The sequence below is a fragment of the Microtus pennsylvanicus genome, chromosome 16 (assembly GCF_037038515.1).
Source record: "Microtus pennsylvanicus isolate mMicPen1 chromosome 16, mMicPen1.hap1, whole genome shotgun sequence".
NCBI classification, from domain to species: Eukaryota; Metazoa; Chordata; class Mammalia; order Rodentia; family Cricetidae; genus Microtus; species Microtus pennsylvanicus.
In genome coordinates this window covers 49,501,006-49,622,901 of record NC_134594.1, presented here as the reverse complement: position 1 = coordinate 49,622,901, position 121,896 = coordinate 49,501,006, and the positions used below count along the sequence as shown (strand labels likewise).

At 40.1% G+C, this 121,896-nt stretch overlaps 2 long non-coding RNA genes across 8 annotated transcripts; one reads left to right on the top strand and one right to left on the bottom strand.

Annotated features, from left to right (window-relative positions):
- The first annotated feature begins 474 nt into the window (after nt 1-474).
- On the top strand, nt 475-62,478 carry LOC142836401 (uncharacterized). 7 transcript variants are annotated; one of them, XR_012908064.1, is made up of 5 exons: nt 475-1,513; nt 28,881-29,012; nt 31,165-31,341; nt 56,122-56,312; nt 57,186-62,478. It is a non-coding gene; the product is annotated as an uncharacterized LOC142836401 (long non-coding RNA). The 7 variants fall into 7 exon arrangements; XR_012908067.1 differs by having other exon boundaries at nt 476-1,513; nt 56,153-56,312; nt 57,445-62,478; XR_012908063.1 differs by having other exon boundaries at nt 476-1,513; nt 56,153-56,312; nt 57,189-62,478.
- Nucleotides 62,479-76,580: 14,102 nt separating this feature from the next.
- Nucleotides 76,581-85,567, bottom strand: LOC142836556 (uncharacterized). The gene is made up of 3 exons (XR_012908112.1): nt 85,452-85,567; nt 81,222-81,436; nt 76,581-76,727 (listed from the first exon to the last, which is right to left on the bottom strand). It is a non-coding gene; the product is annotated as an uncharacterized LOC142836556 (long non-coding RNA).
- Between the last annotated feature and the right edge of the window lie 36,329 nt (nt 85,568-121,896).

The following is a 121,896-nucleotide window of genomic DNA, read 5'->3' as shown; positions in this document are numbered from 1 at the left end:
AATATACAACATGAAGAACTTGATGTTCTCTGCAACCTTGATGGAGGTGATGTACTTCAGAAAAGAACTTCTCATGGTCTTCCCAAAGGTGACTCCATTGAGATAAAGACAGTAGGGAAGGATGCAACACACTAACGTTTCATTTTACCCTAGAAGTAGAAATGATTCCTCAACACAAATATATGTCTTACAAAAAGCCATGGGAACCACTGCTGTATGAATTAGTGTCTTCGTGGGAGACACTAATGGACAATGGTAAAGAGTAATGGTAAAAGATAAGGATATCTGAATAAACCATGGATTTAGTAATTAGGAATGCCTTGATTGGCTCAACAATTGTGACACATCCACTCAAAATCGTAACAAAAGAATCAACCAGGTTCAGGGCATTTGGGAATATTCTGTCTTATGTTTGCAACTTTTTCGTAAAATAAATCTCTAAAATTAAAAAAAAAATTCTTCAAAGCAAGTGGCCTTAATGGTGGTTTGGGGCTCTTAATGCAGGGTATGTGTCACGCTGAAGATTATGGATGGCCCATATATGAGATTTAAGGGTGTCTGGTTTATCCCCCACTTGGGAATATGCTGTATTAGTTTTAAATTGTAATCACTATGGTCAAAATCAAATTGAAAGGCTTTATTTAAGTTTCCAGTTTTAGTCCATCATGTAAGGAAATCAAGGAAGGAATCTCGAAGCAGAAATCAAAGCAGAGGTGTAGCAGAATCATAAAAACCCAGAGGCAGGTATTGGGGTCCAAGCTGAAGATCAGAAATACAAAGCAGCCAACCACTAGAGAGACCTTTGACCTCTACCAAGTCTTCAGACTCAAGGTGATGATCCTGTCTCCACAAATTATCAGACTCCACACTCCTGAGTTCCTGTCTCTCCCCCTTTATATTCCTCTCTCTGCTCTTCATATTGCTCCTGTCTCCCCTTCTCCAGTACTGGGATTAAACATGTGTGATTCCCAAACACTGATATCTGTTTCTGGATCAATCTTGTATAGCCCAGAATAGCCTTGAACTCAGAGACTTGCCTGCCTCTGCCTCCTGAGCACTGGGATTAAAGTTTTGCTCCCCCCACCCCACCGCGGTCCTGTATAGCTGAGGAGTGTGGCTGCTTTGCCCGCTTATTTTCAGGCAAGCTTTATTCATTTTAACACAAATATACCAGTATACAGAGGCCATGGCAGGAATGCTGCTTACAGGCTTGCTTTCCACGACTTACTGAGCTTCCTTGTTACACACCCTACCACCACCGGCCTGCTGATGGTTCTTTATACAAGGGCATTTAACCTGGAGTGGGAGTTATTAGACTCTCACCGAAGTATTTCCTTGTCATCTGTGTGTGATTCTGACCCAGTTACTTGTGTTTCTGTAGCCTCTGGAGACACTGGAGTACTGAGAGTGTGAACGGTCGACTGACGGGCAGGCACTTCCATCTATCTGGCTACAGAGAAGGAATCTTTCCTTGCTGCAGTCAGACTTTCTGTGGTGTCGCTGCTTTGCTCCTGTAAGTAACTCCTCATCTGTTAGCTGTAAGTTTTAAACTCTTTGGCTCACCAACTTGGGTTTTGGTGGAATAATACCTTGGTCTTTTGGAGCCCTAGCTGATTTGGAAAACACTTAGAACTCAGGATCAAAGTCAATGTTTTCAGAATACACCCCACCCACCTTTTTTAAAAAAAATAAATCCACTTTTTAAAAACCACATTTCTAACTGATTATTTTGTATCCCAATTAAAACTTCATCCTAGGATTTGAGGGAAAAGCTCAATTAACAAGGTGCTTGATTTGCAATCCCCAGAATGTACATAAAACTCCAGTTGTGGAATCCCAGCACAAAACTGTGGATACGTAATGTTCCTGGGGTTTACTGCTCAGACAGCTTACCCTATTTTGTGAGCTTCAGGCCAATGAAAGACTCTGTCTCAGAAAAAAAGTGGACAAGACACGAGAAAACACACTCAAACCTGTATATAGGCATCAACCTCAAATGTGCAGAGACACGCGTGACTGTGCACAGACACACGTACACACACACATTTGATCATCTGGTGTGGAGGTTCTCCTTCCTGGACACATCAGGAAATCATACTAGGAGCTTACATACCACACACACCACTACAACCTCACAATACCCCCACCCACACCCACACACACAAACACACAGAGCGAGGGAGAGAGAGTGAGTGAATTTTGGATCTTATGCTCAAATGCTAATTTGATTTGCCTGAAAGGAGGTTCAGGTATCAGTGCTAAGAAATCAGGTGATACTACCCTATCTAATTCAGGTATCAGTGCTAAGAAATCAGGTGATACTACCCTATTTAATTCCTGTCTCCTGACCCTACTTCCAGTTACCTCACTGGTTTTTCTTATGAAGCAGAGAGGATCCCTGTTTTTCTCTGGTCTTGACCTTACCAGCACTCTTTCTTCCTTTCTTCTTTTTGTCTGTCTTTCCTTCATTCATTTCTTCATTTGATCCTTCTTCTTTTCGAAAGGGAAGAATTCCAATAGGATGCAGTAGTTGGTCAAGTACTCAAGAGTGTAAGCAGAGCAATCAAAGAGGCAAGTAATATAGCCAATTCGAGGAGCTGAAGACTATGGAATGAGAGTTTGTGCAGGGAGGGTGATCTGTGTATGAGATGGGATTCTTGGTGTTGCCAGTCCGAACTCAGTGACCTTAAATGGAAGGGTCCTTTAACTCTTCTGGGTTTAATGGCGAATCACTAAAAATTTGTGGTCACTGCAGTATTGGCACTGGGGTATTACATTTATTTGGGCTTCCAAGAGAGATCGTTGAGATTTAGTTATGGGAAAGCTCCTTTTGAATCGAACCCTTCGCACAAATGCCTTCTATAATTATGTGGCAAATACATGATGGCTTCAGGATATAGTACAGCTCGGTAAAGGATTCATGCCATGTGTGTTGAAAGAGGACCAATGACTCATAAGATGTAGATCATACTGTAATTTATATATTGTGGAAGAAGTTATTGGCATTTTTAAGTGATTTTAATGTTGGTTGTTCACCAAAGCCAGGGTGTTTTTTAGAAACAGCACGGATGAACACATATCGTTTGTTCTCTGTTTGGCTTCACACTCAGAAGCATTGAACTCATTTTGAGGACTGAACGAGTTTTTGAGGAGCTGAAGGCAATAGAATGAGAGTTTGTGCAGGGATTGTGATCTGTGTATGAGATGGGATTCTTGGTGTTGCCAGTCCGAATTCAGTGACCTTAAATGGAAGGGTCCCTTAACTTTTCTAGGTTTAATGGCCAATCACTAAAATTTGGGGTCAGTGCAATATTGGCCCTTGGGTATTACACTCAGAGGCATTGTACTCATTCTGAGGACTGAACGAGTTTTTGAGGAGCTGAAGGCAATAGAATGAGAGTTTGTGCAGGGAGTGTGATCTGGGTATCAGTTGCCAGGCCGAACTCAGTGACCTTGGATGGGTCCCTTAACATTTCTTGCTTTAATGGCCAATCACTAAAATTTGGGGTAACTTCAATATTGGCACTTGGGTATTAGAGTTATTTGTGCTTCCTAGGGAGATCAGTGAGATTTAGTTATGGAAAAGCTACCTTTGTATCGAACTCTTCTTACAAATGCCTTTTATGAGTGTATGGCTAATACTTGCAGGCTTTAGGATATGGTACAGCTCGGTAGAGTAATCATACCATGTTTTGTGTTGAAAGAGGACCAGTGACTCAGAAGGATCATTCTGTGAGTGATATATTGTGGAAGACCTCATTGGCATTTTAAGTGATTTTAATGTTGGGTGTGTGCACCAATGCGAGGGTGTTGATTAGAAACAGCACGGATGAACACATATCGTTTGTTCTCCTCTGCTTTACTTCACACTCAGATGCATTGAACTCATTTTGAGGACTGAATGAGTTTTTGAGGAGCTGAAGACTATGGAATGAGAGTTTGTGCAGGGAGGGTGATCTGTGTATGAGATGGGATTCTTGGTGTTGCCAGTCCGAACTCAGTGACCTTAAATGGAAGGGTCCTTTAACTCTTCTGGGTTTAATGGCGAATCACTAAAAAATTTGTGGTCACTGCAGTATTGGCACTGGGGTATTACATTTATTTGGGCCTCCAAGCGACATCGTTGAGATTTAGTTATGGGAAAGCTCCTTTTGAATCGAACCCTTCGCACAAATGCCTTCTATAATTATGTGGCAAATACATGATGGCTTCAGGATATAGTACAGCTCGGTAAAGGATTCATGCCATGTGTGTTGAAAGAGGACCAATGACTCATAAAATGTAGATCATACTGTAATTTATATATTGTGGAAGAAGTTATTGGCATTTTTAAGTGATTTTAATGTTGGTTGTTCACCAAAGCCAGGGTGTTTTTTAGAAACAGCACGGATGAACACATATCGTTTGTTCTCTGTTTGGCTTCACACTCAGAAGCATTGAACTCATTTTGAGGACTGAACGAGTTTTTGAGGAGCTGAAGGCAATAGAATGAGAGTTTGTGCAGGGATTGTGATCTGTGTATGAGATGGGATTCTTGGTGTTGCCAGTCCGAATTCAGTGACCTTAAATGGAAGGTCACTTTTCTAGGTTCAATGGCCAATCACTAAAATTTGGGGTCAGTGCAATATTGGCCCTTGGGTATTACACTCAGAGGCATTGTACTCATTCTGAGGACTGAACGAGTTTTTGAGGAGCTGAAGGCAATAGAATGAGAGTTTGTGCAGGGAGTGTGATCTGGGTATCAGTTGCCAGTCCGAACTCAGTGACCTTGGATGGGTCCCTTAACATTTCTTGCTTTAATGGCCAATCACTAAAATTTGGGGTAACTTCAATACTGGCACTTGGGTATTAGAGTTATTTGTGCTTCCTAGGGAGATCAGTGAGATTTAGTTATGGAAAAGCTACCTTTGTATCAAACTCTTCTTACAAATGCCTTTTATGAGTATATGGCTAATACTTGCAGGCTTTAGGATATGGTACAGCTCGGTAGAGTAATCATACCATGTTTCGTGCTGAAAGAGGACCAGTGACTCAGAAGAATGGATCATACTGTGAGTGATATATTGTGGAGAACTTTATTGCCATTTTATGTGATTTTAATGGTGGGTGTGCACCAAAGCCAGGGTGTTGATTAGAAACAGCACGGCTGAACACATATCTTTTGTTCTCTGTTTGGCTTCACACTCTGACACATCGAACTCATTTTGAAGACTGAATGAGTTTTTGAGGAGCTGAAGACTATGGAATGAGAGTTTGTGCAGGGAGGGTGATCTGGGTATCAGATGGGATTCTTGGTTTTGCCAGTCTGAACTCAGTGACCTTAAATGGAAGGGTCCCTTAACTCTTCTTGCTTTTATGGGCGGAGGGCGAACAGTGTCACACATAGACAGACCAACACACTCCCACAGTATTCCCTTACCTTGACTGAAACTGGTGACCTCCTCTGAGATCCGCCTGCTTCTGCCTCCCGAATGCTGGGATTTAAAGTGTGCATCACTACCACCTGGCTTCTAATTGCTCTATATAAGAAACAGCTGAAGTCACTTATCAGGGGTGAAAGCTGAAGAAAAAACACAAAACCAAACAAAACATCACTACACTGAAGCTCCCTGTGCTGGTGGGGTGGAGGGAAGTTCATCTATTCCCGCGGAACTGAGGCATTGGGTCTTTTGACATGGTGGTGTCTATATGTCTAAAATACACATGCAAGGCTCCCTCGGTTCCCCCTTCCCCAAACCCAAAACAAGAACCAAACGCCATTAGCATTAGTAAATATCTAGTTGGTGCACTTCAGAACAGCCCCTAAAGGACTCCAGAAACCGCATGGGTGGTGATTTGGGACCAGCACGGAAACATCATTGTGAATGATGCACAGGACTCCGTACCTCACTCTCTCTGTCCTTCGAACTTCATTTAAATGGAAGACCCCACATTCGAATGCCTAATCCAGAAGTCTCTTAGCTCTGCTATCTGGAACTGCCTGGCCTTGAACTCAAAGAGATACACCTGCCTCTGCCTCCTGAGTGCTGGGATTAAAGGCCTGCGCCACCACCACCCTGTTCTCTCTTGGGTACTAATCGCGGCTGGGGTCCGGGGGAGGGGCCTGGGTTCTCCCCGCGGCGTGTCCGCACGTGTGGGCGCCCCGCCCCCACACCCCTCGTCACGGAGGGATGGCCGCGCCACTCCCCGGGGCTCTGGACTACGTCTCCCATGATTCCCTGCGGCGGCCATTTTTCCTGTAGTCCGTGAATGTGCAGAATGCAAAGGGAACTCGATTTCCCATGATGCCCGGGCCCCTGTGGCAAAATAAAAAATGCCGAAATATTAACAGAACAGTGGATAAACAGCGGAGAAAGCACCACCTGTGACCTGCAACCGCCGCTGGAGCTGGTACGGGGCGCGGAGGGGGCGGAGGGTGAACAGGGTCACACGGTGCTGAGGGAGGGCGCGGGGCGGCAGCGGAGAGGCCCAGAGGGAGGAGCATACCATGCCAGTGTCAAAACCCCATTAAGTCCTGTTGTGCCATAAAGGTGTACTTAGGGCGTGGCTAGAGGTGGGGCATCACTAGGGCTGAGCGGGGCCCACCTGCGAGCAAGGCCCTCGTGCTCGAGCCAGGTGTCCCAATTAGCCGACTTATTTTTGCTGGAAGGGCAAGCTGTTTGAAAGCATGGTCCTCCAGTGAGGCGCGGGGTAACCCTTGGTGGAGCTCAGCGCAGCACTTGTGCTGTCCCCGTGTTTGGGATCCCACTGTACCTTCTGAGCATGGCTGTGGTTCTGACTTGCTCCAGGTTGGCTTTTCTGATTTCACTTATGGCAGAAGTCACTCGAAATCAAGAGGGGCGATCCAGCATAGCAGGTATCAACCTTGGCTTCATCTTGGACCATACTGGACACTTTTTAAAGTATAGGTGACTGGCCCCACCCACCCCTTAGATATTATGATGTGCATGGTTGGGGTGTGACTTGGGCGTTAAGGTTTTGAAAGTTCCTCAGATGATTTCAGTGTGTAGACAAAATGGAAAAGTAGCCGTGCTTAAAGAATTTTCCACATTTGGTCGACAACGGGGTGAATCAAGATGAATCTCACCTGCCTTCTCCCTGAAGAGGATAACTAGGGTCGAGGGAAGCGACAGCAGAGGCCTATTAGAAATTAGTAATCCTGGCACAACAACTCAGAAGGACCACTTGGTAATATGTTGGGTCATTCTTGAGTTTCTGCAATATTTATTAGTTTTTAGGAAGGGACGGGTGGTTGGTAGTTATGCTACCTCTCAGACATCTTTCGTAATGCAAAAGTGCATTCCATGTAGCCATAACAACAAGAGGGAGGAAACTGATCTCTGAACTAGGTGGTTTTCTTATTTCAGCATAAACTTATATTCTAAAGTCATTTTCTCGATGTCACAGTTGATGAAACCTAAGCAGCATGCATGCCAGGGTTACTGATTTCTAACAGGCCTCAGTTGATGCTTTCTCTTTTACAGTTTCCCTCCAAAGGAAATAAGGTAGCTATTCTGAGGAGTCCTCAAAGTGCCCGAGTTTCTCCATTACTTTTAGCAAATGGTACCCTTGCTCTGTCTACAGGACAACATGATTAAAATTGTCTTCTATATAATTTAGCAGTAGAAGGGACTACCTCACACTTTGTCTTAGAAGTGAGATTTGGTTTTAAAGACTAAAAGAAACCTGTATGTGTGCCAGTAAAATGAAGAAAACATCGTTGAGAGATAAGGTCTCATTACATAGCTTCGGCTGTCTTGGTACTCACTACGTAAACCAGGCTGGCCTTGAACTCACAGACATCTGCCTGTCTCCAGTTTCCTGAAAACTGATCCTGATAGTTTTTGTCTGATCCCCATGTCAGAGCACCAGCACAGTGAAAGGCTCAACACGGTTGTGCAAGCACGTGTCACTCACCGATCCTCAGGTGATGTACCCACTCCACCTCCAGATGGTTAATAATGCTAGGGTCCTTCTCTGAAGTTATTTTGACAAGGTATTGTTAAGTTAAACTGCTTCAAAGGAGAGATAAGAGCATTTTCTGGGTTAATATATGAGTTCAAGACCAGCCTGGTCTACAGAGCTAGTTCCAGGACAGGCTCCAAAGCCACAGAGAAACCCTGTCTCGAAAAACCAAAAAAAAAAAAAAAAAAAAAAGAAAAAGAAAAAAAAAAAACCCCAAAAAACAAAACAAAACAAAAAAAAAAACAAAAAAAACCCCACCTTCTTCTGCCTCCCAAATGCTGGGTTTGAGATGTATATGACCACTCTTGGCTATATTTGGTTTTATTAGCTACATAAGAGTTATAGCTATGGGCTATTGTGAGCTATCTCAATGCATGGACACAGTGTTCATGATCATGTCACAGTAACTGGTGTATCCATCACCTCCAATATTTTTTTTTGTTTGTGCTAGGAACTTTCAAAATCCTCTCTGCTGTCGACTTGGAGACATTTCACTAAACTTTTGTTAACTGTCATCATTGTACTACTGTGTGGAACAGTAGAAGTTGTTCCTCATAATCCCCTGATATTACAAAACCTGAATGTTTGTGCCCCTGGAAATAAGAATAGGAGCCTGGTAGTGGTAGTGCATGCCTTTAATCCCAGCACTCGGGAGGCAGAGGCAGGTGGATCTCTGTGAGTTCGAGACCAGCCTGGTCTACAAGAGCTAGTTCCAGGACAGGCAAAAAAAAATAAGAAAGAAAGCCAGGCGATGCCTTTAATCCCAGCACTCTGGAGGCAGAGGCAGGCGGATCTGAGTTCGAGTCCACCCTGGTCTACAAGAGCTAGTTCCAGGATAGGCTCCAAAGCCACAGAGAAATCCTGTCTCGAAAAACCCCCCTCAAAAAAAAAGAAAGAAAGAAAGAAAATAAGAATAAGTGCGGCAGCTGAGTGTAGCTCAGTGGTAGGGGGCTGCTTTACAAGATTCCAGCTCATGGTTCAAAGCCCATGGGTCCTGACCTCCTGGGGCTGAATGACCCTTTCACAGGGGACACATATCAGATATTTTCTTTACAATTTTATTTTCTTAACAGTAGCAAAATTGCAGTTATGAAGCAGCCATGATGTAAGCATGAATCCTAATTCTTATTAATAATAAAAACTGAAAAAAAATTAAAAATAATACAAAAAAACAAAAAACCTGAGAGTCAGATACTGGATGTTAATGCTGAAGACCAGAGAAGCAGAGGGCCAGCCACTAGAGAGTTTTTCCTTCTACCAGGGCCCAAACCGAGGGGCAAGCTTTGTTTGTTAAAACACAAACAAAATCACAGTACACAGTGAAATGTGGTCTGGGGTCATCACAGCGTAAGGAACTACATTAAAGGGTCACAGATTTAAGAAGGTGGAGATCCACTGCTCTAGAGCACCACCACCCATAGTGGTCAAACAATCTACATTAAAAAAAAAAACGAAAAAAGAAAGGAAGAAAAAAGAAAAAACAAAAAGGAAAAAAAAAGAAACAATCTACATAATAAAAATCTAGCATACAAACGATAGAGATGGCTAACTGCGTTGCAATTTAAAGATATTTATAAAAAATGATAGAGATTGCATCGACATAAAAATCTAGCATACAAAGGAGGTGGAAACTTGTTTTTTTTTTCTCATTTTCTCAATTAAAAAAAAGATTTAAAAAAAATCTAGCATACAAACGATAGAGATTGCTAACTGCGTTGCAATGTAAAGATATTTATAAATATAAAGATGATATGCAAAGGTTCTGTACTGCAATGCCATCCAAGCACAGTGGCCGTGAAAGAACTGGCCGACCTTCACAACCTGAGAAAAATAAAGCTGCAGGTACTGTTTGTGCTAACTTAACTGCGATTCACGGATCCCTTCAGTGCTTAATGCTATGTTGGTGCTCAGAATTGATGCAATGCCCTTCCGAATGCCATGCTTGGCATGTGTGAGTCCCTGGGTTTAGTCCATTGCCATGTAAACAAAAACAAAGAGCCAAATCCCAGAGGAACTTATGTATTAGTTGAGTATTTGGCAATGGATGGATTTAAGGTGTTACAAGTCAGAGTCCCTAAAATGTGGTTTGTAAATTTAGTGAACTTTGAATTGACAAAAATAAAGCAGCAGTGTTGGTAAGGAAAACTGAAACCCTTGACTTCTCAGTAAGGTTTTTCCTGAATAGAGCCTTGGAAAGAAATGCTGAAGGCACAGAAGCAAAGATGCAGGGAATGCTTCTGTAGATAGTCCCGTCTCCATGGTACCTTGGTTCCTCCTGGTCCCATGCTCTGCTACAGGGTGCACTGGCAGGTGGCAGGTGAGTTCCAACAAGAGAACAAGCCTTGGAATTGTAGTTGGAGGCTTGTAATTGTGGGTAATTGGTAAAGGACACTGTGCCTGTGTCCTTACCTGGGAAGAGAATAGTAGTAAGAGCCTCCAAGGCTGCTGGCTGCCACTAGGCTGCTGTTATTTTAACTGTTTCCTTTTGAAGCCAACTGTCAGCAAATCCATTTTTGCTGTTGTTCCTTATGTTTGCCATTTGAGCCTCAACTTATTCAGAGATCAAATCACTACATTGACTATCCAGAGTAGTTTTTCACTTGAAATGCTAAGATTTATGGGAGAAAAGTGCAATTTATGTAATTAATGCTCAAATCTAGTTCAAGGACTAGTCTCAGTCTTGCCTAGAAGGTTTTAGAAATGCAGTCTCTGGTTCAGCCTTAGCTCTCTTGGAAGGAGGAAGCTGAGGTTGATAGTTTGTATATGCAGTGTCAACATCTGGGACAAGGAAGCTGCAGTTGAACTGCACACAGTGGTTTCAGCTAAATGGTCAGAGTTAGTCAAAGTCTCTGAATTTAGACCACTGTGTGCTGGATAGTTTACTGGCAGCTTGAAATAAGCTAAAGTCATGTGAGATTAAATTTTAAAAAGGGTCTCCATAAGATTGGATCCTATGCAAGCTAGTAGGACATGTTGTTGCCTCATGCTATGTACTTGATAATTGCTTTAAACTCCTAATCCTCCTTCTGCTGCCCAGTGCTGGGTAGGTAGTCCTGCAACCCCTTCAGGACTTGACTGGTCTGTCAAAAGGATAAATAGACCATGTAGTGAGTGACCTCCAGTATCTCTGTTTTTTATTGTTGCTTATAAATGAAAAATAATCTGTGCAAGAACTGAGTACATAGGTCAAGCTTGAAGCTGGTAGATTCACAGTGCAGAAAGTGAGAGAAAGGACAGTGGTTGAGAAGGTTCCTACTTCAACAGTAGTTGAGATTAGCAGTGTTTAGCTATGTATTAATTACCTAATTAGTAATTAGGTAATCAATTTTAGACACTCCATAAATGTCCCGGATGGCCATTTCTTGTTTTCCACATGCCATATAATCAAAAATCTGGATAAAAAACATATCTTGTCATAAAGCCAAATTGCTATAGTTACAGTAGTTCAACCAAAATAGATCTGAGTAAAATGTGGCCCTGCCTAACAGGACTGTTATTACTGGTTTTAAATATACACCCTGAGATAAACAGTTTGAGAAATCTTTGATGTGCCCTAATATAAATCCCTAGTTACTGAATTACATGACTATTAATCCTGTTTCAACATTCTCTTTCCTATCCCCAAGCCTTACCATGACACCCCTTATTATCTTCTAATTTGTGGCTGATCTTGTATATTTTGAATTTCCAAGTGGATCTATATGTTTTTCTTAGGGTTTACTTTGTTACTTAGCTTCTAGGATCATGAACTATAGGGTCAATATCCTTTGTTTATAGCTAATATCCACTTATGAGTGAGTACATAATACCATATTCATCTTTTGGGGTCTGAGTTACCTCACTCAGAACAGTGTTTTCTAGTTTCATCCATTTGCATGCAGAATTTCAAATATTTTTGTTTTTTTACCACTGAGTAATAATCAAACTATATGAATGTTCCACATTTTCTTTATCCATTCTTCAGTTGAGGGGTATTCAGGGTGTTTCCAGGTTCTGACTATTACAAAAAATGCTTCTATGAACATAGTTGAACATATATCTCTGCAGTATGATTGCGCGTCTTTTTGTTATAATGCCAAGAGTGGTATTTCTGGATTTTTGGGTATGTTGATTGCCAGTTTTCTGTGAAACAGCCATAGTGATTTTGAAAGTGGTTGCACAAGTTTGTATTCTGAATAGTTATTTCACATCCTCTTTAGCTTACGGTATCATTGGTGTTTTTGGACTTAGCCATTCTGACAGGTGCTTTTATATTGTTTAGATATGTTTCTTGTACCACTGATCTCTCCAAGATCTTCATCGTGAAGGTGTATCAGATTTTGTTAAATGCTTTTTCAACATCTAATGAGTTGGTCATACAGTTATTTTCTTTCATTTTATTTACATGATGGATTATATCAATAGATTTTTTTTATGTTGTACCATTCTTGCATCTCTGGGATCAAGCTGACTTGATAATGAAGGATTTTTTTGATGTGTTCTTGTATTTAGTTTGCTAGCATATTATTGAGTACTTTTGCATATCTATGTTCATAAGTGAGATTATTATTTTTTTAAAAATATTTATTTATTATATATAGAATATTCTGTTGGCGTGTATGCCTAAAGGCCAGAATATTTTTTTTGTTTGTGCTAGGAACTTTCAAAATCCTCTCTGCTATTGACTTGGAGACATTTCACTAAACTTTTGTTAACTGTCATCATTGTACTACTGTGTGGAACAGTCGAAGTTGTTTGTGGCCCTGGAAATAAGAATAGGAGCCTGGTAGTGGTGGCGTACGCCTTTAATCCAAGCACTTGGGAGGCAGAGGCAGGCGGATCTCTGTGAGTTCGAGACCAGCCTGGTCTACAAAGCTAGTTCTAGGACAGGCTCCAAAGCCACAGAGAAACCGTGTCTCGAAAAACCAAAAGAAAGAAAGAAAGAAAAAAAGAAAGAAAGAAAGAAAGAAAGAAAGAAAGAAAGAAAGAAAATAAGAAAAAGTGCGGTGGTAAGTGTAGCTCAGTGGTAGAGGGCTGCTTTACAAGATTCCAGCTCGTGGTCAAAGGTCATGACCTCCTGGGGATGAATGACCCTTTCACAGTGGACACGATATCCCGCATATCAGATATTTTCTTTACAATCCTTAACAGTAGCAAAATTGTAGTTATGAAGTAGCCATGATGTAAGCATGAATTCTAATTTTTATTAATAATAAAAACTGAGAGTCAGATCCTGGGTGTTAATGCTGAAGATCAGAGAAGCAGAGTGCCAGCCACTAGAGAGTTTTTACTTCTACCAGTGCACAAACCAAGGGGCAATCCTGTCCTTAGACTGCATCTCCAGACTGTATCTGTCTCCACTAAACCTTCAGACTGCAGTGCTCTTGATTCCTCCCTCTTTATAGTCCTGTCTAGTCCTATCTACCTCCCTAGTGCTGGGATTAAAGGTGTGAGCCCCCACTCCCTGGGTTCAAGTGGTTTAGCTTTGCACTACGATCTTCAGACAAGCTTTGTTTGTTAAAACACAAACAAAATAACAGTACACAGTGAAATATGGTTTGGGGTCACCACAGCATAAGGAACTACATTAAAGGGTCACAGGTTTAAGAAGGTGGAGATCCACTGCTCTAGAGCACCACCACCAATAGTGGTAAAACAATCGACATAAAAATCTAGCATACAAATGATAGAGATTGCTAACTGCATTGCAATTTAAAGATATTTATAAATATAAAGATGATATGCAAAGGTTCCATACTGCAATGCCATCCAAGCACAGTGGCTGTGAAAGAACTGGCCGACCTTCACGACCTGAGAAAATGTAAGTTAGCAGGAGAAAGCTGCAGGCAATGTTTGTACTAACTTAACTGCTATTCACGGATTCCTTCAGTGCTTAATGCTATGTTGGTGTGCGGAATTGATGCAATGCCCTTCAGAATGCCATGCACTGAGCCAGCTATATAGCTAACTGACTTCTATTCCTAATAAGTGTATATTCTCTGCCCGTAACTTGCTGTGAGCATATCTTTAAATTAGGTATTATCTTATTTTCCCAACTAATTCCTGTCCAAGTGGCATACCTTGCACCTAAAGAGTTAGAGCTTTGGGCGGGAGTTTGTGTGGCTGTGCTTCATTTAGAGGTAGTTATTTAGATGTATTTCACAATGGGGCGATGCATACATTTTATCATAAAAACCAACACAAAATTAAAATAATTCCCATTGTGAACTCTACACTAGTGCATGAGAACTATTTTTGGTCTCCTCATTCGTAGAATTTCTGTTTTCACATTTAGCTAATTTCTCAGGTCTTAAGACAAACTTCTGTAGTGTCGTTTTATTTGTATTTATAAAAAATAAAGCTTGGAAAAGTAAAACAGCCACACTGGCCAGGCTTACTGACTATGCAGCAAATGACACATACTTTAATCCCAGTAGTTACAATGACACACACCTTAAATCCCAGTAGCCACACTAGTTTACCGTAGAAACCAAACAGTCGTGGTGCATGCCCTTAACCCCAGAATTAGAGATGATTATAACACGGGAGGAGGAGAGGGGGCTGGAGAGATGGCTCAGTGGTTAGCGCCCGGCCTGCTCTTCCAGAGGTCCTGAGTTCGAGTCCCGACAACCCCATGGTGGCTCACAACCATCTGTCGTGAGGTCTGGCGCCCTCTTCTGGCCTGCAGGCAGACACACAGACAGAATATTGTATACATAATAAATAAATAAATATTAAAAAAAAGAAAATAATTTTATGGTTGGGAGTCAACACAGCATGAGGAACTATATTAAAGGGTCACAGCATTAGGAAAGTTGGGAACCACTCATCTATGTCCTAGATTATAACCAGGGTTTGTTTTCAAAGCAACTAGGGAAAGTAAAAACCTTACATATGCTTTCATAACCTGTCTACCAGTGACTGTTTCAGCTGGACCAGGGTGAGGCTTGGATCTGCTGAACGAACAAGATCACCTAATTTATATATATAAAAAAACCTTCTTAACTAATGATGAGAAACCAATAGCTCGTAAGCTCAGCGTGCGGAAAACCGTATGTGCACATGCACACCATGGAAGTGTGAAGCTCTATTCTGTGGACACCTTGACTCAGAACTTTCCAAATTATAGAAGTGGTCTACATGTTTCTAGTAGGAACATTATGGAGGGAAAGGGGAGACAGGGAAGGAGTTAACCACCTCTAACTGCACAATCACACTAAGGGCTTGCTCTTTTGCTTGTTTCTGTTCTTCCAAGCCCATGCAGAGAAGGAAATTAAAACATGAGTTGAAAAGGGTGTGTCCTGGGTGGTTTGTCAGCTTTGCAAGGTCTGGTTGATCAAAGGAGATGGACATAGAAAATCTGCTCATTTTCTTTTTACCTTGTTTGGGAAGTTATTCTAGATAGAAAAGAATAGAGTTAAGCACAGCTTATAGCAGCACTTTCTCAGGTAGGCTCTGCTTGCTAGAGGCAAGCACTCTTGTTTAAGAAAGGCTTACTGGGGCTCAGAGGTTAAGAGCATGCCTGCTCTTCCAAAGATCCTGAGTTCAATTCCTAGCAACCACATGGTGGCTCACAAGCATTTTTAATGGGGTCTGGTGCCCTCTTGTGGCCTTCAGGCATATACACAGACAGAATATTGTATACATAATAAATAAATAAATATTTGAAAAAAAAAGAGAGGCTTCCTGACTCAGCTTTAGCTGCAAACCTTAAATGCTTTTTGGTGGTGGTAGAGACCTTGAAATGCCATAGAGTTGTGGCAATAAACATGACTCCAGCCAGTACTTCTGCCATGAGGCAAGACTCATAATAAAGCTATGGAGTGGGCTGGAACCAGCAATCAAAGCCATGGGTTTAATCTTAGCAGTATTGCTGTACACGTGTTAAGGGCTGACCACTTGGGATTGGATAACCTATCTGGATGCTCGTTCTTGGTAAAAACTGATTCGCCCTCTGTCAGCCACAGTGAGTTGTGCGTAGCTCTTCTCTTCATCGAGGGGTGGGGCTCTGTGGAATTTCCCTCATGTGCATTGGCATGTCGACTGGTGGTGTCACTATGCAAGTCTTGTTTAGGTAACTATTGTTGAGATTTCATAGGTACAGTTTTTCTGTCATGTCTAGAAGATACTAGCAACAAGTGTCCTGGGTCATCTGGTTCTTCCCATCTTTCTTCCTCCTCTTCCATGGTTTGTCTGGGCCTTAGGAGTAGGAGTTACATTGTAGGAAAACCAGTTGGGGCTGAGCACCTGTGGTCACATATTCTCTACATGTGGACCAGTTGTATATCTCTATAATGTTCTCTACTACAAAAGAAGGGTTTTCTTGTGGAGGGGTGAGAGTTACGCTTATCTTTGGGTATAAGAGTAAGCATTTAGAGTATTGCTAGAAAGTATATTGATTTTGGCAATTGTGGGTTCTCCCCTAGGGTCTTGAACCTCTCTAGCCATAGATATTGGCTAAGTTTATAGTACTGGGTGTGCATTCCCTCCTATTGAGTAGACCTTAAGTTCTATTAGACAGATGTTGGTCATTCCCATGATAAAGTGCCCTTGTGCTGTTATTGTACCGTGGGGGTATCTTGTCAGAAAGGTATCACTGAGGTTCCTAAGTTTTATAGCTGGGTAGGAATGTTGATTTCTCTTTTCCTTTGGCAGTTTGCATAGCATCTTCAGGTATTACTAGAGCTAGTCCTTGGGAAGGAGGCTCGCAGGTCAGTTCCAACTCTATTTCCCTGAGGTCTATGTCTGAAATGTGTAGTATCTTTAACAAAGGCACTGAAACTATATCAATAGCTATGTCAAAATGGAAAAGAATTTTCCAATAATAAAAATAGTGGGAAAGTTACAGTAAGTAAGGTTTTTTGGACTGTATAAACACTAAATTTCTGTATGTCAAGCAGCAGTTTTATGTTGAGGTATAGCAACTTAATATTAGGGGATCCTGGAAAAGTGACTAAAAGTTTGTACAGTTGAAGCACAGACAAATGCAGTCACCTTTAAAATGTGTAAACTCGTGATGAAACATTTGAGTACTGAGACTGTGACTCAGTGTAGAGTATTTGTTTAGTATGGGTGAGACACGGGCTTTGTTCCTGATATCCCCCAACAGTCCTTCGGTCTTCCTTTTGGTGCTTAAATTGATTTTCTTTTAGGAAGAGAAATTTCTGTTGCACGAATAATAAAAACCTAGAGATAGATATTGGGTTCAAGTTGAAGATCAGAAAAGCAAAGCAGTCAAGCAACTAGAGAGATCTTATCTCTACCAACTCTCAGACGAACAAAAAATATTCTACTCTCTGCCCAGTCATATTGCTCCTGTCTTCACCTCTCTCCATTAAAGGTGTGTGATTCCCAAAAGCTGGGATTAAAGGTGTGAACCATCACCACCTGGATCTGTTTGTGGATTGATTTTCTGTAGCCCAGGGTAGCCTTGAACTCAAAGAGATCCATCTAACTCTGTCTTCTGAGTCCTGGGATTAAAGGTATGTGCCACAACTCCCTGGCCTGTGGGGCTGACTAGGGTGGCTGCTTTGCCTCCTGATCTCCAGTAAAACTTTATTTATTAGAACACAAATACTATAACACTAAAAATGTCCAATGTTTTTGAGGATGCAGTGATTTGACCTTGTCAAAAGAGATAAAAGTGTACAATTTATTAGCTTTGAAAAGCAGTATGCAATTTTTTGTAACTCTCTCAAAGGTCTTACTGCTTGAACTCATAAATTCATTTTAGAAATTTGTCTAAAATAGCCAGAAAAACAAACATAAGAAACTGTGCATAGGGGCTGGAGGGATGGCTCAGAGGTTAAGAGTACTGATTGCTCTTCCAGAGGTCCTGAGTTCAATTCCCAGCAACCACATGGTGGCTCACAACCATCTGTAATGAGATCTGGTGCCCTCTTCTGGTTTGCAGCATATATGTAGGAAAAACACTGTATACATAATAAATAAATTCTAACAAAAAAAAAAAAACTGTGCATAGCAAGTTTAAGCCCAGCATGGAATCATGAAAATGGATCGCTACCAGTTAAATACCAAATGTGAAAACATTCCATTTCTTCCTTCATACTGGACATTTCCATCTGTGTTTGGGGAAATCTAACAGTTGAGGAAAAGGCTAAGGGAAAGAAACAATGAGTGAGATCTGTGTGTTGTATTTTTTATTTTGCTCACAAGGATAGGAAAGACAACTTAAAAAGTAATGCAGCAGAAACAGTAGACTGGGGGCACAGAGGTGAGGGGGAGGGAATGGGAGGAGAGGAAGGAGGGGAAACTGCGGTCGGGCTGTAAAATAAATAAATAAAAGTAATTCAGAGGTTGTCAACACCATCAGAAACCAAATCTTTGCTGTTGTTATCATTCTGCATCATCCTGAAGTTAAACAGTCTGAAAGTGATCTTTGAAACCTTGGAAGATGGCTATAGAATGCTACAGGGATTACTCTGGTCACTTGTTGGTTAGTTGGTCTTTCTTCAGAGATAGGGTCTTACTGTGTGGCCCACGTTGGCTCGGACTTGATGCATTCACTTGCCTCCGCCTCCTAAGTTCTGTGATTGTAGACCTTCCCTACCCAGATATTTACATCTCCTGTTAGGTCTTATTAACGTACATGTTTTTCATGTGCAAAGAAAGTGATGTTTTCAAGCTTTGACATGATCCATTGTTTTTGAAAAAAAAAAGTATAGATTTGACTTTTGTATACACAATTTTTGGATCCTACATTCTTGGCACCCAGGCCATTCTTGAGGAGCTGTGGTTATCTTTGTGATTTAAAATTTTGGTTTCACTTGCTATTTTCTGTTTGGTGTATGGTTTAAGGAGAAATAGAACAGTATCTCTAGCCTTAAAATGACAAGGAGTTGGGGCTAGAGGAGTGGTCAGCGGTTAAGAGCACTGGCTGCTCTTCCAGGGGTCCTGGGTTCGAGTCCCGGCCACCACATGGTGGCTCACAACCATCTGTAGTGGGAACGGATGCCCTCTTCTTTCGTGCAGGCACACATGCAAATAGAAGCACTCACACACATAAATAATTCTTCTAAAAATAGCAAGAAATTGGGCTATGTTTAAGATTAATGAAAACCTTAGTTAGGCAGTGTTCATTTTTACTTTATTTTTCCATAAAATTTCTTTATTCTCTGGATTGGTTAAACTAACTACTTGCTGCTGATGTTTTTTTTTTTTCTTTTGTACTTTTGAGACACGATTTCTATGTATCCTTGACTGTTCTGAAATTCTCTATGTTGACAAGGCTGGCCTTGAACTCAAAGAGATCTGCCTGCCTCTGCCTCTCAAGTGCTGAGATTAAAGGTGTGTGCCACTATGCCCATGCCCATGTCTAAATGCTTTAAGATTCTTTATAGTGTGTGCATGTGTGTGTATGGTGTGTGTGGTTTAGTGTGGTGTAGTATGGTGTGTGTCATGTGTATGTATGTGTGTGTGGTGTATTGTGATGTGTGTAGGTATGTGTGTGTGGTGTAGTGTGTAGATGTGTGTGATGTGGATGGTGTGTATATGTATGTGTGTGGTACATGTGATGTAGTGTGGTATAGTGTGGAGTGTGTGATGTGTGTATGTATGTGGTTTAGTGTGATGTGTATTGTGTATATATGTATGTGTGTGGTGTGTAATGTGTGTGGTGTGTATGTGTGTGTGGTGTAGTGTGTGTGTGGTGTGTGTATGTGTGTGGTGTAGTGTGTGATGTGTGTATGTATATGTGTTTGGTGTAGTATGGTGTGTGTAGTGTGTTTGTATCGTGTGTGTATGTGTTGGTGTAGTGTGTTTGATAAAATGTGTGTATTTTTATGACAGATTTCCTTTGAAGAGAAATGAGAAAGAAACTTAGACATATTAGTGAACTGTCTTTATACAATTTTAGACTGTCTTAAGCATATTTTGTCCTAGTTCACTTACTACCTGAGTTTGTTTTAGTTTAACATTAACTGGGTGTGTGTCACAAAGACAGAAATTGTCCTTTAGACAACTCGCCGTAAGCCATCACTGATCTCATCCTGAAATAGTCGACTTTCATCGGTGTTGGTTTCTTTCATGGACCCGAAGGCTTTGAGATTGAAAATATTATGAGTATCATGTGATAGCAGCATTCATGTCCTTGTTTTTTCATGTTTTCTGTAAACAGCAGAGTTTAACATGAAAAAACATTTTATAGAATTTTGGAACAAGTTGGTTCTTGTCATGGACAGAGGCAAAACAGACTTAGAAATTGATTGCAGTTGATGCTTTTAGGGTAAAACACTTCTAGACTTTGGGACCACTGCCAGCGTTGAGATGCCCATGTGCAGTGTCCTCATCAGGGAGCATGACATCCACTGGTGTGCCTGTCATATGAGCCATCTTAGAGCCTAGGACTCTTTCCACCCTCACTTTCATAAAGCTTAGTTTTTACCTGGGTCGTTAGTACATGGTCAGCTAGTTGCAGATCCCTGCTCTGCTGCATCTCTTCACTCTTCCTTTTCCTGGTAGAGGTGCTTATTTCCTCCTTATTGGTTATGCGGAGATCAAAGGTTAAGCTTGGCCATGCCCTCCACATTCTCAGCGAAGAAGAAGAATGAATTGAGTCTAAATTAAATAAAAATCCTTCATGAAGGCAAATACGCTTGCTCTCTCAGTAGCCCCATGTAATTTTTCAGATTTAAAAATTGACCTCATGCATTTGTTGATGTTAATATAGAAACGCTTCACTCAAACTTTGTAGTGTTTTTCATGATTATTCTCTTTTGGTATTTTTAGGACTTTTAATTGTAGTATGATAGAACTGCCAGACTCAGTGTAGTGAGCTCTGCAGTTAGTATTGCCTCCATGGAGGTTTAATGTTCAGAGTCTAAACATATTGAAGCAGCCAGCACCTACCCAGAAGAAATGCTCCCGTTTTCATAGGCATTTCAGACTCTTACTTGAAAAGTTTCATATATGTTTTTTTTTTTTTTGTTTCTTCACTTAGTATAGTGGTCAGTATTTTATATATGACCAAAGATAAATGTCTTAAAAGTTTTAGAAGCTGAAAGTGACTATTATATTTTTGCAGAACATTTTCTCCTAGGTAGTATCAGTGATGATGTAGTAATTTCTCAAACTTCCAAGAAACAGGAAGTATGATCATTATAATTTGTGCCCAACAAACTAATCATGTGGTGTGGAGCCCGGGGGTATAAATACAATTTGATATATTCATTTCCTATGATGTAGTTCTGCTATAGGGGAGAGTTTGTACTTAAGTGGCGAGAGATGACATCTATAAGATTTTTTCTTTCTTTCATTTTTTTTTTTTTGGTTTTTCAAGACAGGGTTTCTCTGTGGTTTTGGAGCCTGTCCTGGAACTAGCTCTGTAGACCAGGCTGGCCTCGAACTCACAGAGATCTGCCTGCCTCTGCCTCCCGAGTGCTGGGATTAAAGGCGTGTGCCACCATCGCCTGGCTAAGATTTTTTTGATAATAAAGTTAATAGAACTCTGATCTTGATTATCCTGCAATAGGTATGAGGTCATATTCTTACCCAAGGAATGCTACAAAGTACATCCAGAGAAAATTCTTAGGTGTGTGTGTATGTGGAATGGGGTGCACATGGTTATACACGTTCATGCATGTATGGATGCCTGAGGCTGACATCAGGGGTTCTCCTTTGTTGCTCTCCACAGTATGTCTTAAGGTGAGTCATTGAATCTGGAGTTTGCTTTTTTCGCTAGTTTGGCTGTCAGATCTCCAGGAATTTTTCCCCTGACTCTGCATACTCATAAAACGAGTCTGGCAATGTTTCTTCTGGTTATATTTTGTGCAACATTTGGAGGAGTACAGGAAGTTCTGATGGAATTCTTCATTAAAACCATTTGGCCCTGGGATATTTGGTTTGCTTTTGATGAGAGCTTCGATTTCCTTTAAGAGTATATGGCTATTTAAATTGCTCATCCAAGCCTCATTTTATTTTAGGTAAATGTTGACTAGCCAGAAAATTGTCCATTTCATTTATGTTTCACAATTTTGTGGAGTACAGGTTTCTGTGGTTCGATCTAAGGATTCTGTGAATTTCCTTAGTGTCTGTTGTCATGTATCCATTTTCATTTCTGATTGTGTTAGTTTGGATGTTCCCTCTTGTCTTTTATTAGTTTGCATTAGGGTTTGTTTATCTTCTTTATTTTGTCAAATAACCTGCTTTTTGTCTCATTGATTCATTGTATTATTTATTTGTTTCAATTTATTTCCGCCCTCAATTTTTTTTTTTTTTTTGGTTTTTCGAGACAGGGTTTCTCTGTGGCTTTGGAGCCTGTCCTGGAACTAGCTCTTGTAGACCAGGCTGGTCTCGAACTCACAGAGATCCGCCTTGCCCTCAATTTTTTTATTTTCTGTTTCTACGTATTCTGGTCATGTCTGCTTTTTTTTTTTTCGAGACCATTCACATGTGTTGTTAAGTCACTAGTGTGAGCTTTCTGTTTGTGCTAGGAAGTTTCCTCTTGGCACTGCTTTCATGGTGTTACATAGGTTTGGGTACAACGTGCCTTCATTTTTCTTGAGTTTTAGGAAGTATTTATTTTATTTTTCATTGGTCCATGCGTGGTTAAGTAGTTTGCTGTTCAATTTCCATTGTTTTGTAGGATTTCTGATAGTACTGTTGTTGTCAAGTTCTAATTTTAAATCATGGTCATTTGATAGGACACAGTGTATTACTCCAGTTTTTTTCTGTGTATGTTTACTTTGTTCCACAGTGTGGTCAGCTTTATAGACCTTTTCATGAGATGCTGAGAAGATGGATTTTCCTCCTAGGGCCACTTTCAGTTTGGTTACGTTGTGTCTTTATTTTCTTTGAATTCAAGGAATACTTTCATTTCTTTATTTCTTCCCTGACCCAGGTACGGTTTAGTGGTTGCCTGTTCCCTTTCCATGAGTTTGTCTGTTTTTGGTGTAATAACAGTTGTTATACTTCAACTTTGATCCATGGTCATCTGATAATGCTCATGTGCTTGCAAAATTTTTTTAAATATTTACTTTCTTGGTAATTTATTTATCATGTATGCGATATTCTGTCTGTGTGTGTGTCAGCAGGCCATAAGATGGCGCCAGACATCATTACAGATGGTTGTGAGCCACCATGTGGTTGCCGGGAATTGAACTCAGGAGTTTTGGAAGAGCAGGCAATGCTCTTAACCATTGATCCATCTCTCCAGCCCAATCACCCCCCCTACCATTTTTTTTTGTTTGGATTTTCAAGACAGGGTTTCTCTATAGCTTTTGGTTCCTGTCCTGTAAGTAGCTCTTGTAGACCAGTCCTGCCTAGAACTCACAGAGATCTGCCTGCCTCTGCAAAATTTTTTTGTGTCATATAAGATTCACTTTGTTATCCATGTATGTGGTCAATTTTCGAGAAGGTTCTATGAGTAGGTGAGAGGATATATGCTTTACTATTAGGGCGGAATGTTCTACAGATATTTATGAAGTCCATTTATTCCATTATCTCCATTATTCCTCTTATTTCTCTGTTATGTTTCTGTCTGGTTGACCTGTCCATTATTGAGAGAGGAGTGCTGCAGTCTCCTACTATTAGTGTGGTTTCGGGCATAAATTTATTTCTAGTGATGTGGGTGCTTTTATATTACTGAAATTTATATTTGGTATTGATACTTCATCCTGATGATATATTCCTGCTGTGAGTATAAAGTATTTGCTGCTCTTAATATTCTTTCTTAATACTGTATCTTTTGTGTTTTTATTATTATGCGGTGAGGGTTTCTGTTTCAGTCTATTTGGTGTTCTGTATGCTTTTTTTACCTTAATAGGAATATCATTTTTTAGGTTGGGAAAGATTTATTCTCTAATTTTGTTGAATCCTTTTCCTCCATTACAGTTTTCAAGTCTTGAAATCTTTCCATTACCAGTTTGATTGCTTTTTCTTGGTTTCCTTTCCCAGGGATTCTTTGATAGATTTCTCATTTCTTCAGAGTTGTTGTCATTCTTCTCATCCTTTTGTTTGAAGTTGTTTTTTTACATTCTTTTTGATGGTCCCTATATTTTTCATAATTTTATGTTTAAAGTCTATTTCTTGTACTACCTCTGGATTAGGGTGTTCAAATTCTCCTGTTGTATATTCCCTGGCTTCTCATACTATCATGCTGTCTTTCAAATTGTTGGAGGTATTCTTACATAAATGCATGCACATTTGTACCAATCCTGTTAGGAGAGTCTTGCCTGCTTGGTATGGTCTTTGCTGTGGCTATCTCTGTGCTTGTGGTTTTTTCTTGGTCTGTCTTCTCTTAGTTTTCTTAGATCTGGAGTCTCTTATATCTACTCCACCCTGGAGTAGACTGTGGTGATGGACATCAACACATTCCAGATGGATAGGAGTCCTTGGTGGCAAGCTAGGATGGGATAGAGTATTTTTGCATTCATGTTCAATATTGAGATTAGTTTTTTATTCTCTTCCTCGGTTGATTCTTTTTGTTTTTGCGACAATCTTACTGCATAGTCATAAAAAGAGTTCTGGCAATGTTCCTTCTGTTTATATTATGTGCAGCTCTTAGAAGAGTATGGAAGTTGTAATGGAATTCTTCATTAATACCATTTGTCCTGGGATATTTTGTTTACTTTTTACGGGAGCTTCTTTTTCCTTTAAGAGTATATACATATTGAAATTGTTCACCTAGGCATTATTTAATTGATGTAAATGGTACTCACCCACAAAAGTGTCCATTTCATTTATGTTTTACAATTCTGTGCAGTACTGGTTTTTTTGGTATGATCTAAGTATTCTGTGGATTTCCGTAGTGTCTGTTGTCATGTATCCCTTTTCATTTCTGATTGTGTTACTTTGGATGTTTTATTCTCGTCTTTAATAGGATGCATAGGGGTTTGTCTATCTTTATTATATAAAATAACCTACTTTTTGTCTCATTGATCTGGTGTATTTTTTATTTGTTTCTACTTAAATTATTTCAAGTTGTGGCCAGCGAGGTCTTGATCTGTATCATATTCATTAAATCCCTTATGAAAAGTGATTTGCTCATATCTTGTTTCTCCAATTCTTATTTTTAACATGATATGTTTTAGTGATTACAAATTATATGTCCTTAGTATTTTATATTCTACCCAGTATTGCTTTTTGTCCCCTTTTTCCAGAAAGTAAATCTTGATGTTAGGTGTGGTGCCTCACACCTGTAATCCCAGGATCAAGATGGTTTCATATAAGATTGAGGCCAGGCCGTGCCATATAGTGAGGTTCAGTCCAGTATGGGATACAGGATGAGATCATATGTCAGTAGTAAAACTTTTTAACAATAGAAATTCATTTGCCATTTTCTAGTGTTCTTTATTATACAATACACTATAGTTAATTCATGTGCATATGTGTTAAACATTCCTAAAATATCATAATTTTCTTTTAAACATTCACATATATTTTACATTTTGTGCACATGTTTTTATGCATGTGTGTCACAATATACACGTGGAGGTAGCGGGCAAATTTTAGGAGTCAGTTCTCCCTTTTCAGTGTACCAGGGAGGCAAACTCAGGCCATCTTGGTCCCTGCAAACATCTGTAGGCGCTGGGCCATCCTGCCAGGCCCTGTGTGTATTTTAAAGGAAAAAAAGTGGAAATAGGGAACTTGGTATTAAGATGACATTCAAGCCTTCTGATGGTCTTTATTTGCACAAAAGGATGTTGTTGTTTCTGGTATTCTTTTCCTTCAGCCTGAAGAATTTCTGATTGTTTATATTTGTGTATTTCTGCTTTTTCTCAGGACTCTTACTTTTCTTTCTTTCCTAAAATATCTATGTCACCTTCAGGCATGAAGAATGTTTTCAATGGATAAGAGACTGATTTAACTTTTTCTGTCATCACCCTTTAGAGGAAGTTGCTATCTTGATGGGGAAGCTCAGCCAATCACTTTTATCTAGGGTGTGGCTGCTTGCGGCCAGGGAAGAAAACCTGGGAATCTGGGTGAGTTTGCTCTCTTTGGCTCTCTTTGCATGGTGTTCTCCAGACCTGTTTTGGACATGGGAAACTTTACCCCAGTCGTGTGAGTTTCCCCGTTTTCAATCATTAAATTATATCTGTTGTTTTCAACTGGTTTGCTTAATTCTAGCATACTGGTCGAACAGAACACCACTTCCTTCTAGTCTCCAGGTCACTGATTAGAAAGTCACAGGTTTTTGAACAAAACATGTCATGCTTGATATGCGAACACCTCAAGTGTATGGAAGGGATTGCCATCTTTTCAGTATGTGGTCTTGGGATGAGGCTTTCCTCCTCTCTCACTTGACACACATGAAAAATCAATTCCATGGTTCCTTTAAAGGAAGTCATGGTAGATCAATTCACTTCATACCTGCAGCAGTATTAGAGAATGCCCAAGAGACGGGAGGACTTCGATGGCTCTGAGAGGAGAGAATGAACATCAGAGACAGGCATTGGCATAACATGACACATCAGAATAATGTTGGTCTGCGACCTGTATTCCTAAGAGTGGATTTACACTTTCATTTCGTGGTTATCACCACGGTTTGGGTTTTAGTTTTTGATTCAGTGTTTCGTTATGTCGCCCAGACTAGTCTGGAATGTGCCTTCCTTTGCATGTGTCTGCCAACAGAGTGGGCCACAGTAGCAGTTTCTGGCGTTGTTCTAAAACACTCCAACACAAAATCAGCTTAGATAAGAAAGGGTTTATTTGGCACAGGCTTCCAAGTAACAGTTCCTCACTGGGGAAATCGGGGCAGGAACTCAAGGCAAGAACCTGGAGGAAGGAAGCCTGGAAGGAAGAGTGGACTCCAGCGACCAAACACCGAGGAGGAGTCGCCGCCAGAGACCACCTCTCACACCATAGCTGAAGCAAAGGCATGAGGATTTTATTAATTCTGTCATGACAGGGTCCCTCAGCATTCAGGAAGCCGAGAGACCTCGAATACTGTGCACAGGCTACTTTTAAAGGAGAAGGCCACAGAATCAAGGGGGGTTGTGAATGGCTCATTCAGAAGGGCTATTACCAATAATTGACTAGAAAGCTGTTGCCAGATCATATGAGGTCAGAGGTCATTTTGACCCCGTTTCCCAGGGGACTGAATCAAAACGTACGTATATGGGTAATTGTTCAGGAACTGAGTACCTGCGTGTGTAGCTATAAGGTCCTTAGTTCCCAGGGGAGGAGGGGAAGCACTATGGCACGGAGGCTGAGAGGATTTAGAATAGTCAGAAATGGCTTCAGGATTGTCTTTAAAGTCTTACATTAGCTAGTCCCTTCTCTGGCTTGCCCATAGGCTCGTGCTTCGCTGGTACATTTATCTAACCTAGAGCCTCCTCCCTAGGAATGGTATTGCCTACAGCGGACCGGGACCTCTTTTGTGAATTAATAATCAGGGAAACCACACACACATGTGTCCAAAGACCAACCTCTTCATCTGATGTAGGCAGTTTCTCATTAGAGGCTTCCCTCTCAGTTGACACTGTGGTAAATCGACATTAACACAAGGACAGCCACCATGTCTGTGAGGCTTCCATTTCTGGAGGGAGCTTTTATAAAATAAACAATATACAACATGAAGAACTTGATGTTCTCTGCAACCTTGATGGAGGTGATGTACTTCAGAAAAGAACTTCTCATGGAAGCCTCATCATGCTCTTCCCAAAGGTGACTCCATTGAGATAAAGACAGTAGGGAAGGATGCAACACACTAACGTTTCATTTTACCCTAGAAGTATAAATGATTCCTCAACACAAATATATGTCTTACAAAAAGCCATGGGAACCACTGCTGTATGAATTAGTGTCTTCGTGGGAGACACTAATGGACAATGGTAAAGAGTAATGGTAAAAGATAAGGATATCTGAATAAACCATGGATTTAGTAATTAGGAATGCCTTGATTGGCTCAACAATTGTGACACATCCACTCAAAATCGTAACAAAAGAATCAACCAGGTTCAGGGCATTTGGGAATATTCTGTCTTATTTTTGCAACTTTTTCGTAAAATAAATCTCTAAAATTAAAAAAAAAATTCTTCAAAGCAAGTGGCCTTAATGGTGGTTTGGGGCTCTTAATGCAGGGTATGTGTCACGCTGAAGATTATGGATGGCCCATATATGAGATTTAAGGGTGTCTAGTTTATCCCCCACTTGGGAATATGCTGTATTAGTTTTAAATTGTAATCACTATGGTCAAAATCAAATTGAAAGGCTTTATTTAAGTTTCCAGTTTTAGTTCATCATGTAAGGAAATCAAGGAAGGAATCTCGAAGCAGAAATCAAAGCAGAGGTGTAGCAGAATCATAAAAACCCAGAGGCAGGTATTGGGGTCCAAGCTGAAGATCAGAAATACAAAGCAGCCAACCACTAGAGAGACCTTTGACCTCTACCAAGTCTTCAGACTCAAGGTGATGATCCTGTCTCCACAAATTATCAGACTCCACACTCCTGAGTTCCTGTCTCTCCCCCTTTATATTCCTCTCTCTGCTCTTCATATTGCTCCTGTCTCCCCTTCTCCAGTACTGGGATTAAACATGTGTGATTCCCAAACACTGATATCTGTTTCTGGATCAATCTTGTATAGCCCAGAATAGCCTTGAACTCAGAGACTTGCCTGCCTCTGCCTCCTGAGCACTGGGATTAAAGTTTTGCTCCCCCCACCCCACCGCGGTCCTGTATAGCTGAGGAGTGTGGCTGCTTTGCCCGCTTATTTTCAGGCAAGCTTTATTCATTTTAACACAAATATACCAGTATACAGAGGCCATGGCAGGAATGCTGCTTACAGGCTTGCTTTCCACGACTTACTGAGCTTCCTTGTTACACACCCTACCACCACCGGCCTGCTGATGGTTCTTTATACAAGGGCATTTAACCTGGAGTGGGAGTTATTAGACTCTCACCTGATATTCCAGCCTCTCCTCGAAGTATTTCCTTGTCATCTCTGTGTGATTCTGACCCAGTTACTTGTGTTTCTGTAGCCTCTGGAGACACTGGAGTACTGAGAGTGTGAACGGTCGACTGACGGGCAGGCACTTCCATCTATCTGGCTACAGAGAAGGAATCTTTCCTTGCTGCAGTCAGACTTTCTGTGGTGTCGCTGCTTTGCTCCTGTAAGTAACTCCTCATCTGTTAGCTGTAAGTTTTAAACTCTTTGGCTCACCAACTTGGGTTTTGGTGGAATAATACCTTGGTCTTTTGGAGCCCTAGCTGATTTGGAAAACACTTAGAACTCAGGATCAAAGTCAATGTTTTCAGAATACACCCCCCCACCTTTTTTAAAAAAAATAAATCCACTTTTTAAAAACCACATTTCTAACTGATTATTTTGTATCCCAATTAAAACTTCATCCTAGGATTTGAGGGGAAAGCTCAATTAACAAGGTGCTTGATTTGCAATCCCCAGAATGTACATAAAACTCCAGTTGTGGAATCCCAGCACAAAACTGTGGATACGTAATGTTCCTGGGGTTTACTGCTCAGACAGCTTACCCTATTTTGTGAGCTTCAGGCCAATGAAAGACTCTGTCTCAGAAAAAAAGTGGACAAGACACGAGAAAACACACTCAAACCTGTATATAGGCATCAACCTCAAATGTGCAGAGACACGCGTGACTGTGCACAGACACACGTACACACACACATTTGATCATCTGGTGTGGAGGTTCTCCTTCCTGGACACATCAGGAAATCATACTAGGAGCTTACATACCACACACACCACTACAACCTCACAATACCCCCCCCACCCACACACACAAACACACAGAGCGAGGGAGAGAGAGTGAGTGAATTTTGGATCTTATGCTCAAATGCTAATTTGATTTGCCTGAAAGGAGGTTCAGGTATCAGTGCTAAGAAATCAGGTGATACTACCCTATCTAATTCAGGTATCAGTGCTAAGAAATCAGGTGATACTACCCTATTTAATTCCTGTCTCCTGACCCTACTTCCAGTTACCTCACTGGTTTTTCTTAGGAAGCAGAGAGGATCTCTGTTTTTCTCTGGTCTTGACCTTAGCAGCACTCTTTCTTCCTTTCTTCTTTTTGTCTGTCTTTCCTTCATTCATTTCTTCATTTGATCCTTCTTCTTTTCGAAAGGGAAGAATTCCAATAGGATGCAGTAGTTGGTCAAGTACTCAAGAGTGTAAGCAGAGCAATCAAAGAGGCAAGTAATATAGCCAATTCGACATGCAGCAACCTAGATCCTGGTAGGCACAGGCCCTAAATTTCTCTTCTCACTGTCCATCTCTCCTTTGTGCTCTCCCTAGAATGGATACTTTTTGGAAAAGGCTGTGCTTCCTCAGAAGCCCAGGTTACCTATAATTCAATCTGTTATAAGTAAGTAGGTGTATAAGATGCAAGAATATGTAAAGAAGTTTAAGAAACAGCTGAAGTTTGTTAGGCATGGTGGTGCATTCCTTTAATCCCAGAACTCTGGAGGCAGAGGGAGATGAATCTCTGAGTTCTTGGCCAATCTGGTTTATAGAGAAAGTTCCAGATCAGCCAGGGATACACAGAAAAACTCAGATAAACAAGAATGAAGGAAGGAAGGAAGAAAGAAAGAAAGGAAGGAAGGAAGGAAGGAAGGAAGGAAGGAAGGAAGATAGAAAGAAAGAAAGAAAGAAAGAAAGAAAGAAAGAAAGAAAGAAAGAAAAAAAGAAAGAAAAGACAAAGCTAACTTGAAAGTTTACTGGGGAAAGGGTTAGAGCTCTCTACATGCCACCTTGCAGAGGAAGTCTTGAGGCTGTTTTAATCTGATCCAGCTAATATGGACCACCGTCCCCCATTGTTGATCACTTCCTGTTTGGAAGGTCCTGAGCTGGGCCTTCCAGAGTCTCCCACTGCCATCTCCTTCTCTCTTGATCTCAGGGAGGCCAACACCATTATCTTTATGCCATTTCAGGACCTTACCCTGCCTACCCATTGTTCTATGGCCTGTCTTTTGTGGTCTGTTGTTCTCTGCTAGAGCTCACCTTATGCCTAACAGCTTCACTGGCAACTGCCATCATACTCCAAATCCTAGGTCTTTTAGTCTCTTTAGTTCAGCACAATTGTGACAGGTTGGTGTCCGGACATCTGGCTCAGATCTTCGTTATTCCTCAGCTCATTTGGGGCAGTGCACCAGCTCTCAGAGAAGAAAGCAGCCAGTGACAACCAGCACAGGCTACCCAGAATCATGCTGAGTGGAAAGAGATGATGAAACAAGTACACCAGTCAGTGTGAGTCTAGCCATCTGGAAGTTTCTTTCTTGCTCATGTTTCAGGCCTGACCAACAATAATGCCCTTTAAGCAAGAATGGGCAATTCAGCCTACCTGGGACCGTGGAGACAGAGCGAGTTGATTTGGTCGTGACGTGAAGGGCACTGAAGCCGACTGCAGTAGTAGATGGATGGCTTCAGCCTGGGGAGGAGGCAGAATCCTCAGACCTTAAACCTGGAAGGTAAGAATGAGGGGTTATTCAGGCTGAGAAGGGCCCCAGGGATGCTGAACAGAGGGGAGAGCAGCAGGGTGTATTGCCAGTCCCTTCTGGCCAAGGAAAGGAGATGGTCCCTCCAGAGCAGGTCCTGTCAGGTTCTCTGACTCCCAGGGGTGCCCATCTCTTGCCAGGAAGCCCTCCAGAATAGGAAGCAGGAAGCACAGGGCTAAGGCCCTTCCTGTGGTTCCTATCTCCTCAAGACTATGGCTAGATGGGTGGAGACTTGGTCTCAACCCGGAACACATGAATTCATGGATCCAGCACTGGTCTTCAGGAGCTTTGTGACATCAGTTTTATGCATCATAGCACCCACTGTGGATAACGTGACAACAATTGCCAGGAAACGTATCTGAGCAGCTCCTCACAGTGACTGGGTGTCTTGTTCTCACATTCCTGGCTCTTCTCCTTTTCTGCTCATGGTCCTTACTGTCCTCACTGCCGGGCCCCACATGCACATTCCGTGTGTCATTCACATCCTCGAGCACCTGATGAAAATAGAGATCCTGGCGAGAAGCTTTTCTGTTCTTTTCAGGCTGGGTCAAGATTTCCAAGCACAGGTAGACTGTGTACTGGTCCACTGCAGGAAATTAGGGAGGCAGACAAACAATTTTCCATGCACTTTCCCCTCACACACTCATATAATCTCTTTCATATACCCCTTCCAGTGAATAAAGTCTGAGAACCAGTACCTGGCACACCTGGGATCCCCTGCCTCGACTTTCTGATCCTTTTCCAAATCATAGAGCTGAGAGCAAGCAGTTGTCAGAGTCTAGGACATGAGCCGTGAATGTGCCATCTTGGGTGTTTCTCAGTTTCCTGTATCTACTGCCTCCTTCATATGGTTAAACACTGAGGGCCCAGGTTGCCTCCTGACCTCACAATGATCAGGATGACTAGGAGGCATGACTTAAACATGGGTAACATCTTAGTTGCTCTATGACTTGGGAGCTACTTCTTCAGTCTCTCTGGGCGTTTCGTTTCTTGTGTACAATGTGGATGGTAACAATACCGATGATATGGAATCACTATAATGGTGAAGTAAATATATAAATGTACAGACTATGTGGAGAACGTGTGTGTGTGTGTTTGTGTTTGTGCGTATATATGTCTTACTATGTAACACGGGTTGAATAGCCCAGGGTGGCCTCAGAGTGACAGATGGCTTTTCGTAGGTTCTTCAAACTGAACTCAGGTCTCTAGCTAATGGCACTATCCAGATCAACAGATATATCTTATTATTATTTCAGATTTTGTTTTTTTTTTAAATTTTAAGTGTGCAGATATTTTCCCTGCGTGTGTGTCTGTGAATATGCCCACTGAGGACATAATATGCTGTCATATGCCATGGAACTGGAATAACAGGCAGTTGTGAGCCACCATTTGGGGTCTTGGGACTGAAGTCAGGTCCTCTGCAAGAGCCATCTCCTCAGCACCTCGTCATCATATATATTTTACTTTTAATTTTTCCTTATTTTTAAATTTTACCTTTATTTCTATCATATTTTCCCCCTTCCCCAACTCCTCCCAACTTGACATCATGCTCTTTCTCTTGCTTAAAACAAACAAAACAGTCTGTTTATAAGTCAAAAACAAAATCATGAAGTCCTATTTATACTAGAAACTACTGGGCATGGGGCCTGTCCTGGGCTGTGTTTGCCATACCCAGTGTAACTCCATTGAGAAAATTGTTTTCATTCTCCAAGCAGCTATCAATCACAAATAGCCACTTGGCTAGGTGTAGGGCTTTGTGACCAGTTCCCCTCCTCCATGCTGAGATTTTATCTGGCTTGAGCTCCTGCAGATCTCTTTAGTGATGTCACAGTCTCTGTGAGGTCCTATGTGCATCAGCTCTGTTGGGTCTGGAGAACAATGTTGCTTTGGAGTCATCCACCTCCTCCGGAGATTCAGATAGATGCAGATTCCATGAGTCTTCACCCATGAGAGAGTGGGCTTTTAGTGGTGCAAGTGCTTTAGAATCACCCCTGTTCATGTAAAATCCTCACCCACAATTTGGTCTGACATGGGTTCCCTGCCCAGGAAAAGTGTCACCAATGCCATCACGGTGCTGTTAATGGGGACCACGGCACATGGTGGAGACTCCTCATGTGGCAATGGACAGGATACAAAGCTTACAGATCAGATTCAGTGAGTGGTAAGTGTAACAGCCTTCAAAGGCCCTGCCCTCGTGCTACAGGCCTGGGATGCTCCACACACTCCTCCAACAGTGCGACCTGCTGGGAGCTAAGTGCTCAAGCAGCAGACTTGCAAACTCCACCAACAATCTAAGTAGACTAAACTGAACTGAGGGCAGCAGCTATTCCCAGCAACTAGCAGTAAATGAGTCTAAAGGCAGTGATAGATTCACCACTGTCGCCAGCATCTTTTTCTTCAACTTTAAAGAGAATTACTTATTTTTATTTTACGTGTGTTTGTGTTTGACCTGCATGATATAGGCCTGTGTGAGGGTGCCAGGTCCCCTGGAATTGTAGTGACATAAAGCTGTGAGGTGCCATGTGGGTGCTGGGAATTGAACCCGGGTCCTCTGGAAGAGCAGTCAGTGATGCTAACTGCTGTGCCATCCTCCCAGCCCTCAAACACACTTCTTAAACTCTCTATCTTACTGATAAGGTATTAATGTTCAGAAAATATTCCTCCTTCATTTGCAGTGTTTGATGCATTAACAGCTAACGTATCTGTTGTGACGTTCTAATCTTTATCATTTGCACTCTTATCCCCCTCATATTTTGTTTCTCCAATTCTTATTTTTAACTTGATATGTTTTAGTGATTATAAATTATATGTCCTTAGTATTTTATATTCTACCCAGTATTGCTTTTTGTCCCCTTTTTCCAGAAAGTAAATCTTGATGTTAGGTGTGGTGCCTCACACCTGTAATCCCAGGATCAAGATGGTTTCATATAAGATTGAGGCCAGGCCGTGCCATATAGTGAGGTTCAGTCCAGTATGGGATACAGGGTGAGATCATATGTCAATAGCAAAACTTTTTAACAATAGAAATTCATTTGCCATTTTCTAGTGTTCTTTATTATACAATACACTATAGTTAATTCATGTGCATATGTGTTAAACATTCCTAAAATATCATAATTTTCTTTTAAACATTCACATATATTTTACATTTTGTGCACATGTTTTTATGCATGTGTGTCACAATATACACATGGAGGTAGCGGGCAAATTTTAGGAGTCAGTTCTCCCTTTTCAGTGTACCAGGGAGGCAAACTCAGGCCATCTTGGTCCCTGCAAACATCTGTAGGCGCTGGGTCATCCTGCCAGGCCCTGTGTGTATTTTAAAGGAAAAAAGGTGGAAATAGGGAACTTTGTATTAAGATGACATTCAAGCCCTCTGATGGTCTTTATTTGTTGTTTCTGGTATTCTTTTCCTTCAGCCTGAAGAATTTCTGATTGTTTATATTTGTGTATTTCTGCTTTTTCTTGGAACTCTTACTTTTCTTTCTTTCCTAAAATATCTATGTCACCTTCAGGCATGAAGAATGTTTTCAATGGATAAGAGACTGATTTAACTTTTTCTGTCATCACCCTTTAGAGGAAGTTGCTATCTTGATGGGGAAGCTCAGCCAATCACTTTTATCTAGGGTGTGGCTGCTTGGGGCCAGGGAAGAAAACCTGGGAATCTGGGTGAGTTTGCTCTCTTTGGCTCCATTTGCATGGTGTTCTCCAGACCTGTTTTGGACATGGGAAACTTTACCCCAGTCGTGTGAGTTTTCCCGTTTTCAATTATTAAATTATATCTGTTGTTTTCAACTGGTTTGCTTAATTCTAGCATACTGGTCGAACAGAACACCACTTCCTTCTAGTCTCCAGGTCACTGATTAGAAAGTCACAGGTTTTTGAACAAAACATGTCATGCTTGATATGCGAACACCTCAAGTGTTGCCATCTTTTCAGTATGTGGTCTTGGGATTGCCGGCTATCCATGTATACAAATGAGGCTTTCCTCCTCTCTCACTCAACACACCTTAAGAAAGCAGGGCTCCCTCCCTACCTCCCTCAGTTCCTCCCTCTCACCAAGCCATAATTGTCGCAGCCCCTTGGCCCACATAGTCCTTTCACTGATCAGTCAGACACACTCTTTTTTTATTTTTGAATTGTGGGTGAAGTCAATTAATTGAGCTCTTAGATTATTATTATTATTAGTTTATTTGTGTGTGTGTGTGTGTGTGTGTGTTTTTTTACATAGAGTTTCCCTGTGTCCCTGGAACTTACTTTGTAGACAAGGCTGGCCTCAGACTCACAGAGATCTAGCTGCCCCTGCCTCTACCTCTGCTTCCTAATGCCGGAATTAAAGGCCTGTACTAAACACACTTCCCCCCCCTAAGACAGGGTTTCTCTGTGTCTGTCGCTTTGCCTGTCCTGAAACTCACACTGCAGAACAAGGTGGCCTCAAACTCACAGCGATTTGCCTGTTTCTGCCTCTCCTGATTTCTGAGGGCTGAGAACTGAGAATAAAGAAATGTGCTGCCCTAAATATACTGCTGCTGCTGCTGCTGCTGCAATTAAAAAAATAAATTAAAATAAAATAACCTGAGATAAACAAAGAAAAAATGAAAACACCTGTTTTTTCCTTCCTTCCTTTCTTTTTCCTTACTTGTTTTTTTCTGTTTTCTTCTTTTATTATTATTATTATTATTTTTGGTGCAGGGTTTCTCTGTATAATACCTTTCACTCACTATATAAACCAGGCTGTCATCTTGGTAACATTATGGTTTTGTATTATGGTTTTGTTTTTTCTTATTTCTTGTCTGTAAATCAACAAATCAACATTTCTTCTCTCTCTCTCTCTTTCTCTCTCTCTCATTTAATTTATGTTTAATTTTATTTTTGGTTTGTGTTCTTGTTTTTATTTTCAAGGAAGGGTTTCTCTGTTGCTTTGGAGCCTGTCTTTGGAACTAGCTCTTGTCAACCAGGCTGGCTGGCCTCAAACTCCCAGAGATCCACCTGCCTCTCTGCCAGATATGGAACCAGTCATCTTGGTTAGTTCAAAAGCCACCCCATAAACACAGATACACAACACACACACACACACACACACACACACACACACACACACACACGGAGGCACATCCAGAGAAACATAATTTTTTTTTTTTTTGGTTTTTCGAGACAGGGTTTCTCTGTGGCTTAGGAGCCTGTCCTGGAACTAGCTCCACAGACCAGGCTGGTCTCAAACTCAGAGATTCGCCTGCCTCTGCTTCCCGAGTGCTGGGATTAAAGGCTTGCGCCACCACCACCCTGCGATGCCCCGACTATAAAAATGGGTTTCAGAAACCGGCCTTTTGCCACAGTGTCTGAAGCCCAAACTCTGCCTGTGGTCTCAGCTAGCTGATAAGCTTCTGTGACTCGCAGTGTGTTTTCATTTTTAAGTTTGTTTTTGGTTTATTAGACTTGGTGGTGTTCTCATCTTTGCATGACCCCCCCCCTCGACCCAACATTTAAGTGTCTTTCAACCATTTTAGATCCCTCTGTTGAGAGTTCTCTGTTTAGGTCTGTACTCCATTTTTTAAAATTGGATTATTTGTTCTTTGGATGACCAATTTCTCGAGTTCTTTGTGTATTTTGAAGATTAGTGAAGATCTTTTCCCATTCTGTAAGGCCGTCCTTTTGTCTTGTTGGCCATGTCCTTTGCTTTACAGAAGAAGCTTTTCAGTTTCAGGAGGTCCCATTGATTTATTTTGTTTCTCTCAGAGTCTGTGCTACTGGAGTTAGATTTAGGAAGTGGTCTCCTGTGCTGATGCATTCAAATGCTTTTTTTTAAAAAATAAATATTTGTTTATTATGTATACAATATTCTTTCTGTGTGTATGTCTGAAGGCCAGAAGAGAGCACCAGACCCTATTACAGATGGTTGTGAGCCACCATGTGGTTGCCTGGAATTGAACTCAGGACCTTTGGATGAGCAGGCAATGCTCTTAACTGCTGAGCCATCTCTCCAGCCCCCGTTCAAATGCTTTTGATATTTTTATTTTTATATTTTTTTTATTGTGAATGAGGTCAATTATTTGAACTCTCAAATATTTTTATTGTTATTATCTGTTTGTTTATTTGTGGTTTTGCAACATGGGGTTTCCTTGTGTATCCTTGTATGCCCTGGGACTCACTTTGTAAACAAGACTGGCCTCAGATTCACAGAGATCCGCCTGCCTCTGCCTTCTAGTGATGGCATTAAAGGCTTACACTAAACACATTTTTTTTGAAAACAGGGTTTTTTTCTGTGTCACTTTGCCTGTCCTGAATCTCAATCTGCAGAACAAAGTAGCCTTAAACTCACAGTGATCTGCCTGCTTTGGTCTCCCTGATCTTGGAGGTGTTTTATCATCTATCTATCTATCTATCTATCTATCTATCTATCTATCCATTCCTTTATTAGTTTATTTATTTTTTTGTTTTCTGAAACAGGGTTTCTCTCTAGCTTTCCTTCTTGCTTGCTTGCTTGATTTTTTTGCTTTCTTGCTCTTTTCCTTTTTCCCCCCTTCTTTTATTAGTTAGTTCTTGAGGCACGGTTTCTCTGTGTAACAGCCCTAGCTGTTCTCTCTCTCTCTCTCTCTCTCTCTCTCTCTCTCTCTCTCTCTCTCTCCTCTCTCCCTCTCTCTCTCTCTCTCTCTCTCTCTCTCTCTCTCTCTCTCTCAAATAGGTTTGGTTTTGTGTTTTGCTTTATGAGACAGGGTTTCTGTGCTGCTTTGGAGACTGTTGTTAAAACTAGCTCCTTTCTTGTAGACCAGGCTGTCCTAAAACTCCCAATGATCCTGTTTCTGTTAAATATGGAGCCAGTGCTCTTGAATGCCTTTGTCTGGTGAGGTCAAAAGCCACCCCACCACAACCCTCCCCCCCATAACACACACACACAAACTAAACACAGGCACAGGCACAGGCACACCCGAGACACATAAATAAACTTTTAAATTAAGAAGAGCCTGGAGAGCTAATTTCGCGGCTCTTCCAGAGAAATTGGGTTCAATTCCCAGCACCTGCATGGCAGCTCATAGTGATTGTAAATTCAGTTTCTGGGTGATCTGACATCTTCAGACATTTGCACATAAAATAAAGTTAAGAAAATCATAAAAAAATTCCTTAAGAAATTGAAATTTAACTAAGCCCTACACAATTGGAAACACTCTCAAATAAAAGTAAAATAAATGGAAAAGAATGCAGTGCTAAGTGCAGTTATGAAAATGTTTTGAAATGTGATACCTTCCCTGTCTCCCCCACATACACAAGCCACACTGAGAGATTTAAATAAAATCTGGGTAATCATTTATGTACCTGGCCTATGTCAGAGGGGCAGAGGAAGCTAAGCCTTGTCCTTTGGGCTCTAGGTTCTCAGTACTGCATCAAAAACTCGAGTGTATAGTGAGCCCATGTCTGTCCTGTCGGCAGCACTCAGGAACTGGGAATACAAGGATCAGGAGATCATCTTCAACAACCCAGCAAGTGCAAACCATCCTGGTGGGAAAGAGACCCTCAAAAAGAAATCAATAAATTGACATATTTATTTTTTTCTGTCGGAAGTGAAAATGTTCCAAATAATTCACTGCATCAGTATTCCTGGAAATGATATCAAAGTCAGAATTTTTTTTTAACATTTTATTTTATTCTTATTATTTTCATTTTTATTTTTTTGCTTTTTCGAGACAGGGTTTCTCTGTGGTTTTGGAGCCTGTCCTGGAACTAGCTCTTGTAGACCAGGCTGGTCTCGAAATCACAGAGATCTGCCTGCCTCTGCTTCCCAAGTGCTGGGATTAAAGGCGTGCGCCACCACCGCCTGGCGTAAATCAGAATTTTTCATGTTATTCCATGGCTGTTGTAATTTTCTCTGTGGCAGAAAGAGGCAAGCAGATCTCTGTGAGTTTGAGGCCAGCCTGGTCGTCTACAGTTCCAGGACAGGTGCCAGACCTACAGAGAATCCTTGTCTCAGAAAACCAAAAAAAAAAAAAAATTTTTCTCTGCGTCTCACGTGTGGTGTGTCTTTCTCTAAGCAGGCCCAGGAATCCTAAGTGCCTGTAGGTGATCTAGGAAATCTCCTGTAGCAGGGGCCCTGGCCTCCACTCCTGGCCCCTGAGGGCACCTGGTAAAAGTGAGAAGGCAGATTTCAGAGACTAGTAAAGTTCAAGGTCACCAGCCCTTCCCAACAGCTAGAACCTTTAAAGGGTGAGGCTACAACTTAATTGGCCTGCTTAGGTATGGGTATTTTTGTTGTGGTTGTTGTTTTACAGGGCAGGAACAGACAGCCAAGTGGGAATTTTTCCACGGCTGTTTTAATTTTCTCAGACTCGGTATTTAGTATGAGAAGTGGGGTGTGGGATTGTACAAACACAACTACTGAAAAAGAACCCTAAGAAAGCAGGCCTCCATCCCTCCCTCCCTCAGTTCCTCCCTCTCACCAAGCCATAATTGTGGCAGCCCCTTGGCCCACATAGTCCTTTCACTCATCAGTCAGACATACTCTTTTTTTATTTTTGAATTGTGGGTGAAGTCAATTAATTGAGCTCTTAGATTATTATTAGTAGTAGTTTATTTGTGTGTTTTGTTTTTTTTTTTTTTTACATAGAGGTTCCCTGTGTCCCTGGAACTCACTTTGTAGACAAGGCTGGCCTCAGACTCACAGAGATCTAGCTGCCCCTGCCTCTACCTCTGCTTCCTAGTGCCGGAATTAAAGGCCTGTACTAAACACACTTTTCCCCCCTAAGACAGGGTTTCTCTGTGTCTGTCGCTTTGCCTGTCCTGAAACTCACACTGCAGAACAAGGTGGCCTCAAACTCACAGCGATTTGACTGTTTCTGCCTCTCCTGATTTCTGAGGGCTGAGAACTGAGAATAAAGAAATGTGCTGCCCAAAATATACTGCTGCTGCTGCAATTAAAAAAATAAATTAAAATAAAATAACCTGAGATAAACAAAGAAAAAAAGGAAAACACCTGTTTTTTCCTTCCTTCCTTTCTTTTTCCTTACTTGCTTTTTTCTGTTTTCTTCTTTTATTATTATTATTATTATTATTATTATTATTGGTGCAGGGTTTCTCTGTATAATACCTTTAACTCACTATATAAACCAGGCTGTCATCTTGGTAACATTATGGTTTTGTATTATGGTTTTGTTTTTTCTTATTTCTTGTCTGTAAATCAACAAATCAACATTTCTTTCTCTCTCTCTCTCTCTCTCTCTCTCTCTCTCTCTCTCTCTCTCTCTCTCACTCACTCATTTAATTTATGTTTTATTTTATTTTTGGTTTGTGTTCTTGTTTTTATTTTCAAGGAAGGGTTTCTCTGTTGCTTTGGAGCCTGTCTTTGGAACTAGCTCTGGTCAACCAGGCTGGCTGGCCTCAAACTCCAGAGATCCACATGCCTCTTGGCCAGATATGGAACCAGTCATTTTGGTTAGTTCAAAAGCCACCCAATAAACACACACACACAACACACACACACAGAGGCACACCCAGAGAAACATAATTTTTTTTTTTTTTGGTTTTTCGAGACAGGGTTTCTCTGTGGTTTGGAGCCTGTCCTGGAACTAGCTCTGTAGACCAGGCTGGTCTCGAACTCAGAGATCCGCCTGCCTCTGCCTCCTAGAGTGCTGGGATTAAAGGCTTGCACCACCACCGCCCTGTGATACCCCTACTATAAAAATGAGTTTCAGAAACCGGCCTTTTGCCACAGTGTCAGAAGCCCAAACTCTGCCTGTGGTCTCAGCAAGCTGATAAGCTTCTGTGACTCGCGGTGTGATTTTATTTTTAAGTTTGTTTTTTGTTTATTAGACTTGGTGGTGTTCTCATCTTTGCATGACCCACCCCCCTCTCGACCCAACATTTAAGTGTCTTTCAACCATTTTAGATCCCTCTGTTGAGAGTTCTCTGTTTAGGTCTGTACTCCATTTTTTAAAATTGGATTATTTGTTCTTTGGATGACCAATTTCTCGAGTTCTTTGTGTATTTTGGAGATTAGTGAAGATCTTTTCCCATTCTGTAAGGCCGTCGTTTTGTTGTTGGCCATGTTCTTTGCTTTACAGAAGCTTTTCAGTTTCAGGAGGTCTCACTTATTAATTGTTTCTCTCAGTGTCCTTTACATATTTACCTAAACGTGGTATTGCTGGGTCTTGAGGAAGGTTGTTTCCTAATTTTCTGAGAAATCGCCACACTGACATCCAAAGGGGGCTGTACCAGCTTGCATTCCCACCAGCGATGCAGGAGTGTTCCCTTTTCCCCACATCCTCTCCAGCATAAGTTGTCATCAGTGTTTTAGATCTTGGCCATTCTTACAGGTATAAAGTGGAATCTCAGAGCTGTTTTGATTTACATATCTCTGATGACTAAGGGTGTTGAACATTTCCTTAAGTGTCTTTCAGCCATTTTAGATTTTTCGGTTGAGAGTTCTCTGTTTAGGTCTGTACCTCCATGTTGTGAATTGGATTATTTGTTCTTGAGATGACCAATGTCTTGAGTTCTTTGTATATTTTGGAGATCAGACCTCTGTCTGATGTGGGGTTAGTGAAGATCTTTGCCCATTCTGTAAGGCCGTCGTTTTGTCTTGTTGACCATGTCCTTTGCTTTACAGAAGAAGCTTTTCAGTTTCAGGAGGTCCCATTGATTAATTTTGTTTCTCTCAGAGTCTGTGCTACTGGAGTTAGATTTAGGAAGCGGTCTCCTGTGCCTATGCGTTCAAATGTTTTTTTTTAAATAAATATTTATTTATTATGTATACAATATTCTTTCTGTGTGTATGTCTGAAGGCCAGAAGAGAGCACCAGACCCTATTTCAGATGGTTGTGAGCCACCATGTGGTTGCTGGGAATTGAACTCAGGACCTTTGGAAGAGCAGGCAATGTTCTTAACCGCTGAGCCATCTCTCCAGCCCCCGTTCAAATGCTTTTGATATTTTTATTTTTATATTTTTTTATTGTGGATGAGGTCAATTATTTGAACTCTCAAATATTTTTATTGTTATTATCTGTTTATTTGTGGTTTTGCAACACGGGGTTTCGTTGTGTATCCTTGTATGCCCTGGGACTCACTTTGTAAACAAGACTGACCTCAGATTCACAGAGATCCGCCTGCCTCTGCCTTCTAGTGATGGCATTAAAGGCTTACACTAAACACATTTTTTTTGAAAACAAGTTTTTCCTGTGTCACTTTGCCTGTCCTGAATCTCAATCTGCAGGACAAAGTAGCCTTAAACTCACAGTGATCTGCCTGCTTTGGTCTCCCTGATCTTGGAGGTGTTTTATCATCTATCTATCTATCTATCTATCCATTCATTTATTAGTTTATTTATTTATTTTTTGTTTTCTGAGACAGGGTTTCAGTCTAGCTTTCCTTCTTGCTTGCTTGCTTGATTTTTTTGCTTTCTTACTCTCTTGCTTTTGTCCCCCTTCTTTTATTAGTTAGTTCTTGAGGCACGGTTTCTCTGTGTAACAGCCCTAGCTGTTCTCTCTCTCTCTCTCTCTCTCTCTCTCTCTCTCTCTCTCTCTCTCAAATAGGTTTGGTTTTGTGTTTTGCTTTATGAGACAGGGTTTCTGTGCTGCTTTGGAGACTGTTGTTAAAACTAGCTCCTTTCTTGTAGACCAGGCTGTCCTAAAACTCCCAATGATCCTGTTTCTGTTAAATATGGAGCCAGTGCTCTTGAATGCCTTTGTCTGGTGAGGCCAAAAGCCACCACCCACACAACCCCTCCCCACAACACACACACACAAAACAAACACAGTCACAGGCACACCCAGAGACACATAAATAAACTTTTAAATTAAGAAGAGCCTGGAGAGCTAGTTTCGCGGCTCTTCCAGAGAAATTGGGTTCAATTCCCAGCACCTGCATGGCAGCTCATAGTGATTGTAAATTCAGTTTCTGGGTGATCTGACATCTTCAGACATTTGCACATAAAATAAAGTTAAGAAAATCATAAAAAAATTCCTTAAGAAATTGAAATTTAACTAAGCCCTACACAATTGGAAACACTCTCAAATAAAAGTAAAATAAATGGAAAAGAATGCAGTGCTAAGAGCAGTTATGAAAATGTTTTGAAATGTGATACCTTCCCTGTCTCCCCCACATACACAAGCCACACTGAGAGATTTAAATAAAATCTGGGTAATCATTTATGTATCTGGCCTATGTCAGAGGGGCAGGGGAAGCTGAAGCCTTGTCCTTTGGGCTCCAGGTTCTCAGTACTGCATCAAAAACTCGAGTGTAGCCGGGCAGTGGTGGCGCACGCCTTTAATCCCAGCACTCGGGAGGCAGAGGCAGGTGGATCTCTGTGAGTTCGAGACCAGCCTGGTCTACAAGAGCTAGTTCCAGGACAGGCTCCAAAGCTACAGAGAAACCCTGTCTCGAAAAACAAAAAACAAAAAAAAAAAACTCGAATGTATAGTGAGCCCATGTCTGTCCTGCCGGCAGCACTCAGGAACTGGGAATACAAGGATCAGGAGATCATCTTCAACAACCCAGCAAGTGCAAACCATCCTGGTGGGAAAGAGACCCTCAAAAAGAAATCAATAAATTGACATTTTTATTTTTTTCCGTCGGAAGTGAAAATATTCCAAATAATTCACTGCATCAGTATTCCTGGAAATGATATCAAAGTCAGAATTTTTCTTTTTTTTAACATTTTATTTTATTCTTATTATTTTCATTTTTATTTTTTTGGTTTTTCGAGACAGGGTTTCTCTGTGGTTTTGGAGCCTGTCCTGGAACTAGCTCTTGTAGACCAGGCTGGTCTCAAAATCACAGAGATCTGCCTGCCTCTGCCTCCCAAGTGCTGGGATTAAAGGCGTGCGCCACCACTGCCTGGCGTAAATCAGAATTTTTCATATTATTCCATGGCTGTTGTAATTTTCTCTGTGGCAGACAGAGGCAGGCAGATCTCTGTGAGTTTGAGGCCAGCCTGGTCGTCTACAGTTCCAGGACAGGTGCCAAAGCTACAGAGAATCCTTGTCTCAGAAAACCAAAAAAAAAATAATTTTTTCTCTGTGTCTCATGTGTCCTGTGTCTTTCTCTAAGCAGGCCCAGGAATCCTAAGCGGCTGTAGGCGATCTAGGAAATCTCCTGTAGCAGGGGCCCTGGCCTCCACTCCTGGCCCCTGAGGGCACCTGGTAAAAGTGAGAAGGCAGATTTCAGAGACTAGTAAAGTTCAAGGTCACCAGCCCTTCCCAACAGCTAGAACCTTTAAAGGGTGAGGCTACAATTTAATTGGCCTGCTTAGATATGGATATTTTTGTTGTGGTTCTTGTTTTACAGGGCAGGAACAGACATCCAAGTGGGAATTTTTCCACGGCTGTTTTAATTTTCTCAGACTCGGTATTTAGTATGAGAAGTGGGGTGTGGGGTTGTACAAACACAACTACTGAAAAAGAACCCTAAGAAAGCAGGCCTCCCTCCCTCCCTCACCCAGTTCCTCCCTCTCACCAAGCCACAATTGTGGCATCCCCTTGGCCCACATAGTCCTTTCACTGATCAGTCAGACACACTCTTTTTTTATTTTTGAATTTTGGGTGAAGTCAATTAATTGAGCTCTTAGATTATTATTATTATTAGTTTATTTGTGTGTTTTGTTTTGTTTTTTTACATAGAGGTTCCCTGTGTCCCTGGAACTCACTTTGTAGACAAGGCTGGCCTCAGACTCACAGAGATCTAGCTGCCCCTGCCTCTACCTCTTCTTCCTAGTGCCGGAATTAAAGGCCTGTACTAAACACACTTTTCCCCCCTAAGAAAGGGTTTCTCTGTGTCTGTCGCTTTGCCTGTCCTAAAACTCACACTGCAGAACAAGGTGGCCTCAAACTCACAGCGGTTTTGCCTGTTTCTGCCTCTCCTGATTTCTGAGGGCTGAGAACTGAGAATAAAGAAATGTGCTGCCCAAAATATACTGCTGCTGTTGCAATTAAAAAAATAAATTAAAATAAAATAACCTGAGATAAACAAGGAAAAAAAGGAAAACACCTGTTTTTTCCTTCCTTCCTTTCTTTTTCCTTACTTGCTTTTTTTCTGTTTTCTTCTTTTATTATTATTATTATTATTATTGGTGCAGGGTTTCTCTGTATAATACCTTTAACTCACTATATAAACCAGACTGTCATCTTGGTAACATTATGGTTTTGTATTATGGTTTTGTTTTTTCTTATTTCTTGTCTGTAAATCAACAAATCAACATTTCTTTTCTCTCTCTTTCTCTCTCTCTCTCTCTCTCTCTCTCTCTCTCTCTCTCTCTCTCTCCTTTAATTTATGTTTTATTTTATTTCTGGTTTCTGTTCTTGTTTTTATTTTCAAGGAAGGGTTTCTCTGTTGCTTTGGAGCCTGTCTTTGGAACTAGCTCTTGTCAACCAGGCTGGCTGGCCTCAAACTCCCAGAGATCCACCTGCCTCTCTGCCAGATATGGAACCAGTCATCTTGGTTAGTTCAAAAGCCACCCCATAACCACACACACACACACACACACAACACACACACACACACACACAGAGGCACACCCAGAGAAACATAATTTTTTTTTTTTTTTGGTTTTTCAAAACAGGGTTTCTCTGTGGCTTTGGAGCCTGTCCTGGAACTAGCTCCATAGACCAGGCTGGTGTCGAACTCACAGAGATCCGCCTGCCTCTGCCTCCTAGAGTGCTGGGATTAAAGGCTTGCGCCACCACCGCGCAATGATGCCCCTACTATAAAAATGGGTTTCAGAAACCGGCCTTTTGCCACAGTGTCAGAAGCCCAAACTCTGCCTGTGGTCTCAGCTAGCTGATAAGCTTCTGTGACTCGCAGTGTGTTTTTATTTTTAAGTTTGTTTTTGGTTTATTAGACTTGGTGGTGTTCTCATCTTTGCATGACCCCCCCCCTCGACCCAACATTTAAGTGTCTTTCAACCATTTTAGATCCCTCTGTTGAGAGTTCTCTGTTTAGGTCTGTACTCCATTTTTTAAAATTGGATTATTTGTTCTTTGGATGACCAATTTCTCAAGTTCTTTGTGTATTTTGGACATTAGTGAAGATCTTTTCCCATTCTGTAAGGCCATCGTTTTGTCTTGTTGGCCATGTTCTTTGCTTTACAGAAGCTTTTCAGTTTCAGAAGGTCTCAGTTATTAATTGTTTCTCTCAGTGTCTGTGCTTCTGGGGTTCTATTTACCAAGCGTTCTCCTGTGTCAATGTGTTCAAGTGCATTTGATATTTTTATTTTTATATTCTTTTATTGTGGATGAAATCAATTATTTGAACTCTCAAATATTTTTATTGATATTATCTCTCTATTTGTTTGCTTATTTGTGGTTGTTCAACTTAATTTTTCGTTGTGTACCCTTGTATGCCCTGGGACTCACTTTTTAGACAAGACTGGCCTCAGACTCACAGAGATCACAGAGAGTGATCTTCCTCTGCCTCCTAGTGCTGAGATTAAAGACATGCACTAAACACCTTTTTTTATATATTTATTTTCCTAATAATTTATTTATTTTCATTTTACTGGCATTGGTGTTTTGCCTGCATGTATGTCTATCTGAGGGTGTCAGATCTTGGAGTTACCGACAGCTGTTGACTGCCATGTGGGTGGTAAGGAATTGAACCTGGGTCCTCTGGAAGAGCAGTCAGAACTCTTAACCACAGAGCCATCTCTCTCCAGCCCTCACCTTTTTTTTTTTTGAAAACGGGGTTTCTCTGTGTCACTTTGCCTGTCCTGAATCTCAATCTGCAGAACAAGGGAGCCTTAAACTCACAGTGATCTGCCTGCCTTGGTCTCCCTGATCTTGGAGGTGTTTTTATCATCCCTCTGTCTGGCTATCTAGCTATCTATCCATTCATTTAATTTTTTTTTGTTTTCTGAGACAGGATTTTTCTCTAGCTTTGGAGTCTGTCCTGGGTTCAGACCTGGTCACAGCTGTACCTGGAAACAAACCAAAACAAAAACAAAGCAAAGCAAAGCAAAAGCCAGGCAGGACTGTATGGTTGACCTTCCCTTTCCCCCTCCCCCATGGGCTCCTCAGAGGCGGTGAGGCCTCCTGCAGGGAATCCACAGAGCCTCTGCCCAAGGCTCTCCAGGGAACCCACTCTCTCCCTTTCCCCCAGCCCCAGGGCTGCCGGCCACATCTATCTCAGGCATATGTGGCGGGCACTCTGGCTATCCGGGACGTGACAGACACAGACACACAGAAGCAGGGAGGAATGGTGCCCACTCTCTCACTAGATGCAGGCATGCAGGAGGAACAATGAAAGAATGAGAACTGGAGAGATGGAATTTCTGGAATGTCCAGAAACCACATGGTGGGGATCTAGTGCCCTCTTCTGGTGACAGGGAGTACAGCACAGATTTGGGTTCTTGTGCTCCTGAGACCTACCCCAATTTAATAGTGACATTAACCTATCATACCCTATGTATCACATATAGGCTTGCTTGATATCACACACATACACTGCCTGCGTTTCTGCCTGACCCCTGTGAAAGAGCCTGGTACCTTCAGAAGACAGAAGATGGGGTGTGGGTCTGTCTGTCTGTCTATCTGTCCATCTATTCTTCCATAAAGTATTTATTCCTTTTTTGTTTGTTTTGTGACAGGGTTTCTCTCTAGTTCTCTCTAATTGAGTCAGTCCTGGAACTAGCTCTTGGAGACCAGAACGAGTGCTGGAATTAAAGGCGTGTACCACCATTACCCGGTTAGAAGTCTTTTTAAAAAGTAGGCAATCAGAGCTACAAATTTCCTCATAGGACTGATTTTACTGTGTGCCAGGGTTTGTGTAGGGTTTTGCTTTCATTTTCTTGAGTGAATCCCCCCCCCCGTCTCTCTTATTCTAGAGATCTGTTTTGTCTTCCATGAGCTCTGAGGGGCACTTGGCTTGAGTGTGATCCACACACAGACTTACTATTAAGGAAAGTTCAAGATCAAGATCCTTTCCTAACTCTGTGACCTTGCAACAGAGAAGTTTCAAGGGGTGTGAAGGGTGTGCCTACTGACACTGGAATTCATTTGATCTGCTAGGCAGCAAATGCTATGGATTGTGTATGTGTGTGTCTCTGTTAGTTTAGGTGTCTTTCCAGTCAACGTTGGTGTAATTACCGTGCGTCTGTATATTCAGTGCTGTGATCCTTTCAAATGGTTGTGAAGGGAGCCCTAGCCTAGGAATGACTTCAGTGAGGCGTTATTTTCCTATCCTAACTCTGTGACCTTGCAACAGAGAAGTTTCAAAGGGTGTGAAGGGTGTGCCTACAGCTCCACTGGCCTTCCTCGACGTGTACAGCTGTTGCCTTTCCTGTCAACATTCTTGTTGGAGTTGGGAAATTGCTGATTTGAACTCAGCCAATTTCATGGAATAGCCCTGGCTGTCCCGGAACTCATTTTTATAGACCAGGCTGTCCTTTTGGTGACGTTCTATTTTTTTTCTTCCTCTTATTTTTCTATCTGCAGTCAACATTGGTGTAAGGTCTGGGCACCTGTATATTCACTGCTCTGATCCTTCTCTCCTTCCTTCCTTCCTTCCTTCCTTCCTTCCTTTCTTGATCCCATTTCCTCAAGCTTTTTTTGATGTGTTCTTTATTCAGTTTGATGCATTTTGTTAATTATGTTTGCATCTTTGTTCATAAGTGAGAGTAGTTTGTAATTCTCTTTCTTTGTTCTAATATTGTGGAGTCAGGCTTTTGTAGTATGATCTAAGGATTCTCTGGATATCCTTGATGTCTGTTGTCATTTATCCCTTTTCATTTCTGACTGTGTTAATTTGGATTTTCTATCTCTGCTTTTTTATTAGTTTGCGTAAGAGTTTGGATAAGTGTTTCTCCACTTTCTTTATGTGCCATGAACTTTCTTCTTAGCACTGAATTCATAGTGTGCCATAGGTTTGTGTACTTTGTGGCTTCATTTTTGTTTAATTTTAGGAAGTCTTTAATTTCTTTCTTATTTCTTTTTTGACCCAGGGGTGGTTCAATAGTTTACTTTTCAATTTCCATGAATTTGTATGATTTCTCGTAGTATTGTTGTTAATTTCTAACTTTAAACCTGGTGATCCAATAAGACACATAGGGTTACTCCAATTTTTTCATATCTGCAGATGTTTGATTTGCTATGGAGTATGTGGTCATTCTTAGAGAAGGTTCTGAGGTGCTGAGAAGAAGGTATAATTTTGCGTTTAGGTGAAATGTTCTGTACATGTCTGTTAATTCCTTTTCATCTATGCCATCTGTTAGTTTCCTCATTTCTCTGTGAATTTTTTGTCTGGTAGACTAACATTGTGGTTAGTGGAATGTAGAAGTCTCCACTAGCAGTGTGCGGATTTTGATGTATGTTTTAAGCTTTAGTAATGTTTCTTTCTTTCTTTTTTTTTTGGTTTTTCGAGACAGGGTTTCTCTGTGGTTTTGGAGCCTGTCCTGGAACTAGCTCTTGTAGACCAGGCTGGTCTCGAATTCACAGAGATCTACCTGCCTCTGCCTCCCGAGTGCTAGGATTAAAGGCGTGCGCCACCACCACCCGGCTAGTAATGTTTCTTTTACATATGTGAGTGCTCTTGTATTAGGGGCATAAATGTTAAGGATTGAGACTTCAGTTTGATAGATTTATCTTGTTATGAGTATAAACTGTCTTTCTTCATCTCTTCTTATTTATTTCATTTTGAAATCTAATGTTAGATATTAGGATAGCTACACCTTTTTTTTTAGGTGCAATTAATCGGAAAACCTTTTCCTAATCCTTTACTCTGAGGAAATGTCTGTCTTTGAGGTTGAGGTGTGTTTCTTGTATACAGCAGAAAGCTGGCTCTTGTTTTCCTATCCATTTTCTTAGCCTGGGTCCTTTTATAGGTGAGTTGGGACCATTGATATTAAGTGCTATTAATGTCCAGTGGTTGTTAATACCTGTTCTGTTTCATTGAGAGTGGTTGTGTGTTTCCCTTCCTTTGGTTTTGCTGATGTGAGGTTATCTGTTGCTTGATTATTTTGTGTGTGAAGTGAGCTTCCTTGGGTTGGGGTTTTCCTTCTAGTACTTTCTGTAATGCTGGGTTTGTGATATATATTGTGCAAATCTGGTTTTGTCATGGATTATCTTGTTTCCTCCATCGATGGTGATGGAAATGTTTGCTGGGTATAGATATCTGTGCTTGCATCTGTGGTCTCTTAGTGTCTGCAGCATATCTGACCAGGGCCTTCTTGCTTTCTTGGTTTCCATTGAGAAGTCAGGTGTCATTCTGATAGATCTACCTTTATATGTTACTTGACCTTTTCCCTTTGCTGCTCATAATATTCTGTCTTTAGTCTATATGTTTTGTGTTTTAATTATTATATGGTGAGTGGACTTTATTTTTATCCAGTCTATCTTGTGTTCTGTAAGCTTCTTCGATCTTTGTAGGGCTATCTTTCCTTAAGTTTGTATCATTTTGTTTAATGTGTTTTCTTTGAGCTGGAGTTCTCCTTCTATCCCTATCATTCTTAGGTTTTGAGTTTTGATGTTTTCCCAGATTTCCTGGATGTTTTGTGTTAAGTATTTGTTAGATTTAATGTTTTCTTTGGCTGATGAATTTATTTCATATAGCTATGTTCAACCCCTGAGATTCTCTCTTCCATCTTTTCTATTCTGTTGATGCAATTCTTACAGTGGCTGTCTGAGTCTCTGGGAACTGTTCTTGGTCTGCTCTGTGTCTCATGCTCTCTTGCTCTGTTCTCCTGGGTTGCTCTCACAGCTTGTGCTTTAGAGTTCTGCTCTTCCAGAGGTCCTGAGTTCAATTCCCAGCAAACACATGGTGGCTCACAACCATCTGAAAAGAGATCTGGCGCCCTCCTATGGCATGTTAGTATAAACGGAGGCAGAAAGTTGTATACATAATAAATTAATCTTTAAAAAAAATAAAGAGGGAAACTGACAATAAAATACTTTAAAAGAAGGTTGACCATTTAACTTCTGAACAGGTTGTTAGTGGTAGTTAAGATGACTATAGTGATTAAGAATGTTAATAGGTATTTGATAAACCGATCTAGGTTTGGGTCTGAGTGTATATATCATATAGAAAATTCTATAATCGATCTAGGTTTGGGTCTGAGTGTATATATCATATAGAAAATTCTATAATTGATCATGTGACGAGTAGGGCTACAGGTAAGAAAACGATTGAGAAAAGGTCAAATTTTAGGCTTAGTGAGAGTTTAACAGCTCTTGCATGCTTTCTGGGTAAATAAGGATATTTATATCCTATCTTCAGATTCACAGTCTGGTATTTTTTAAACTATATTAATACAGTGTGGAGCCCATAATTAGCTTAGGGTTAATAGTAAGTAGGACGAGAGGTAAAATATGGATAGCTATGAGTGTCGATTCTCGTGTGTGTGAAGGTTGTAAGTTATTTATATGGTTGGTTAGTTTACCCCGTTGTGTGGTGACAATTATGTAGATCGAGTAAAGGGAGGTAACAGGGATGTTTGTTCCTAGTAGAATAATGGATGGATTTGATCAAGAGAATAAGGAGATTGTAATTATTAGTTCTCCAATTCAATTGATTGTTGGTGGTAGGGCAAGATTAGCTAAACTTGCTATGATTCATCATGTGGCCATTAGAGGGAATCCTATTTGTAGACCTCGGGCTATGATTATTGTTGGACTATGGATGCGTTCCTAGTTTGTGTTTGCTAGACAGAACAATAGGGAGGATGTTAAACCATGGGCAATTATTAATGCTGTAGCTCCCATAAAACTTCATGGGGTTTGGATTATGATGGCGGCCATGACTAGGGCCATATGGCTGACTAAAGAATAAGGGATGAGCGATTTTAGGTCCATTTGTCGGAGGCAGATGGAGCTGGTTATAATTATTCCTCATAGTGACAATAGGATAAAAGGACAGGCTATATATCTAGTTACTGGGTCTAGAATTGTAGAGATTCGTATGCCATATCCCCCTAGCTTTAGTAGAATTGCTGCGAGGATCATAGATCCTGCAATGGGGGCCTCGACATGGGCTTTAGGGAGTCCTAGGTGGACTCCATATAGGGGTAGTTTAACTATAATTATATAATAATACAAGCTAGTCATAGGATGATATTAGACCATGTTTGGTTGATTGGTGAGGAGTTTTTTAGTGTTATTAGGGTAAGGTTTAATGTTCCTGTTGAGTTTTGAATGCAGATTAAGGCAATTACTAGGGTGATGGATCCTACTAAGGTGTAAAATAAGAAGTAAATCCCTGCGTTAAGTCGTTCTGTTTGGTTCCCTCGTCGTGTCATAATAATAAGGGTTGGAATGAGGGTGGCTTCAAATGGGACATAGAATATGATGAGTTCATTGGCAGAGAATGTCATGATAAGTAGAGTTTGGAGGTACACTAGTAGGGAAATGTTTAGTTTTTTGATATGATTTTAGCTGGCCAGGAGTATTCGTGGAAGTTGTTAGGACTAGAAGTGGGACAGATAAGGGGTCTGCGGAGAATATGGTAGAGAAGCTCAGGCTGTTTTCATTGTTTTGTCATAAAAGGTTAATAGAGACAAGGTTAATTAGAAGGCTATAGGTTGTCACCATTGATCCATACTTTTTTGTCACTTGAAAGTCAGGTTAGGGGTAATAGTATGAATGATAGGAAAATAATTTTTAGCATTGTAGAAGGTTTAGGTTATGTACGAAATCAGAGCCATAGGTGTTTGAAATTTTTGCTAATAGGGCTAGCCCTACAGCTGCCTCACAGGCAGCAAATACTAAGATAAGATAATGATGGGGATTGGGAATATAATTATGGAGTGTGTGTTTAAGGGTGTGATAAATAAGGATAATATTATACCTTCTAGGCAGAGGAGGGTAGATAGTAGGTGCAATTGGAATATAAGGGTTCCTAGGAAAGAAAAAGTAAAGGACAGGGTAATGTTAAGTACGGCAGGTGTCATTTTTGGTAATTATGATATCATCATAATCTAATGAGTCGATATCATTAATGTCAATGAAACTAATTACCAGTTATTCTGTTCATTCTAAGCCTTTTTGTGTCCACTCATAAGCTAGGCCGAGGGCTAGGATTGTGATGAGGATAAATGCGATGATTGTTGGTATGTTTCTGTTGGGGAATTGTATCGCTCAGGGTAATGGAAGGAGTTAATGTGATTTCAAGATCGAAGAGTAGGAAGGTGATCGCTACTAGAAAGAATTTCATTGAGAAGGGTAGTCGAGCTGAGCTTATAGGGTCAAATCCGCATTCCTATGGGTTGGCTTTTTCAGTATAGATGTTAAAGTGAGTAAGTCAGAAGGCTACGGGAATTAGGGTTATGGCTAGGGTGATGTTTACTAGTAAGATAAGTATTATGTTAATTACTTTCTTTTAGGTTGCACTAGAACTAACTGATTGAAGTCAGATGTACTGATTATACTAAGAAAGTATGATCCTCATCAATAATCAGATACATATAGGAATAATCATGCTACGTCTACGAAGTGTCAATATCTTGCTGCTGCTTCGAAGCCAGAGTGGTGTTTAGATGTGAAGTGGTATTTTAATTGTCGTGGGAGACAAATAATTAGGAAGGTGGAGCCAATGATGATGTGGAGGCCATGGAATCCGGTTGCCGTGAAGAATGTGGATCCGTAAATTCCATCTGACATAGAGAATGGTGTTTTGAAATATTCTGAGGCTTGTAGAATGGTGACATAGACTCCCAGTATGATTGTGATAAAATAGGGCTTGGTGTGTGTTATTTCGTTTGCCTTCTATTAGGCTGTGGTGGGCTCATGTGATAGATACTCCTGATGCTCGTAAGACTGATGTGTTTAGGAGTGGAACTTCTAGAGAGTTAAGGGGTGTAATTCCTGTTGGTGGCCAGCAGCCCCCGAGGTCATGGGTTGGGGCTAGGCTTGAGTGATGGAATGCTCAGGAGAAACCTGCAAAGAGAAACACTTCCGGAGATGATAAATAGGATTGTTCCATAGCGTAGGCCTTTTTGTACAATAGGTGTGTGATGTCCTTGATAAGTGCCTCCTCGGATTACATCACGTCATCACTGATATATAGTGAGTGAATTACCTAGGAGTCCTAGTGATAGAAGGATAGCTGAACTGTAGTGGAATCATATAACTAAACCTGAGGTTAGCAGTAGGGCAGAGAAGGGCTTGGGTTTACTATATGGAAAGGATGAGTTTGGTGGGTCATTAGGTGTTATCATGTAGGTAGAGGCTTACTAGTAAGGCAAATACGTAAGCTTGAATTAGGGCTACGGCAAACTCTAGGAAAGTAAGAAGGGCTAAAATGATGAATGTGATTGTAGCTGTTGGTGGGCTAATGCTGTGAGAACTACTGTAGCACCATTGATTAAGTGAATTAATAAGTGACCTGCGGTGATGTTAGCTAGGGCTATGGGTTAGATGAATAAGCTGGTGGTTTCAATAATGATTAATATAGGAATGAGGGAGATAGTGGTACCCTGGGGTAGGAAGTGGGCTAACGAGGCTTTCGGTTTATGGCGGAAGCTGAGGATTACGGCTCCATCTCATATTGGGATTGCTATTCCTAAATTTGTTGATAATTGTGTTGTTGGGGTGAATGTGTGTGGTAAGAGTCCTAGAAGGTTAGTTGAGCCAATAAATATAATTAAGGATACTAGTAGGAGTGATCGTGTGCGTCCTTTGGGTGAGTGGATTAGCATTATTTAATAATGAGTTTGAGTAATTGTTGAAATGAGTGGAAGCGGTTTGAGACCAGTCGTTTGGAAGAAGTTATAAAGTATTGATGGGAGTATAATAAGTACGACAATTATTGTAGGGGTAATGAAAAAGGCGAATAAATTTTCATTCATTTTGATTCTCAGGGGTTTTTTTTTAACATTTATTTATTTATTTATTATGCACACAATATTCTGCCTGTGTGTATGTATGCCTGCAGGCCAGAAGAGGGCACCAGACCCCATTACTGATGGTTGTGAGCCACCATGTGGGTGCCGGAACTCGAACTCAGGACCTTTGGAAGAGCAGGCAATGCTCTTAACCTCTGAGCCATCTCTCCAGCCCTTTATTTATTTATTTATTTATTTATTTATTTATTTATTTATTTATTTATTTTTTGCTTGCTTTTATAAGTCTAATTGACTTGACTTGATGGAGTTTGTGGGACATTGTGAAGTGAGATTTTTAGCTGTATACGAATGAACAGTGTGATTGTCGTTGACAGGACCGTAATAAATCATGTGGATGTATCCAGTTGTGGCATTCACTATGGAGACTAACTATCTCTAACTTTAACTTAAAAGGTGAACGCTCTAAGCTTCGTAATGTAATTAGATTATTGATAAAGATCAATCTTCAATATCATTTGTGGCCCATTGTTTTTACTGTGAGGGCTAGGTTGTTAATTTCGTCTATTATGTACAAGATTTGTAAGGAAGGCAGGGCAATTAGAATCAGGATTATGGCGGGTAAGAGGGTTCAGATCGTCTCTACTTCTTGGGTGTCATACTGGTAGTTTCAATGCACAGGTCTAAAGACAGCCATTTACTGAGGCATATTGCTCCCCGAGATGATGGGAATTTAGGACAGAAGAGAAAAGGAGCTGTATGAAGTTTCACTTTATCCATTATAAAGGTATTATAAAACTTCCACTCCACATCAAGAGCCCCAGTGGATACTGTGGAGAACCTACTCTATAGTTAGTTCTGTTGTCTTTATGAGATTACTTATATCTAGTACTAAAAACACCATTCTAAGTGTCTGGTCATGAAAATTTATTAATTCTTCTACAATAGGTGAAGAAGCATCTTTTTAAAAATATTTATTTATTTATTTTATTTATTTATTATGTATAAAGTATTCTGTCTGTGTGTATGTCTGCACTCCAGAAGCGGGCACCAGACCTCATTACAGATGGTTTGTGAGCCACCATGGGGTTGCCGGGAATTGAACTCAGGACCTTTGGAAGAGCAGGCAATGCTCTTAACCTCTGAGCCATCTCTTCAGCCCCAATGAGGAGGAAGCATCTTGTAAGCCAATTTGGAATGGGTAAGCCATATAAGATAGATAGAGTTTAGTCTATAATTTAACTTTGACAAAGTTATGTAATTTATTTACTAATATTTCATTGAGAAAGACATAGAGGCTATGGTGCTGGCTTGAAACCAGTTTTAGGGGGTTCGAATCCTTCCTTTCTTATTTTACCTTAATGAATGTTGGCTCTTATTGTGGCCAATGTAAAGTAAGCTCGTGTGTCTACGTCAGGTCCTACTGTGAACAATAAATCCTAGGAATCCCATAGATATTATAGCTCAGACTATTCCTATGTATCCGAATGGTTCTTTTTTGCCTGAGTAGTAGGTTACGATATGGGAGATGATGCCAAAGCCAGGGAGAATAAGAATATGTACCTCTGGGTGGCCAAAGAATCAGAACAGGGGTAGATAGAGGATGGGGTCGCCCCCTCCATCTGGGTCGCAGAGAGTGGTATTTAGATTACGGTCTGTAAGAAGTATTGTAATTCCTGCGGCTAGAATAGGGAGGGAAAGGAGTAGAAGGACAGCAGTGATTAGGACGGATCAGATGAATAAGGATCAAACTGGTTCAAACTGGATAAAACCAGTGTAGACGCATTAAAAACGGGATCAAACTGGATCAGACCTGTTCAAACTGTTTCAAACTGGATCAAACCAGTGTAGACCGCTTATTGTGTCATAGCTGGTGGTTTCATATTGATGATTGTGTAGTAATGAAGTTAATTGCCCCAAGAATTGAGGGCATGTCAGGAGCCAATTTCCTCCTAAAATCATTACAGGAACCATCACCCTGGGGAGTCTGCAGAGAACCCCACACCCCTCATTGTGTTAGGAATCAAAGCCTACCCCACACCCAAATTGGCTGTTAATGAGAGCTATCTGTTAGCAGAACCCATCCCACATTCCAAACTATCTGGAGAACTAGGTGTGTCATCTCCTAGTTGCGACTTCTTGGGCTACAGTGACCTGACTGAAGGTAACCTGGCTACGTGATCAACGAGAACCACGTGACCAACGTGAACCACGCGGCAAGAGCCCAGACCCCTGTGCCCATCCCCCAACTCTTTACTCTATATAAGTTGTCCCCCATCTCTAATAAACGGAGGCTCTGACAAACTTTGCATGGCCTTCTTCCTGTCTCCTAGCCCATATCTTCCAGGTAGTGCCTCTCCGTGACCCTGGAATAACTGAACTGCCAGGTGGGCTACTAACCCTAGACTAAGTAGCCCGCCAAGGCAATCAACAGTGGCGCCCGAACCAGTGATGCGGAGCACAGTCAACTATCGGATGACAATGCGCAGTCCCGGGAAAACAGAAGGTTCTGCGGCTGTAGAACTCAGACAGATCTGCAGGACAAGGTAGGCGCAGGCTCACCGTCGTCCAAAAAGATATGGGACTTTCAAGGGAAGAGAAATTCATACAGGAATTTAATCAATCACTCAGGGAGAGAGGAGTAAGAGTCAAAAACAGAGATTTTTGCTTTATGTGTTTGCTTGTGGACTCAAAAGGGAGTCCCTCGAGATGCGAGAAGTTAGGGTACAATCCACACAGCTATGCCTGCCAAGCAGGCTGGCTGCTAGGGCTAGAGAGCCTATGTCTTTAATCCCCTGCCATATGGAGCAAAAGCTGACAGGCAGGTTTGCTATAAAGGAATCTAGACTCAAAAAGCTGCAGCTTCATTTAGGACAGTAAATATGCTTCTTTTCCATTTTAAAAATCTTGCTTCTTGGTCAAAAATCTTTAGTTTGTAGGTGTATAAGTTTATATCTAAGGTAGATTAATTTCAGCACTGTGTTTCTGTAGGAAAGTTTTAAAATCAAAGATTGTGATATATTCAGAGGATTTTTAGAATTGTTTAGGCTATCCTGAGTTTTTATTTCTTTTGTATAAGGTTGGAGATTGTTCTTTTGAGTTCTATATTGTTCTTTCGAGTTCTGTAAAAAGTTTTGCTATAATTTTAATGAACATTTACATTAAATCTGTGAGTTCTGTGAGGAATGTTGCTATAATTTTTAATGGACATTTACACTGAATCTGTAAACTGCTTTCAGTGAAATTGTCATTTTTGCTGTGTTTCTTCTGCTTCCGCAAGAAAGTAGGGGATCTTTCAAGATTTAAAGTTCTTATCCTACAAGTTTTTCCATTTGTACAGCCCACTCTTGGGTGGGAGTTGTATTGTTTCAGCTTGAGGTCCTTTCCTGCTGCCAGGTGTGGCTTCAAGGTGATCTGCTGAGACTCAGGCCTCTTAATTAACTTTATCAAGGGCCAGAGTTATACTCTAACAAATGATAATGGTTAAAAATAAAAAACATTTCCGCCTTCACAGGCAGAGATGATGGGACCCAAAACTTCTGTCCTGCTTGCTTGGAATTACTCCAAGATATTTTGTGGTATTCATGAATATTAAAAAGGATGATGTCTCATTTATCCTAGATGTAAAAGAGGTACATCTGGGTTATTTTCAGATTCTAGGCTATGATAAAATGGTTCTGCTATGGGCATGGCTGAGCACGTGTCCTTGTGGTTTGGTCAAACATCTTTGTATTTAGGCCCAAAAGGGGTATTGCTAAGTTTTGAGGTAGATATTTGCCTAATTTTAAAAAATAGACAAAATGAGGGTCCCTCAATGCTGGGGAGACTCTCACTTGGGTCTCTGGATGGCAAGGGCCCGGAGACCATCCTTGCTGAGGTCGCACACGTGGCCTTGGTTGGTGGGGGAGGAGTTCAACCCCCAGTGACCAGGAGAAAGAATTTTTTGAGGAAAGGGGCCACACCCCAGTGGTCTGGGAGGGTCATAAATTCCAAAAATCCTGTGGTGGTTGCAGGAGGACAGCTCTCCTGCCTCGGGACCACTCCCAAGGTTGTAATCCCCTAGTTCCTAAAACAGTACTGTGATAATTGCAGCTGGAAAACCTGTTTTTCGAGGTCGAGGCTTTGTCTTCAGCTGGTTCCTGGTGCAGGGTCGCTGAAGCGGCTAGCCCTGGATTTTTGGTTCTTCTCTTCCTGCTGGGAGAGTCTGGTTTATCCAGGATTTTCAATACTAGGTATGATCCAAAAGTGGCTGTGCCAGTATGCACTTCCAGCACCAGTTTACACTTCCAGCAATAAAAGTTTTTTCTTTACCCACATTTTCTTAAGCATAAATTGTTAATAATAATTTTTAATCTTGGTCATTTCTACAAGGATAAGATAAAATCTCGGAGTTTTGGTTTGCATTTCTCTGAGGGCTAAAGGTTGTTATGTTTGAGCATTTTTAAGTGTCTCAGTCATTTTTAAGTTCGTCTGAGAGTTTTCAGTTTAGGTCTATAACAAATATTTTTTGGGATTAAAATTTTTAATAACTAATTTCCTGAGTTCTTCATATATTTTTGGAATGGATTTATGATAAGTAAAGATCTTTTCCCACTATATAGTCTTGTTATACAAAAGTTTCTCAGTTCAGGAGATTTATGGTTTCTCCAAATGTTTATGCCACTGAGGCTGTGTTTGAGATGTGGCAAAGTGTGCTTCAAAAATTTTTCTCTGTGAGGTTCAACATAATTTTTATATGCTGAGGCCTTTGGCTCATTTAAACTTAAGTTTTGTACGTGGAGATGGATGTAGATCTATTTTCATTCTTCTACATGTTGGTGTCTAATGAGGCCAGCATTATTAGTCAAAAAATGCTTCATTTTTCCATTTTCGTATCTGCAAGGCAGACTTAAAACTTGAGAGGAGGATATCTTATAAACTTTTAATTAGATATACAATGGTTAAAGCCCTAGTTATAATATTCTTATGAAAGACCTTGAGCCGCTAGGTAAAATTCTTACAAAAAACAATTTCCAATAAAAAGCTTAAACAAGCTGCCTAACAGGTATTCAAGCAGGTAAAATATAAATCAACAGGTAAAGTATACAATAATCAACAGATACAGTATATGAATTATAATTCACCTATGACAAATGTGTATATTAAATGTAAAACTTATTCTACAACAGTTTTATAAAAAATGCTGTTTATGGCTAAACCTTCTCAGTTTTGCCAGTTAAGATATTAAACTCTTAATTTAAAACAGTAGCCTGTCTGATACAAAAGGGCAGGATAAAAGCTGAAAAATTGTTTGACAAAATATTGACTATAATCAATGTTTCTTATACTAAATAATAGATTCATTGATAATTTTAAGACTGATTCCTGGACAATTATGTTTGCTCAATTCAAAGGCAAAAACAATAATCTTTTCCCAGATGATCATTGCTACAATTCACACAACTGTATTTTGCTAATGTTATAGCAAAAAAATCCCTTAAAGGATTTTATGCTAAATTTTACAAATGGCTTTTCCAATGGAAGAGCTGCATATATGGCTAATAAAAAAGAAATTGTGGAGCGTAACAAGGCTCCTTGAAAGCAACTCATAAAAGGTTGCAAGCAGATCCTAACGCAAACGGATCTGGCGTGATAACACCAAGCTGACCTTTGCTAAGGCAAGGTGGAAAAGCCCTTGCAATGCATTATGAAAAAACCCGACCTATATATATTTGGGGTCGAGGATATGTTTATGCTTTTTTCACAGAAAGAAAATGAAAGCTGGATCTGATGTCGAGGCTGCAGATGCCCAGAGAGGAGTTCCAGAGGAGACTGGGGAGAGGTCCTTGGTCCGGCCTTTCCTGCCCCCAAGGAGAGGAGTGCCTGATAACAGAACCTGCTACCCCACTCTGCAGGGTGTCAATTCTGCCCCTAGAGAGTCCAGGGAGACCCGCCTGAGATAAGTGCCAGGATGTGCTTCAGATAGCTGAATCCAGCTCACCTCACTCAGGAATCCCACCTGCCCTAAAGCACAAATGCTGAGCTGCTTCTGATGCGGACTAAACATCAGACAGTTTTAATCTTTGGGACACAGAACTCATTTTAATTAAAATATTAACCTCTCTTCACTTAAGAAGGGGGAAGATTAGGGTTCCTGTCACTGTTGTTCAGAGACTGGAACTGGTGGTATTTGATAACAACAATGTATATCATTGTGCTCTTACTGCAATTGATCTAATGATACTTATAACTGCTTATAGATGTTGGGAAAAGTTTGACACACGCTGTAAAATGTTTGGGTTTAATGCATATGTTAAAAAATTTAGATTTAGATCCCTTTTACACTGCCCTAATTGTTGGCAGGCAGCACTCATAATCTTATTGTGGAGTAGGCATTTAGGAAGGAGGATACCTAAGGCCAGATTAAAAGGTGAATACTGGGTTTGGAAAATGCCCTTTCTTCTTGTCTGGAAGATGGAGTTATTGGTGCCCAAAATTATATCATTATATTTTGTTTGAGGAGCTACTCACAGTCTTTTCATTAATGATAGACACAGGGGCCCAATGACGGGAGTTAGTGTGGACCCTCACCTGAACAGCACACCATACAGAGGCTGTACTGGCCGGCTCAACAATGGCATGGTGCCAGGCACGAGGAGTGCCCTCCACATGGCCTAAGACAGGGTCGACCTGTGATCTGTTTATTTTAAATCTCGCTAGATACCTTTCATTTGAGGAGCTCCAAGGATGGGTGACTTGTGGCAGGAAATCCCCCAACCTAAGACAGGATACTGGGAATCCTAGGATGGGTAAGGGGGATAAAGATCTGGTCCCCACTCGACCTAAGAATCATAAGGCACCCCTCTGTTCCCAGGAGAGGTAAATTGCTTCACCATTCGAGAGGAGGGTCTCTCCTTGTCCCAGTCCCTTCCCCTTTAGATCTGACACCTTGGTTGGACTCTGACCTGATGCCCTTCACTTAATAGCTGCCTGTCTTTATAAAAGGAAGGGGGATCTGTCAGGAGCCAATTTCCTCCTAAAATCATTACAGGAACCATCACCCTGGGGAGTCTGCAGAGAACCCCACACCCCTCATTGTGTTAGGAATCAAAGCCTACCCCACACCCAAATTGGCTGTTAATGAGAGCTATCTGTTAGCGGAACCCATCCCACATTCCAAACTATCTGGAGAACTAGGTGTGTCATCTCCTAGTTGCGACTTCTTGGGCTACAGTGACCTGACTGAAGGTAACCTGGCTACGTGATCAACGAGAACCACGTGACCAACGTGAACCACGCGGCAAGAGCCCAGACCCCTGTGCCCATCCCCCAACTCTTTACTCTATATAAGTTGTCCCCCATCTCTAATAAACGGAGGCTCTGACAAACTTTGCATGGCCTTCTTCCTGTCTCCTAGCCCATATCTTCCAGGTAGTGCCTCTCCGTGACCCTGGAATAACTGAACTGCCAGGCGGGCTACTAACCCTAGACTAAGTAGCCCGCCAAGGCAATCAACAAGGGCACACGTGCTATTTGTAGTGAAAAAAATGGTTAGGTCAACTGATGCCCCAGCATGTGCTAATGGAATGTAAAAACAGTTCAGCCTGTTCCTGCCCTGGCTTCTACTATTGCTGATGCCAGTAAAAGGAGAAACGATGGGGGTAAAAGTCAGAAACTTATATCGTTTATTCGTGGGCATGCTATATCTGGGGATCCGATTGAACGTGGGACAAGTCAGTTGCCGAAGCCACCGATTGTCATTGGCATAACTATGAAGGAAATTATTACGAATGCGTGGGCTGTGACAATTACGTTATAGATTTGGTCATCGCCTAATAGGGCGACTGGTAGAGAATAATCAGCGGTTCATGAACATAGGTAAAATGGCTGAGTAAAGCATTAGACTGTAAATCTAAGCACAGAGGAGAAAGCCTCTTTTGACCAGGCCTTAAGGTGATAATCACATCGAATTGCAAATTTCGAAGGTGTAGAGCAATGACTCTACTGAGGCTTCTTTGGCCCCCTTTCTGATAGGCGGGAGAAGTAGATTGAAGCCATATTAGGGTGTTAATTAGCTGTTAATTAAAAGTTTGTAGGTTTGAGTCCTTTCTATCTAGTAGAGGATTTAGCTTAATTAAAGCAATTGATTTGCACTCATTAGATGTAAGATGTAGTCTTGCAGTCCTTATCAGAAGTTAAACTTTGTGGGTTTGCTTAGGGCTTTGAAGGCTCTTGGACTAACTATCCTAAACTTCTGCTATAGAAGTAAGGGAGATAGGGGAAGTATTAGTGTGCTAATGACGATTATTGGTGATAACATGTTGTTGCTTTTTGTATGGTTTTGGTGAATGTATATTTTGGAGTTGTTATTGCTTGGGAAGGTGGTTAGTGAGGTTGAATAAATTAGTCATATATAAAAGAATAGATTGATTAGGGCGGCCATTGCTATTAATGTATCTAAAGATAGGTTGTTTTTTATGAGTTCAGTGATAATAGCTCATTTAGGTAGAAACCATGTGAGTGGTGGCAGTCCTCCTGTTGATGATAAAATTAATGAAATTATAGGTAGGGCTATTGGTCTTTTATTTCACATAAGTGAAATGGATGTGATTGACGTAAATGAGTGGGCGTGGAAGATAAAAAAATATGGGGATAGGTATAATGATGTAGATTAGGAGGTTTAGGGTTGTTAGTGATGGGTTGTAGGGTAAAATAGAGACTATTCAGCCTATGGGCAATGGATGAGTAGGCTAGGATTTTTCATGTTTGTGTTTGGTTAAGTCTGTTTCATGCTCCAATTAATACTGAAATAATGGCTGATAAAATCATTAGATTAGGTGCTGGAGAGATGGCTCAGAGGTTAAGAGCATTGCCTGCTCTTCCAAAGGTCCTGAGTTCGAGTCCCGGAAACCCCATGGTGGCTCACAGTCATCTGTAATGGGGTCTGGTGCTCTCTTCTGCCCTGCAGCATACACACAACGGTCAGGCTGGGATTTGGAGTCACAATGGTTCTTGTGTATAGATTGAGGTAGACTCATTTATTTTATTTTTTTTATTTTTTATTTTTATTTATTTATTTATTTTTGGTTTCTCGAGACAGGGTTTCCTTGTGGCTTTGGAGCCTGTCCTGGAACTAGCTCTGTAGACCAGGCTGGTCTTGAACTCACAGAGATCCGCCTGCCTCTGCCTCCCGAGTGCTGGGATTAGACCCATTTATTAAACGGACGGATAAGAGAATGATTGCTATTGTCACTTCATATGCCACTGCTCGCAGGGCCCCGAACATTGAGTATTTGGAGTTGGATGCTCAGCCTCATCCTAGGATGGAGTATACTGAAAGGCTTGATGTGGCTAAAATAAATAGGATCCCCAGTTTTAGGTTCACTAGGGGATGTGGTACGGGGAGTGGAATTCATAGGCTTAGGGCTAGTGATAGAGATAATGTTGTGGCAATAATAAGTAGGGTTGTAGAGGTAGCTATGGGGCGTAGGGGTTCTGTAATGAATAATTTTATAGTGTCTGCAAATGGTTGAAGAATTTCATAAGGGTCCTACGATGTTTGGGCCTTTTCGTAGTTGTATGTAATCTAGGATTTTTCTTTCAATAAGGTAAGAAATGCTATATCAACTAGTACTGGTACTAAGAGTATTAGGATATTGATGAAATACACTATTAGGGAGAGGATTTGAACCCCTGGGGACACGGTTTTATTTTTTTTTATTTTAGTTTTTTAAATTTATTATTTTATTTTTACGCAATTTCCTGGCTCTGCCACCCTAATAAAACCCTTGTCTAGGGTGTTGTTAAACAAACTTACTAAATTAAGATAATTTCATATATTAGTTTTAAGGCGCTTAGGTTAAGTAGGCCTCATTTCTCTTTTCCATTCGTACAGGGAGAAACAGTTAATAGATAGAAACCGACCTGGATTACTCCGGTCTGAACTCAGATCACGTAGGACTTTAATCGTTGAACAAACGAACCATGAATAGCTGCTGCACCATTGTGATGTCCTGATCCAACATTGAGGTCGTAAACCCTAATTGTCGACATGGGCTCTTGAATAGGATTGCGCTGTTATCCCTAGGGTAACTTGGTCCGTTGATCAAATAAAATAGGCAATGAATCAATCAATTTTAGATGATCGCTAAATGTTCTTTCTCACCATTTCTTGCATCCACCAATTAATGAATCAAGAATCAGGATAAAGAACCAAATTACAATAGTTGAACTACTGTGACAAAAATAGAACTGGATAAAATGGTGTTCCCCTGCCTAAAAGAACTGTTATTTTACATATTTAAGATGCACAGTCTTAGATAAAATGTGTTACTAATCCTTGGTGTGCTCTAATATATAAATCACTAAACTTTGGAGCACATCACACCATAAACCTGTTTCACCTTTTATATTAATTTTTGTGGATTATAATTACATCATCACTTTCTTCTAAGACTTTCCAGAAATGAGAAAAATCATGAATTTTGCTTTATCAAGAGTTGCTGTTTGAATGTGACTTAGGTTTGGCTTCAGAACATCTGAGCTATGAGGGAAAGGGTTGATTACAGTGGTCAGTGACTCTGTAATGGAACACACATGCCATGGACACCATATTTTGGAAAGGGAACAGGAAGTGCTCTGAGAGCCTGGAAGAGTTTCTACTAAAATACCAATTTTCCAGACTGGAGCCCTGTGTTCCCCTAGGGTGGAATGGCAGAGCTGGGAAGGGCTGTGCTGGCTTTGTCATTTGATTTCTGCTCATCTAGTAGGGCAACTGCGACTGTCTTGAGGCTCAGCTGGGCAATTCTAGCTCTTGTGTCCAGATTGCAGGTACGAAAAGAATGCATTACCACATATAGCTTGAAAATAATTTTTATGGTCTACATCTCCTGTTCTTATCATGGCCAAGGAGGCCAGAAGATGGTGTCAGAAGCCCTGGTACTAGAGTTACAGATAGTAGTGAACTTCTATATGTACCAGGAATAGAATCTGGATGCTCTGACAGAATCTTCAGTGCTCTTAACTGGTAAGATATTTTCTAGACTAAGTTTTCTATTCTTGATTTTACTGTCCAAGGCAGCCCAGTCAGGCTCAAACAACCGATGCTGGTTAAAAAGTAAAAAATGTCCTCTATATGAGAAAATAAATCTCAGGAAGGGATGAGCTCCCTAACTGTTTATCCAATACAACATGATCAGCCAATTATCCATCTATACACAATCAACAAAAATGGATGCATCCGTTTGTCTTCATGTGTTTGAGCATATGGATTCACCCAAACTTAACAAGGAAGAAATTGGAAGGGATTTGGGAATGGAGGGAATGAAGAGATAAAAAGGGAAAATGATGCAATATTTTTTAATTATCATTTTATAGTGGTTTCTGGCTGTCTGGCTTGCTTAGACCCAAAATAACCATAAAAAACTGTATTGATTAATTAACTGCTTGGCCCATTAGCTCTAGCTTCTTATTGGCTAGTTCTTACATATTAATTTAACCCATTTCTATTAATCTGTGTATTGCCACATGACTGGCTTACCAGCTAGATTCCAACCATGCTATAGACCACGCCAGTTTTCTTCATCCATTAACCAATAAAATTAACACATAGACAGAAGGACCTTCCTCACCAGTATGGAAATAAGTTTTAAATAAAAAGAGGGACTAAAGAGATGGTTCAACAATTAAGAACACTGGGTGAGGTCTGGAGAGATGGCTCACAGGTTAAGAGCACTGCCTGCTCTTCCAAAGGTCCTGAGTTCAATTCCCAGCAACCACATGGTGGCTCACAGCCATCTGGAATGAGGTCTGGTGCCCTTTTCTGGCATACACACAGACAGAATATTGTATACATAATTAATAAATAAATATTTTTTTTAAAAAAAAAGAACACTGGGTGTTGTTACAGATTCCAAGGTTCCATTCCCAGAATCTACATGGTAGCTAACCATTTGCTGTAACTTCAGTCCCAGGCATCTTCTGCCTTCTTCTGGCCTCTGTAGGTACTGTGCACAGACAGATGCTGGGAAAACACCCTTACAACTATTTAGGTGAATAGAGTTCATCATAGCCATCCATCCGAGAACAGAGTATACAGTGCCGTTAAGTGACCTTTCCTTGATTTTTTTTAAATTTATGTTCTCTATCTTTTGTATCTGTGGCATTGTGGCATTGGTACAGTTATCTTTTAGATCAAACATCAAGATGGACAGGCCACATAGGCTCCCTCTGATGTGTGTTTTACCTAATATCCACCTATAAGTGAGTAAATATCGTATTTTTCTATGTGATTCTAGGTTTCTTCACCTAGGATATTGGTGAATTCTAAATATTTATTTATTTATTATGTATACAATATTCTGTCTGTGTGCATGTCTGCAGGCCAGAAGAGGGCACCAGACCCCATTACAGATGGCTGTGAGCCACCATGTGGTTGCTGGGAATTGAACTTAGGACCTTTGGAAGAGCAGGCAGTGCTCTAACCACTGATCCATCTCTCCAGCCCCATGGATATTTTTTTTTAGCTGGGTAGAACACAGGAAACACCAACTGTCAGGTAAGGAGCCTAGTCGCCAGAACATGAACCAATTGCCTTAACCAAGATAGGGTGCCCAGGCTTTCAGCTCTTTTTTAATAGTTTTTACACCACTCCCCTTGGGCTGGAAGTGGCTATGGGACTACATTTCCCATGGTGCCCTGTGTCAGCGGCAGGAAGTGGCCAACCAAGACTCCATTTCCCAGCACTCCTGGCGCCCGTGACAGGAAGTGGTGACAGAGAGGACACTGGGGCCCTCGTGGGTGAGGGGCGGGGACACAGAGGTGATTGACAGGAGGGAGGGTGGGGACACAGATTTTACAAAACTGTCAATTCTGTGTATCCATTTCCGGATCCTGTGTGTTTTGTCAGTGACTGAGGTATGGGCAGTTTGTTTCCCATAGGCTGGTTTTGTCAATAAGAAGACAAGATCAAACTGGATCAGACCTGATCAAAGTGGATCAAACTGGATCAGACCAGTATAGACTGCTTCAAAACCGGATCAAACTGGATCAGACCGGATCAAACAGGTTCAATCTGGGTCAAACCAGTGTAGACTAGTTCAAAAGTGGATCAAAATGGATCAGACCGGATCAAACTGGATCGAACCAGTGTAGACTGGTTCAAAACTGGATCAAACTAGATCAGACTGAATCAAAAAGGTTCAAACTGGTTCGAATGATTGTGTCTTACTACCACAGAACTCTAGAAATAAATTGAATGGCATTTTCTACAGCTCTTTGAAGAGCTTGAAGACTATTTATACAAAATATAAACTATGTATCTAAAGAACCTCATTCGTCTAACTATAAATATGACCGACATGGATGACTGTTGATCTATAACTCTTAATCCCTATCTAAGAATAAATAAATAAATAGTAAATATATATATTACAGTATTATATTAAAGAATATACAACTGTGCCATCAATGCGAACAATTACCTCCAAATGTAACCAATGGATATCAATACATAAACAATATATAAGTATCTTAGTCATAGGTAGAAATGTACACTGTAATATGATATCCATATATCAACACAATATATATCAGTGCACAAAGATGTTTTAAACATAGGTATTAGCATGCATGCATACAATATTCAACATAATTTAACTTTGTATCCATATTCAAAAATCTATACCAATGTAATTATCTATAAACAATAACTCACCAATACCGTTATTACCTATCCAAATTTCCATCTTTTTTTTTTCAAAAAGATCCCTGAGCTTATAAAATTCCTCACGCAACCCTCAACTGTATATTAATTATAAGCAACCCCTAAGGATTCCGTGATAGTAAAAAAATCATGGTTAAATTTCAGCATCAATGTCCTTTAAAATTGCAAATGGTCTCTGAGTATTGTGTTGAGGTCTGCCAAAATATAGGCTTCTTATTTCCTAATTCAATTTCTGACTTATCCTCCCAATTTTACACCTGAATGCTGAGGTTTCCGATTTCTGCCATTCACAGATGAAGTGTTATTTCTAGAAATACCTTGGCTTTGATTCCTTTTTAGGTGTCCAAATTTACCACGATTAAAACATTTGGTAGGTTTATGTCCCCTCATCGCTTTAGAAATTGCTAATCCTATCCAAGATTCATCATCGTAATTCGAGGTCCTAAAAATTAAAAATAATTTCCTCAATCATTTCAAAGTTTTGTATCATTGCCTTTCTTAAATCCTGAATCTCCTTACCTGCAATGTGTCTCTAGGGATTCCAGTAAGGTATCAATTTTTTGTTCCCCATTCTGCACCTGTGAGTCCAAGGTCTCCATGTTTCCTTTGAAAGAGAATATATCGGGGCTGGAGAGATGGCTCAGAAGTTAAGAGCATTACCTGCTCTTCCAAAGGTCCTGAGTTTGAGTCCCGGCCACCCCATTCACAACCATCTGTAGTGAGGTCTGGTGCCCTCTTCTGGCCTGCAGGCATACACACAGAATATTGTATACATAATAAATAAATATAAAAATTAGAATATTGCATACACAATAAATGAATATAAATTAGAATATTGTATACATAATGAATAAACATAAAAAGTAGAATATTGTATACTTAGTAAATAAATAAATATTAACAAAATAAAGATAATACAGCCTCCTTGAATTGCCCCTGGATACCATGTAAGTTACCATCCTGGAAGTCTATCCTGTCCGTTTCCTTGTCAAAACTCGGCAATAACTTCTCAAAGTCATATTCAACAGCGTGCGACCTTTCAGGTAAATTCCTAGTACCATTATCTTAAAAAGTCAATTTGGGCTATCATGGAATCTGTGCTATCTATTGATGCCACATACTTCCACAATGAAAAAGAAACCTGCCGTTTCCCTGTCAGCCAGCAGAGGGCGCTGTTTCTGAGTTGCCACTGGAACCCTGACAAATCCTGTTTTAAAATAAATATGCTCTTTTATTTGATGGAATACTGGTAAAAAAAACAAGTCAATTGAGAGGTCACAGAGAGAAAATCCATAGGCCGGGCACTGAGCACAGGAAGTCAGAGAGTTTCTAGTGGCCAATAGGCAAGGCAGCCTGGCCTCCCTCCCTCCCTCAGTCGTGGCCTGTGCCTTGTGCGAGGAGCCAGCAGTTTGTTTGAAATTATCATGCCGCAGCTTTTCTTGCCAGGAATTTCTAGGAATAATATCTCCTCTGGGAATCACAAAGATAGGAGACTTCGGCCTTCAAGGGTCAGAGGTAGGTCTGTGATTTCAAGGTTTGGCAGCGCACGCCTTTAATCCCCATGCCTGGGACACATAGCCTGGCAGATCTCTGAGTTCTAGGGGTGGTGGCACACAATTTTATTTATTTATTTATTTATTTAAAATATTTATTTTATTTTATTTCTTTATTTTAACTATTTATTGAGTTATTTATTTCCAGTATTTATTTTAAATATTTATTTATTATGTATACACTATTCTGTCTGTGTGTACGCCTGCAGGCCAGCAGAGGGTGCCAGACCCCATGACAGATGGCTGTGAGCCACCATGGGGTGGCCGGGACTCGAACTCAGGACCCCAGGAAGAGCAGGCAATGCTCTAACCACTGAGCCATCTCTCCAGCACCAAGAAAATTTTTAAAATGATTTACAGTGTGTAAAAAATAGGGGCAGGCTAAAATGGGCAGTTCTTAAAGTGAAAAATCAAAAAAAAAAAGAGGAAGGGAGTTGCTGGGTGTGGTAGTACACACCTTTAATCCCAGTGCCTAGAGGGCAGAAACAGAAGGATCTCCGTGAGTTAATTAAAATTAAATTAAAATCAAGATACACAGAGAATCTGGATACTCTATGCTATCATGCTATGTTTTCATTGTTTGAGTCATGATAAGTAGCAACCGCGGCGAAAGGATATTTTTTTATCTGTGCTGCTAAATTAATTCAAGATAAATATTTTTAAAAGACCTTGAATGAAATTCAAAAGGAATGTTGCTCTGGAGAAGAGATTTTGCTTCTGAAAACGAGAGGCTGTGGGTTCATCCTGAGTTTCAAAGAAATAACTCTGAATTTTCTTTGGGTCCTTAAAAGATTCTCAGTGCCCCCAACCAGTGGGAATTAATCCAGGAATACTACGCACATATTCCCAAAAAAATGCAGTATGGGTATTTTCCCCTGTTTATCAAAAAAAAAAGAAAGAAAAGAAATTTTTTGGTTTTTTTTATATAAAGTTAAATATTGTTTTCTCAAGGTCTGTAAAAAAATTCTCTTTCGTTTTAATGGGTGATGTATCGAATTTATAGATTGCCGTTTCTATCGCTCCCATATTTACTTTGTGGATCCAATTCATCCAAGAGCATGGGAGATCTTTCAATATTTTTGGGTCCTTTTCAGTTTTTCTTCAAAGCCTTAAAGTATTGGCACATGGACCTTTCATTATTGGTTATTCTAAAATCAAGATACTTTATGCTATTTGTCACTGTTGTGAAATATGAGGTTTCCCTTATTTCCCCCTCTGCTTATCTATCCTTTGTGTATAGAAGAGGTATTTATTTTTATTTATTTTTTTAAAAAATTAATTTATTATGTATACAGTATTCTAATTTTTATATTTATTTATTCATCATGTATACAACATTCTAATTCTTATATTTATCTATTTATTCATTATGTATACAATATTTTGCTTCTCTTTCTATTTTTATATTTATTTATTATGTATACAATATTCTAATTTTATATTTATTTATTATGTATACAATATTCTAATTTTATATTTATTTATCATGTATGTAATATTCTAATTTTTATATTTATTTATCATGTATACAATATTCTAATTTTTATATTTATTTATTATGTATACAATATTCTAATTTTTATATTTATTTATTTATTATGTATACAATATTCTGCCTGTGTGTATGCCTGCAGGCCAGCAGAGGGCACCAGACCTCATGACAGACGGTTGTGAGCCACCATGGGGTTGCCAGGACTCGAACTCAGGACCTTTGGAAGAGCAGGCCGTGCTCTAACCACTGAGCCACCTCTCCAGCCTCTCCCCCCTTTTTATTTATTTTTTCATTTTTCGAGACAGGGTTTCTCTGTAGCTTTGGGTTCCTGTCCTGAAGCTCGCTCTTGTAGACCAGGCTGGCCTCGAACTCACAGAGATCCACCTGCCTCTGCAAAATTTTTTTTGTGGCATATTAAATGCACTTTGTTGCCAGGTATGTGGTCAATTTTGGAGAATTTTCTCGAGATGCTGAGCGGGTATATTCTTTACTATTTGGGTTGAATGTTCTACAGATGTCTGTTAAGTCCATTTATTTCATTATCTCCATTATTCCTCTTATTTCTCTGTTTGGTTTGAGGCATACATTGATTTCTAGTGATGTGGGTGCTTTTATATTACTGAAATTTATATTTGGAATTCATACTTCATCCTGATGAAATATTCCTGCCATGAGTACAAAGTTTCCATCTTATTCTCTTTTGATTGCTTTAAACAAATTAAGTTTGAAGTCATTTTTGTTATATATTACTAATTAGTATTAAACCTTTTTCCTTAGCTGCTCTTATTATTTTTTCTTAATACTGTATCTTTTTTGTTTTGATTATTATGTGGTGAGGCTTTTTTTCAGTCTATTTGGTGTTCTGTATTTTTCTTTTACCTTAATAGTAATATTATTTTTTATGTTGGGAAACATTTATTCTATAATTTTGTTTAATCCATTTCCTCCATTTCATTTTTCAAGTCTTCAACTCTTTCCATTACCGGTTTGATTGCTATTTCTTGGCTTCCTTTCCCAGGGTATCCTTGATGGATTTCTCATCTCTTCAGAGTTGTTGTTATTCTTCTCATGCATTTATTTAAAGTTGTTTTTCACATTGTGTCTTTTGGTCCCTGTCTCCTTTATAATTTTACGTTTAAAGTCTATTTCTTCTACTTCCTCCGGATTAGGGTGTTCAAATTCTCCTGTTGTATATTCCCTGGGTTCTCATGCTATCACGCTGTCTTTCACATTTTTGGAGGTGTTTGTGGATTTTTTTCTTTTTCTGCCTTCTTTTATTTCTCTTAGCTCTGGAGTCTCCTTTATCCACTCCACCCTGGAGTAGGCTGTGGTGGTGGTAAAATTTTAAAATTAAAAAAAAAAAAACGAATTTTACCTCAACACCCCGCAGAGGGATAGGAGCCCTCAGTGTGTTGTCATAGGAGCGGTGGGGCCGCCTCCTGCCCACCTGGCTAGCTTTCCACCCGAAATAATTACACAGAAACTGCATTCTTTTAAAAAACACTGCCTGGCCCATTAGTTTCAGCCTCTTAACCCATTTCTCCCTTTTTTTTAAAAAAATATTTATTTATTATGTATATAATATTCTAATTCTTTTTATATTTATTATGTATGCAATATTCTAATTTTTATATTTATTATGTATACAATATTCTAATTTTTACATTTATTTATTATGTATACAATATTCTGCCTGTGTGTATGCCTGCAGGCCAGCAGAGGGCACCAGACCACATTGCAGATGGTTGTGAGCCACCATGGGGTGGCCGAGACTCGAACTCAGGACCTCTTAGAAGAGCAGGCCGTGCTCTAACCACTGAGCCATCTCTCCAGCCCCCTCCCCTTTCATTTTGTATTAATGGAGTTTTTATTTCCTCACTTTGAGGCAGACTTGTTGGCAATCCCAAATCATAAGAATGAGAATATAAAAATGTAAGTTCCAGAAATGGAAACGTAGAATTAAAGAAAAATATGATTTTAACCATAGGAGAATGAGAGCGGACTGTTAGACAGATGCTGGAACTTTACAAGGGAAGACAATATTCAGATTAATGGAGATGCGTTAATATATGATTTAGCCATAAATACGCTTAAGCTGTTGTCCAATGAGTATTCAGGTAATGTGGTTTCTGTTTTATTATTTAATTATTTAGATCTTAGCATCCGGGAATATTCCAAGTAATGTGGTTTCTGTTTTATTATTTAATTATTTAGGTCTGAGCATCTGGGAATATTCCAAGTAATGTGGTTTCTGATTTATTATTTAATTATTTAGGTCTGAGCATCCGGGAATATTTCAAGTAATGTGGTTTCTGTTTTATATTTATTTATTTAATATGTATACAGTATTCTAATTTTGATATTGATTTAGAATGTACACGAGATTCTAATGTTCATATTTATTTATTATGCATAAAATATTCTACTTTTTATATTTATTATGCACACAATATTCTAATTTATATATTTGTTATGCACACAATATTCTAATTTTATATTTATTATGTATACAATATTGTAATCTTTATATTTATTTATTTAATATGTATACAATATTCTAATTTTATGTTTATTAATTATGTATAAAATATTCTAATTTTTACATTTATTTGTTATGTATACAATATTCTAATTTTATATTTACTTATTATGTATACAGTATTCTGTCTGCGTGTATGCCCTCACGCCAGCAGAGGGCGCCAGACCCCATCACAGATGATTGTGAGCCACCATGGGGTGGCAGGGACTCGAACCCAGGACCTCTAGGAGAGCAGGCCGTGCTCTTAACCTCTGAGCCATATCTTCAGCACCAAGAAAAATTTTAAAATGATTTACAATGTGTTCAAAATATGGGGCGGAGTACCGGGCAGGCAGGAAGGAAGGAGCCCTGCCTTTGAGGCCAGGGACATCCTGCCGCACCGAGTCCATCCCTGACTACAGTCAAAATAGACGCCCCGGGAAATCATGGGAGATAGCAGCGGGCAGGCAGGAAGGAAGGATCCCAGCCTTTGAGGCCAGGGACATCCTGCTGGACCGAGTCCATCGCTGACTACAGGCAACATGGTCGTCACGGGGAATCATGGGCGACATAGTCCCGCACAGCAGCAGGCAGGCAGGAAGGGAGGAGCCCGGCCTTTGAGGCCAGGGACATCCTGCTGGACCGAGTCAATCCCTGACTACAGTCAAAATGGATGCGCCGGGGAATCATGGGAGACAGCAGCGGGCAGGCAGGAAGGAAGGAGCCCAGCCTTTGAGGCCAGGGAAATCCTGCTGGACCTAGTCCATCGCTGACTACAGGCAACATGGTCGTCACGGGGAATCATGGGAGACGTAGTCCCGCACAGCAGCGGGCGGGCAGGAAGGGAGGAGCCCAGCCTTTGAGGCCAGGGACATCCTGCTGGACCAAGTCCATCACTGACTACAGGCAACATGGTCGTCACGGGGAATCATGGGAGATGTAGTCCCGCACAGCAGCGGGCGGGCAGGAAGGAAGGAGCCCAGCCTTTGAGGCCAGGGACATCCTGCTGGACCAAGTCCATCGCTGACTACAGGCAACATGGTCGTCACGGGGAATCATGGGAGATGTAGTCCTGCGGAGTAGTGGAGTGGCTCCCCACACCCCGCCCCACCCCTAGCCACGCCCTAACCTTAGGCCTAACCCAAACCCTAACCAAGCCCCAATCACAGCACTGCCCACCCCTTAGCAATGCCGCACCCCTGGCCCCCCACGAACCCTAGCCATGCCCACTCCTAGCACCGCCCACACCTAGCAATGCTCCACCCCTGGCCCGCCCCAAACCCAAGCCAGGCCACCTCCTAGCACTGCGCACCCCTGGCCAGCTCCCAACCCCAGCCACGCCCACTCCTAGCACCGCCCACCCCTGGCCCCACCACCACCCCTAGCCCCGCCCACTCCTAGCAGTCTTTTATTTCATCGATATTGAAATAGAAATATAATAATCCCTGCTGGGCCTCTACCTGCCCAGCAGGGACATCCTGCCGGACCGAATCCATTCCTGACTACAGGCAACATGGTCGTCACGGGGAATCATGGGAGACGTAGTCCCGCACAGCAGCGGGCGGGCAGGAAGGGAGGAGCCCAGCCTTTGAGGCCAGGGACATCCTGCTGGACCGAGTCCATCGCTGACTACAGGCAAAATGGTCGTCACGGGGAATCATGGGAGACAGCAGCGGGCAGGCAGGAAGGAAGGAGCCCAGCCTTTGAGGCCAGGGACATCCTGCTGGACCAAGTCCATCGCTGACTACAGGCAACATGGTCGTCACGGGGAATCCTGGGAGATGTAGTCCTGCGCAGTAGTGGAGTGGCTCCCCACACCCCGCCCCACCCCTAGCCACGCCCTAACCTTAGGCCTAACCCAAACCCTAAGCAAGCCCCAATCACAGCACCGCCCACCCCTTAGCAATGCCGCACCCCTGGCCCCCCACGAACCCTAGCCATGCCCACTCCTAGCACCGCCCACACCTAGCAATGCCTCACCCCTGGCCCGCCCCAAAACCAAGCCAGGCCAACTCCTAGCACTGTGTACCCCTAGCCCTGCCCACTCCTAGCAGTCTTTTATTTCATCGATATTGAAATAGAAATATAATAATCCCTGCTGGGCCTCTACCTGCTCGTTGACAAAGTCTCCGTTTACCTTTCATAATTAATCCAGAGATCTTTTCTCCATGATTTTTCATTTCTTTGATCCAGTTTGAACCAGTTTGATCCGGTCTGATCAGGCTTGATCCGGTTTTGAACCTGTCTACACTGGTTTGATCCAGTTTGATCCAGGTGCATCCGGTCTGATCCAGTTTTTTTTTACTTGGTTTTTGTCTTAAGAAGAGTCATTCTAAAATAGCATCTTCCCTCTGGATTAAATTAAATTTAAAATTAAAAATGAAAATTATTAAAATTAAAATTCCTGTAGGAGAAATTCAGGAAAGCAATACGAATAGAAGACCACGAAGATTTGGATCCACCCTATTTACATGTTTTTCCTGTAATTTTTTCCTAAACCGTCTTCATTTCCCTTTCCGCTTCTGCTGTTAACTCTCTGGGACTCTGCAAATCTTTGTCGCTATTTGAATTTTTGATTAAATGAATTTTTTTGGAAATCGTTAAGCGTCCCTACCCTGTCTCTCTTAATTTTTTCCCTTCTGTGCCCCTAATTTCTTTAAACCCATTCTGTCACCCGGGTAGTGAATGGATTAATTAATTTCATTAATTAATTTCAGGAGCTGTTTGGGATCCCCATCTAGGCAAAAAATATCTTTGCTGACTCAAACAATCTTTCTAAAGTAAAATCTACAAACTCTAGCACTCGGGTTCACGTGGCAATAAAGTTTTGTGAGAAATAAAGAAAACCTGTTTGGCGTGGTTTTTTTTCGTCATCATTATTATTTTTTTTATTATGAAATAAATATTAAAACTTTTTTTTGAGTCAAATAGCAAAATGCAATCCGTAGAATGGTATTTTATAGATTTATGGAATCGCTTGCGTGTGATTTCCAAGGCTTCATTTACAATGTATCGACTCATGCTCGTGCGGTTTAGCGTTCCCAGTGGGAGTGCAGTCGACTTTTATCTCCCAGTTTGCTGAGCGTTAATATGTGTAGGCACTGGGAAGGCAAATTTTTCTCCATCCTTTTCTTTTTTTAAATATTTATCTATTTGTACACAATATTCTAATTTTGTATTTATTTATTATGGTCACAATATTCTAATTTTATATTTATTTATTATGCACACAATATTCTAATTGTATATTTATTTATTATCCATACAATATTGTAATTTTTACATGTATTTATTATGCATACAATATTCTACTATTTATATGTATCTATTATGTATACAATATTCTAAATTTTATATTTATTTAAAATATACACAATATTCTTATTTTATATTTATTATGCACACAATATTCTAATTTTTATATTTATTATGTATACAATATTCTAATTTTAATATTTATTTATTTAATATATATACAGTATTCTAATTTTGATATTGATTTAGAATGTACACAAGATTCTAATTTTCATATTTATTTATTATGCACACAATATCCTACTTTTTATATTTATTATGCAGACAATATTCTAATTTATATATTTGTTATGCACACAATATTCTATTTTTTATATTTATTATGTATACAATATTGTAATCCTTATATTTATTTATTTAATATGTATACAATATTCTAATTTTATGTTTATTAATTATGTATAAAATATTCTAATTTTTACATTTATTTATTATGTATACAATATTCTAATTTTATATTTACTTATTATGTATACAGTATTCTGTCTGCGTGTATGCCCTCACGCCAGCAGAGGGCGCCAGACCCCATCACAGATGGTTGTGAGCCACCATGGGGTGGCAGGGACTCGAACCCAGGACCTCTAGGAGAGCAGGCCGTGCTCTTAACCTCTGAGCCATCTCTTCAGCACCAAGAAAAGTTTTAAAATGATTTACAATGTGTTAAAAATATGGGCAGGCTAAAAGTTGAAGTTCTTAAAGTAAAAATCGAAAATCCCAGTGCCTGGAGGGGAGAGACAGACAGATCTCCGTGAGTCAATTAAAATTAAATTAAAATCAAGTACAAAAATACAGATACACGGAGAATCGTGACACTCTATGCTATCATGTTATCTTTTCATGGTTTGAGTCGTGAGGAGTGGCAACCGCGGCGAGAAAGGATATTTGTTTATTAATGAATTACTTAATTCAAGGTAAATATTTTTGAAATACCTTGAATGAAATTCAAAAGCAATGTTACTCTGGAGAAGAGAATTTGCTTTTGAAAACGAGAGGCTGTGGGTTCATCCTGTTTTTCAAAGGAAATAATCCTAAATTTTCTTCGGGTCCCTATAAGATGATCCATGCCCCAAACCAGTAGGAATTATCCAGGAATACCACGCACACATTTCCCCCCCAAAAAATCACTGTGCGTATTTTCCCCTGTTTTTCAAAAAAAAAAAAAGACATTTTTTGGTTTTTTTTTTATAAAGTTGAATATTGTTGTTTCCTCAAGGTCTGTAAAAATTTATTTTACGTTTTCACAGGTAATGTATCAAATTTATAGATCGCCATTGCTGTAGCTCCCATATTTGTTGATCCTACTCCTACAAGACCTTGGGAGATTTTTCAATATTTTTGGGTCCTTTTCAGGTTTTCTTCAAAGCCTTAAAGTCTTATCAAATGGATTTTTCATTATCAGTTATGGTGACCCCAAGTTACTTTATGCTGTTTGTCACTGTTGTGAAATACAAAGTTTCTCTTGTTTCTCCCTCTGCTTCTCTATCCTTTGTGTATAGAAGAGGTGTTTATTTTTTATTTTTATTTATTTTTAAAAAATATTTATTGATTTATGATGTACACAATATCCTAATTTTTATATTTATTTATTTATTATGTGTACAATATTCTAATTTTCCAGGTGGGAAGCAGATGCGGCGCCGTGGGGACACAGAGCTCTGTCCACTCCCCCCCCCCCGCCTCACTGATTAAATACAAACGATCTATTTATTATTCAACATTATTAATCGTCCATGATATTAACTAGTTTTAAATATGAATCTAATTAACATCGATGAAATAGGCGGATGATTGAATATAGATGCAGAGCAGTTGGGGGGGGCTGTAAGGGGGGGAAATTGGCAGGCACAGGGGATCATGGGAGATGTAGTCCCGTGGAGCAGCGGGCAGGCAGGAAGAGGAAGGAGCCCGGCCTTTGAGGCCAGGGACATCCTGCTGGACCGAGTCCATCCCTAACTACAGTCAAAATAGACGCCCCGGGGAATCATGGGCGATAGCAGCGGGCAGGCAGGAAGGAAGGAGCGCGGCCTTTGAGGCCAGGGACATCCTGCTGGACCAAGTCCATCCCTGACTACAGTCAAAATAGACGCCCCGGGGAATCATGGGCGATAGCAGCGGGCAGGCAGGAAGGAAGGAGCGCGGCCTTTGAGGCCAGGGACATCCTGCTGGACCGAGTCCATCCCTGACTACAGTCAAAATGGATGCGCCGGGAAATCATGGGAGACAGCAGCAGGCAGGCAGGAAGGAAGGAGCCCGGCCTTTGAGGCCAGGGACATCCTGCTGGACCAAGTCCATCGCTGACTACAGGCAACATGGTCGTCACGGGGAATCATGGGAGATGTAGTCCTGCGGAGTAGTGGAGTGGCTCCCCACACCCCGCCCCACCCCTAGCCACGCCCTAACCTTAGGCCTAACCCAAACCCTAACCAAGCCCCAATCACAGCACAGCCCACCCCATAGCAATGCTGCACCCCTGGCCCCGCCACGAACCCTAGCCATGCCCCACTCCAAGCACCGCCCACCCCATAGCCATGCCACACAACCGGCTCTGCCCCAACGCCTAGCCTCGCCCACTTTTAGCACCGCCCACCCCATAGCTCTACCGCAACCCTGGCCCTGCCCCAAACACTGGCCACGTCCACACCTAGCAATGCTGCACCCCTGGCCCACCCCAAACCCAAACCAGGCCAACTCCTAGCACTGCGCACCCCTGGCCAGCTCCCAACCCCAGCCACGCCCACTCCTAGCACCGCCCACCCCTGGCCCCGCCACCACCCCTAGCCCCGCCCACTCCTAGCAGTCTTTTATTTCATCGATATTGAAATAGAAATATAATAATCCCTGCTGGGCCTCTACCTGCCCAGCAGGGACATCCTGCCGGACCGAATCCATTCCTGACTACAGGCAACATGGTCGTCACGGGGAATCATGGGAGACGTAGTCCCGCACAGCAGCGGGCGGGCAGGAAGGGAGGAGCCCAGCCTTTGAGGCCAGGGACATCCTGCTGGACCGAGTCCATCGCTGACTACAGGCAAAATGGTCGTCACGGGGAATCATGGGAGACAGCAGCGGGCAGGCAGGAAGGAAGGAGCCCAGCCTTTGAGGCCAGGGACATCCTGCTGGACCAAGTCCATCGCTGACTACAGGCAACATGGTCGTCACGGGGAATCCTGGGAGATGTAGTCCTGCGCAGTAGTGGAGTGGCTCCCCACACCCCGCCCCACCCCTAGCCACGCCCTAACCTTAGGCCTAACCCAAACCCTAAGCAAGCCCCAATCACAGCACCGCCCACCCCTTAGCAATGCCGCACCCCTGGCCCCCCACGAACCCTAGCCATGCCCACTCCTAGCACCGCCCACACCTAGCAATGCCTCACCCCTGGCCCGCCCCAAAACCAAGCCAGGCCAACTCCTAGCACTGTGTACCCCTAGCCCTGCCCACTCCTAGCAGTCTTTTATTTCATCGATATTGAAATAGAAATATAATAATCCCTGCTGGGCCTCTACCTGCTCGTTGACAAAGTCTCCGTTTACCTTTCATAATTAATCCAGAGATCTTTTCTCCATGATTTTTCATTTCTTTGATCCAGTTTGAACCAGTTTGATCCGGTCTGATCAGGCTTGATCCGGTTTTGAACCTGTCTACACTGGTTTGATCCAGTTTGATCCAGGTGCATCCGGTCTGATCCAGTTTTTTTTTTACTTGGTTTTTGTCTTAAGAAGAGTCATTCTAAAATAGCATCTTCCCTCTGGATTAAATTAAATTTAAAATTAAAAATGAAAATTATTAAAATTAAAATTCCTGTAGGAGAAATTCAGGAAAGCAATACGAATAGAAGACCACGAAGATTTGGATCCACCCTATTTACATGTTTTTCCTGTAATTTTTTCCTAAACCGTCTTCATTTCCCTTTCCGCTTCTGCTGTTAACTCTCTGGGACTCTGCAAATCTTTGTCGCTATTTGAATTTTTGATTAAATGAATTTTTTTGGAAATCGTTAAGCGTCCCTACCCTGTCTCTCTTAATTTTTTCCCTTCTGTGCCCCTAATTTCTTTAAACCCATTCTGTCACCCGGGTAGTGAATGGATTAATTAATTTCATTAATTAATTTCAGGAGCTGTTTGGGATCCCCATCTAGGCAAAAAATATCTTTGCTGACTCAAACAATCTTTCTAAAGTAAAATCTACAAACTCTAGCACTCGGGTTCACGTGGCAATAAAGTTTTGTGAGAAATAAAGAAAACCTGTTTGGCGTGTTTTTTTTCCGTCATCATTATTATTTTTTTTATTATGAAATAAATATTAAAACTTTTTTTTGAGTCAAATAGCAAAATGCAATCCGTAGAATGGTATTTTATAGATTTATGGAATCGCTTGCGTGTGATTTCCAAGGCTTCATTTACAATGTATCGACTCATGCTCATGCGGTTGATCGTTCCCAGTGGGAGTGCAGTCGACTTTTATCTCCCAGTTTGCTGAGCGTTAATATGTGTAGGCACTGGGAAGGCAAATTTTTCTCCATCCTTTTCTTTTTTTAAATATTTATCTATTTGTACACAATATTCTAATTTTGTATTTATTTATTATGGTCACAATATTCTAATTTTATATTTATTTATTATGCACACAATATTCTAATTGTATATTTATTTATTATCCATACAATATTGTAATTTTTACATGTATTTATTATGCATACAATATTCTACTATTTATATGTATCTATTATGTATACAATATTCTAATTTTCATATTTATTTATTAAGTATACAATATTCTAATTTTTATATTTATTATGTATACAATATTCTAATTTTTATATTTATTTATTTAATATGTATATAGTATTCTAATTTTGATATTGATTTAAAATGTACACAAGATTCTAAATTTCATATTTATTTATTATGCACACAATATTCTAATTTATATATTTATTATGCAGACAATATTCTAATTTATATATTTGTTATGCACACAATATTCTAATTTTTATATTTATTATGTATACAATATTGTAATCTTTATATTTATTTATTTAATATGTATATAGTATTCTAATTTTGATATTGATTTAGAATGTACACAAGATTCTAATTTTCATATTTATTTATTATGCACACAATATTCTAATTTATATATTTATTATGCAGACAATATTCTAATTTATATATTTGTTATGCACACAATATTCTAATTTTTATATTTATTATGTATACAATATTGTAATCTTTATATTTATTTATTTAATATGCATACAATATTCTAATTTTCTGTTTATTAATTATGTATAAAATATTCTAATTTTTACATTTATTTATTATGTATACAATATTCTAATTTTATATTTACTTATTATGTATACAATATTCTGTCTGCGTGTATGCCCTCACGCCAGCAGAGGGTGCCAGACCCCATCACAGATGGTTGTGAGCCACCATGGGGTGGCAGGGACTCGAACCCAGGACCTCTGGGAGAGCAGGCCATGCTCTTAACCTCTTCAGCACCAAGAAAAGTTTTAAAATGATTTACAATGTGTTAAAAATATGGGCAGGCTAAAAGTTGAAGTTCTTAAAGTAAAAATCGAAAAATAAGGAATAAAGAGAGTTGCTGGATGTGGTAGCACACGCCTTTAATCCCAGTGCCTGGAGGGCAGAGACAGACAGATCTCCGTGAGTCAATTAAAATTAAATTAAAATCAAGTACAAAAATACAGATACACGGAGAATCGTGACACTCTATGCTATCATGTTATCTTTTCATGGTTTGAGTCGTGAGGAGTGGCAACCGCGGCGAGAAAGGATATTTGTTTATTAATGAATTACTTAATTCAAGGTAAATATTTTTGAAATACCTCGAATGAAATTCAAAAGCAATGTTACTCTGGAGAAGAGAATTTGCTTCTGAAAACGAGAGGCTGTGGGTTCATCCTGTTTTTCAAAGGAAATAATCCTAAATTTTCTTCGGGTCCCTATAAGATGATCCGTGCCCCAAACCAGTAGGAATTATCCAGGAATACCACGCACACATTTCCCCCCCAAAAAATCACTGTGCGTATTTTCCCCTGTTTTTCAAAAAAAAAAAAAACATTTTTTTGGTTTTTTTTTTTTTTATAAAGTTGAATATTGTTGTTTCCTCAAGGTCTGTAAAAATTTATTTTACGTTTTCATGGGTAATGTATCAAATTTATAGATCGCCATTGCTGTAGCTCCCATATTTGTTGATCCTACTCCTACAAGACCTTGGGAGATTTTTCAATATTTTTGGGTCCTTTTCAGGTTTTCTTCAAAGCCTTAAAGTCTTATCAAATGGATTTTTCATTATCAGTTATGGTGACCCCAAGTTACTTTATGCTGTTTGTCACTGTTGTGAAATACAAAGTTTCTCTTGTTTCTCCCTCTGCTTCTCTATCCTTTGTGTATAGAAGAGGTGTTTATTTTTTATTTTTATTTATTTTTAAAAAATATTTATTGATTTATGATGTACACAATATCCTAATTTTTATATTTATTTATTTATTATGTGTACAATATTCTAATTTTCCAGGTGGGAAGCAGATGCGGCGCAGCGGGGACACAGAGCTCTGTCCTCTCCCCTCCCCCCCGCCTCACTGATTGAATACAAACGATCTATTTATTATTCAACATAATTAATCGTCCATGATATTAACTAGTTTTAAATATGAATCTAATTAACATCGATGAAATAGGCGGATGATTGAATATAGATGCAGAGCAGTTGGGAGGGGCTGTAAGGGGGGGAAATTGGCAGGCACAGGGGATCATGGGAGATGTAGTCCCGCGGAGCAGCGGGCAGGCAGGAAGGAAGGAGCCCAGCCTTTGAGGCCAGGGACATCCTGCTGAACCGAGTCCATCCCTGACTACAGTCAAAATGGATGCGCCGGGGAATCATGGGAGACAGCAGCGGGCAGGCAGGAAGGAAGGAGCCCAGCCTTTGAGGCCAGGGACATCCTGCTGGACCAAGTCCATAGCTGACTACAGGCAAAATGGTCATCACAGGGAATCATGGGAGATGTAGTCTCCCAGAGCACTGGGCAGGCAGGAAGGAAGGAGCCCGGCCTTTGAGGCCAGGGACATCCTGCTGGACCGAGTCCATCCCTGACTACAGTCAAAATGGACGCCCCGGTGAATCATGGGCGATAGCAGCGGGCAGGCAGGAAGGGAGGAGCCTGGCCTTTGAGGCCAGGGACATCTTGCTGGTCTGAGTCCATTGCTGACTACAGGCAAAATGGTTGTCACGGGGAATCATGGGAGATGTAGTCCAGCGAAGCAGTGGAGTTGCACCCCACACCTTGCCCCACCCCTAGCCACGCCCTAACCCTAGGACTAACCCAAACCCTAACCAAGCCCCAATCACAGCACCGCCCACCCCATAGAAATGCCGCACCCCTGGCCCCGCCCCCAACCCTAGCCACGCCCCACTCCTAGTATTGCCCACCCATGGCCATTCCACACCCCCGGCTCCGCCCCAACCCCTAGCCACGCCCACTCCTAGCACCGCCCACCCCTGGCCCTCTCCCAACCCTAGCCATGCCCGTTCCTAGGACCGCCCACCCCTGGCCCACCCGAACCAAGCCACGCCCTCTTGTTGTCCAGACCACAAACCCCAGCCACGCCAACTCCTAGCCCCGTCCACCCTAGCCCCGCCCACTCCTAGCAGTCTTTTATTTCATGGATATTGAAATAGAAATATAATAATCCCTGCTGGGCCTCTACCTGCTCGTTGACAAAGTCTCTGTTTACCTTTCATAATTAATCCAGAGATCTTTTCTCCATGAGTTTTCATTCTTTGATCCAGTTTGAACCAGTTTGATCTGGTCTGATCAGGCTTGATCCGGTTTTGAATCTGTCTACACTGGTTTGATCCAGTTTGATCCAGTCTGATCCAGTTTTTTTTTTTTTTTACTTGATTTGTGTCTTAAGAAGAGTCATTCTAGCTGGGCGGTGGTGGTGCATGCCTGTAATCCCAGCACTTGGGAGTCAGAGGCAGGCGGATCTCTGTGAGTTCGAGACCAGCCTGGTCTACAAGAGCTAGTTCCAGGACAGGCTCCAAAACCACAGAGAAACCCTGTCTCGAAAAACCAAAAAAAAAAAAAAAAGAAGAGTCATTCTAAAATAGCATCTTCCCTCTGGATTAAATTAAATTTAAAATTAAAAATGAAAACTATTAAAATTAAAATTCCTGTAGGAGAAATTCAGGAAAGCAATACGAATACAAGACCACGAAGATTTGGATCCACCCTATTTACATGTTTTTTCTGTAATTTTTTCCTAAACTGTCTTCATTTCCCTTTCCGCTTCTGCTGTTAACTCTCTGGGACTCTGCATATCTTTGTCGCTATTTGAATTTTTGATTAAATGAATTTTTTTGGAAATCGTTAAGCGTCCCTATCCTGTCTCTCTTAATTTTTTCCCTTCTGTGCCCCTAATTTCTTTAAACCCATTCTGTCACCCGGGTAGTGAATGGATTAATTAATTTCATTAATTAATTTCAGGAGCTGTTTGGGATCCCCATCTAGGCAAAAAATATCTTTGCTGACTCAAACAATCTTTCTAAAGTAAAATCTACAAACTCTAGCACTCGGGTTCACGTGGCAATAAAGTTTTGTGAGAAATAAAGAAAGCCTGTTTGGCGTATTTTTTTCCGTCATCATTATTATTATTTTTATTATGAAATAAATATTAAAACTTTTTTTTGAGTCAAATAGCAAAATGCCATCCGTGGAATGGTATTTTATAGATTTATGGAATCTCTTGCGTGTGATTTCCAAGGGTTCATTTACAACGTATCGACCCGTGCTTGTGCGGTTGAGCATTCCCAGTGGAAGTGCAGTCGACTTTTATCTCCCAGTTTGCTGAGCGTTAATATGTGTAGGCACTGGGAAGGCAAATTTTTCTCCATCCTTTTCTTTTTTTAAATATTTATCTATTTGTACACAATATTCTAATTTTGTATTTATTTATTATGGTCACAATATTCTAATTTTATATTTATTTATTATGCACACAATATTCTAATTGTATATTTATTTATTATCCATACAATATTGTAATTTTTACATGTATTTATTATGCATACAATATTCTACTATTTATATGTATCTATTATGTATACAATATTCTAATTTTCATATTTATTTATTAAGTATACAATATTCTAATTTTTATATTTATTATGTATACAATATTCTAATTTTTATATTTATTTATTTAATATGTATATAGTATTCTAATTTTGATATTGATTTAAAATGTACACAAGATTCTAAATTTCATATTTATTTATTATGCACACAATATTCTAATTTATATATTTATTATGCAGACAATATTCTAATTTATATATTTGTTATGCACACAATATTCTAATTTTTATATTTATTATGTATACAATATTGTAATCTTTATATTTATTTATTTAATATGTATATAGTATTCTAATTTTGATATTGATTTAGAATGTACACAAGATTCTAATTTTCATATTTATTTATTATGCACACAATATTCTAATTTATATATTTATTATGCAGACAATATTCTAATTTATATATTTGTTATGCACACAATATTCTAATTTTTATATTTATTATGTATACAATATTGTAATCTTTATATTTATTTATTTAATATGCATACAATATTCTAATTTTCTGTTTATTAATTATGTATAAAATATTCTAATTTTTACATTTATTTATTATGTATACAATATTCTAATTTTATATTTACTTATTATGTATACAATATTCTGTCTGCGTGTATGCCCTCACGCCAGCAGAGGGTGCCAGACCCCATCACAGATGGTTGTGAGCCACCATGGGGTGGCAGGGACTCGAACCCAGGACCTCTGGGAGAGCAGGCCATGCTCTTAACCTCTTCAGCACCAAGAAAAGTTTTAAAATGATTTACAATGTGTTAAAAATATGGGCAGGCTAAAAGTTGAAGTTCTTAAAGTAAAAATCGAAAAATAAGGAATAAAGAGAGTTGCTGGATGTGGTAGCACACGCCTTTAATCCCAGTGCCTGGAGGGCAGAGACAGACAGATCTCCGTGAGTCAATTAAAATTAAATTAAAATCAAGTACAAAAATACAGATACACGGAGAATCGTGACACTCTATGCTATCATGTTATCTTTTCATGGTTTGAGTCGTGAGGAGTGGCAACCGCGGCGAGAAAGGATATTTGTTTATTAATGAATTACTTAATTCAAGGTAAATATTTTTGAAATACCTCGAATGAAATTCAAAAGCAATGTTACTCTGGAGAAGAGAATTTGCTTCTGAAAACGAGAGGCTGTGGGTTCATCCTGTTTTTCAAAGGAAATAATCCTAAATTTTCTTCGGGTCCCTATAAGATGATCCGTGCCCCAAACCAGTAGGAATTATCCAGGAATACCACGCACACATTTCCCCCCCAAAAAATCACTGTGCGTATTTTCCCCTGTTTTTCAAAAAAAAAAAAAACATTTTTTTGGTTTTTTTTTTTTTTATAAAGTTGAATATTGTTGTTTCCTCAAGGTCTGTAAAAATTTATTTTACGTTTTCATGGGTAATGTATCAAATTTATAGATCGCCATTGCTGTAGCTCCCATATTTGTTGATCCTACTCCTACAAGACCTTGGGAGATTTTTCAATATTTTTGGGTCCTTTTCAGGTTTTCTTCAAAGCCTTAAAGTCTTATCAAATGGATTTTTCATTATCAGTTATGGTGACCCCAAGTTACTTTATGCTGTTTGTCACTGTTGTGAAATACAAAGTTTCTCTTGTTTCTCCCTCTGCTTCTCTATCCTTTGTGTATAGAAGAGGTGTTTATTTTTTATTTTTATTTATTTTTAAAAAATATTTATTGATTTATGATGTACACAATATCCTAATTTTTATATTTATTTATTTATTATGTGTACAATATTCTAATTTTCCAGGTGGGAAGCAGATGCGGCGCAGCGGGGACACAGAGCTCTGTCCTCTCCCCTCCCCCCCGCCTCACTGATTGAATACAAACGATCTATTTATTATTCAACATAATTAATCGTCCATGATATTAACTAGTTTTAAATATGAATCTAATTAACATCGATGAAATAGGCGGATGATTGAATATAGATGCAGAGCAGTTGGGAGGGGCTGTAAGGGGGGGAAATTGGCAGGCACAGGGGATCATGGGAGATGTAGTCCCGCGGAGCAGCGGGCAGGCAGGAAGGAAGGAGCCCAGCCTTTGAGGCCAGGGACATCCTGCTGAACCGAGTCCATCCCTGACTACAGTCAAAATGGATGCGCCGGGGAATCATGGGAGACAGCAGCGGGCAGGCAGGAAGGAAGGAGCCCAGCCTTTGAGGCCAGGGACATCCTGCTGGACCAAGTCCATAGCTGACTACAGGCAAAATGGTCATCACAGGGAATCATGGGAGATGTAGTCTCCCAGAGCACTGGGCAGGCAGGAAGGAAGGAGCCCGGCCTTTGAGGCCAGGGACATCCTGCTGGACCGAGTCCATCCCTGACTACAGTCAAAATGGACGCCCCGGTGAATCATGGGCGATAGCAGCGGGCAGGCAGGAAGGGAGGAGCCTGGCCTTTGAGGCCAGGGACATCTTGCTGGTCTGAGTCCATTGCTGACTACAGGCAAAATGGTTGTCACGGGGAATCATGGGAGATGTAGTCCAGCGAAGCAGTGGAGTTGCACCCCACACCTTGCCCCACCCCTAGCCACGCCCTAACCCTAGGACTAACCCAAACCCTAACCAAGCCCCAATCACAGCACCGCCCACCCCATAGAAATGCCGCACCCCTGGCCCCGCCCCCAACCCTAGCCACGCCCCACTCCTAGTATTGCCCACCCATGGCCATTCCACACCCCCGGCTCCGCCCCAACCCCTAGCCACGCCCACTCCTAGCACCGCCCACCCCTGGCCCTCTCCCAACCCTAGCCATGCCCGTTCCTAGGACCGCCCACCCCTGGCCCACCCGAACCAAGCCACGCCCTCTTGTTGTCCAGACCACAAACCCCAGCCACGCCAACTCCTAGCCCCGTCCACCCTAGCCCCGCCCACTCCTAGCAGTCTTTTATTTCATGGATATTGAAATAGAAATATAATAATCCCTGCTGGGCCTCTACCTGCTCGTTGACAAAGTCTCTGTTTACCTTTCATAATTAATCCAGAGATCTTTTCTCCATGAGTTTTCATTCTTTGATCCAGTTTGAACCAGTTTGATCTGGTCTGATCAGGCTTGATCCGGTTTTGAATCTGTCTACACTGGTTTGATCCAGTTTGATCCAGTCTGATCCAGTTTTTTTTTTTTTTTTACTTGATTTGTGTCTTAAGAAGAGTCATTCTAGCTGGGCGGTGGTGGTGCATGCCTGTAATCCCAGCACTTGGGAGTCAGAGGCAGGCGGATCTCTGTGAGTTCGAGACCAGCCTGGTCTACAAGAGCTAGTTCCAGGACAGGCTCCAAAACCACAGAGAAACCCTGTCTCGAAAAACCAAAAAAAAAAAAAAAAGAAGAGTCATTCTAAAATAGCATCTTCCCTCTGGATTAAATTAAATTTAAAATTAAAAATGAAAACTATTAAAATTAAAATTCCTGTAGGAGAAATTCAGGAAAGCAATACGAATACAAGACCACGAAGATTTGGATCCACCCTATTTACATGTTTTTTCTGTAATTTTTTCCTAAACTGTCTTCATTTCCCTTTCCGCTTCTGCTGTTAACTCTCTGGGACTCTGCATATCTTTGTCGCTATTTGAATTTTTGATTAAATGAATTTTTTTGGAAATCGTTAAGCGTCCCTATCCTGTCTCTCTTAATTTTTTCCCTTCTGTGCCCCTAATTTCTTTAAACCCATTCTGTCACCCGGGTAGTGAATGGATTAATTAATTTCATTAATTAATTTCAGGAGCTGTTTGGGATCCCCATCTAGGCAAAAAATATCTTTGCTGACTCAAACAATCTTTCTAAAGTAAAATCTACAAACTCTAGCACTCGGGTTCACGTGGCAATAAAGTTTTGTGAGAAATAAAGAAAGCCTGTTTGGCGTATTTTTTTCCGTCATCATTATTATTATTTTTATTATGAAATAAATATTAAAACTTTTTTTTGAGTCAAATAGCAAAATGCCATCCGTGGAATGGTATTTTATAGATTTATGGAATCTCTTGCGTGTGATTTCCAAGGGTTCATTTACAACGTATCGACCCGTGCTTGTGCGGTTGAGCATTCCCAGTGGAAGTGCAGTCGACTTTTATCTCCCAGTTTGCTGAGCGTTAATATGTGTAGGCACTGGGAAGGCAAATTTTTCTCCATCCTTTTCTTTTTTTAAAATATTTATCTATTTGTACACAATATTTTAATTTTTTATTTATTTATTATGGTGACAATATTCTAATTTTATATTTATTTATTATGCACACAATATTCTAATTGTATATTTATTTATAATGTATACAATATTCTAATTTTTACATTTATTTATTATGCATACAGTATTCTACATTTTATATTTATCTATTATGTATACAATATTCTAATTTTTATATTTATTTAGAATGTACACAATATTCTAATTTTCATATTTATTAAGTACAAAATATTCTAATTTTTATATTTATTATGCACACAATATTCTAATTTTTATATTTATTATGTATACACTATTCTAATTTTTATATTTATTTATTTAATATGTATACAATATTCTAATTTTGATATTGATTTAGAATGTACACAAGATTCTAATTTTTATATTTTTTTATTATGTATACAATATTCTACTTTTTATATTTATTATGCATACAATATTCTAATTTATATATTTGTTATGCAGACAATATTCTAATTTTTATATTTATTATCTATACTATATTCTAATCTTTATATTTATTTATTTAATACGTATACAATATTCCAAATTTTATATTTATTTATTTAATATGTATACAATATTCTAATTTTATGTTTATTTATTTTGTATAAAATATTCTAATTTTTACATTTATTTATTATGTATACAATATTCTAATTTTATATTTACTTATTATGTATACAGTATTCTGTCTGCATGTATGCCCTCACGCCAGCAGAAGGCACCAGACCCCATCACAGATGGTTGTGAGCCACCATGGGGTGGCCGGGACTCGAACCCGGGGCCTCTGGGAGAGCAGGCCGTGCTCTTAACCTCTGAGCCATCTCTTCAGCACCAAGAAAAATTTTAAAATGATTTACAGTGTGTTAAAAATATGGGCAGGCTAAAAGGTGAAGTTATTGTAACCCCTTTTTATTCTCTTTCAAACCCGTTTAGATCTTATCAAACCAGATTAAACCAGATTAGACCGGTTAAAACTGGTGCAAGTAGATCATACCGGATCAAACCAGTTTAGACCAGTGCAAAATCGGATCAAACTGGTTCAATCTAGACAATACTGGTTTAGACCGTCTCAAAGCGGATCAAACCTGGTTCAAAGCGGTTTATAACGGTTCCGGACAAGATCATCCTGGTTTGAACCAAAACAAACAGATTTAGACCGGCTCAAACTGGATCAAACCAGATTAGTTCAGTTAAAACAAAACCAAACTGGATCAGACTGGATCAAACTAGATCACACCCATGTCGACTGGTTCAAAACTGTATCAATTTGGATCACACCAGACCAAACTGGATCAAACCAGTGCAGACTGGTTCAGAACTGGATCAAACTGGTTCAAAGCAGATTGAGCCTGCATAATCTGGATTAGATTGTTACAGGTCCGCCAAACCAAATCAACCCAGTTTAGACCAGTTTAAACCGGTTTTGGTCAGCTCAAAACACATCAAACCAGCTTAGCCAGAATCAAACCGCATGAAATTCGATAAGACCAGATCAAATTGGATCAAACTGGATCAGACCGGATCAAACAGGTTCATACCTAATTGAACCGGTTTAGACCAGTGTAAAATAGGATGAAACTGGTTCAATCCGGATAAAACATTTTCAGTCCGTTTCAAACCCGTTTAGACCGTCTCAAACCAGATTAAACCAGTTTAGACCAGTTCATACCAGATCAAGTAGATCATACTGGACCAAACTGATTCATACCGGATCAAACCGGTTTAGACCATTCCAAAATCGGATCAAACTGGTTCAATCTAGATAATACTGGTTTAGACCATCTCAAACCGGATCAAACCTGGTTCAAACTGGATCAAACCAGTTCAGTATAGTTAAAACAGGATCAAACTGGATCAGACCGGATCAAATTGGATCACACCAGTGTCGACTGGTTCAAAACTGTATCAATTTGGATCACACCAGATCAAACTGGATCAAACCAGTGTAGACTGGTTCAGAAATGGATCAAATTGGTTCAAAGCGGATTGAACCTGCATAATCTGGTTTAGATTTTTGCAGGTCTGCCAAACCGAATCAAGCCAGTTTAAATGGGTTTTAACCAGTTTTGGACAGCGCAAAAGGCATCAAACCCGCTTAGCCAGGATCAAATGGCATCAAACTGGATAAAACCAGATCAAACTGGTTCAAACTTGATCATACCAGTGTAGACTGGTTCTAACTGGATCCAACTGGATCAGATCGGATCAAACGGGTTCATAATGGATTAAACCGGTTTAGACCAGTCCAAAATAGGATGAAACTGGTTCAATCCACATAAAACCGGTTTAGACCGGTTCCAACTGGATCAAGGAGATCAATCCGGATCAAACTGATTCATACCGCATCAAACCAGGTAAGACCAGTCCAAACCCAGATCAAAGTGGTTTAATCTAGACAATACTGGTTTAGACCGTCTCAAACCAGATCAAACATGGTTCAAAGCAGTTTTCAACCGTTCCAAGCAAGATCAACCTGGTTTGAACCAAATCAAACTGATTTAGGCTGGCTCAAACTGGATCATCCAACTTAGTTCAGTTAAAACAGGATCAAGCTATATCAGATCAGATCAAATTGGATCACACCAGTGTCGACTGGTTCAAAACTGTATCAATTTGGATCACACCAGACCAAACTGGATCAAACCAGTGAGACTGGTTCAGAACTGGATCAAACTGGTTCAAAGCGGATTGAACCTGTATAATCTGGATTAGATTGTTACAGGTCCGCCATACCGAATCAAACCAGTTTAGACCAGTTTAATCCGGTTTTGGGGAGCTCAAAACGCATCAAACCAGCTTAGCCAGGATCAAACCGGATCAAACTGGATAAGACCAGATCAAACTGGTTCAAACTGGATCATATCAGTGTAGACTGGTTCAAAACTGGATCCAACTGGATCAGACCGGATCAAACAGGTTCATACCGTATTAAACTGTTCTAGACCAGTGTAAACTAGGATGAAACTGGTTCAATTCAGATAAAACCGGTTTTGACCGGTTCAAACCGATGTAGACAGACTCAAACCAGATCAAACAAGTTTAGAGCAGTTAAAACCGTATCAAATAGATCATACCGGATCAAACTGTTTCATATCCGATCAAACAGGTTCACATCAGTCCAAAATCGGATCAAACTGGTTCATTCTAGACAATACTGGTTTAGACCATCTCAAACCGGATCAAACCTGGTTCAAAGCAGTTTCCAACGGTTCCAGACAAGATCAAGCTGGTTTGAACCAAATCAAACCGATTTAGGCCGGCTCAAACTGGATCAAACCAGCTGAGCTCAGTTAAAACAGGAACAAACGGAATCAGACCAGATCAAAATGGATCACACCAGTGTCGACCGGTTCAAAACTGTTTCAATTTGGATCACAGCAGATCAAACTGGATGAAACCGGTGTAGACTGGTTCAGAACTGGATCAAACTGGTTCAAAGCAGATTGAGCCTGCATAATCTGGATTAGATTGTTACAGGTCCGCAAAACCAGATCAAACCAGTTTAGACCCGTTTAAACCGGTTTTGGCCAGCTCAAAACGCATCAAATCAGCTTAGCCAGGATCAAACCGAATCAAATTTGATAAGACCAGATCAAACTGGTTCAAACTGGATCACACCAGTGTAGACTGTTTTAAAACTGGATCAAACTGGTTCAGAATGGATCAAACTGGTCCATACCGGATTAAACTGGTTTAGACCAGTGCAAAATAGGATGAACCTGGTTCAATCCAGATAAAACTGGTTTATACCGGTTCAAACTGGTTGAGACTGTCTCAAACCAGATCAAACCAGTTTAGACAGGCTTAAACTGGATCAAGTAGATCATACCAGATCAAACTGATTCATACTGGATCAAACTGGTTAAGACCAGTCTAAAATCGGATCAAACTGGTTCAATCTAGACAATACTGCTTTAGACCATCTCAAACCAGATCAAACCTGGTTCAAAGCGGTTTACAACGGTTCCAAACTAGATCAACCTGGTTTGAACCAAATCAAACCGATTTAGGCCGGCTCAAACTGGATCAAACCAGGTCAGTTCAGTTAAAACAGGATCAAACTGTATCAGACTGGATCAAACTGGATCACACCATTGTCGACTGGTTCAAAATTGTATGAAATTGGATCACACCAGATCAAACTGGATCAAACCAGTGTAGACTGGTTCAGAACTGGATCAAACTGGTTCAATGTGGATTGAACCTGCATAATCTGGATTAGATTGTTACTGGTCCGCCAATCCTAATCAAACCAGTTTAGACCGGTTTAAACCGGTTTTGGCCAGCTCAAAACACATCAAACCAGCTTAGCCAGGATCAAACTGGATCAAATTCGATGAGACCAGATCAAACTGGTTCAAACTGGATCATACCAGTGTAGCAGTGGATTTGCTCCCCACAACCTCTCCCACCCCTAGCCACGCCCTAACCCTAGGCCTAACCCAAACCCTAGCCACGCCCCAATCATAGCACCGCCCACCCCATAGCCATGCCAACCCTAGCCACGCCCACTCCTAGCAATGCTGCACCCGTGGCCCCGCCCTAACTCAAGCCTCGCCTACGGCTAACATTGCCCACCCCTAGAAACGCCGCTCCCTGGTCCCTCCCCACACCCCATCCACGCCCACCCTTAGTACCGCCCACACCTGGCTTGCTCTCAAACCTAGCCACGCCCATTCCTAGGACCGCCCACCCGTGCCCTCGCCCTAATCCAGCCACGCCCTCTTGTGGCCCCGCCCACAAACTCTAGCCAAGCACACTCCTAGCACCGCCATTCCCTGGCCCCGCCCCCAACCCTAGCCCCGCCCACTCCTAGCAGTCTTTTATTTCATCGATATTGAAATATAAATATAATAATCCCTCCTGGGTCCCTACCTGCTCGTTGACGACGTCTCCGTTTACCTTTCATAATTAATCCAGAGATCTTTTCAACATGAGTTTTCATTTCTTTGATCCAGTTTGATCTGGTCTGATCAGGTTTGATCCAGTTTTGAACCTATCTACATTTGTTTGATCCAGTTTGACCTAGTTTTATCCGGTCTGATCTTTTTGAAGCCGGTTTTGAACCTGTCTACATTTGTTTGATCCGGTTTGATCCAGTTGCATCCGGTCTGATCCAGTTTTTTTTACTTGGTTTGTGTGTTAAGAAGATTCATTCTAAAATAGCATCTTCCCTCTGGATTAAATTAAATTTAAATTTAAAATTAAAAAAATAAAATCCCCCTCTGTATTAAATTAAATTTAAATTTAAAATTAAAATTATTAAAATTAAAATTCCTGTAGGAGAATTTCAGGAAAGCAAAATGAATAGAAGACCACGAAGATTTGGATCCACCCTATTTACATGTTTTTCCTGTAATTTTTTCCTGAACCATCGTCATTTCCATTTCTGCTTCTGCTGTTAACTCTCTGGGACTCTGCAAATCTTTGTCGCTATTTAAATTTTTGTTTAAATGAATTTTTTTTGGAAATCGTTAAGTGTCCCTACCCTGTCTCTCCTAATTTTTTCCCTTCTGTGCCCCTAATTTTCTTTAAACCCATTCTGTCACCCGGGTAATGAATGGATTAATTAATTTCAGGAGCCGTTTGGGATCCCCATCTAGGCAAAAAATATCTTTGCTGACTCAAACAATCTTTCTAAAGTAAAATCTACAAACTCTAGCTCTCGGGTTCACGCGGCAATAAAGTTTCGTGAGAAATAAAGAAAACCTGTTTGGCATATTTTTTCCGTCATCATTATTATTTTTTTATTATGAAATAAATATTAAAACATTTTTTTGAGTCAGATAGCAAAATGCCATCCGTGGAATGGTATTTTATAGATTTATGGAATCGCTTGCGTGTGATTTCCAAGGCTTCATTTACAACGTATCGACCCTTGCTAGTGCGGCTGAGCGTTCCCAGTGGGAGTGCAGTCGACTTTTATCTCCCAGTTTGCTGAGTGTGAATATGTGTAGGCACTGGGAAGGCAAATTTTTCTCCATCCTTTTCTCTTTTTTAAAATATTTATTTATTTATTCATTCATTTGTTTGTTTGTTTATTTATTTGTTATGTACACAATATTCTAATTATTTATTTATTTATTATGTACACAATATTCTAATTTTATATTTACTTATTATGTCTGCAATATTCTAATTTTATATTTATTATGCATACAATATTCTAATCTTATATTTATTTATTATGTATACAATATTCTAATTTTATTTTTATTTAATATGTATACAATATTCTAATTTTGCATTTACTTTTATGTATACAATAGGATAGGGAACCTGAAATGACCCTATCCTATAGCAATATTGACGAATATGAATATCTTGCATATCATCATAGAACCTTCATCTGGTGATGGTTGGAGATAGAGACAGAGACCCACACTGGAGCACTGGACTGAGCTCCCAAAGTCCCAATGATCAGCAGAAGGAGGGAGAACATGAGCAAAGAAGTCGGGACCACGAGGGGTGCACCCACCCACTGAGACAGTGGAGCTGATCTATTGGGAGCTCACCAAGGCCAGCTGGACTGGGATTGAAAAAGCATGGGATAAAACGGGACTCTCTGAGCATGGCGAACAATGAGGGCTGATGAGAAACCAAGGACAATGGCACAGGGTTTTGAAACTACGTAATGTGCTGGCTTTGTGGGAGCCTAGCCAGTTTGGATGTTCACCTTCCTAGGAATGGACGGAGAGGGGAGGACCTAGGACTTACCACAGGGCAGGGAACCCTGACTGCTCTTTGGACTGGAGAGGGAGGGGGAGAGGAGTGGGGGGAGGAGGAGAAGGGTGGGAAGAGGGTGAGGTAAATGGGAGGCTGGGAGGAGGTGAAAACTTATGTTTTTTCTCCTTTTCTCAATGAAAAAATGGAAAAAAATATTCTAATTTTATATTTATTTATTATGTATACAATATTCTAATTTTTACATTTGTTTATTATGTATACAATATTATAATTTTATATTTACTTATTATGTATACAATATTCTGTCTGCGTGTATGCCCTCATGCCAGCAGAGGGCACCAGACCCCATCACAGATGGTTGTGAGCCACCATGGTGTGGCAGAGACTTGAACCCGAGCCCTCGGGGAGAGCAGGCCGTGCTCTTAACCTCTGATCCATCTCTCCAGCACCAAGAAAAATTTTAAAATGATTTACAATGTGTTAAAAATATGGGCAGGCTAAAAGTTGACGTTCTTAAAGTAAAAATCGAAAAATAAGGAATAAAGAGAGTTGCTGGGTGTGGTAGCACATGCCTTTAATCCCAGTGCCTGGAGGGCAGAGGCAGACAGATCTCCGTGAGTCAATTAAAATTAAATTAAAATCAAGTACAAAAATACAGATACACGGAGAATCGTGACACTCTATGATATCATGTTATCTTTTCATGGTTTGAGTCGTGAGGAGTGGCAACAGCGGCGAGAAAGGATATTTGTTTATTAATGAATGATTTAATTCAAGATAAATATTTTTGAAATACCTCGAATGAAATTCAAAAGCAATGTTACTCTGGAGAAGAGAATTTGCTTCTGAAAACGAGAGGCTGTGGGTTCATCCTGAGTTTCAAAGGAAATAATCCTAAATTTTCTTCGGGTCCCTATAAGATGATCCGTGCCCCAAACCAGTAGGAATTATCCAGGAATACCACACACACATTCCCCCCCAAAAAATTCACTGTGCGTATTTTCCCCTGTTTATCAAAAAAAAAAAAAGAAATTTTTTGGGTTTTTTTTTTTATAAAGTTGAATATTGTTTCCTCAAGGTCTGTAAAAAATTATTTTACGTTTTCATGGGTAATGTATCAAATTTACAGCTCCCATATTTGTTGATCCTATTCCTCCAAGATCTTGGGAGATTTTTCAATATTTTTGGGTCCTTTTCAGGTTTTCTTCAAAGCCTTCAAGTCTTATCTAATGGATTTTTCATTATTGGTTATGGTGAACCCAAGATACTTTATGCTGTTTGTCGCTGTTGTGAAATACGAAGTTTCTCAAATAAGAGAAACGTCTCTATCCTTTGTGTATAGAAGAGGTGTTTATTTTTTTATTTTTATTTATTTTATAAAACATTTATTTATTTATGATGTATACAATATTCTAATTTTTATATTTATTTATTTATTTTATATACAGCAGTCTATTTTTTATATTTATTTATGATGCATACAATATTATAATTTTATATTTCTTTATTATGCATACAATATTCTAATTATATATTTATTATGTATGCAATATTCTAATTTTATATTTATTTATTATGTATACAATGTTCTAATTATTACATTTTATTTATTTATTATGCATACAATATTATAATTTTTTATTTATGAATTATACAATATTTTAATTTTTATACTTATTCAATTATTGTGTATACAATATTCTAATTTTATTTTTATTTATGATGTCCACAATATTCTGATTTTATATTTATTTATTTGTTTATTAGGTATACAATTTTCTAATTTTCCTGACGGGAAGCAGACGTGGCGCCTTGGGGACACAGAGCTCCGCCTTCTCCCCCCTGCCCTGCACTGATTTAATGGAAACGATACATTTATTATTCAACATAATTAATCGTCCATGATATTAACTAGTAATAAATATGAATCTAATTAACATCGATGAAATAGGCGGATGATTGAATATGGATGCAGAGCAGTGGGGGGGTAAGGGGGGCAAATTGGCAACCACGGGGAATCATGGGAGCCGTAGTCCCGCACAGCAGCGGGCAGGCAGGAAAGAAGGAGCCTGGCCTTTGATGCAAGGGACATCCTGCTGGACCGACTCCATCGCTGACTACAGGCAACATGGTCATCACGGGGAATCATGGGAGCCGTAGTCCCGCACAGCAGCGGGCAGGCAGGGAGGGAGGAGCCTGGCCTTTGATGCCAGGGACATCCTGCTGGACCAAGTCCATCGCTGACTACAGGCAAAATGGTCGTCATGGGGAATCATGGGAGATGTAGTCCCGAGGAGCAGTGGAGTTGCTCCCCATACTCCGCCCCACCCCTAGCCACGCCCTAACCCTAGGCCTAACCCAAACCCTAGCAATGCCCCAATCATAGCACCACCCAGCCCATAGCAATGCCGCACCACTGGCCCCGCCCAAAACCCAGCCACGCCCACTCCTAGCACCACCCACCCCTGGCCCGCTCCCAACCATAGGCACGCCCATTCCTAGCACCGCCCACCTCTGGTCTCGCCCTATCCCATCCACGCCCTCTTGTGACCCCGCCCACCCCGGCCCCGCCCACAAACCCTAGCCAAGCACACTGCTAGCACCGCCAACCCCTGGCCTCGCCCCCAACCCTAACCTCGCCCACTCCTAGCAGTCTTTTATTTCATCGATATTGAAATATAAATATAATAATTCCTGCTGGGTCTCTACCTGCTCGTTGACAAAGTCTCCGTTTACCTTTCATAATTAATCCAGAGATCTTTTTTCCATAAGTTTTCATTTCTTTGATCCAGTTTGAACCAGTTTGATCTGGTCTAATCAGCTTTGATCCGGTTTTGAACCTGTCTACACTAGTTTGATCCGGTTTGATCCAGGTGCATCCGGTCTGATCCAGTTTTTTTTTACTTGGTTTGTGTTAAGAACATTCATTCTAAAATAGCATCTTCCCTCTGGATTAAATTAAATTTAAATTTAAAAATTAAAATTATTAAAATTAAAATTCCTGTAGGAGAAATTCAGGAAAGCAATACGAATAGAAGACCAGAAAGATTTGAATCCACCCTATTTATATGTTTTTCCTGTAATTTTTTCCTAAACCGTCGTCCTTTCCTTTTCCGCTTTGGCTGTTAACTCTCTGGGACTCTGCAAATCTTTGTCGCTATTTAAATTTTTGATTAAATGAATTTTTTTTGGAAATCGTTAAGCGTCCCTACCCTGTCTCTCCTAATTTTTTCCCTTCTGTGCCCCTAATTTTCTTTAAACCCATTCTGTCACCCGGGTAATGAATGGATTAATTAATTCAATTAATTAATTTCAGGAGCTGTTTAGGATCCCCATCTAGGCAAAAAATATCTTTGCTGACTCAAACAATCTTTCTCAAGTAAACTCTACAAACACTAGCACTCAGGTTCATGCAGCAATAAAGTTTCATGAGAAATAAAGAAAACCTGTTTGGCGATATTTTTCTGTCATTATTATTATTTTTTTATTATGAAATAAATATTAAAACGTTTTTTTTTAGTCAGATAGCAAAATGCCATCCGTGGAATAGTATTTTATAGATTTATGGAATCGCTTGCATGTGATTTCCAAGGGTTCATTTACAACGTATCGACCCGTGATCGTGCGGTTGAGCTTGGGAGTGCAGTCGACTTTTATCTCCCAGTTTACTGAGCGTTAATATGTGTAGGCCATGGGAAGGCAATTTTTTCTCCATTTTTTTCTTTTTTTTAAATTATTTATTTATTTATTATGTACACAATATTCTAATTTTATATTTATTTATTATGTATGCAATATTCTAAATTTATATTTATTAATTATGCATACAATATTATAATTTTATATTTATTTATTATGCATACAATATTCTACTTTTTATATTTATCTATTATGTATTCAATATTCTAATTTTATATTTATTTAGAATGTACACAATATTCTAATTTTCATATTTATTTAATATGTATACAATATTCTAATTTTTATATTTATTTATTAAGTATACAATATTCTATTTTTTGTATTTATTTAATACGTGTACAACATTCTATTTTTTACATTTATTTATTATGTATACAATATTCTAATTTTATATTTATTTATTATGTATACAATATTCTGTCTGCGTGTATGCCCTCACGCCAGCAGAGGGCATCAGACCCCATCATAGATGGTTTTGACCCACCATGGGTTGCCTGGGACTCGAACCCGGGCCCTCGGGGAGAGCAGGCCGTGCTCTTAAGCTCTGAGCCATCTCTCCAGCACCAAGAAAATTTTAAAATGATTTACAGTGTGTTAAAGTTGAAGTTCTTTAAGTAAAAATCGGGTCGCGGGGGACATGGGGGTGGAGTGTCCACGCCACTCCCAGGGCCTCCCTGGGGCTCCTGGAGCTGGTTTCCAGTTCTGGACTACGTCTCCCATGATTCCCTGCAGCCGCCATTTTGCCTGTAGTCCGTGAATGGGCCTAATGCACAGGGAACTCGGTTTCCCATGATCCCCGGTCCCCTGCCCTCCCTGCAATTTTGAACTGACTTAAAAGAGGTGGCTGAAGCAGGCCGGTTATCTCACTTCTCACAATGGCTCTGGCACCAGGCCTCCGTGGAAAGAGAGATCCTCCTAGCCTGCCTCCCAAAAAGCAGCAATATTGAATGCCTTGCCTAAACATTTAATGGTCTGTCTCCCTAGCACAGAGCTTTGTCTCCCGAAAACAGACATTTAACGCCTTGCATCCTGAATGCAAATCCTCATTCCCTGAGAGTGGACATTGAAGGTCTGTCTCCCGAGAACAGACTAGATACTCTGCCTTTCAGAAGGCTTTGCCATCCCGAAAGCAAAGCCTCGTCTTCTGAGCAGACAGAACGCTTTGCTATCCCGAGAGCAAAGCCTCATCTTCGAGAGTAGAGAACTAAAAGCCTTGTCTCCCGAGACTCGGTCACCTGAAAGCTGAGTCCAAGGCCCATCAGGACCTTATCTCCCGAGCGCAGACTACTGGGTCAAGAGTCGATCTTCGCTACCCAGCCCCCAGTGCGGACAAGAGCCCAGCCTGAAGAAATTCAAAAAGCCCTTTTTAAGCCAGGGAATATCAGGTCGTATGATGCTATTTCATGTGTGTATTAGAGGTTAAGAGAAGAGCATAGATGTGTTAATACATATGTTTAGGGTGTGACATGTTAAGAGACCTCAACATGCCATTTACAGGAACCCGAAAAACCTGCAGAAATAACAACAGAAGGGCACGCAAATAACGCGTGGATCTCACAAGGTAAAGGTGACCTAAAATTGGTAAGGTCAGAAAATCTTGCATGAGGAATGGGATGCAAATGGCCCTCGTGGCAAACACAGGGCAGGACACTTTACATGTGCCTGGCACTGCGCTTAATCAGCATATACCTGGTGATGTCAATAATCGATGTAACTCTAAAGGGAACATGTTTGAATATATACAGTCATTCAATAGAAATAAAGGGAGCAAGACAGTACCATGCAAAAGATTTAATTGTAAACATTACCTTTTGTTGGTGGCATTTTGTTGGCAAATAATTATAGCCAGCACCAACACTATAACCAAAACAAGATTACAAGAAGTAAGAAGGATAGCAAATAGGCCAAAATATAATGAATTCACAACATTTCCAGAATATTGGACATCCTTTAGAGATTGGGTCAGAGTGACCAATACTTTTCACAGCTTTGGGCAAAAATATGCATACTGTGTACAATATGTATAGCAACCAGGCTCTGAACAACATAGAAAGGTGGTAGGATCAAATGCACACACACTAGCCTACACGAAGGACATGGACAAAAAGTGCTTCCAATTGGATACAGAAATGAATCCACACAAATGCCATTGGATTGAAATCTGGGTTAATAAAACAGACACAATGCCACATTATGCGGTGCACTGGCGAGAAATACAGCCAGATGCATTTGTTGTTAGAGTCAATAATAAGTATCAAACAATTATAGTTACAGCAACAAGATATACTGACACAGATGCACAATCCACATTTACTTGTGGAGCAGCAACGAATGCCTCTTGTGTAAGGAGACATTTTGCAGTACCACTAGATAAAGCAATGGATGAGGGAATGGTAGGTTATTGGCACAACAAAACAAATCAGAAGGATTTGATGAACAAAATTATGAATATCCTAATTATGATAATAATTATGAAGATAGGATAACAGCACCACAACAAAACCTACAACACCCTCCCCAGTACAGATATGGAAGGACATGTTTGCAGAACCAAATCTAGTAAAATATGGGACCATGACAATACCAAAACCATATGGAAATAAATGCCCAAATAGCCTATGGTCAAAAATTAGTAACACACAGGTTAACAATAAAACAGCAAATTTCCTGTGTCTAACAGATCTTCCTAATCTACCATGGTTTGGTAATATTACACCAGTAGGCTACAGTTTGGAGAAATTACCTAGAACATACAATATAACAATTAATGGTAAAACAGTAGTTTTGCAAAATATGTATCCATATATTGAAAGCAATGAAAAATGGCAATGGGAAACATGAAAAAAGTTCTTAAAGACAGCTGTGGAACACTGGAGGTTCCCACTAGTATTAACATCTGTAATTCCACAACCATGGCATATGAATAGATACAAAGAATCTATAGGATTTATTTGTAAAATTGCAACCCATAGATGCTATTTGGCCATAACAATGGATAAGCATAATGAGACATCACATCATGATTTGGTATGGGCTTGTATCGAAAAACATCACAATATGACAACAGGTGTAGCTAATATACAAGATATTAAGATGAATATAACTGAGGCCTTTGTATATATTAATGATACACAGTAATAGCGAAAAGTACATCAATAGCCAGCACAATATACTTAACAAGTTATATAAGAAATTCTCCAGAGGAAAGCTAGCCATATGTAACAGTGAAAGCAGAGAAGTTACTAAAACTTCACATAATCGAGGGCTCAACAGGAGAAAGCACACATAATGAAACACACATAAGCATTGATTTAACAAAGTGGACAAAAACGATAGTGTAAGACAGAATAATTATATTATATAAAATACACACACACACACATACATTAAAAGACACACTCCCATATCTTAGATCTGGATTGTGGGATAGAGGAAAAAGCATGACCACAAGAGATAAACTAGTGATCATAAGAGCAGACATACAATTATGCCATTGGGAATCTATAACAGATGTGTATCCCATACCATGGGATATCAAAGCAGAAATTAAGAATGTAACAGTTAAGATGAAATATGGAACCACACAAGAAATTACTCATGAGGTTACCTATTATGGGTATTCAAATATGTGCCAGCTAAAATTGTTATAGAAAACCCAATACAAATTTATAGAAATAATAATCACTCCAAAGTAGCAATAGGATTATCATTAGATGAAAAGTTTAAATATACCAGGGCTACAGCACATTAGAGGACAGGTATTACTAAGAAAATAAATTGGTTTCGATGGATAAATAAAACAGAAGAAAATACCATAATCTATAATCATTATGGGGTACCATATTTTCACTCATCATTAACTATAAATCCAGAATATAGTGAATGGTATATCACAGACTGGGTAACCCATATGCCAAAAGGAACAAACACTTCATTTTCACAGGACTGGGAATTCGTAATATATGTACCATTAAAATTTTCTCATTGGCCAGATTATAAAATAACAGACCCCAGAATAGTATATAGAGGAGTATATATAATAACAACAAGACGTACCCTCTGTATACAGTCCATTACCATAAAGGATATTTAAATCCACCTTCCGGGAAGGCAGGCATAGTTACAGCTCCACTATTGGTCCCAGATTTAACAATAATTTCTAGAGTTATATTATACCCAAGAAAAAGAAAAATAACGTTAGATATAGATTTAACAATATTACAGCCTCCTGAATATTATTGTAATAAATTCAATATAGATACACTAGCATTACAATATAATAGCCCCATAAGACTTGGAAGGAAACCTCTACAAGTAGGATTTTTGGTAGGAGGATTAATATCCTCAACACACAACATGGCATGATTCCTTTACCGAGCTGTACTATATCCTGCAGCTTGCAAGTAATTGCCACATAATCATCAAAGGCATTTGTGAGAGAAGGGACCCATCCAAGGTCACTGAGTTCGGACTGGCAACACCAGGAACCCCATCTGATACACAGATCACACTCTCTGCAAAAACTTTCATTCCATTTCAAATCAGAGGAGAAGAAAGCATATGTGTCCGCTCCTCTCTCCTGGCCTCCCCTCCACCCTCCCAGCCTCTCCGCCCCAGCCCCGCACCCTCCCTAGGCACTGGGTGCCCCAGTTCGTCCCCATATCCCATCCCGGGAACCTGATGGAGACCAGCTGGGAAGCTCGGGGAAAGCGTGGGAGCCGAGGCTCCACCCCCTCCGCGCCCCGTACCAGCTCCAACGGAGGCTGCCGGTCACAGGCAGCGGTTTCTAAGCTGTTTACCCACTGTTCTGTTAATAATTTCGGCTCTTTTTGCCACAGACAGCCTCTGTGACCTTATCCCAGGCCAGCAGGAAGGAAGCAGGGAAGGCAGGGGCCTGGGCATCATGGGAAATCGAGTTCCCTGTGCATTCGGCCCATTGACAGAATACAGGCAAAATGGCTGCTGCAGGAAATCATGGGAGACGTAGTCCAGAACTGGGACCAGGCTCCATGAGCCCCGGGGAGTGGCGTGGCTGCCCCTCTTTGATGCGGGGGTGGGGAGGGTAGGGTGGGGGGTGGGGGGGGAGGTGGGTGGACTTTAATAATTTCTTTCATATGTTTGATTTCTTTTTCTTGTTTTCCCTGAGGGATTTGCTGATGTCTTCCAAATTTTGTTTGTCTTTTCCTCCATTTCTTTGAGGGAATTTCTCATTTCCTCTTTAAGAGTTTTAAACATTCTCTTGAAGTTATTTTTTAGGTCGTTTTCTTCTGCTTCATCTATATTTGGTTGGTCAAGTCTTGTTGTTGTAGGGTCTTTAGGTTTACTGGTATTGTGCTGTTATTTGTGGTGTAGCATGTGACCTTACCTTTTCTACTCATCTTTTTCTCTAATAGATGTGGTTGGGGCTGTCTGAGATTTTGTTGATTAATCTTTTAGGTGCTAAAGAATCCAAAGCACAGATGGTTGTTCCTTGTGGTACAGTCAGTGACACAGTTCTAGTTTACCCATTGGTTACTCTGTGTTCCTGGAGATAGCTCAGTGCTCCTGTGTTTTTCTCTGCTCCCTTGGAGTTTGTTGTCTCAGGCCTACTAGGTTGCTGGCTTTTACCTGTTTCTGTAAATCCTGGTCTGGATCCCCTCCTGTAGATGTCTCTTACCTGGAGTTGCTCCTGCTAAGGTTACTGGTCTACTGCCTCAGCGTTCTCAGGCTTGGGTGCACCCAGAACAGCAGAGGACCTAGCTCAGGCTTACTCCCTCAGAGGTCCCAGACTCATGCTTGGACCCGCAGAGGTTCCAGGTCTCTGCCTATTGCCTTTGATGTCCCAGACCCTCTGACGTCCCAGACTCATGCCTGGCCCCAAGAGATCTCTGGTTCCTGCCTACTCCCTCGGAGGTCCCATATGCACGCCTAGACTGGCAGAGGTCCTGGCTCAGGCCTAGTTCCTGGGAGGTCCTAGGAACTCATGCTGAGACCCACAGGGATCCTGGCTTAGGTCTACTCCCTTGAAGGTCCCAGGTTCACGTTGGGACTCTCAGCAGTCTCTGGCTCTGGCTCGCTTGCTCAGCGGTTACTCCCGAGATTGCTTACTCTGGATCTTAGACATAATTTTTATGGCATACATATTACCTTTGTGGATAGACACCCTATCCATCAATATATCCTAACTGTTTAACAGATTTTGCTTAATACATTCAACAGCATGAATTCTCTCAGACAGTGTCTCTTCACCCTCCATCATTGACTGGGTTTGGGCCATGAAGGGTTTGGGCCATCAAATTGGTTGTATCCTTCTCCAGAGTGCCGATTTTTCCTTTCAGCTGGTCATTATCAGTCTTAAAGTGCCTCATTCATGGCTCATTAGTTATCAAACCATTTTTAAAGGAGAAAATATGAAATACAAAGCTAATCCCTGGAATGAAATATAGGGATGTAGGATGGAAATCACATAAGCCTTGCATAATACCATACATGGTATAAGTTAAAAAGCTGTTGTCTTGTATTGATAAATTACTTGTTATGTTGACATTATAAATCTCACCTGTCATAAGGTATATCGAATTCAAGTATGTGCAATAACTGTTACCGGCCAGCAGGTGTCGCAGTTGTATTTGCCTGGTAGGAAAATCCTAGCCAAGGACTTTTCAAATTGGTTTTAACCCATTATTTACTGAAAGATATGCTTAATTTAGGATCAGTTATTAAAGTGATCAAAGTGATTTTGAGAGTTGGTGACGAGGATAAAGAGAAAATCCAGAGCCTTCCATCAGTACAAATCACAAACCCTGCACTCCACAAAGATCCCTCTGTGGCCGCAGCATGGGTACTGGAGGGACAGGAAGGCAGCAATGCCAACAGAGACATCCAGGGAACCCCACACCCCACCTGTGCCTTTGCAACGTGCCCGGGAAGCCAGACCCAGAGCAGCTCTGGGATGCCACTGAGGCCAGAGATTGCTATAGAGCCATGCACAAGGAGGATCAGTGCCCAAATACCTACGTGTGATCCAGTGGTGGCTGGGTGGAGTTGCGTGGGTCCTAAAAAGTGGATGTAATGGTCCCCAAGCCAATTGTTGAAGGACATGGGTCAAAGAATCCCAGGCTAACTCCAAGATATACCAATTATATTTTTCTTTATTATAAGGGGCAAACTCACAAAACAGGAACGAGAAGTCCAGCATCAGCTGTGTAACATGGGAACCACAGAGAGAACCCTGGGCAGGCCAGTGGTTTTCTCCAGGTACCCAAAAGGTTACTCCCTATCCTGGTCCAGCCTCTTAAAGATCATTGGCTAACAGAGATTCCCCATCAAAACAACATTATTCTTACCCTTGGCATGCAATCTATTCTTACAGGTAACTGGTTTTTTGTTTAAACCTTTTTGTGGTTGGTGTATCTATTTTTGCCTAATTTAATGGACTGATTTTGTATTTTCTATGTTTTTGGTAGTCTTTATATTTTATTTTTAATCTTTGAGTTTAAAAAATGTGCATGATTTTAGGAACACTATGTGAAATTGATGCTCTAGATCATTTAGACACAGAGAACAGAGAGAAAATTCTTTGTACTCTTACTTTGGCCACTAAAATTTGAGCATTGTTATAGACCTAACTCAGGGCCTCCAGTCTGCTACTGAGCTACATCTCTAGTCCTTGTTATTTAAGTTGGGTCTTAGTATATAGCCTGGGATGGCCTTGAACACTCATTTCTTCTGTCTGTACCTTCCTAGTTCTGGACCACCACACTAATCAGGAATCTGTCTAATCTAGACCTTTCTTGATGTTTTTCCCTTCTTTCCCCCACCCCCAAGATAGAGCTCCAGGCTAGCCAAAGCTATATATAGTTAAACCCTGTTTTGGGGTGGGGGAGAAAGAGGGAGAGGGAGAGAGATGAGGGTAAAGAAAGTGTCATATAAGTTAATATACAGAAAAGAGTTCTGTAACACAGTTGTTTCTAATTTAGTCTATTTTTCATTTTGCTGGACTTTTGTACCTTTATTATTATTACAAAAATAATATAGCATCTATTCTAAGATTAATACAGTCAGGTTCAAGGGCATATGCCTGTTATCCCAGTTTTGGAGATAGGTGAGAGATAGAAGGATTGCAATTTTAAGGGCAGCTTAGGCAACATAGAAAAGACCCTAGGGTTGTAGGAGGAGATGGATATAGATGCACATAGATAGTAATCAGAGAACAAAACTGCCCTCATTGTCAATGTGGCAATTTCTCAGAAAATTAGGAAACATCCTTCCTCAAGACCCGGTAATACCACTTTTGGGTATCTATTCAAAGGATGCTCAATCATGCCACAAGGACATGTGCTCAACTATGTTCATAGCAGCATTGTTTGTCATAACCAGAACCTGGAAACAACTGAAATGCCCCTTGACCAAAGAATGGATAAGGAAAATGTGGTACATTGACACAATGGAGTACTATAAAACAGAGAAAAATAATGATATCTTGAATTTTGCAGGCAAATGAATGGAGCTAGAAAACATCATTTTGAGTGAGGTAACCCAGATACAGAAAGACAATTATCACATATACACACTCATAGGTGGTTTGTAAACATAAAGTAAAGAAAACCAGCTCACAAATCAATCTCAGAGAACCTAGACAACAATGAGGACCCTAAGAGTGACATACATAGATCTAATCTACATGGGAAGTAGAAAAAGACAAGATCTCCTGAGTAAATTGGGAGCATGGGGACCTTGGGAGAGGGTTGAAGGGGAGTGGAGAGGTATGAAGGGGAGCAGGGAAAAATGTAGAACTCAATGAAAATAATAATAAAAAAACATAATCTCAGTCTTTTCTTGGATTTTATTAACCAAATAGTTTTTGATATTTAATATTCCAACAAATTTAATCATTGAAAATGTGCTTTGATATGTTGTCTTCCCCTTTAGGAAGTATTTAAAGAAAGAATTGGCTATATGCACGTTTGAGGTATTAAAATCTTTGGGTCCCATCACTAGAACTGCTTAAAGAACTTAAGAATATAGTAAGTTTTTAACCATTATGATGTGAAGTTCCTTTGTTTCAACTTTAAGAATAGTAACTAACCTTTTACTTCTGTGTCACTTTTCAGGCTGTAGAAGGTGATCATACTTCAGTTGGTATTTTAGGCATTAGTAATGTCCATCCTCTCTTGGTTCTTATCCAATGAATTCCAGAGCTAGAATCACATGACCTACAAATATTCATCTCTGATTGGCTGAAAAAAAATTGTTGTATTAATAAACAGAGCCGAACTATGTGTGTGAATGCAAACATGGGAATAAGAATCATTGAAACCCTTGAATCCCATTCTTCCCTACATCGAACTTGTGCTGAATCCGTCAACTACTACGATTGCTGAGAGTAGATGAATCTGAGTTTATTCACCCATATGCCATTCCTGTGACTCATGCAATTCTGACAATGGCACGGAAACTCAATCTTGAGAGTGCACTGCAGTATTTTAATTTGGAATTTCTGTGCCTGCCATTGAGAAATGGCCTGGGTCTGCATTTTCCTTCTCTGCTTGGTTTTGCTTAGATCAGGATCAATTACCCCTTGACACTGCTAACAAAGGAGGAAAAAGAACAATTATATAGGTAATGGTACAAATTGTGGAATATAAATGAAGATTGTCACATTCTTAAGTAGGATAAAGTATCTATAACAGTTTATATGAAATTTTTATTTTGTGCCTGTATATAGTTTAGAAGTGCTTTATTACTTTTAAAATAGTTCTGTATCTTATATATTTTCCTGGCTAAATGCTGAGTAACTTTAGGAAACAAAAATGAAAGTAGTATAAAAGTGGAGAAGAAATAGTAAACCGTTCCACTGCAGGAGTTGTGTTCTCATGTAAAACATTCAGGCCTCAGGTAGCTAATAATTTTTAATATGCCTTATTAGTAAAACTTCTATGTGTGCTTTCTGGATATTTGGAAGACTTTAAAAGATTTGAAATTTGTGGTTTTGTTCTAGCTCAGAGGTTCTCAACCTGTGAGTCCTTTGGGGGCCATCGAAGGACCCTTTTCACAAGGGTTACCTAAAACTATTAGAAAACGCAGATAATTATATTTGCTTTGTAACAGTAGCAAAATTACAGTTATGAAGTATCACTGAAATAATTTTATAGCTAGGGGTCACTACAACAGGAACTGTATATTAAAGGCACACAGCATCAGGAAGGTAGAAAACCACTGTTCTAGCTTGATAATGAAATCCCACTTCCAGTGTTACCTTTTATAATTTTTTTTAACTTTTATGCCAAAATGGATTTAAAAAATGACTGAAACCAAGTCTGTTGTATAGCAATAAAATTAAGATTGCAGCATTGTTGATAAAGATATTTGTAATCACATTATATGTTCACGATGGTGAACTTCAATGATGAAGAGACTTGTCTACTTTATTTCAGAGGTTCTGATAACATATATTTTTGTTAGTTTTTTTTTTACAGGAAATGGAATGGGTTTTGAAGCTTTTATTACTCACTTAGGTATGTTGGTTGTGGCAGTGTGAACAAAAAGAGAATAAGCAACAGTTATCTTCCTGACCACAGTTTCTGTGATTCTCTCTGGGTAAGACTTCAGGATGCCACCTCAAACTCTTCATTCTATCTTTCCTTCTATCTTCATTCTATCTTTCTCCACACAGGTTAGAAAAGCTTTTTGAGATTGGCTAATTTAAGAAAGTCATCTAGATGAAGTAGAATATTTGTCAGAATGATTTTCCTAGTAAGTTTCTTATTTCTCATCATGACTATTGAAGGTAGCTTTTAATTAACATTATACTGTTACATAATACTCAATAAATTTTGTAGGGGAAAAGTAATTATCTCTATTTTAGATAATAGTAAAGCTCTTTTAACTTTTAAAAATAATGCCCATTGCCGCACAGTAGTAAATCCAACACTCTGGAGGCAGAGGCAGGTGGATCTTTGTGAGTTCAAGGCCAGCCTGGTCTACAAGAGCTAGTTCCAGGACATGCTCCAAAACAAAAGCAAAAAAAATTCAACTTGAAAAAACAAAACCAAAAACCAGACAAACAAAAATACCCATCAAAAAGACTTATTGATTCATAAAAGTAATGTCTGGTTTATCTCAGTTAAAAATAAATTTGATGTTGATGCCTTAGGTATATACTTCTCTATTTATGTTGTGATCCTGTTGAAAAATTGACTTTCTGTAGTGAGCCGGACAGGATCGCCATTACAAGATGGCGCCGACACCCTGTCTTGTTTGTTACAAACAACTCCATATTTGGCTATTCCACTGAGAGCTGCGCTTCCCAGCTTCCCGCATGCGCGGTGGATGTAGATTCTTGAGCCTATCCCGATGCGGTCTGGTGTCAGCTGTTGGTGGCAGCCAATCACAGGGCGACCCGTGTGCCAATTCCCTATTTAAGCGGCTGCCTAAGTGCACCCCCTTCCCTTCGCTTCCTGCCGCCTCTCCCCTGTGCTCCCTGCCCCTTTGCTCCCTGTCCCTCGTTTTCCTGCCCCCTCGTTCCTTGCCCCCCATCAATCAAGGGCACTCCAGTAAAGCGTGATTTGAGTGGAATCCTGGTGTGGTGGTCGTTCTTCCGTCACCGGTCAAGAAGTCCGCCGCAACTTTCACTTCTATTTTCAAAGTATTTGCTTACTTTTATATAAATGATTTCCTCTTATTTTTACTTAATTTTTAAATTTAGTTATTTATCTTTCCATCAGTTAGTATCAGACCCAAGCTTCATACATGCTAGACAAGTACTCTACCATGGAGCTACATGTTCAGCTCCATAGTATCTCAGTTCATAGTTTAGTTTTGTGTTTTTTAGGATAGGGTCTTATTATCAGCTCATGATCCCTTTGCTTTGGCCTTCACCAATGCCAGGACTTAAGTATGTGCTACCAGCTTTACACTGTTTAAATGTGAAGAGAGAGATATATTTCAAATTGTATGATTTTAAATAATTTTTGTCATTTGTTGTTTAATTTTTAGAAATTTACTTCCTGTTGTATTGGTTCAGCTGAGCAAAGAACCACTACTCCTCCGCCATCATTAATAAGAAAATGTATGACTTTGTCTCATGTAAAATGTTAGCTGCTGGGTGCTGTGAGCTGACACATGGAGTTACAGCCAATGGCTGTGTCTCAATCATCTGAGCTGATTAACTGTGTCAAGCAGGACTGAACATATCTGCATGGGAGAGTTCACTAATGGAAACTAAATGCTTAGTAGTTCAAGCTCTCCTTCCTAAACTGTACACCCACCAGTGTCTGTCTTCATTCACATGGAAGGAATTAATATATGATGGAAAATCACACACTGTGACCCATCAGATCCTTCTATGTAATGGACACCCCTGCCATCCATGACCTTAAACTTCAGTCTGTGATCTATTGTCCCGTGTGTCCCCTGCAGTGCACACTGTACACTGTTCCTACTCTTCTGGTCTGAAGCCCATGGCCTTAAACTTCAGTCTGTGATCTAGGTATTGTCCAGTGTGTCCCCTGCAGTGCACACAGTACACTGTTCCTACTCTTCTGGTCTGAAGCTCATGACCTTCGACTTCAGCCTGTGATCTAGCTACTGTCCAGTGCGTCCCCTGCAGTGCACACAGTACACTCTTCCTACTCTTCTGGTCTGAAGGGAGGAGCCATGCTCTATATGACTCAAACTGATAATTTTAGAACTCACAATAAAATCCAGAGAAGCTGGAGGACACTCATTTACTCATCTATTATCCTTCTCACTGAGCAGTTAAGGCCCAGTCTTGAAGCAATTGCAGAACTTGCTTTCTGGGCAGCAGGAGCAGGATTAGGTGTTCAAAGCAGTTCTCAAATATGTAGTGTGAGATAAGCCTAAGCTACAGGAGACAGAAATAAATAATCAACAGAATTTGAGAAAAAATGGAAAGAAATTCTTAATGACCTGGAAATAATAGGGAATAGAAACAAATAGATTAGAGCAGAAATTAGAGCATTTAAAGTAAATAAAATTTAAAAAAGCGAAAATAGCAATTATCTTTTAAAAAACATAAATATAATTTTTTAAAAACACAGTTATACTGACTTTGGACAAGAGAAAAACACTCCCTGGTAAAGAGACTGACATTAAAAAGGCATTACTTCACCATGCCCCATGTGCAATGTCAGCTGCTGAGACCTGTGACCTGAAACACACAGCTGCAGCTAATGGATAGAATCATGACAGGCAGGATTGGACATATAAGCATAGGAGAGTTCCCTTGTTAGAAAGTCAATATTTATTGACTCAAGCTAACCTTCCCGAATTATACAGCCCAAATCTAGCCTGCCTTCATTCTCATGACAGATTAACATATGCTGGGAAATTACAAAATCACTGATCCTGTCATGATCAGGTCCTATTTCATAATGGTGACTCCAGCAGCTGTTTGCCTACCTACAGTGTATGCAATAAACTATTCCTCCTATTCTGGTCTGAAAGTGGAAGCCATGCTCCGCATACAAATCCTTTTCCTGTTACTGTAATGGACAGTTGACTACATGTCTTAAATTTTCAATTTTAGAGCTCAGTGGTCATTGTGTTTTCATCCAAGAATTTAGTTTAATTACAAGGACAACAAGGTCATTGCTCTGGGGAGCAATGGTGTGGGATCAAGGCTACCTAATCCAACAAAGAAATGTTTTTCTCAGAAACATTTTTCTACAATGCTTGAAATACTGCTATTCTAGAATTAATATGTCTTCCCAGTGATAAATCATTCACACACTTAAAGTTTAATAGACATAAATTCCGTTAGTAACAGTATGCATTCATGGTGGTTAATGCTAAAAGAGGAGACCACCTGGTCCAGATTTTGCATTCCACATATGCTGTCATCCTTAAGTCTTTTTTTAGGTTCAGGCCTGAGATTATACATTGAACAGTGTAAATAGGGACAGGAGAATGCAAGTCTAGCCACTTAGGCAGATGGAGATTTACAGAACAAAACTATCTTTGAGATTATGCATTATGATAAAAATAAAATATATCACAATGTATGACTTAAAAGAGAAATAGATCTTAATATATGATCTAAATGATATATTTAAGATGTATTGATGCTACAATCCTCACATATACAAAGGACATAGAATACAAATTAAAACACCTATCCACACTGTGATTGTTCTTAAGTCAACAGCTGTTCTGAGCCATTCTAACCTCAAAATAATCCTTCTTTTGCCTCCAAGCTAGCTGTCTCAGAGAAAGGCCACAGATGCTTTTTTGATGAACAGCCCTGATTGGTGTTTATTTCAAGTCTGTGACATTACTGTACAGAATCTCATTTTTTAAGTTTTATTTTATGTATATGGGTGTTTACCCACAGGTGTCTCTGTTCAGTACCTGCGGAAGCCAGATAAGTGAATCAGATCCCTTGGAACTGGAGTTGCAGGAGATGGTTAGCAACCATGATTTTTGGCAATGTAACCTGTGCCAACTGCAACAACACCCAGTGTTCTTAATTGCTAAGCTATCTTGCAAGCTGCATTTTTATTTAAAATTTATTCCCAAAATTTTCTTTTCTAATTCCTTCCTTAAGTCTGTATGAATAAGGATGTGCAACTATATTAATAAAACCTGCTGGGTCCATTTCTGTTGGATTTGTGTTATTGTTTCAGAACTGAACATGTTGTTTCAGATACATAAATAGGGATCTCATCCCTGCCTGAGGCTAATTCACCCAATTGTAGGAGAATTGCAATCTTTATTGAGCAACATAATTCTGACCCTTAAGTGACCTAGGCTGACTTGGACAGAAAACATTATCAAGAATAAAAAACTTAGATTGGCAAATACCTCATCTAACATTTGCTGGTGCCACAGCCCTGAAGTTGTAGGGCTGCAGGAAAGACTATGGACACTGTCCTGGGCAAACCACAGGCTCCCTGGGTTCAATGGGCCTTCCACCATACCCTACTGACCATTCTCATTTTAGATGACTTTGAAATCCTGAAATTCCTGCCTCCACTTTCTAAGTACCATGGTTATACATCTGTAACCATGCTTGACTTAGTTGGCTTTAACTCCATTTAATCATTCGTTAGAAAGTTGGGTTGAGTAAGATGAGCAGTTACACTTAATTATATTAAAACTCCACCAATCTCCATGAGCCTGGGTTTCAACCATCTGTAGAATAAAGACAGTACTGTGCTCTAGTCCCTTGATGAATTATAATACAAAGATAAAGAAAAACAATTTTGCTCATAGTTGGAAGACAGTGGACCTTAAGACAGGAAGGCTGCATTTGATGGGAGTCAACTGTTACTTAGATCAACCAGTCACACCTTATTGCTATTAATGACATGTTCATGGGACTGAATAGAAGGCTCAGCACTTAAAACACTGGCTGCTCACCCACAGGGCCTGACTTTTGATTTCCAGCACCCAAAAGACAGCTTACAATTGTCAGTAACTCTAGTCACAGGGGATCAGACAACATCTTCTAGTCACTACTGGTTCCTGGCATGCCATTGGTATACTCACTGGCAAAACTTATACACTTAAATTAAATTTTATTCTTTTCTAAGGTAATAGACACATGAAGAAAACCCTTTTAACAATATGTAATCATATATATAGATGTCTTTCCACCATTTGCATATCTGGTTCCCTAGGAGGCCAGATGAATGGACCAGATCACCAAGCCTGGGAAATACAAGTCATTCTGAAGAATCAGATATAGGTGCCAGGAATTAAACTTCAGTTTCCAAGAGGAGCAGCACTACTGAGCCAACTCTCCAGGTCATAATAATGCTAAAGATGAAGATGAGCTACTATTCCTTCTGTCTCCTATCACTTGAAGGTGAGGAAAGTCCCCTCTGGATGGTTGTCAAAGAATTTAATGGATTTCTTTACCTCTCCATATTGTTTCTGAGTTTTATTGTTAACACAGTTCTCTTGATGTAAGACACAACACACAAGAGAGTGGTTGGAATCTGCTGTGATTTTACTGAATTCATGTTTTCATTATATAGTATTCAAACAAAGAACAAATCAGAAGGTCATGTGTCATTGGTTGACACAGTATGAAAGCTTCTTTTAGTCACATCAGCAATATCTAAGAAAAGTACTTTATCAGGAACAGGTGTTAGACATAAAGCATCCTTAGAAGAGGAAATCTTGTCCTTGGGACTGTAAACCTCAGACAAGTGGTTTCATCTTAAGAATAGAAAGTTTCTGTCTCATTATCGCTATCATGGCCCTTCCTCTTCCTAACCCTTTATTTCATCTAGTGACCAAATATACCTAATCAGTTCTCTGCACCTGTTGAACTATACTTTTTAATACCTTCTTATGCAGCAGACATCATGGGGGTTGGGATCTAGCAAGCCTATCCATAAAGTTCAAAGTATTATATAACAGTTTTTGTCCATCAACATTAACCCATCTATTCCCTTGCTCATCATACACCCTGTGTATAACAAAGGTTCTGCTGTAGTCTTATACATTCCCATACTGTGCTTCCTTATCCCAGAGCTGTTTCTGAAGAGAATGATCCTTGTCTTGAATATATATAAAAACTATCATTATTATGAAAGAATTTGTGCAAAGTTCATATCCCGCATAGCCATCTAATCGAGAAACCCGTCTATGCCTCAGTGGTGGCTAATACCAGGCTGTCTTCCATTGACCTCCAGGAAGGCTAGTCCCATAGGATACGTAGCTCCCATCCGGTATAATGACATATGTCATGTCACACAGACGACACTGGAGTTGGTGTGGCAGTTTGATCATACAAATATTTTCCTATGCAAAGAGGATTTTGCATTCAAATTATACAGTGTTCATCTGTCTTGTTTACAATCTGAAAAGAGGACAATAGTTTACTATTATAATATTCCTCATAATCTTATTTGAGGACCAGGGAAATGGCTCCATGGGAAAGGTCTGTGGTGTGCAAGGATGGAAAACTGACCTTGATTATCATATTAAGAGGACCAAAAGTAGAAACTGCAAAGTGGTCTTCTGGTCTCCAAATATCTGCATTGGTCCTAAAAACCCATAATCACATTGCACACACACCGTAAATCTTTGTTACAAAATAAATCTTAGTGCCCTTACATTACCTGACATCTTTGGATAATTTCCTTAGAAGGCAATTCTTCAAGATAAAATGGTTAACTAATTGGCAGCAGGGAAGCATGGAACATCAGTATTATGTATATATATTCTAATATATATTTACAACACACATATAAAACATCAAGCTATGGTATGAGATACACAGTTGAATGTTCATTATCCTACTTTATTACATCTCTACCAGATAAATGAAAATACTGTTTTGAGTACACACATGAGATCATTAATGTTTCTTATATTCTCTTCTATTAAGCATTTTTAACATTAACATTGTTAAATTGTGTTGACCAAAGAGCAAATGTTGTGAGTACTTCATCTACCCTTAGACTTGTACTAAGGAGGTAGACTCATGAGGATCAAGAGTTCAAATATATCCCTGAATCATTACTAACATTTAGGCAAAACTGAATAACAAACAAGAAAATCTCAAGGGAATTTGTGGAAATATGAAAAACAAAACCAGGAGCAACAACCCACCACCATTTCATAGATACTCTTACTTAAAAAGTATGATCACACACTGCCTGATATTTAGATAAAAAAATGAATCAATTAGATGATGGGGTTACCATTCTACACATTATAGTAGAAAAATACAGATTAACAAAAGTCACGGAAGAAAAATAAGGACCACAAAATAAACTTTACTAAATGGATTTGTCACACATGGAGCACACTTTAGTATCTACCTCAAATGTTTCAAAGTAGAAACCACAAGGCAGTGATCTCTACCATCAGTCTTCAGTGAGCATGGTAAATAATTTACTTCCTTCAAGGCTATAATGAAAAATAAATGGATCATTATTTTTTTCTTGAAGCTGAAGACAACTGTAATGTCTAAAGCCTTTACAAAATCATTTTCAGAAAGCATTTTCTTTTATGTGAGTTTATTCATATTTCTGTCTTTTAATTGATACACATAGGCTTTAAAATATTTAGAGCACTAGAAACATGGCTGGTCAGTTAAGAAATGTTTGCTACGTGGACCAAGGTCTGATTTTTTGACAACCTCCTGTAATTTCTGCAATAAAATCCTAGGATCTAATATATCAGAAACCAGCATGCACATTCACATACCCACACAAAGCACACTGATATCACATAATCACAATTAAAACAACTCTTTAAACATATTTTCAGTCATGAAAGTTTTTCTCATGTAAGAATTCATTCCTATAATATAGGTGTTAAGGCACCTAATGGCTTACAGAGTTTTTCTTCACCATGAAGCAATCAGGCAGGCTTGAAGTCTGAGAAATCAATCCTTCTAAGTTGATGGAATCATTTGGGAAGACTTATGAAATGCTGTCCTGCTGGAGGAAATAAGTCACTGTGGGTAGGCTTTTCTAGTTTACACCCTCTGCTTCATGCTGTAAGTTAAGGATTTGAGTTCTTAACCTGTTTTAGCTGTCATGTTAGACAGTTGTAGCAATAACACTTTCTTTCTTTCTTTTTTGAGAAAGTGTTTCTCTGTAGCTTTGAAGTCTGTCCTAGAACTAGCTTTGTAGACCAGACTGGCCTCAAACTCACAGAGACCCACCTGCCTCTGCCTCCTGAGTATGGGATCAAAGTATGCACCACCACTGTCCAGCTGTCATGTCACTTTCATGGTGATCCTGTATCCCGCTGGAGCCAAAGGCCAACTTAATTTTTATAAGTTGACCTAGACATTATATCACAACAGAAAAGGAACAAATATAAATCAATAAAGTTTTACACTTGAATCAGTGATTCCATTCAATTGAGGAGAAATATAAAATCTAAAAGGGTTACATTACTGTTTAAATTCATAGTGCAAGTGTTACAGCTCGGGGGGGGGAGTTATGCTGACTGCCAGAAGTCAGACTATACCTACAGCTATGAAAGGAAGGTAGTCTGGATATTTATAGCTGTGTAGAGAAAGATACCCTGATCTGATGTGGGATTCCCCTCTGTGTGATGTGATTACCATTAATGAATAACGAAATTGCCTTGGCTTGTTGATAGGGCAGAACTTAGGTCGGCAGGGATAACTGAACTGAATGCTGGGAGAAAGAAGGGAAGAGTAAGTGAGATGCCATGGAGATGCTGAAGACAGATGCTGGGAATTTTACCCAGTAAGTCACAGCCACAAGACCATACATAGATTAATAGAAATGGGTTAAATTTATATGTAAGACTTAGCCAATAAGAAGCCAGAGCTAATGGGCCAAGCAGTTGTTTAATTTATACAGTGTTTGTGTGATTATTTCAGATCTAAGCTAGCCAGGTGCCTGGGAACCAAACAAGCAACCTCCCTACAACACTGACTGTCAGAAGTCAGGCTATACCTACAGTTGTGAAGAGAAGGTATCTTGGGATGTGGGATTCTCCTCTGTATGCTGTGAACATGATTTATTACCATTGGTAAAAAAAAAAGTTGCTTTGGCCTACAGCAGGGCAGAATATAGTCAGGCTGGAAGAGAGAGAGAGAGAGAGAGAGAGAGAGAGAGAGAGAGAGAGAGAGAGAGAATAGGTGGAGTAAAAGAGATGTAGTTGTTCAAGCAGAAAGATGCCAGAACAGAACATTACTGATAAGCCACAGCCTGTGGTGAGATTAATAGAAATGGGTTAATTTAAGATGTAAGAATTAGTCAATAAGAATCTTGAGCTAACAGACCAAACAGTGTTGTAACTAATATATTTTCTGTGTGACTATTTGGGTCTAGATGGCGCCAGAAACTTCCTGAACAGTCTCAAATTACAATCCTGGATATCTACAGCTGATAGGAAAGCTACCCTGACTGTTATTAAGTCAGGCTATGCCTGAAACTGTGGGGAAAAGGTATTCTGAATAGTTATAGCTCTAAAGAGAAAGGTACCCTCACTGTCCTGTCAGGACATACCTACAGCTGTGAAGGGAAAGTATACTGGATACCTACACCTATAAGGAGAAAGGAATCCTGACTGTTGAGAAGTCTGGCTATCTCCTTCTGCTCCTGATTTGGACCTTGAGATTTCTGTCCGGTGCTCCCATGTGGGTCTCTGTCTCTGTCTCCTTTCATTGTCTGATGAAGGTTAATATTCATGAGGATGCCTATGTGTTTGTCTTTGGATTCACCTTCTTATTTAGCTTCTCTAGGAACATGAATTATAAGCTCAATGTCCTTTATTTATGGCTAGAAACCAAATATGAGTGAGTACATCCCATGTTTCTCTTGGAACTCAGGACCACGAGGGGTGCACCCACACACTGAGAAAATGGGGATGTTCTATCGGGAACTCACCAAGGCCAGCTGGCCTAGGTCTGAAAAAGCATGGGATAAATCTGGACTAGCTGAACAAAGCGGACAATGAGGAATACTGAGAACTCAAGAACAATCGCAGTG